Source organism: Equus quagga, chromosome 2, assembly GCF_021613505.1.
Source record: "Equus quagga isolate Etosha38 chromosome 2, UCLA_HA_Equagga_1.0, whole genome shotgun sequence".
Classification (NCBI taxonomy): domain Eukaryota; kingdom Metazoa; phylum Chordata; class Mammalia; order Perissodactyla; family Equidae; genus Equus; species Equus quagga.
The window spans coordinates 70,165,943-70,307,521 of record NC_060268.1 but is presented as its reverse complement, the minus strand read 5'-3'; the positions used below and the strand labels follow the sequence as shown (position 1 = coordinate 70,307,521).

The window sequence follows — 141,579 nt, the reverse complement described above, 5'->3', positions numbered from 1 at the left end:
TATTGAGAGAGAGAGAGAGAGAGAGGGAAAAAGAGAGAGACAGAAAGGGCATAGATCGAGAGTGCAGAGCTCAATGAATTTTTTTTTTTTTTTTTTGAGGAAGATTAGCCCTGAGCTAACATCTGCTGCCAATCCTCCTCTTTTTTGCTGAGGAAGACTGGCCCTGAGCTAACATCCATGCCCATCTTCCTCTACTTTATATGTGGGATGCCTACCACAGCATGGAGTGCCAAGCGGTGCCATGTCCTCACCCGGGATCCAAACCGGCGAACCCCGGGCAGCCGAAGTGGAACGTGTAAACTTAACCACTGCGCCACCGGGCTGGCCCCCTCAATGAATTTTCACCAAGTGAACACACCCACCTAAACCACCACCCAGATCAAGGAATAGGACATTATCAGCACCCAACAGCTCCTGCCCCCTCCTCAGTCATTATTTCCCCAAGGTAACCACTATGGTAACTTCAGTCACCATTGATCAGTTCTGTCTATGTTTGAATTTATATATGTGTTCCCTCATTCTTAACCATTATGCTATCTCATTTAGTCTTCATAATGACTCTAGAGTCTAGAAGGTAGCTTATTATTATTCATTCCCATTTTACAGATGAGGAAATTGAGCTATCTGCAACAATTTAGTAACTTCCCTGAGGCCCCATGGAAGTGGGATTCTAGCCCGGATCCTGGGGGCTAACTTTGCAACATCTGCTGCCTCACTCTTGACCAAGGCTGGATTTCTCCTGTGAAGCTCGGAAGCATATTAGAGATTCAGGGATGTTTGCATGAACAAATATCCTGTGCCCTAGCTGGTCCAAAGCCTGCTCTCAAAGGTCTTACTGCAGCCCTTCTAGGAGACCCACCTACTCCAGAGGCCCCCCTGCTCCAGCCACTCCAGCTTCTGGGTGGTTCCTTGGGATTTCTAGCAAAGTCCCACCTCATAGTCTCTGTACGTACTCTTCTCTCTGCTGATGAGCAGCATCTCTTCCCCTAGACACTTGCCTGACTTCCTCCTCCACTGGTCCAGTGTGCCCTCTTGGGCAAGGCTTCCCCCAACCCCAACACAGACCCCCTATCTAAATAATATGACCCACATGCTCTTCTGCCTCTCTCTTTTTCTTGGAGTGCTTCTTACACTTGGTGCCATATTCCATGTATGTATTTGTCTGTGGTCTGTCTCCCTCCTCTAGAATGCATGTGCTACGAGGGCAAAATGCTGTTTTATTCACTGCTTTATTCCCAGGGCCCAGATGTATGTGGCATAGAGTAGACACTCAATAAATCTTGAGTGGAAGGAGGAATTAATCAGCACAGAGGCAAGAGGCCTCCACGAGGAAGGATAAATAGAATTTAAATCCACTGCTTTGCTAACGGTGGCCTTGCTGTGGACTTTAGCCAAGGTCTGGTCCTTAGATGTGACAAAGACTGGAGGTTGGAGAAGAAGGGCCAAACCCAGTAGGGTAGCTCATCTGCTGGCAGGAAGTCAGGGATCTCCTCCCCTACCCCACGGTGGCTGCTAATGTGACCCTCCCCCTAATGTCTCCAGCTGGCCAAGGTGCTCCACCCCAAAACCTCAGAGAGATCAGCCAGGAGCCCAGAGGTGACAATAGGACTCCTGTGTGCTGCGGGGGTTGGGGAGGGCATGGACTCAGGCAAATGAGGCAGAGCACACACAGATATAGAGGCCTGTGGGTGGTCAGCACTCTGCTTCCACTTCAGTGCTCCCCAGAATGGAGGGCAGCCTAAAGCAGCTCAGCCTGGGGAGGGGGCCCGAGGGGGCAGGGGATAACCAGGCCCTGGCCGAGCTGCAGGAGCTGGCCCTGAGATGGTTCATGGAGACGCAGGCCCCCCTCATTCTGCAGAACGGAGCCCTGCCCCCCTGGTTTCACGGATTCGTCACCCGCAAGTAAGGCTGCCCCTGTCCACATGCCCAGCACAGCTCACAGCCCCTTGGGGATGAGAAAATGGTCTGGGAACTCTGGGAGAAGACTAGTTCCTGCCCTCTCCCTGGGCTGGGCAGGGCCCTGGGGAGGCAGTGGGAGGGGAACAGACAGGACCGCCACGTTCCCTGGCAGCTGCTTCTGCGGGCAGGGTGGGCGGCAGCGGCACTCCCACTCTGAATATAGGGCTAGGACAGAGAGGGCAGGGGGGAGCAGAATTAGGAATAACTTGATGAATAACTAGGGGTAACATATCATGTATCATTCAGACCAGAACTCTATTAGTACCTAACCCAGGAGAACTGTTCTAAGTGGGGACTATCCCAGGCAAACCTGGCTGTACAGTTGCCCCAGGAATAAAGGCCAAGATGTGGGGTGGGTTCTCTGATTGGGCTGGATCTCCAAACTGCCAAAGCACTAGATGAAGGAATGACAGATACAGCCAGCCATGAGGTCCTTCTGGCACAGCACCTGGCATTGAACCAGTGCCAGCTTTATGGGTATCAAATTGTATAGTTGCACAGGGCCCTCTGCTCAGAAGGACATTATTCTTGTTTTAATGCTCTACTGTCACCATCTTGAAGTTCTTACTTTTTAAGTAAGGGGCTCCACATTTTCATTTAGTGCTGGGCCCTGCAAAATTTACAGTTGGTCCTGCACAAAGCAGGTAGTCAGTAAGTATTTGGTGAGTAAGTAGGTGAGGGAATTCTGGTCTATGTAACTGCTAAACCAGAAGACAGCTGGAATTTTTCACCATGCCTCTAAAATACTTGGCACCATTTAGAAATATCCATAGCTGCCTGAGGCTGAAGGGAAACATGCAGGGGGCATGAAAACCTATGAGTTGCTACTGTGACCAGACTCCAGACATAACAGCACCTTCTCCCTGAAGAAACTGTTGTGTAGTGCACATCCTACACAGCTGTACACAGCGGTCCAGAGACAAGGACCTCACAACCCTAAAAATCTCCAGCTACATGGATTCATTCTTGTTACAGAGCCATTCAGGTGGAAAGTGGGTAGCCAGGGTCAGTGGCTTCTGGTGAGGCTGCAGTGAAGGGTGGTGACTGTGGCCTCAGGACTGCAACCAAGCCCCAGACTGAGTCTTGAGCTTGTTCAACTGAGCCCAGATAGACCACAGACCCAGCCAAAGTCCTGAGGGAATCCTCTATAAAGGGTTGAAGGTCTGTGCACTGGGTCTAGCACTCATGGGCGTGGTCAGCAGGGATGTTAAGGTTGCGCTGTAAGGGGACAGGCCTCAGCTAACGGCATGTCTTCTGCCCAGGCAGACGGAGCAGCTGCTCAGGGACAAAGCTCTTGGCTCCTTCCTCATTCGCCTCAGTGACCGGGCTACCAGCTACATCTTGTCCTACAGGTAAGAGAAGAAGACCTCCGCAAGGGAGCAGGCAGGCTCACACTCCCATAACCTAACCTTGCAGATAAGGACAGAGGCCCCACCAGCCCACACTACCTGGCTTTCCCTGTGGGCCCTGACTCCTTGACTCCCTCGTTCATCCATCCCATGCTCATCAGACATTTCCTGAGCTGCAATGGCCAAATACTAGGGTGAAACTCCAGGGTTCAAAGGGGTGGGTGGGGAGCAGGGAAGAACCTCCTCCTGAGGGGAGGATGGGAAAGGCTTCACAGTGGTGAGCTTTGAGCCCAGGATAGAAGGAAGACTAGCAACTTGCTAGGCAGAATAGGAGGTGTGTTTGGGGTCTAGGAAGGCATTTCTAGTAGATGGAACTGCATGTGCAAAAGCACAGAGGCATGGAAGACTAAGGTGTTGTGGGGAGGCACAAGATGCTGGGTGCAGCAGGATGCATGGTAGGGAGGAATGCCTGGAGAGATGGGCGGGGGCAGCGCAGGATGGCCTTGGATGCCTGGCTAGGTCTGTGGACTGTGAAGGGTCATCTGGTCAGACTTTGGTTTTGCAAGGATCCTTCAGGCAGCCTATGGAGGGAGGACTGGAAGATAGATGTGGAGGTATGTGGGCAGTGGGGACCCTTGGGGGGTGAGGTCTGGGCTAGATGACAAAGTCTAGCCTAGGGTAAGGCAGTGGGGATAGAGAAAAGGAGACAAGATGGCCAGGACAAAGTCAGAGATGGTGATGTCAGAGCCTGTCCCTGAGTAGGCTGGGTTTAGAAGGCAGAAGGAAGGAAGAAGACTCTCCCAATGGCCTCAGATTCAGAATTATCAACTGCTCAGACTGCCCCTGTTCAAATCCTGACCTTGAGCAAGTTAGTTTGCTTCTCTGTGCCTTCTTACTCATCTGTAAAATGGGAACATTGTAGTACCTACTTAATAGGATTGTTGAATGGGTTCGATGAGTGTATACATTTATTTAAAGTGATTGGGACAGTGCTTGGTACAGAGTAAGGACTAAGTAAATTTTGGTCATTATTAAAATAATTATTGTTATTCTGTGTGCCAGGTACTGTGCTGGACACTTTGAAATATATGAACTCAACAGTTTTCAAATGTCTTTTCAGCATTAGGGCTTTTTTTTTCAAACGTGATCTTAGGTGGAGTTCCAACTTATAAAAGAGATCAAAGTGAGGCTGCTCAAAGATACACAAATAGACCAATGGAACAGAATGGAGTCCAGAAACAGTCCCATGCATTTGGTTACCTGATTTACAACAGAGGTTCCACTGCAATTCAGTGGGGGAAAGGCCAGTCTTTTCAAGAAGCAGTGCGGGAGCAACTGGATATGGAAAGAGTGACCCCACCTCACACCACACACAAAAATTAATTAATTCTAGATAGATCATAGATCCAAGTGAGAAAAGCACTTTAGAAAACAATACACTTCTAAAAGAAAACATAGGGAAAAAATTTCATAGCTTTGAGATAAGCAAAGATTTCTTAAGACACAAAAGTATTAACCATAAAAGAGAAGATTGATTGGATTTCTTTAAAATTAAGAATTTTGAGGTCCGACCTGGTGGCGTAGTGGTTAAGTTTGCATGCTCCACTTCAGCAGCCCAGGGTTTGCCAGTTGGGATCCTGGGCGCAGACCTACACACAACTCACTAACCCAGGCTGAGGTGGTGTCTCACACAGAAGAACTAGAAGGACCTACAACTAGGATATACAGCTATGTACTGGGGCTTTTGAGGAGAGAAAAAAAGAGGAAGATTGGCAAGAGATGTCAGCTTAGGGCCAATCTTCCTCACACGCACACAAAAAGAATTGTTGTTAATCAAAAGATACACTTAAGTGAGTAAAAGGACAAGCCACAGAAATTATATATTGCAATACCTAGATCTAACAAAGAATCCATTTCCAGAATGTATAAAGAACTCCCGCAAATCAATAAAGCAAAGACAATGCGTGAATAAATGCAAAAGACTTGAGCCTTCATAGAAGAGGGGATGCAAAAGGGCAGCATACTGGTGTTCAGCAGCGTCAGTAATCGGGGGAATACACAGGAAAACCACAATGAATGGCTAAAATGAAAAGACAAGAGGGTATTGGACAGTTGGTTAGGACGTGGAACAACTGGAACTCTCATACATTGCAACAATTTTAGAAAATGGTTTGGCATAATCTACTAAAGTTAAACACAGGTGTATGCCTGACCCACCAATTCTACTCCTTGGTGTATGCTCAACAGCAGTAAGTACACATCTTCACCTGAAGACATGTACACAAATGATCACGGCAGCCTTATCTGTAACAGCATATCTGGAAATAACCTAAATATCCATCGACAGAATAGGTAAATTGTGTCATTAAATGGAAGACTACACATCAACGTGGAAAAAAGAAGCTAATTCCACATGGACATGAATCAATCTCAAAGATAAAATGTTGAGTAAAAGAAGCCAGACACAAAAAAGAGATACTGTAAGATTCCATTTATATGAAGTTCCATAAAAAGCAAAACTAATTTATGGTGATGGGGATCAGAATGGTGGCTGCCTTTGGGGCCTAGACTGGAAGACGACCCAAGGGAATCTTCTGGGGAGCTGGAAATGTTTTCTATTTTGTGGTGGTTACATGGGAGTGTTCATAGGTGGAAATTCATCGAACTGCACCCTGCTGACGTGTGCACTTCACTGTGTATCACTCTTCCATAAAAAAGGAAAATGAAGAGGGTGGGACTTTACAGCCTGGAGTGGGGGAGGGAGCTGGAACTCCATCTTTTCAGCAGATCCAGGACGAGGGTGGGGCAAGTGAGGCTGAGTAGTGCAAGTGCAGGGTCGGACTTTGTCTTTATTGTAGATTTTTTGGTATTAATTTTGATTTTCTAAAATATTGGATTTTTACTTTTCTTGATTACTGAGTTTTGTGGTGCCCCTTTAAATTTTGCACCCAACCTGAGTGCCTCACTTGCCCCACCCTAGCCTGGCCCTTCCCTCCCTGGTCCCACTAGAGCAGGCCTGGATGCTTCCCAGTAACCAAGGGCCTCATGGTTTGAAAACCACTCCCTAGCTCCCAGCCCACCCACAAGGCTAGACTTGCTGGATGTCAGTCCCACTTTATAGAGGAACACACCAAGGCCCAAGTGGGCAGCATGGCCCGAGTCTGTGCTGGAGCCCCTCCCCTGCACGTAGGCCCCGAGCTCTGACCCTGGCTGAGGCTGGGCTGCCCCTGGCCAGCAGCCCCAGGCCACAAGAGCTTGTGTTGCAGGGGCAGCGATCGCTGTAGGCATTTTGTCATCAACCAGCTTCGAAACCGGCGCTACCTCATCTCAGGGGACACCCACAGCCACAGGACCCTGGCCGAGCTCGTGCGCCATTACCAGGAGGTGCAGTTTGAGCCCTTCGGGGAGACCTTGGCTGCTGCCTGCCCCCGGGTAGGCACCCCCCTTCCCCTGGGTGAGGGTGGCGGGGCAGGGTGCCCAGGCATGGAGTGTTCACCACTCGGGTGCCTTTTCTTGCCTTTCCTGTTTACTGCTGTCCAGGGGCAGTCACTGCAGGCTCATGGTCCCCGTTTGAAAAGAGGAGACCGAGGCAGTGTCTTACTCGAGGTCAGGGACCCGCTGGGATGTTTCAGTCCCCTGCCAGCAGCCTCTGGCAGGTGGCTGGAGTATGGCTGGGGATATATGACCATGCGCCTGCTGTACCCCCACCACCCCCAGCCAGAGGACAATGATCTGTACGACGCCATCACCCTGGGCCTCCACCAGACCAATCCAGGCCTGGAAAATCCACCTGCAACGGCAACCCCCACGGTGGTCCCAGACAAGGCTGCCAGCCCCCGCCCCTCTCCAAAGCCCCAGGTCTCCTTCCTCCACACAAAGAAGAGCTTTGATGCGAGTCCCTGGAACCTCTCCGAGGAGGAAAGCGTGGAGGTGAGGATGATTCTGGGCCAGCTAGGGTCAGGACTGCTAGACCAGGAATGCAGGTGCCACGTCCAGTCAGATCCTGAGAGGTCACATTAGCCAGTCCCCCAGGCTGCAGAGGGTGAAAATCAGGCCCAGAGATGTGCAGGCCCAGCTTGGAACCACCCGGTGGTTCACCCATGCCAGGGCCTGTCTCTGGCCAGCTGGATTTGGTTCAAACCTTGGCTTGGGCTTTCTAGCTGTGTGACTTTGGGAAAGTCACGTAACCTCTCTGAGCTTCAGTTTACCATTCCTGAGGTTCCTGTGAGGCTTGAATGAGAGAAGGGATAGGAAATGCTGGAAAAATCCCTCTGTAAACTGTAGAGCAGGTGCCTGTGAGTCAACACCTTATTCTCCTCCATAGCACCTCATGGGAAGGGCTCAGAGAGATTTTTCTTGATATACATCACATCACAGCATGCCAAGGCTTCTTCTCATGTTTAGCATAAAATCTAGTATCTTCACAGGGTCCACAAGAGCCTCACCAGATGCCCTGCTACCTCTCCCCCTTCTCACTCTTCTCTAGTTTCATTGGCCTTCTGGATCTTCCTTGAACACACCCATCTTGTGCCCAGCTCAGGACCTTTGCACTTGCTGTACTCTCTGCCACCAGATATCTGCATAGCTCACACTCTCTGCATTTCGTTCTCTGCTTTTATGTCATCCTCTCAGAAAGGCCAACTAAACTGTAGAAAATACCCCCTTTCCCACCTGTCATTCTATCCTCATACCCTGCTTTGTTCTTCTTCATAGAAGATCATGACCTGACAGTATATTATCTTGTGATATATTATTCTGTCATGTATTACATCAATCATATTAAATAATACAGAACGGTATACTGTCCATCTCCCAGGTTAGAACAAAAACTTCCAAGAGTTGGTCTCATTCATCACTGAGCCCTCAGCACCTAGGATAGTGTCTGCAGACAGTCAGTGCTCACTTAATATTTGTTGAATAAACATGAATAATGGACTTGGGTGTTGGCCATTCTGAAGGGCAAGGGAGCATGGGTTCGGGGGCTCTGAGGGACCAGTGGACCATCCTGAAGGGGAGAGGAGCAGGGCAGGATGAGCTTGGGTGGGAGGCAGAGCTGGTAACCTGAGGCCTTGAATGCCAAAACAAAGACTATACTCACAGGCCTAGAGAGCTGGCAGGGGCCCTGAATGCCAACCAATCCCTGTACATGATACTTAGGTAAACTGAGCCCATGACAGGAAGCCTCAGCCTGTTGGGAGAACTTCAGTTTACCCGAGCGCCTCTTATCCATGGGTCACTTTTAAGAGATTCTGTCCCTCTTTCTCCAGGCCCCCAGCAGGGTGCCTTCCCTCCCTGAGAGGAGTACCTCCCTTCTGGACAAGTCTTCTGGAGGCCCCAACAACATCATCTATGCAGACTTGAGGAAGACGAACCAGGCACAGCTAGGCCTGGGCACAGACATGTCCAGCAGGCATGGGCCAGTTCCAGCTGGCAGCCAGGCCTGCTCCACAGGCAAGGAGACCCCAAAGAGAATCTCAGATAGAAGCCAGAACAGGCCTGATGGCCTAGGGTTTGCCTTCTCCGAGGTGAGCCCAGACCAGGGCCCTACAGTGTCTCCTACCTCCTGGGGCATCCTCCTGCCTCCCAGTTCTGAGGCCCTAGGATCCTCAGCTGCTATCTGGAGCCAGGAGTCTCCGAAGTTGAGCCACAGGGCTCAGCTCCACTCACAAGGCAGTTCTACAGACACCTCTGAGCTCATCCAGACAGCAGGCCTCCTGCAGGAGGCCAAGGATGTGCCAGACCAAGAAGGTGGCAGTACCTATGAGCAGATCCCAGTCAGCTGGGGTGGCCCAGCCAGGCCCTGGCATCCTGGGACCAGTCCCACATATAGCAAGCTGTCAGGATCCACAGTCTGTGGCTATGAGAGGATCTCGGGGGCCCCAGAGCTCCCTGAACCCAGAAACACCTATGAACAAATTCCAGCAGTCAAGAGCAAGGAGACTGGACGAACACACAAGGTGGGCTCCCTGGGCAGGGCAGGGTAGGGTGGGGTGACTGCCAGCCCTTAGAGAGTACTTGTGGTAGGAGGGACCTATGGCCCTCAGGCATGGGCAGGTCAGGTCACCACCGCTGCCCAGAGGTGCCCAGAGCTTTCCAGCCCTAACATCTGCTTGAAGGTGGTGGGAGAGGCAGCTGTTAGGTTTGGATGTAAGATGGGGGCTTCCAGGCCCTTCTGCGGTCTTTCTCTGCAGACCAGGGATCCCTGCCCCTCTCTCTTGGCTACTGAAGGGGTCTCAGAGCCTCTAAGGCGTGGAGAAGGAGCCCTACCTCCAGGTCTGACTTGCCTTGGCCCTCATCACAGCTCAGCCAGTCCCTAGCCATGTGACTTTGGGCAAGACAGACATCCAGTTAATTTGGATTTCAGATAAATGGGCATTTTTTTTTTAGCACAAGTATGTCCTAAATACTGCAATTATTCCTTGTTTATCTGAAATTCAAATTTAACTGGGCATCATGTATTCTTATTTAGCAACCCTACCCAGGACCTCCATTTCCTCATCTGTAAAATGGACTGGTCCTCTGGCTGTGTCCAGGGGTGGCTGCCCAGAGGATAATGCTGGACATCCTCACATGCTCAGGACACAGCCCAGAGATGGCTCTTGGTGAACAGAGCTGTTGTTCCTGAGGGTTTCTGATGAGAAAGGAGGAAAGGGGATGCAGGGATCAGGAGGGCGGAGGGAGGTATTCAGGGCTTCCCAGGGAGGCACAAGAAACCCTCTTGAGCCCTCAGCCCTGGCGTCCTCCAACTATATCTGGAGCTGATGAGCCAGGACAGTCCACTCCCTGTGGGGACAGCCTCAGATCTCCAGCATGAGCAGACCTCCTCTCCTGGCCTGAACAGTGAAACCCTCAGCTCCCAGCTGAAAGGCCTTCACAGGAAGCTCTGCCATCTCTTCCCTTGGGGCAGAGCTGTGCCCACACACCCTGGGACAGAGAGCTCACTCCACCCCGACTCTCCTGGGACCAGAGATTCCGCCTGGGGGACAGTCCTTCTAAGAAACACAGAAGCCACGTCCCATGTCTGCTCTTCCCCTGCCTGAAAAGTCCCATGTCCTCTCTGGTCCCTGGTGGCATCATGCACAACCCATCTGCATTCTACCCAGGATACTGGCTAGGGCAGAGAGTGCTGGGGGTTGGGGGCCCCAGGGAACTCCAATGAGGGCACGTGGGAAATGGCCTTTCTTCTCCACCCCCTTTCCAGACCCCTTCCTCCCTTAGTCTGCTTAAGCAGAAGAGGGCAAATCCTTCATCAAATACCAGAGGCTGGAGGTGGAATTTCCAGCACTGTGAGAGGCTTGTGGAGCAACCATCGGTGTTCCAACCTGGCCTTTTTCCGGGCTTGAACACCAGACCCCGGTCAATGCCGATGGACCCTCTGAGGCTGGGTCTCCCCTTTCCTGTCCAGGGACCCCAGGCTCCAGCCTCTTCTCCCTCCTTGCAGCCTGACAAGCTCCGGAGGCTCTTCTTCACGGACAAGAAGCACAAATCTTGAGGAGGGTCTGGTTTCCAGCAGCCCACCAGTGGGTTTCCCAGGACTCCGGCTACGCCAGGGGTGATTGGGAAGCCCTCAGCCCACCAGAAGGCAACCTTGGACCCTCAGATCCAACCAGCCTGCTGTGGAACCAGGCTCAGAGACAGAACCTAGGTGCCTGCTTGGAGATGCGGTGGGAAGAGACCTTCCAGCTGCCTATAGCTCTGGGCTATGTCCTGCTTGCCAAGAGCCTCCCACCCATCCAGAGGAGGAAATCAATGCCCGAGAGGAGAGAGGATTGGCCAAAGGCAGGGGTCAGCAACCCTGTTTCCGAGACGAACCTGCTGAGGCCTGGTTCAGCTGAGCCTGCCTCCCCCCACGGAACACTTACTGAGCATGTGGCAGGCCCTGTGCTAGGGCAGGTCTTTTCCTAACTGGCTGAGTGACATCATGCAGTTGCTCTTGAGGTCAAACCAGTTCCTTTTCTCATGGCCCTATCAGCACAAAGAGGAGAGGGCCAGGAGCTACATCCCTACTCCTGCCCCATGGGTTTAGGGCAAGAAGCCAGGCAAGTGGCAGCAAAGCCCGAGCCTCAGGGGTGATGGTTCTGATGCTGGAGTGGCCAGGCTCCCAGGGACTACCCCCTGAGCCACTCTCTGCCCACTGCTTACATCCCAGCCTCACCATGCAAGCCAGGCAGACCCTAGTCTGACCCCTTCGTGTGCAGATGGGGAAACTGAAGCCCAGAGAACAGCAGCAACCTGATTGAGTTTATATAGTCAGAGGCTGTGCAGATGCCCCTTAAGGTAGGTCCAAGCCTGGCTCGCTGCCTGGGGTCAGCCTGGGTGGTTTTGGAAGCACCCAGTGGCCCCCTGCCGGCCATCTTTATATGACCAGGTCACTCTCATCTGCCCTCTGCCTCTAGCCAGTGTTGGCCTTGAGGGGTGGCTTTCAGGCCCCTCCCATGAGACCCAGACCCAACCTGGTGGCCCTGCCCTTCAAGGAGCCCCTAGGGCCTCACCCAGGCACCAGCTCTGGACATGGGCACTCAGAGCCCACTCACTACAGCCATTCCCGCAGGTCAGGCTGGCTCTTCCTGCATCCCCTTCCCTCGGGATCTGCTTCCTCCCTTACCCATGTGTCTCCACCTCCATAAAGGTGAGCAACTGGCCTGCTGCTCCCTCCCCACTGCCCCCGGGCATAGGAGGTGGAAAACAGAACTGACCATCCCCAGATAGAACATCACAGGCCCCTGCTCCTCCCTGCCTGCATCCCTGGGCAGGTGGCTCAGTTCACATTGCTGGGGAAAACCTACCCTTGGCAGCCTCTTAGCTCGGCTGGTTCTCCCTCTGACAAATGGGGCTGTAAGAGTCCCTACCTCCCAGGGGGGTTGTGAGGATGCAGGGTAAAGTAACTAGCTCTGGGCCTGACCCACGGTGAGCACTCCACACATGTTCACCACGATTCCTATTGTTATGAGGGAAATGGAAACAGTTCTCTTCCAACATCCATCTGTCCTTCATGGGGCTCAGTCAAAGATTCGGGGCACAGATGTGTCTTCCTCCCAAAGACACAAGCATTGAAATAAAAGTTAGGAATGCAGTGGTCAACCCTGAGAGGATTTCAAGGACCAGGAGAAAAGGGACCATCGAACATTTCCTAACACTGGCAGACACAGAGACCACGGGGACATGAAAGTATTTTACTACCAGAAGTTCACAAACCCATGGACAGCACACACCAGTGATGACTCCACACCACTGGGGAGGGTGAATGGGGTGGTACTCAGGAACCAGACAGAGACAGGGACAGAGCCCTTGGACCCACCATTCACACAGCTTCACTTTGGGAAGGGGGAGGGCATAAGACAGGTGGGGGCAGAGGGCAGCTGTGTGTTTTGGAGAGATTGCATAGCTTGTTAAAACCTTGTCCTCTCTTTTTTTTTTTTTCCCCTCTTTGCCCTGGGGGACTGGCATGTCTGCCTGGCACTTAGACAAGTCAGTACCCCCTGCCCTGTTAGGTGTTTTGCCTTCCCCTCTCAGTGTGGCCATTTCTGATGGGGAGAGGACCAGGATGTAGGGGAGGTCGGGGGGACAGAGTGAGGGCCTGAGGAGGGGCCATGGGTCCTGGGGCCAGACCACAGGAGACATGGGAAGGGCCCTACTCCTCACATCCTCCCTTCCCTGGTTAAGGATTTTTTGCTGAAGGGCCCAGGAAATGTTCGTGGGTGTAAACCCCGGAGGCCACAGCTCCTTTCCTGGGGAGCTTGGAGGTCACACTCGTGGAGAGAGCAGAGCTGGATGGTGGGCTTCTGGGCCCTTGCGACCTGCACTGTCCTCAGATCCGGATGTGGAAAGTGCTGGAAAGAGAGGGAGAGCAAGAGAGAGTGAGAGGCTCTGGGCAGGTGGATAAGGCTCCTCAGCAAAGAGCCAAGCAGGCCCCGTGCCCGACCCTGGACAGTTTATTAGGGAGGATGCAGAGGACACAATTAATCAACACTGAGGAAAGGAAGGCATGGAGGCCGAGCTGTCCCCAGTGATTCCAGCCCCCAACATAATCAAAGGGGCCCCGAATCTGTATTCTTCACCAGAGAGTCCAGCTCTGCAGGGGTCAGGGGACTTCCGAGTCACACATTGAGGGAAGCTGGACCTAGAGAAGCTGGACCTCCTGCCTCCTGGCCCACACAAGGCCTGCCAGGTACCACTACTCTCCTGAGCAATGACAGGGCCTCAGCCCCCATGGGGGTCCCAGAAGGCCAGGATTCCTGGCTGTGGCCCCTGCATTCAACCTGCCCTGCCCAAGCCAGCCCCTCAGGGGGGGCACCTGAGGAAGTCAGGAGCCTTGGCGATCATATCCTCAAAGTCAGCAAAGCCCAGCTTGCCATCGCCATCCAGATCGGCCTCCTCGATGACCTTATCGCATACAAGCACCACCTCGTCCTCGTCCAGCTCTGACTTCGTGAGCCGGGCCAGTGTCCGTTCCAGGTCCTCCTTGCAGATAAAATTGTCGGTGTTGAAGTCTGTGGGGCGAGGGGTAGAGACACTCAGGCCAGACCTGGCTCCCACCCTGCATCACCTCTCCTCCGAGCTGGTCACACCAGACACCTCCATCAGCCTCTGCTTGCACACTCTGGGGACACTGGATTCTTGTCCCCAGCCAACAGGGACCAAAGGGACTCACCCACAAGGCACATCTTAAATACTGCATTCAACGAATCCACATACACAGCCTCCTCACACCCCCATAGTGACTACATGCACAACCTTGGCCTGAGACACTTCAAAAGTCCAAATCTGAGGCCTCCTGGGAACTTTGGGCCCAGGCCAAATGGCCCCCCAGCCGTGCTCCACAGTGGACGCTGTGTTCCCTCTAGAGCTAAGGAAACCAAGGCCCAGAAGGGCCAAGAGACTGAATCAAGGTCGGAGGGCTGCTCAGAGGTAGAGCCGGGACTCTGACTGGGCTTACAGCTGCATTTGCTACACAGCATCACAGAGCCTCCAGCAGGCCCCCAGCCAGACACGCGGGTCAGGAGACTCAGGCCTGTAGAGAGAGGCCTCATGGCTGGCCTTTGTACATGCAGAGCAGGGAACACAGTTTGATTCTAGTTGGCAGAAGTCACTACCACTGCCCCAAAGCTCAGCAAAATGCTCAGAGCACTGAGGCCCGCACAGCCCATCAGTGAACTCAACACCCTTCTGACCATTTTCCAACCTATCAGATCTTCACACATGACGTTTCTTCCGCCCAGAGGGCCTATTTACCCTTCAAGTTTGGGCTCAAACCTCACCTCCTGGTGGTGGGAGCTTTCTAGACATAAGGGCTCCCTGCACTGAGCTGTCCTGGCTCACTGCTCAAAGCCTGATACTAACAGTAGCAGTGATGAAGAGCATAACCGCTAATACGAGCAATGCATTCTCTGTCTTGTTTAATTTTCAAAACCAGCCTATTTGGTAGGTACAATTAGAATACCTACTATACAGATGAAGAAACAGTGGCTTAGAAAGGACAAGAGGTCACATCCCTGGTCAGTGTTGGATCCCAGAGCCCAAGTTCAGGTCCCCTGCACTGCCCATCTCAACACTGGCCTGTGAACCCCCTGGGCAGACACGAGGCGGGATGCATCTCTGCCTTGCAGTGGTGCCTAGTACTCTCTCTGGAAAGATCTGCTAGCTGAATAGCTGGCTGACTGGATTCTTGTAGGGTTGCCGAGATGGAGATTCCTGTGCCCATTTTATATGGGAAGACTGAGGCCCAGGAAGGGGATGATTCTTGCTAGAGATCAGACCCCAAGTCTCCCCAGGTGCCCAGCTGCCTGTTCCCCTGCACCCCACAGCCCAGGACAGCAAGGGAGCCTTGGTTCTCTCTTTACATGTTTACATGTCCCCATGCCGCATTCTGTACCTCCCCATCTCTGTGACAAGAGCCCTTCCCAGGAGGGAATGCCATGAGGTCCAAGACTAGATGGATGACGGGTAGAATTCAAGAAGCCTTTTTTTTTTTTTGAGAAAGATTAGCCCTGAGCTAACATCTGTCCTCATCTTCCTCTACTTTATATGTGGGACGCCTACCACAGCATGGCTTGCCAAGCAGTGTCATGTCCACACCAGGGATTTGAACCAGCAAACCCTGGGCCACTGAAGTGGAACATGTGAACTTAACAGCTGTGCCACCGGGCCGGCCCTCAAGAAGTTTTTTATGTGAGCCAAAGCAGGCATGCTTTGTGGAAGCTAGACAATGTGGGTTCTATGTTTCTGATATGCAAACACAATGTGGATACACAGACCAAAATCCTCTGAAATAAACATGAAAAAACAGCTCCTAGTAGGTCTGTTGCCTTGGTATCCACTGGTTGATCAAAGGTGAGGACAGGAGGTTTGTCTGTGTCTCCTCTGGTTCAGGACACGTCCCAGCCCCTCACTGGGCCTTGGTGTTTCCATCTGAGGAGTATGTAAGGATGTGACACCAGTCTGGAGGCCAACACAACGGGTAAGCTATGTGATGAGAAGTTTTCTCTTAGCGCTGTAGAACCATGGGCATGGGTTTCATGGGTACCTGGTGCCCTCTGGTGGACAGTGGGACAGCAGGACCGAGGGCTGGTCTAGGGTGAAATGAGGTAGCCCCACCACTGGCAGCATGGGGGGCCTCTGGGAACTTCACCACCCAGCAGAGGCCTCCTTTCTACTTCCTGGCCTCAGTCTAGCTCCTCCCATTCACACCACCAGGATGCCAAGTGATCTTTCTAGAACATAGAACTGCCCTGCCACACCTGAAACCCTGCAGTGGCCCTGGTGCCCTGGGCACCAAGTCCAAACTCCATGGTTGGCTCCCCACAGCCCAGTTGCAATGACCTCTCCTGACTCACACCGCCCCTCGTCCCACCACATTCCTCTCCCCATCTCCTCATCAAACCCTGCACTTTCCTGCTTCCCTGAGTCTTCACAGGCTGCTCGCTCTACCAGGTACGCTCACGCCAACTTCTCCTGTCAGTAAATCTCTTGTCCCCCAGGCCCTGCAGAAATGTCACCACCTGTGAGTTCTCCTCACATTTACCACCCACCCAAGGGGGGTGGGTTCCTCTCTCCTCTGCTCTGAGGATCTCACAGATGTCTCTCAAGCACTCTTTGTCACCACTGGCCCACCCATTGGACAGGCACCCTTCAGAGTGTTCTTGGTGTCCCCAGCATCCCAGGGGCAGGAGCAAGCAGTACTGGATGGCCCAAGGGACCTGAATGCCACCACTCGCAGCATCATGGCCCCTCCCCCAGCCCCTTGTTACCATAGATCTTGAAGGCGTAGTTTGCCTTGAGCTCGCGGGGAGCCGACTCACAGAGCACAGAAAACATGTCCACAAAGTCATTGAAGGTGAGGTTTCCCTCGCCGTCCTCGGAAAAAGCCTCCACGATCCTTTCCTTGAAGGGATTCTCCTGAGGAAAACAACCGCAGCAACCAACGTGGGTGGAGGTGAAGTGGACGGACTCCAGAGCCAGAGAACTTAGAGCCTATGTGACCTTGGATGAGCGACCTAATCCTTCTGAGCCTCAGTTTCACCATAAGTAAAATGGGAATAATAATAGCACCTACTTACTTGGGCTGTGAAAGGGTTGACTACGTTAAAGTATGTAAGGTGTTGGTATGAGTCCTGGCACTTGTAAGAGCTCGGCGTTACGTTACATCTTGTTGCATCGTTAAGATGAGCACAGAGAGCTTAGCAGAGGCAAAGTGTGCTCACTGGAGGCATTAGCTCATGTGGGGACAATAGCCCCAAGTATGGGCAGCCCTCAGCTCAGGCCATGTCAGGCCAGGATAGTGGGAGGCAGAAGTCGGGCCCCAAATGGCCAGATAACTGGACTGGGACAAGAGTTAGAGGGCCAGTCTGACCCCAGGCCAGCAATCACCCAGCTCCTACGAATTCTCCTAGACCGGCCCAGAGGCTGCCTCCTCTGGGGAGCCTCCATCGACTCCCTCTTCTGATCCCAGATCACTTGGGCTCGCCTCTCCAGGAGTCCTCCACCCGAGGTGGGCCAGCACTTGGCTACCCCGACTCTGTGCCCAGCCCAGGTGGCTCAGGGATGGACCATGTGGTTCCTACCCAAGTGCCTCACTCTCTCCAATGACCCTCAGCCTGCTCTCAAGTCCCTCTCTAGGCAGGCTGGGCACTTGTTCAGGGCTGAGCTTGCGGCTCATTGTCCCTCAGGACTGAGGTCACAACAAAGGCACAGGGCCCAAGTGGATGCCATGCGGTACCCTGACCCCAGAGTCACACATCCCAGGCCTGGCGAGGGGCTATTTGCAAAATACCACAGCCATGTAGAGTTATGCCCCAAATGCCTTCTTACTGCTGGGAGTGCACTGTATGTATATTATGGATAAGAAACTCATGAAATGAGACTTTTATGTCAAATATATCCTTGGGCTGAGGACCAGCAGCATCAGCCTCACCTGGAGCTTGTTAGAAAAACAGAATCCTGGGCCCCACCGCAGACCTACTGAAACTGAATGGGCGTTTTGGCAATATCCCTAGATGATTCCTGGGCACATTAAAGTCTGAGAATGATGCTATGGATGGCTGTGCTGTGAGATGCCATAGCCAGACAAGGTGGAGACAGAAAATTTATCTAAAAAAGCAGATACAAGGTCTGCAAAGACAGCAGACTGGACATTTACCAAAGGAGTGAGCAAGTGAGCTGTGCCAACAGCTCTGCAGAGTGTAGGGCAGCACCGATACTGCACTCTGAAGGGGCCCCCCACACAGCACATTTATTAACACGGTGTAGATGAGGAAATTGAGGCACAGAGAGGTTCAGCGATCCACTTAGGGACACATAGCTACAAAGGGTAGAGGTGGGGGTCAACCCAGCTCTGGATGCCTCTGCTGCCCTGCCCCATCCAGAGGGGCAGATTCCCCGTCTCCACCTGCCTGGCCTTCTCTAGATGCTTCTCCTGCTCTGCCCAGCAGTAGTGGCCTCTCACATACCCGGAGCTCCGGCATCTGGATGATGAGGCTCATGGGCACGTGGACAATGGGGCTCTTTCTGTAGTCCATCGGGACGAGGTTAGGGGCCAGCTCATAGAACCGTGCATGGAGCCTGCAAGGGAAGCAGAGGAAAGTGCTGGAGGGGGTGCAACCCCCAAGCTTCTGATAGCCCAATACCATCTGCCTGTACCCTGGCCTTCCGCACCGGAGACCCATGTTGGCCTGGGGCCAAGTGAGGGGTCAAGGGGAGGCCAACTGCTCTGCCCACAGGGTGTGGGGTTTGGGAAGGAAGCAGGTTCTTCCCAGACCCCTGTGCTGATAACCAGATTGTGTCCTGGCCCTGTTTCCACCACATACCCCACACCCACCACTATGCCCAACCCTCATCCCCCACCCCCAGGGGCCTGAAACAAGATATTTTTATTTTTCCCTCTTTGGGCTCTCTTAAGGTCTGCCATGTGCCAGGTACATCACCTTGTTTAATTCTCCCTCCCACGACTGTGCAGACAGATGCACTGTGACCCTAGTTTACAGCTGGGCAAACTGAGGCCCTGAAGAGGTTAAGAGTGACTATTGTCCAAGACCATATAACTAGGAAGTATCAGGGATCCGGCTGGAACCCAGGACTGGAAATCCAGAGCAGAAAGGCTTAACCCCTCCCCGACCCCATGCTGCTCCTGCCACCCCCGACTCCTGAAGCTGTCGAAGCTCTGGCCGAGGTGCTGCCCCTAGTCCCAAGCTAGGCCCCAAGGGGTGGGTCTCTGCAAGAGCTCCCAGCAGCCCTGACATCTTCAGGAAGCCTCTGTGAATGGGCCACTCACAACCTCTCCCCAGCTGGGAGCCATCGGGACCAAGCCCACTGTCCTCCTCTAGGAGGCCTGGCCCTCCTCGCTGACAGGTCAGGTCCCCAGTTCCCTCCCATCCTCCTGCCCTGCTTGTCAGGCCCATCTGCCTCCCCGCATGCTGTGCAGATCCTCAAGGGTGTGAGGCATCCTGACACCATCTCAATTGGAAACTCCTCCCCCATTAGTCAGTCCTCTTCTGCCCTGTGTCACTTTGTCCATGTCCCTAACATCCCAGAGAATAGCCCCCCACTCCCACTTCCAGACAGGTACAAATTAGGTTCAAAAGAAATTGTGTCCGTGAAGTGCTGCCAGATGGGGGGACAAGTGTAAGGGGCATTGACTGGGGGCTGTGGTAGGTAACCTGCCCAAGGTGAGGCCCAGGGCAGTTGGGGATTGGACCAAGGTGTGACCTCATATCTCCTGGGGCCCTGCCAGCCCTGCTACCCCAAAGCCAGATCAACCCTGGCTTTCTTCTAAGCGGCCTTACTCAATGACACACTTCTAGGCTCACCATTAGCAGGTCCTTCAGCACAGCCACCCAATCTCCCATCAGTTCCACCCAATTCTTGTCGCCCTGCTGCCCAGTCCTCTCCAAGAGAGCATTTAACTACTTGCCCATTCACGTAGATAACATCAGCCACCATTTAGTAAGTGCCAAGTCTGTGCCAGGCTTTGGGTTAATCTCGTGTGGATTACTTTACTCAATTTAATCCCCAAAACACCCTGAGAGGTAGATATCAGTCTCTCCCTTTTTCAGGTGAGGAAACTGAGGCTCATAGGGTTAAGTGCCTGCCTGGTTTACAAAGCCAACGAGTGGCGGACCAGGCCCTCTGGACTCCAACCACTTGGCTCCTCCCTACAAGCCAGGCCACCCTAGCTAGCACATCAGCCAGCACCTGGTTCAGAGCATGTGCAAGGCAAACACAAAGCAGAATGCCGTGAGCCCACTTTCCCAGCCACGCCTTCCCATAAAAGGGCCTGAAATCACAAGGAAGCTCCGCGGCTTGGAAACACAAAGCTGAAAGGAAAAAACCCCAAACCTGGTTCTTTGGGTGGGAGAGGGTCAGCAGATAGCTGAATGACAGGGACTGGGACTCTCCACAGGGGGCATTCGACAACTTTCTTTGCTCTTACTTTTTGCATTGAGGAAAAATTTGCCCTTTTTTACACTGTCCCCTAACATGGAACCAGGACTTACAAATCACAATTTATGCATCTAGTTTCATGTACTTTGGACAGACCTGTTGAATTTCTAACGGTTACATTTCCCACTTGAACTTGACATGTTAGGATATGATGTTGATGGGGCTGACCGAGTGGTGCAGCAGTTAAGTGTGCACGTTTGCTTCGGTGACCCAGGGTTCACTGGTTCGGATCCCAGGTGCAGACATGGCACTGCTTAGCAAGCCATGCTGTGGTAGGCATCCCATGTATAAAGTAGAGGAAGATGGGCGTGGATGTTAGCTCAGGGCCAGTCTTCCTCAGCAAAAAAAAAGAGGATTGGCAGCAGATGTTAGCTCAGGGCTAATCTCCCTCAAAAAAAAAAAAGGGATATGATGTTGGGGTGATTCTGGGGGTTGCCTTACACTGCCAAAGTTATGTGGGGTGGCTGCAGCAGGAGCTTGAAGTCAGACTGGGATTGGAGCCCTGCCTACATTTCTCACTAGCTAGTGGGCTAACCAATCCGTGAATAAATTTCCCTCTCAGTAAAATAGGGATTGTCCTACCACCCTCACACTTGTAAGGATTAAATAGCATGACATAAGTAAAACCACCTGACCCTTAACTGGTAGCTATCACTATGCTGCCTGCATGTCAGGGGCTCCCTGCAAGTGGGGGACTTGGGAGAGGGGCTGTGAGGCCGGCAGGGTTGAGGGACTGTCTTCTGGGTTGGGAAGGCCAACTTCTGCCCTGGGACACAGATCTGTTCTGACTCTATGACTAAGGTGATGTGGGAATTTTTTTTTAGGAAAACTCCAGGAGAATTTGGAAAGCTGAATCTGTGGGAGAAACTCCAAAAATAGCTAAAGAACTGCATCCCTGTTACCTTTCCTCCCAACAAAGGGCACAACTGAATTCAAGACAATTTACATATTAGTCCCATCATAAGATCCAGGAGCAGAAATTATACCTATGCTACTTGACCTGTTTCAGAGCATGGGGCAAAAAAGCAAAAACCTCCTACTTTATTTTGGAAAGTTAGCAAGAAGAACCCAGCTGCCAAAACCCAACAGGTAGCATCCAAAATGGACCAATGGCATTTACACATACAGATGCAAAAATCTTATAAAATAACATATTGATAAATCAAATCCAACAGCATCGAAAGAGTAATACACTAGGACCGAGTAGGATTTATTCCAGGAATGCAAGGATGGATCAATGTTTGGAAATCTGTGACAATAAATCATATTAACAGGCAAAAGAATATTTTGATCAACTTGATGGTTGCATTTATGACTAGATGGTTGTATGGACACAGAAAAACAGCTGAGAAGTATACACCACATGTTTACACTGATGGTCCCTGTGAGGTGGGAGTGGACAGGAGTGATAAGGAGGCCAACTCACTTTTTTACCTACTTCTGAATTGTTAGTTTTTAAAGTATTTATTAATAAACATAAAAATAAAAGCATTTTTAAAATATGTATTACTTTCGTCAATTAAAAAACAAAATCTTTAGTAAAACAGAAACAGAAAGATACTATCTCAAATCAACACCTAAAATCACACTTAAATCATGAAATACTAGAGGCATTCCCACAAAGGGGGATGCCTACCATCACAACCTGACATGACATCTCCCCCAGGAGTGCTAGCCAGTGTAATCTGTCAGGGAAGTCAAATAGTATATTGAAATATTAGAAAAGAGGAGGCAAACTATTATTTGCTGGAAAACCAAAAATAATCAGTTTAAAAACTATTTGGGGGCCGGCCCCGTGGCCAAGTGGTTAAGTTCGCGTGCTCGGCTTTGGCCGCCCTGAGTTTCGCCAGTTCCTGGGCAGAGACATGACACCGTTCATCAGGCCATGCTGAGGCGGTGTCCCACATGCCACAACTAGAAGGACCCACAAGTGAAATATACAACTATGTACCGAGGGGCTTTAGGGAGAAAAAGGAAAAATAAAAATCTTTAAAAAAAAATAAAAAAATAAAATCTAGGAGCCGGCCCTGCGGCCGAGTGGTTTAGTTCACGCGCTCCACTTGGGTGGCCCAGGGTTTCACTGGTTCGGATCCTGGGCATGGACATGGCACCGCTCATCAGACCATGCAGAGGTGGCGTCCCACATAGCACAACCAGAAGGACCTACAACTAGAATATACAACTATGTACTGGGGGCGCTTCAGGGAGAAGAAGAAAAGAATTAAAAAAAAGAAGATTGGCAACAGATGTTAGCCCAGGTGCCAATCTTTGGGGGAAAAACAAACAAACAATTTGAATGAGAAAAAACTCAGTAGCTTTTCTACACAATAGTTTTTCTATATATTAGCATTAGCCTATTCAAAAATATGATATCTAAAACAGATCTAATTCACAATACAAAAAAAGAAACCAAAACAACTAAGTATAAAATAAATATGAAACGTGTACAAAGAGAACCATGAAACTTTACCAAAGGATATAAAATATTTAGGGAGTCAGATAACTCCCTACGTGTTCTATAGATAACTAACTCTATATCCTGACTGGAAAAGCTTAACACTGTAATAATGACAATCTGCTCTTAATTTTCCTGTAAAATGAATACAATCCTAATTGAAATCTGCAAAGGATTTATTTGAGAACTTGCCAGCCTGATTCAAAAGTCTGTCTGGAAGAATAAATGAGGAGAGTAGGGAGAAAAATCCTGAAAAAAGAGCAGTTGGAGAAACACTGGCCCCATCAGATGGTGAAACATAGTTTAAAGTTATAATAAGTAAAATCGTATGGACTAGACATTGACATAGACAAGGCAGATTGGTAAAAGAGGCAGACCCAACTATAAATGAGGATTAGTCCATGATAAACAGCACTTGAAATCAATGGGGAGAAGATGGATTCTTCTGGAAGTCACAGGCTGGTTGGTGATCCATATTCCTGCCTAGCTTTCATGTAAAAATAATTAAGTTAAAATAATAATTTAAAATGTAGTTGCCAACACTTACAAATTAAAAGATTTTACATGAGGGGCTGGCCCCGTGGCCGAGTGGTTAAGTTCACATGCTCCGCTTCGGTGGCCCAGGGTTTCGCCAGTTCAGATCCTGGGCACAGACGTGGCACCGCTCATCAGGCCATGCTGAGGCAGTGTCCCACATGCCACATCTAGAAGCACCCACAACTAGAATACACAACTACGTACTGGGGGCTTTGGGGAGAAGAAGGAAAAATAAAAAATAAGGGGCCAGCCCCGTGGCCGAGTGGTTAAGTTCATGTGCTCCTCTTTGGTGGCCCAGGGTTTTGCTGGTTCAGATCCTCGGCGCGGACATGGCACCGCTCATCAAGCCATGCTGAGGCGGCATCCCACATGCCACAACTAGAAGGACCCACAACCAAAATACACAACTAGGTACCGAGGGGCTTTGGGGAGAAAAAGGAAAAATAAAATCTTTAAAAAAATAGATAAATAAGATACAATATTTAAAAAAAAGATTTTACATGAAAACCCTGGATTCCCTGATCACGCTGGGCCTGGACTCCCCCAGGCAACAACCAGGTGGGGCTCAGGAGCTATTTCCGCAGATCCCAGTCCTAATGCTTTCCCAAAGGACTGGATGGCTGCATTTATTTACAGTATATGTTGGCTTCTACACACAGCTGAGTTTTGAGACTCTTGAGATACTCAATAAATGATTTGGGGACAGAAGACAAAAAAGATATAGCAGCCAGTGTGATTGTGGAAGTAGAGAAACAGGAACTCATACCGGCTGCTGGGGGTCTAGACTGGCTCAACACCTCTGGAGAGCAATCTAGCCATAAAACCCAAAAGTCTTACACTGTCCATACCTTTTTTTTTTTGAGGAAGATTAGCCCTGAGCTAACATCTGCTGCCAATCCTCCTCTTTTTGCTGAGGAAGACTGGCCCTGAGCTAACATCTGTGCCCATCTTCCTCTACTTTATATGTGGGACGCCTACCACGGCATGGCCTGCCAAGCGGTGCCATGTCCACACCCGGGATCTGAACCGGTGAACCCCAGGCCACCGAAGCGGAACGTGCGCACTTAACCGCTGTACCACCGGGCCGGCCCTGTCCATACCTCTTGATCCAGAAATCTCTGTTAGAAATTTACCCTGAGGAAGTACTCTCAGATGTGTAGGTGCACATCATGCTATCACAAGCATAGTAACCACAGTGCTCATTATAATGGCGAAACGTTGTAACTAAAACGACCCACTAAATGAATTCAGGTGGTGGGATCATTTTTATTTTTAGCTATGTTTACAATTTGCCTAAAGAAAAACAACTTTAAGCTAATTACAAAACAACATGACCCAACTTTTTGATAAACACACAAAAGAAAAATACTGGCACAATACACACTAAAAGGTTAAAAACACCAAAAGGTTAACAGTTGTTATTTCTGAGTTGTAAGATCATAGGTAATTTTTTGTCCTCTTTTTTAAAATGTATTTTTATTTTTTTGCAGAAGGTTAGCCTTGAGCTAACCATCTGCCACTGATCCTCCTCTTTTTGATGAGGAAGACTGGCCCTGAGCTAGCATCCGTGCCCAGCTTCCTCTATTTTATATGTGGGACGCCTACCACAGCATGGCTTGCCAAGCTGTGCCATGTCCGCCCCCGGGATCCGAACCATTGAACCCCAGGCTGCCACAGCGAAACGTGCGCACTTAACTGCCGCGCCACCAGGCCAGCCCCTGGTCCTCTCTTGACTGGCTTTATTTTCTAATTTTTCTACAGTCATCATGTATTACATGTGGAATAGAAAATTAAAGTTGATTATACAAAGTTTTTAAAAGGTTGAGAAAATAAAATAGACAAACAGGCAAATACCCTGGGCTGCGAGCTGTGTGGGCCTCTGTACTGAGGGGACAAGGACTCGTGTCCCATTTATTGAGGAATAAGGAGGGGCAAGCAGGAGTCAGAGTACTAAGCTCTTACCTACAGGAAGAAAGGTGGCCAAATGGGGGTGCTGCCCACTCAGGCTCAGCGTGGGGATGGAAGAGCTGTGCTCAAGGGAGCAACTGGATCCACCTGTGGGGGAGGGCAGAGGAGGGGCGGAGGGAGAGAACTTCCCCAAGGGTTATCTGTGACTGGGTATCACTGACCCAAGGCAGCCAGACCGCTGGGCCCCATGCTGCAAAGAAGCACCTACTGCTCATATTTCCTCCTCACCATCTGGTCGTACTCAGGATGCAGCTCACCAAGAAACCAAACAGGGGGTGGGGGTGGGGGAAGCAGCACTGAAAGGCCCTTGGGAGGAAGGCCCTGGGTCTGGGGCCTGGCTCTGCCACTGACCTGCTATGTATTGCTGGGGAGTTCCTTGCTCCTTGCCCTCTCTGGGAGCTAGGCCTCTGTTGTCCCACCTGGACCTGAGACGTGGATAGTAGAGAGGGCTAGCCTGGCAGAGGTGGTCAGTCTTTGCTGGGGCCCAGAGAGGAGGTTGGAGAAAAGTGAAGGGGCTAAAACCAGAATTGAGCTATCGTAGCCATGCCTGGTCCCTCCAGGAACAAGTAATCCCAAGCGCTGCCTGGTCTCACCACCCTTCTTGAGGGCAGATGGGTCGGCAACAAAACTCCAAGCAGCCCTGCATTTTGTGGAATGACACTGTCACCCTGGCCCGCCCAGCCACAGGGGCCTGTGAGAAAACAGCTCCAGGGAGCACTGTTATCCCCATGCTAATGTGGCAACTGAGACACAGCAGGTGCCACACGGTGGGGACCAGATCCCAGGACTCCTGCTCCCAGGGGGGCTTTATCCCATCCCCCTACCCACATGACTACTTCCCAGAAAAAGTACTGGCTCTGGTCCCTTGGGTCCCCAATGAGTGCAGACACAGAGGTGGAGCCTGAATGAACCAGTGACAGAGCAGGCAGCAGGGGACTCAGGAGGGGCATCCAGTTGCCAGGAGGGATCCTTTCCCCCTTTCTGGAGCCCAGGCATGGTCTGGGCTCTGGTTGAGCTACAGAGGCTAAGGTGCTGAAGGGTACAGAGTTGGGCAGGCCAGGGCTGTGGGGAGCCAGGACCCCATCCCCAGTGCTCCCATCTGCCAGGGGTTCACCATTTGCAAGGGGCAAGGGACAACCCCCAAAGGCATATCATGGTGAGTCTAAATTCCTGGCCTGGCCTTTGAGCCACCCTCCTCCCCCACGGGCAACCCTGCTGTCTCAGTAAGACCACTGGAGGGTGGGGGTGGGGTGAAGCAGGCCTGTGTCCTTGACCCTGCTACTCCCAGCTGGAATGTTCTCCCCTTGGCCAACCCTACCATCCTTCACCCACACTCTTCAAGTGCTCACTGTGGCTTACAGGTACCATGCCCAATGCCAGGCACAGGGAGCCTGGGTCCTGCCTGACTGCAAGTCTGAGGGAGCTGGGCACCTGAGACATGAACCCACAGAACTCCCTAAAAGAGTAACTGTGAGAGCTGGGGTGGCAGGGAGTTGGGGAGATGACTCTGGAGTTGGGCCTTGAAGGATGTGTAGGAAGGCAGTGGGTAGAGGTGATGAAGAAGGGCACTCCAGGAAGCGGAGACAGCATGCAAAGACCTAGGGGTGAGCCGCTGTTGCCAGAATAGAAATGGTCAGGGGGCCGGGCTGGTGGTACAGCAGTTAAGTTCGTGGGCTCTGCTTTGGTGGCCTGGGGTTCACTGTTTTGGATCCCGGGCGTGGACCTATGCACCACTTGTCAAGCCATGCTGTGGCAGGTGTCCTACATATAAAATAGAGGAAGATGGGCATCGATGTTAGTTCAGGGCCAATCTTCCTCAATAAAAGAGCAATGGTCGTGGGCCTCAGAAGACAGCATTCTGGGCTTGGTATCTACAAAGGTGGGAGTTCAGGATGGTGGGAGTTCCCTGCAACAGAAGATGAACGTGGTGAGGCTTAAGTGGGGATTTGTGCCAAGAACTTGAAAGGTAAGAGGTACCAAAGAAATGCCAGGGATGATGGCTGTTATTACAGTTCTAAGGAGCATCCTGTCCAAACGGGACCCCATCCCACACATCACTCAAGCTACAGACCAAATCTCATTTATCAAACACCACACCCTGGTGTTCCTGCCTCTCAGCAATGCTATGAGGGGAGGTATCATTATCTCCAGTTTACAGAAGAAACTGAGGCTCAGAGAGGCTCCAAGCTTGCCCAAGGCTACAGAGCTGGGCAGTGGAAGGAGAGCCCAAATCTGCTGATGCCAAAGCCTGGGTGCTTTGCCCTTCACTCTGCCTCTCTGGTAAAAGTGGAAGCAGGTCGGAAGAGCAGCCTGGGCAGAGAGGAAAGGCCCAGCGAGGGACACTGCCTGTCTGAGCAGAGTGGTCAGGGCAATGACAAACCACAGCTCTCCGGGGAAGCTGTAACAGGCTCTAGCCCCAGCATGCCCATCGACCTCCAGGGAAAGTGATCCTGAGACCTTGCTGGCTTTTAGTGCCACTTGATAGCCCAGGCAGGGGGCCCAGCAAGGCCCGTGGGGCCAGGTTTCCTGGCATTCTGTGAGTCCGGCTCACCGTCTGGTCCTGGTGCTCTGAGGCTGCCAATCCCTTCATCTCTCCTATCTAGGCCCACCTCCCCCACCCTCAAAGAAAGGGGATGTCCTGGAAAGGGAAAAGACCCTGGTGGACAGCTCAAAGGTGGTGGGGGCATTGTAGGCCATGCTGCTGACTTTTGGGCTTCATAGGAGTGGGAGGACATCAAAGCCAGAGCTGGAGGGTCCTTAGAGACCCCTAGTCTAAGAGACAGGGACCCCTTAGTCTGACAGGCCCCAGGATACAGCAAAATAGCAAGGGGCCTGGAGTCAGAGGCCAGGCCTTCAGTCCCTGGCTATATGACTTTAGCCAAGTTGCTAAGCCCCATCTGTGTAGTGAGGATAAAAGGATTCTCCTGTTACAAGGTCCCAGTGAGAATTACATGAAAATGTGTCTGACATCACCCACCACAGGGCCTGGCACTCAGTAAGCAGATGCTCAATTCCTGGCAGAAGGATCTGGGTCCAGGGGCAAGTGGGAAGTTCTTGAGTTCACACAGCAGCCTGTACTTGGCTCCTACGGAGGTGGAAGCTCTTCCTCAGCTCACGCTGGTGCAGCCAGCCCATGAGGTGGGGGTCCCCAGCCCCCACCCCTGCCCCCGTCTCAGCTCCAAAGGAGTGAACAAGAAGCCACACTTACTTGAGGATGTCCTTCTTATTGAAGAAGGTGCAGTCCTGTAGAGGGAAAACACACACACAGTTGGTTGTATGGGTCCCACGCTTCTTCTTTCCTCAGCCTCACAGGAGCAGCACTGGACAGGGGGCAGAAGAATCCCTACTACCCCTTCCTGTCTCCGCCCACTGGGGATAGCAGTCTAGTGGATCCAGGACCTGTCTCCTGGAGCTTTCAGCCTGACCCAGGGAACTGAGTGCATGGCATGCGGGGGCTGGGAGGCATGCTTGGGGGAGTGCTTTTAGAGGGCAGATGGAGAGTTCAGAGGTGGATGTCATTAATTTGTGGGGTCAGTGGGATACCCTGTGCGATACCATGGGGAAGTGGCTGGGAGAACTCAGGAGACAAACTCAGGAGTGAGGACTGATAGGGTCACCACAGAGGGCAGCTGCAGGGGCGCCATCCACACTGCAGCCCCTGAGAATCGTGCCTGGTGGAGTTGTGTGGTGTGTGTCCTGAGAGGCCACGGGCCGCAGCCCTGTGCTCAGAGACTGTGAGTTCCAGGCACACAGACTGGGGAAGCATCAGCATCTACCTGGCATCTGAAGCCACAGGAATAGATGAGGTCACATGAGGAAGGCAGTGGAGAGGCCAGAGGCATGGGGAAGTAAGCGGGAGAGGAGGAGGTAGGCAGGGAGGAACTGGTAGCATCTGGACAGAGACAAGGGCAGAAGCTGCTGGGGACCCCCAGGTAGGCATTACTCAGGGTGGGGGCAGCACTTGGTCCTGAGGTCATCCAGATTATAAACTCATCTTGGGGTTCTGGCCTTTGTCTTGATGACCTGCCACTCATAGTCTGCCACCTCTGTCCACAGCTTGGCCTGCTTGGTGATGATGGCTACTATGCCAGGCCTTGGTGGGAAGTACGGAGGTGAAAAGGACCCAGCACTTGGTAAAATGCCCAACCTTGTAGGGCCTTTATGCTTATCCCCTGCTGTTTGGCTCCTCCGCATGAGGGAAGAAGGCGCCTCAGGATCTGCAGAGCCCAGAGCCCGTGGGGCCTCCTAGGGTGGTATGCTGACCAGAGCTGCCTCTGATGAGGGGCTAAAGGCTGCAGCCCAGGCTTGCAGACAGCCAGGCTTGCACTGGATGAGACCTGGAGCTGCTGGGCACTGGGGCAATTGGATTGTACAATGAGGAGGACCCAAGAAAGGAGGCCCACAGGATGCATACATCTAGGGTTTCCACTGGGCACCTGCAGGAGAGCTGAAGAGGGGAAAATTGGTGGGAATTTCCAGGCCCCATTTGGCCCCACAAGTCTGTCTTTCTGAGCCACATGCTGCTTCCTGGGAGTTAGACTAAGGACCCCCATGCTGCCTTTCCCTTCTTGGAAATATAGGAGCTTCTCTTGCGGGGCTACGCTTTGCTTTTAGCAATAGCTCCTCTGTAGGGGCAAGGAAAGGCTCAGGCTGGGGAAGCAGTGCCCCCGTCCCTACCCAGCATGGACAGAGAACTCCCCACCTAGCAGGCCTAAGACTCAGACAGACTAGAGATTGTGTGGGCTGATTTCTCAGCGGACCCCAGAAACGTGGAGTAGGCAGCAAAGGTAGCCTAGTTGAGCCTTCCGGGTACAGACTTCCCTTGGCCCCAGGGTTGGTTCTATGGCCTGAAGGTGCTCAGCGGAAAGGGCCAAGGCTCTCCCAACCAGCCTGGTGGCGGGGGGGGGGGGGGGTGGGGGGGGGGGGGGTGGGCGGGTGTCAGCATAGCTCGGAACGGGGAGAGGTCTTGGCTTCTGCTCTCTTTTCTCCTGACCTATCTTCTTCCTTCTTCCCCATCTCCTCTCCTCTCTCCCATCCCTGGGTCGGAAATGAAGTATCTGAGTCCTGACTTGAGGGTTCCACTGGCAGAGAGATGCAAAAGCTTCTCACAAGACCCTGGTCCCTTATCACAACTACTTACACCTGTCTACATCAATGGCCCTCAAGGTGTGGTTCCAGACCAGCAGCATCAGCATCATCTGGGGACTTAGTGGAAATTCAGATTCTCAGGCACCACTCCAGACCTACTGAATCAGAAACCCTGGGAGTGAGGCTCAGGAATCTGCATTTTTAAAAGCCCTCCCAGTGATGCTGTGCTTACTAAAGTGTGAGGGCCTCTGCTATAGAGCAGAGTCACCTGAGGAGCTGTTTAAACTCCCTGTGCCCCCTCCCACCACTACCAACAGACCCCAGACCAACTAAATCAGAATCTCTGAGGGTGGATCCAGCCATCAGCAGTTTTCAAAGCGATTGTAATGTGCAGCCCAGGCTGAGAACCACATCACAACCAGTCCACGATTACCATGGGCCTGCTCTGTGGGGCCTCTGAATAGCCAATTTTGTTTAATCTCATCACTAGCCTATGGGGGAGGAGCAGGCATTCTCTCCCCTTTTTATAGATTGGAAAACTGAGGCTCAGCACAGTTGAATGGCTTGCCTTACATTACACACGCAGCCCAGGAGGGCTGGGCTGGAACTCAGGCTTATGTGCTTCTTGACTACTGCCCACTGACCGTAAACAGAGCCGCAGTCCACCCATGACCATCGTACACCAACCACTCCTGGTCCTGCTTCTGCTGTGTATTCCTGTATCTGGCACACAGTGGGTGCTCAAGACAGGCTGGCGGGATGAGTGAACAGACTTTTCCACATAAACTTTCCATTGCAGTTCCATTATCATCTCACTGGCTGCAGAATATCTCACTGAAGGCACTGGCTGGCTCCGTTTAACCTAACCTTTCTCCTCTTTCTAAACATTTAGCAACAGCTATTTCTAGGTTTTCAACATTACCAATAGAGCTGCCATGAACCTGCTCATCGACTGATGTTTTGCTTTTTCTTCTGTTGACTTATTTCCCTGGAACTCATCCCAGGGAGGCAGCTCACAGGGGATGCACATGGCAAGTGCCTTAAAAGCTTCTTAGGGCTCTGAGTAGTGTAGCACCATAGCAGAGGAAAAGGTTTTGTAGTCAGATTCAAATTCTTGTCTTGCTTTGGACCCTTAGGCAAGTCATTCACCTTTCTGAGTCTCAGTTTCTACATCTGTAAAATGGGATACCGCCTCTCTGAAAGGGGCAGTGAGGGGAGCAAAGGAGATAATGGGAAGGAAGCCTATTGGCCACAGCTTGCCAAGGTTCTCTCCCTCTTTTGTGCAACAGCTCCATCCACTACCCCATGTCTCAAAGGCATCCCTTCAGAGCCTGCAGCTCCATGTCAGCCCCCACTCTGAAGTAGCCAAACAAAATCCCCACCCCCTCCATATACTCAGCTGCCCAGGGAGTTACAGCCATCCGTCTGCAAGAAGCCTTCCTTATAATCCACTGAGAGCAAATGTCCCTGTCACTGCTTGCCTCCTGACAGTTCATAGGGATAGGTCTTCAGGCAAGAGACCCAGCTCAAGTCAGAGTCATGAGGGGTAGGAGCGAGAGAAGGAGGCAGCGCAGCCCAGCAGAGGTGGGCCTTCAGGACTCTGGGGCAGCAGAAAACAGGGCAGGCTGGGCTTTTACAGTGGAGGCTCAGAGCTTATGCCCTTTAAGGCTGGAGTTCCTCCTCCAAGCCTATATTCACCCTGTTCCCCCACCTGGAGTGCATTCCCCTTCTCTGAATCCTTTCCACTCTCCAAAACTCAACTGAAGGGCTGCTTTGTTCAGGCCACTTCCCTGCTGTCCATCTCACACATCCCTGCTCTGCCTGTGCCAGTGGTCATGAGCCGAGCCACAGCCAGTCCCAGCTGAAGTGGTCTCTCCATCCAGCTCTGCCAGCTCAGGCCTCAGCACTGCCCAGCTGACCACCACACAGCTCAATTGATGCCCACAAGAGCCCTGTGACATGAGCACAGCAGGGTTAGTAGTTATTCCCATTTTATTTTATTTTTTATTATTTTTTTTTTTTTTGAGGAAGACTGGCCCTGAGCTAATATCTGCGCCAATCTTCCTCTTTTTGCTGAGGAAGACTGGCCCTGAGCTAACATCTGTGCCCATCTTCATCTACTTTAGATGTGGGATGCCTACCACACCATGGCTTGCCAAGCGGTGCCATGTCCGTACCTGGGATCCGAACCCCAGGCCACCGAAGTGGAACGTGCGAACTTAACCGCTGTGCCACTGGGCCGGCCCCTATTCCCATTTTAGAGGTGGGGACACTGAGGCCCAGAAGGGGACAGTGGCTTACTAATGCCTACAGCGTATACAGCCCAGCCATGACTTGAACCCAGGACTTCAGAATCCCTGGAGTTCTTTCCCTTCCTCAGAGGCATGCCTTAACAACCACTCATTCATTCATTCATTCACTCGACAACATCCTCCAGGGCCTCTTGTGTGTCTGGGCAGGGGACACACAGGAAGGAAGACAGAGTATAAACAGACAGTGGTGACTGGGTATAAACCATTCTGTGTCCACAAAAAGGATTTGGGGGAGGGGGCCAGGGAGACTTTCCTAAAGAGGTAAGGCCTCACCTGGACAAAAAGATGGGCCAGACTGGGTTGGTGCAGAGGGGAGGGGAGTGCGCCATGAGAACAAGGCCAGAGGTGAGGGCTAGAAGCCCTTCAGTATGCCTGGAAGTTGGGGTGCAAGAGGAGGGGAATAAGAATGAGGCTGAGGGCTGGCAGAGCCCAGACCAGGCCAGGGTAAGCTCTGCTCTGGACTCCACTCAGGCTATTATCCCAAGACACAGTGGAATTACAGGGAGAGGAGAGGGTCATGCCCATGTTCTAGAAAGATCTCTCATATCCTGCATTTCTGCTCCAGGCATTCATGTCCTACGGACAACTCCCTAGGGTCTCCTACAGCAAAGGAGACTGGTTAATACAATGCAAGTCTCTGTCCGTGGATTCTTTTTATAGAAAAAGTTGCTTTACAATGGGATACCAATTGTGTCTGTTGAAAGAAAGAGAAAGGAAGGAAGGAAGCTAGGAGGGAAGCGGGAAGGAAGAAAGGGGGTGGAGTGAGAAAACTAAGGGATTGTGGTAGAAGCATATGGGTGGCTGAAGAGGGCAGACAGGAGGGGCGGGCAAGGAAGTAGTTACACCTTCAGTTCGCATGAGATGAGGAGGCCAGGCCCAGGACTCTGGCTGTGGAGGCATCCCTGTGGAGGCTGTGGGGTATCCCCAGATGAGACCCGATGGAGGCTGAGTTACAGCACTTGTTCTTAATGGAAAATGTAGGCTGCTGAGAGCAGAGCTGGAACAGCTGAAGGAGCAGTGTGGGTTCCGGGGAAGGCAGTGAATCCCTTCTGGGAGTTTGAGAGGTCTGGGGAATGGATCTGGAAGGCAGAGAAGTGGTCTGGGAAGAAAGCTGAACTTTGGAAGTCATTGGCACCTGGGGGCTGGGGAGGGGATCACTTGGGGGAATGGCTGGCTATAACTTGGGGTCACCTCCAGCTGCCCCTGGTTGGCTGGTGGCTGGTTGGAGTCAGAGGGAGGGAGAAGTGGGGATCTCAGGCTTCACAGCTCTCCCTTCTCCTCCCCGGCCCTGATGGGGTCCAGCCAGGCTCTAGCAAAGCATCAGAATCCTGGGACTGGTTCCGAAGGATAACCCAATGCCAGGCTGGCCTGAGTAGGAACCCGGGCTGCCCAACCCCACAGGACTACTCTTTACTTCTGAGCATGGTCTACCGGCTTGTCTGTGCCCACCTTCAAGCCTTTACCCAAGCTGTCCCCTCCACCTGGAATGCCTCCTTTTGGGACCTCCTGGGCAAAATCCTATCTTTCAAGTGCTGCATTATTTCTGAAACTTCCAGTCAAAGCAAAAGCCCCCCTTCCCTGCTAGTCTCCCACTGCCCACTACTGCCCTCCCCTAGAGCACACTCTGCCACCTGCCTCTGACAAGGGCCACATGGTGGTAAGGGTCTGTCTCTCCAGCCAGTGAGTGCCTTGAGGACAAAGAGCACACACAGCCCACCTTCCACCCCCGCAAAAAGAGTGAGCCTTGGATTCATGATTCACATTCCTGTGTGAGCCCTGAATGGGCAGGGTGCTGAATGGCTCCGTAGCCTTTGTGTACTCTTTTGTAAAATGGGGTAATAATCCACCTCACTGTGATGATCAAATGAGTTGATGCATAGAGGGCATCAGTCACAATGCCTGCTAGACATCCATGAATGTGGTTCCCCCCCCCCCCCCATTCCATCTCACGGCCTCACATGGAGCTGAGAAATCTGTTACTGGATGAGAGGGGACCTTTATTTTACATCTGCCCACATCAGAGGACCCACACTTCAAGCCCGATCCCAAAATAAATACGCAGGAAAGCAGCAGGCGCCTACGGAGACCCTGCTGGTGTTCATCTTTCTCACAGCACACTCCACACAGGCAAAAACACAGTCCGGCCCCCCTTGCCTGGGAGAGTCAGGAAAGAGGCATCAGAGCTGGGCCTTAAAGGATGGGAGAGATCATCTGGAGATGGGAAGAAGCATTCCAGGGCACGGGCAAAGGGAAGGAGGACAGAGCCTGCTGGTGTTAGGGAACTGAGGGTAGTTCTGGGGTGGCTGCAGCGCACAGGGCAGGGGAGGAACCGGGCAGGCTGGCCAGTGCTCTGGGCAAGTCAGGGAGTTGGGCTTCATGCTGCAACCACAGAAAAGTTTGTACATGGGTGAGAGGGCATTGGGACCGCTGATCTGGACAGCTCCCTGGCTCTGGAGGCAGGGGGCCCTAGAACGGTTTAAGGGGGTGGCTGCTGCCAGCCTGAGGGAGCTTGGAGAGGTGACCATGTAAGACTGGTACCTGGCTTGCCTTCTTGCTCCAATTATTTCCATGCTGGGCCAGATGGAGAGACTCTAACGGATAAAAAAGACACCCCTAACTTAAAACGGCATTGGAGACTGATGCAGCTCACTCCCAACCCAGATAGGGCCCCAGCTCATTTCTGCTTTATAGAGACTCACTCTCCTGGGCTGCTTCCCGGGATTGGAGGAGGAGAAACGGGGTCCTCCGTCCGGCCCACATTTGCTGACTCTCCATCTCCCTGCCAAGGTGGGCGCTGGGATGGGAGGCTGGGGAGGGGTTGGGGTCCAGCCCGGGTACAAGAGTAAGAAGGCTGAATTGGGGAGGGAAGAAGGGGTAGCTGGAGCGAGGCACGCCTTGGAGAATCTTCTAACTTGAAAGCGCTCTCATTCCACGAGTGGGGAAACTGAGGCTCGGAGAAGTCACCAGCCCAAGGTCACGCTTCCACCTAAAGGCAGAGGCAGGGTTTGAACCTGGTGAACAGGCTTTCGGGCCTCGGCAAGCGACGGGAGAAAGAGGGGAGGGGCAGAGGGGCGCCGCTTCGAGCTCGGGGCACGCCAGGCTCACCTGGTAGTTGTCTAGCTGCTCTTCGGTGAAGATGGTCTGCTTGTTTCCCATGGTGGCCCCGGCGCAGTCGCTGCTTGCCCGCCTGGACGCCGCCTCCCATCAGCGGCCACCGGAGCCCCGCGCCCGCGGCCCTGCCCCGCGGCGGAGAGCGTCCGACGGCGGCCCGCCCCACCCCACCCCACCCCGCCGCCCACCCGGAGGAGGCGGGGCAGGGGCCTGGGAGGCGGGGAGCGGGACCGCGAGCGGCGGCGACTCCGCCCCACGGCGGGAAGAGGGTGGGCACCCCGCTCCCCGGCTGCACGGCGTCCCGGGCCCGCCAGGGGGCGACCTGGCCGCGTGAGGCGCTGCCCGGCTTGCCGGGTGCCCGCGCCAGCGTCGGCGGCGCTGACCTGGGACTTCCGGCCGGCGGGAACCCACGTCGCGCGGGCGTGAGGGTGCAGGGCCTGGGCACATCCATTCGAGGGGTGCCGTGGGAGCGAGTGCAGTGATCCTGGAGCCCCGTGGCCTGGGGCAGGGGCGTCAGCGAGGAGCAAGGGGAGACCCCTGGACTGTGAGTGTGGGGATCCAGCCGGGGCCCAGTTCTGCCACCTGTTGCTGCACGACCTTGGCCACGCCCTTCTGGACCCCAGCTTTCCGCGGAAAAGAAGGGGGTCAGTCCAGCTGACCTTTGAGGCCCCTCTCAGGCCAGGCCCAGGGAAGCCATTCTGGTCTTTGACTGCGGCCGGGGCAGGGCGTCTCAGGCCCTCCGGGTCCCTTAGGGAGGAGGACGGGATTTGCTTACCTTTCTTTGAGTCCCCGGATACAAACGTGATGATGCCCGCCCTGCTATCAGTTCCCCTACGTTAAAGGCAGCATATATGGGGTTAAAACCAAAGCACTCTTTCCCTACTTACTCTCTGGCTCCCTGGCTCCGGAATCCACTAAGATGCCTTGGAGACAGACAGGGTCAAGGACAGCCACCTGAATTCCTTATTATCTCCTCCTCCTCCCTGCAAGCGGTGTCCCAAGGTGGAATGCAGGCTGGCTGGAAAGCTCCCACCGGCAAGGCCACTGACTCCCCCCTGCCATCTACAAACAGCCACATTCCTTGCAAACCTTTAGAACCCCTGGCCTCCCCTCTTTTGAGGAGACCAGAGGAAAGGAGAGGAATTTGAGGGCTCACTCTCGTCTCCCAGCTGATATCATCGGAAATAAAAACCCTTTCCTTCCAGAAGCCTGGGGTTCCAGTTGTTGTTTGGCTCCTCTTGTGTGGCAGTTAGGGAACCTATGTTTGTAGGTACTAACAGTGAGACTTGAGCACATTGAAAGGATTTACTGTGTCCAGAGATATACTGGGACAAAGGCCAGGATGTTTTCTGGGGCTTTTAAACAAATGCCATCCAACCAGCAGCAAATGGAGCAACTGCTAAGTACTTTTTAGGGGTCCAGGTGGTACATGTGTTATTTCTAACCCCAGGATAACTGGTTCTATAGGTATTATCTCCATTTTACAGGTGAGGAAACAGTTTCAGTAACTTGCCCAGAGTCCCACAGCTGGGAACTGGCAGAACTTGGCCTGGACTCAGGGGCTGGCTCAGCCCACTCTTCCACACTTGGATTTTGATGAAGGAGACAAAATTTGTTTCTTTAATGCGTCAGAATCGCTTGGGAGGCTCCGCCCCCAGAGTTTCTGATTTAGTAGGTCTGGGGACCAAAAGTGTGGGCATCTACCAAGTTCTCAAATGATGATGATGATGTTGCTGGTCCCGGGACCACACTTAGAGAATCATTGCTTAGGCTGAAGGTTGGGGGTTCCAGTAGGAGCAGGGGTCCAAGTTTGGCAGATGATCCTTGATGTTTTCACATTTTCCTTTTATACCTGAGGTTCCTGGTTGGGGTTTTCCAACTTTATTCTGCCACCTGTCAGTGAGAATAGCAGCCATCAGCTAAGCAGACAAGCCCCCCTGTTGATATCGTGAGAGTCATCAGAGGCATAATGAGTTGTTACCAGACGGGCAAGAAGAAACTCAGAGCCCCAGGGGATTGTTGACCAGCCTTCAGAGGCCACATCATCAGCCTTTGTTTGTATTGGACACATGTGATAGGGGCCTCAACCTTGGGAAAGAAGGCAGGATATGTGGGATTTCAGAGAATGTGGAGTCTTAGAACAAAGACAGGCCTTGATAAGATTCTCTCCATCTATACTTCCCCTTTCTCCCATGTTAGAGTTGGGAACCTGAAACCCTCTCCGAACCATGCAATGACTACTACAAAAGTTCTTCTTCCCACCCTAGATTCCACCTTGCCCACAAACAGGCCAGAATTGTGTGTGTTCAGATCCTGCTCGGGTACATTCTGTTACCACAGCTAACATGCTGTTCATTTGCATACCAGGTGTTCCGGGTAAAAAAGCCAGAACCTCTACAAAGAAGACTGTGTTTTTGGTTCTGGGAGGTCCCTCCTTTTACAGGTGATAAATAGAAGCAACCAACCTGACTAGAAGATTCCCTTAATAAATCCTTGTTGATCGCTATTGCCATCGCCTTAAATAAGGCCCTCTCACTTGAACTATTACAATAATGTTGTGAGGAGGGTGAAGGGAAACAATTCTCATGTTACAGAGGAGAAACTCTGGGCTCAGAGAGCCAAAGGGACTTGCCCAATGCCACGCAGCTAGGAAGGAGAAAAGAAGGCTCTAACCTCATTCTCTGATTCTAAATCATGTGCTTCTGCTGCTCTCAGATGTTGGGTGTGGTTCCTGAGAAAGACAATGTGTGTGTTTTTTTGAAGGGATGGTGGACAGAGGGAGAAGAAAGACATTGATGACCTACTCTGTGCCCGGGGTTGTGCTGGATGCTTTATCATTTACTGAATATGATTATTCCATGAATGCCTCTTCAGTCTATAGAGCTTGGTATTATTATCCCGTTTCACAGATGAAGAAACAGCCTCAGAGAAGGTGACTTGCCCCAGGTCACACAGCTGGTAATGGGTGGATTTTAATCTGGGTCCTGACTTTCTTGATCACTCTGTCTAGGGCAAGGGAACATGTGGTTACCACTGTTTAAAGGGGGCCAACTCCTAGTCAGATAAAACAAGAGAAGGTAGTGACAAGGGATAGTTAGGGGTGTCATGGTGATGCCAGGCATTTTGCAAGTACTCATTAAATGTTAGTTTCATTTCTGACTGACACAATAAACTTGTAGGGAAAATAGGAGGAATAAATACTACAAAATGCCCAAAGAGTAAACACGACAGGAGGTGAAGGGTCTCAGTAGATACAATCAAACATTCGTTTCTTTCCTTCTTTCCGCAGTCCTTCCTCCTTGACTAGTTGCTGTTCTTTGTGATGAAATATCATTGATCTGCAAGTTGTTCTTCTAAGACTTAGAGTCTAAGTTGATCTTGATGGCAGAGATGGAGTGCCCTGGGCCCAAGGCCTGGGCAGGAACATCTCCTAAAGTAACCCTACCTTCTAGCAGACCGGTAGGCCCAGTGAGCCACTCGCCAGAGCTCCACTCAAATCCTTTGCTGTCCCATCTCTAATTTGTATCAGCTTCAAGGCCCCTTCTGAAATGTCCTGCAACTATCTAGCCTCATCTGAGTCTTATCTGTCTTAGGGGCAGTTCAAACCTCATTCCTCCCTGAAGTCTTATATTTTCTCACAGAGTACTTGACATCTCGGCCTCTCCTTCGACATAGCTGCCATGTATATTTATATACTAGGTCTGCCTCACTCAGTCTCTTTCTCTGTCTCTCTCACCGCCCCCCCGACCCCGCAACTGACCTATATCCTACCACTGAACAGCTTGTCTGGTAATTTTCCTGTATCTCCAGCATTTTGCACATAGATTCTTTTTGTTTTCTCTTTTTCTCCCCAAAGCCCCCCAGTACATAGTTGTATGTTCTAGTTGTAGTTCCCTCCAGTTGTGCTATATGGGACGCCACCTCAACGTGGCTTGATGAGCGGTGCCATGTCCGCACCCAGGATCTGAACTGGCAAAAGCCTGGGCCACTGAACCACTTGGCCAAGGGGCCTGCCCCTAAACATAGATTCTTAGTGAATATTTGATGGGTTAATGAATATACAGCCTGGGGCTGTCTTCTTTGAAGAGAGATTTATTTCCTCTCAAATACTAACATTTAGGAGGACTGGCACCACATCTCATTTGGCTCCATCCCCAGGGTCTAGGACAAGGTTTTAATAAATATTGAATCATCATTCTTTGAAAGAATACATTTTCCTGGACCTGTCCACACACTGAATCAAGTAACTCGCCAAATATTCTGACCTGGAAAAGATTTTCCTACTGGAGAACTGAGTGACCAGGCCCTTTAGTACAGAGCACAGTGAACCCACTCTCTCCCTTCCTGAACGACCCCTTTTGGCCAGTTCTAGACCCTCTCCCAGAAGCTATTCTGGATGTGAGAAGTTCCTAGATGGCCTAGAATGAGACCCCAACCTGATGGTGACTGTCCTGTTGTTGAGGGAGGAGGGGTCAGTCTCCTCCACAAAACTGCTTCTCCTGCAGCCTGCCATGTCTGTCCTTTCAGGTGCCGTTAACATCCTCAAAGCCTTCCTTGATTCCCCTCTTCTCCTCACACCTCACACTCAGCCCATCAGCACAGCCCCTTATATCTAGAATCCAACCACTGTGTAGCATTCGATCACTATCACTGTGGTCCAAGGCCCCCCTCACATCTCTCCTGGATTGTTGTTGTAGTATCTACCATGAAATGACTAAGCCGATTCATTCACAGCTTGGTTCAATTTTGCTGTAGATCTCAGTAATCTCCAGTAATGAGCAGTAGATGAGCAAACCTTGCTCATAAGGATATTGAGGCAAGTGGGCAAGTCTCAGACTGAATTCTACTCCATGGACCATCATTTATTAGCCAGTAGGTCCTCAACTGTTATATAATCTGCTCTGTAAGTTCAGTGAAGGCCCAAATTCCTGTCCTTTTGAGTGTTCCAACAAGTTTCCTTCTTTAAAGATTTAGTCCAAGGCAGAAGCAACAATATTTGAGGAACAAGATTTGGACAACCTTCAGTTTGGGATCAGGTGACTGCATCCTCACTCAGTGGCTTGAACTTGAGAGCAGGTGGACTCCTAAGATCTAGAGACCATCGGAACTCACTAGATTCTTATGCTCTGTCTGTGCAAGGGTAGAGGCCCTTGCACAGCACTTCACACACCTGGAACACTGCTTGTTTGACCAATGGACAATTATTTTGTGCATTCATTTTGCTAATGAACGGATCCTCTGCCGCTGGAATGGCATTAATACAATTGAAGCACTGGGCAAGTGTCTCTGGAGTGTGCGCTCCTGGGTTAAGTCCCTATTGCCTGCAGGGCAGCAGTTCTCAAAGTGGTCCCTGTGGTCCCTGGGACCTTTTCTGAGGGTCTGTGAGGTCAGCACCATTAGTATTTTCATGATAATACTGAGACATTATTTGCTTTCTCACTCTCATTTTCTCACAAATATAGAATGGAATTTTCCATAAGTTACATGTGTAGTATTGCAACAGGTTGAATGAAGAGGCAGATTTGGGAATCCAGCTGTCTTCTATTAAGCCAGGCTTTAAAGACATCGGTAAACATGTAAAACAATGCCACTCTTCTCACTAAATATTTTTTGTCTTCAAAGACATAATTTTTCATAAAAATATGTTAATTAAACTAACATATAGTGGGTTTATTGTTATTTTAAAATTATTTAATACATATTTTAAAAATACCTATGAGATAATGTGCGTTTAGTTTCTAATATGATAAATATTAATAGATATAATTTCTATTAACAAAATTTGAGTCCTCAATTTTTTTATACGTTCTTTTGTGTGTGTGTGTATGTGTGTGTGTGTGTGTGAGAGGAAGACTGGCCCTGAGCTAACATCTGTGCCCATCTTCCTTTGCTTTATGTGGTATGCTGCCACACTGGGGCTTGACAAGTGGTGCTAGGTCCATGCCCGGGATCTGAACCTGTGAACCCTGGCTGCCAAAGCAGAGCATGTGAACTTAACCACTATGTCACTTGGGCCAGCCCCAAGTCCACAGGTTTTAAGAGTGAAAAATACCCCTGAAACCAAAATGTTTGATAATCATTGCTCTATGGGTCAGCAAACTTCTTCTGTTAAGGGCCAGCTGGGAGATATTTTAGGCTTTGCAGGCCGTATAGTCACTGTCTCTGTTACATCTACTCCCCTCTGCTGTGAGAGCAGCTATATGAGACAAATGGGCATGGATGTGTTCCAATAAAACTTTACTTTTGACAGTGCAATTTGAATTTCATATAATTTTCAAGTGTCACAAAGTATTATTCTTTTGATTTTTATCAACCATTTAAAAATACAAAAACAACTCTTAGTTTGTGGGCTGTCCAAAAACAGGTAGTGGGCCACTGTAATTTCCAACCCCTGTTATAGGGGATTTGAACCAGTAACACACACATATACATCACATTATTTAAACAGAAATGTTTAAAGACAATATAGTAGTTTTCTAATTGTTTCTGCATGTGATGTCTACAGGCTATGCTTGTCACAGCAGCCAAACTGATGGTCACATCTTGTCACTCTCTGCTCAAAGCCTCTAGTGACTTATCTCATTCACCATCAGCTCTTATAACCCCCTACATAATATGCTGCCCATCCATCTAACACAACTCCTTCTACTCTTCTCTTCATTCTGCTCTAGCCTGTTCCTTGAAAAAGCCAAGCCCACTTCTTCCTCAGGACTTTTGCATTTGCTATTCCCTCTGTCTGGAACGCCCCTTCTCCCAAATATCCACTTAGCTCATTCAAATGTCTCCTCAAATATTTTTTCTCAGTGAAGCCTTTCTTTTTTATATAACAGTTTTATTGAGATATAATTCATATACCATACAATTCACCCATTTGAAGTATACAATCAGTGGTTTTTTTGTGTGTTTACAGAGTTGAGCAACCCTCATCATGATCAATTATAGAAAATTTTTCATCGCCCCAAAAAGAAACCTCATACACATTAGCAGTCTCTCCTCATTTCTCCCCAACCTCCTCAATCCTCCTCGCCAATCTACTTTCTGTTTCTATATATTCACTTATTCAGGACATTTCATATAAATGGAATAGACAATATGTGCTCTTTAGTGACTGCTTTCATTTAGCATAGTGTTTTTGTTACTGAACCTGAAGTGAGTTCGCTCACCCATTGCGCAGCAAGCCAATCTCTGACACCAGGTATAGTGGAAGAAAGTAGGAATTTTATTATTGCACAGCACTGAGCAAGGAGAAAGGCAGCTAACGCTGAAATCCCAAACTCCCCAAAAAGCTAAAAGGGAGAGTTTTAGGTAGGGGAGTGGGAGCATATGGCCTTGCTGGTCGGAGCTTTCCCACCAGCCTCTCGTTGGTCTTGAGACTACTTGCAGAGAGGAGGGAGCCCATGACTTTGCTGGTCAGCAGCTTTCCCACCAGCCCGTATCTCTTTGCAGCAAGGAGATAGTAAATCCAGTTGCTTGTCTTTGGCGATGTCTGTCTCCATGGAGGATAGTGGATTCTGGAGCCAGGAAGCCAGGAAGTAAGCAGGGAAAGAGTGTTTTGATTTTAACCCCATCTAAGCTGGGTTTCATGTAGGGAAACTGATATCAGGGTTGGTATCGTTCTCAAGATTCATCCATGTTGTAGCATGTTTCAGCACATCATTCTTTTTATGTTTGAATAATATTCTGTCATGTGGATATACCACAACTTACTTATCCATTCATCAATGAATGGATATTTGGAGTGTTTCACTTCTTGGCTATTAGGAGTAAGACTGCTATGTGCATTCATGTACGAGTTTTTGTGTGGACATGTGCTTTAATTTCTCTTGGGTATATATCTAAGGAAAGAACTCCTGGGTTCATGTAGTAACTCTATGTTTAACTTTTCGAGGAAATGCCTAACTTTTTTCCAAAGTGGCTGCACCATTTTACATTCCCATCAGCAATGTATGAGGGTTCCAATTTCTCCATCCTCTCCGATCCTGGTTATTAGCTGTCTTTTTGATTACAGCCATCCTAGAGTGGGTGAAGTCGTATCTAATAGTGGTTTTGATTTGCATTTTCCTGAAGGCTAATATGAGCAAAGCCTTTCTTGATCACTCTAAGTGGCAACCGCTCCTCCCTACTTCATTTTTCTAAAGCACTTATCATCCCCAACATACCATGTATATTTCACTTGTTTGTTTACTTAGTATCTGTCTCCTCTCAGGGGTAAATTCCAGGAGGGCACAGATTTTTGTCTGTCCTGTGCTCTGCTGTATTCTCAATGCCTATAGAAGATCTGTCCAATGGAAATACAATATAAGACATGTATGTAATGTTAAACTTTCTAGTAGCCACATTAATAATATTTTTATTTAACCAGATATATCTAAAACATTGTAATTTCAACAAGTAGTCAATATAAAAAAATTACTAAGGTGATAATTTATATTCTTTTCTTCACACTAAGTTTTTGGAATCCAGTGTGTATTTTCCACATGGCACATCTTAATTTGAACTTGCCACCTTCCAAGTGCTCAATAGCCGCATGTGGCTAGTGGCTTCAGCACTGAACAAGATAAGCCTAGAACATTCATTTGATGACTGTATGAATGACTCCTTCTTAGAGACAGTTTGAGTGATCACTGCCCTGGGGACTTTCATAAACATATTTACATGTGGTCTTGCAATTGAAGGTAATCCTGGATTTGTGTTTCCAATCCTGACTTGCTCACTATGACCTTGGGCAAGTCATTGTTCCTCTCTCAGCATCAATTTCTGCAGCTGTGAAATAATCTTATGGTCCCTCCCAAGCCATCAGAATCAGAGAGAGAGATGGGGGTAAAATGGGGTAAAAATGGCACCCCAAATGCCGTAGATCCCCACAATTTTTAGGAGCAGGCTACTTTCACTATCACTTAGAGGAACTCTTAACCATACAGAAACGTTGTTCAGTAAGACCTCTTGGAGAGTCTCAGTGAGCTGAGAGTTTCTGTGGCTTAGAGAGGCCCTGGGGTCATGACTTACACAAAAGAAACAAAGGAATCTGTCTAAGAACCCCTGGCGCCTCCCAAGTCCCATCATCGTAACATGAGCTGTCTCCCAGAATTATCTGTGTCGCTGACTGGCTGTGGGTTCCTCAACATCTGGAACCAAATGATCTCATATTCATTTCTGTGTTTGGAGGATTGTTAGGAAGTCTGTGTAGAGAGGACTCTGATTTAGTTCATTTCCCTGCATCTTTCTGATTAACTCAAGAGAATGGGGGATTCAACAGGTCTTTTGCCAATATATTAGCTTCTACTTGGTAAAGCATTTAACGTGTTATAAGGTGTCACATTAATCATAGAATATTCAGAACCCTCTGTGGGGTGGGAATGGGGACTCAGGTTTGCTGAGATCTTTCTCTATTGCCCTGGTACCTTCACTGAGAGTGGACATTGTCTCTTTGAAAGTGGTCATGAGTTCCTCTGTCTACCCCAAGGATTGTGGGAGTGAGCTTTCAAGAGTTCACTCTATTAACCTTGCAGACCACAGGCTGGCTTCTCTAGGAGGAGTGCTGGGCTGGGAGTCACATCTGCTTTCAGGGAAGCATTATTACTGTTTATGTAGCTTCTCTGAACTTGATCTGTCGACTTGGATAGACAAAGTAAAGCCAGGTCCTGCAGTGTATGGGAATGGAAGATAAGTCAATTTGATTTGAGCAATACCCCTGGGTTGCATTTCTAGGCCTTACTTCTGGCCTGGCTCCAGAGATATTATTCCCAAAACGGACCTCAGGGGAGCAAATCTTTTGCCCAGCGTTCATTAAGCAAAATAATGCACTTATGAGTAAAACACATAGTATGTCAGATGGCTCCCCATTACCTCCCCAGGACAGAGTCCAAACTGCTTCCTGTGACAGGAGTGTGAGCATCTGGACCTTCCCTGCCTCTTCCTCCAGCCTCTTCCTTCCTGGCCCTTTGTGCTCTAGCCCTTGTATTTCCCCACTAACCACATGGATTATCATCCATCTCCAGCCTTTGCTGATGCTGTCCCTCTGCCTAGCACCCCTTCTTCCCGTCTTTCTGTCTGAAAAATGGGCCTCCCTTAAGTCTTGTCTGCTTGTAGTAATCTCTGCCTGCTTCAAATCCCGGGATACTCTGTCTCCTCTCCCCTAGTTCCTGAGGCACCCCAGGCTTGGAGTATCCACAGACCCTGGAATCCATATCACAGCACGCATTACACCAGGTTGGGATCAACTGTTTGAATATTGGCCCTCTAGACCAATGTTCTGAATGGAATTCCTGTTCCCGAAGGAATACTTCGAAGTGAATGGGGTGTTCAGTGGATGCAGTGACAGGAGGGTGCTGCTTCCTTTTAGTGGATGGGGTTGGGAATGCTGGATGTCCTGCAATGCTGGGACAGTTCTGCCCCACAGAGAATGTCCCATGTCCCATGGGACTTTGAGAAGTACCACCAGATACTCCTGTAGGTAACATACCTGTTTGTAGTGATCTGACCTTGGAAACTAACTATTTCACACATAAACTTGGTATTTTGGAGGGCATGGTTTTAAAATATGATGAATTTTCCAGGAATGCAACTACTATGTAAATCAAAGGAAGACTGAACTTTGCTTTGTTCAGAGCTTCAGCAAGGATTGATGACCATTTTGGAAAATCACGTCAGTGGTGGCAACTTGACTCATGATTGAGAAAGGAGAAATCACCCCCGACGCCTGCTGGTATGCTAACTGTTTGACGATTTTGTTTGACCATGGCGAGTCCCCATATGGCACACCTGCATTCGTCTGCATTTATTGATGTCACCATCGCCGTCATCCATGGTATATAAAAACCTACTTTTTTAGCTCTTATTTTCAAATATCAAAAATAAATGAATAGTACCTTACCTCTCTTAAATCCAAACTTCTTTGTTATAAGTAGGTGCAAACATGTGACCACTTCATGATGTCTTCTAGCGTATTAGGCCAGAGCATTTACAGATTGAAACACATATTTTATTAGAATGCTCTTTTTCTCTTTTATATTAGTTATATTATATTGGTTTTGTTTTTTCATTACATGTATAAGTAGGTTATATTATCCATGAGTTTCATTTCAGGATGGCAAAGAAGATATTAAAAACATTTGATATAAAAAGGGGGCATTGGGGCCAGCCCGTGGAAGAGGGGGTAAGTTCATGTGCTCTGCTTTGGCAGCCCGGGGTTCACGGGTTTGGATCCCGGGTGCAGACCTACACACTACTCATCAAGCCATGCTGTGGCAACATGCCACATACAAAACAAATGGAGGAAGACTGGCAAAGATGTTAGCTCAGTGACAATCTTCTTCAAGCAAAAAGAGGAAGATTGGCAACAGATGTTAGCTCAGGGCCAATCTTTCTTACCAAAAACAAACAAACGAAAAGAATGGGGGCATCATATCTGGCAGTGTTGAGAACCACTCTAAGGTCCAAGAGGGCAGGGACTTCACCTCCGTTGTGTTACTGCTTCCTCCCCTGTGCCTAGCCACAGGCCTAGAATATGGCAGATGCACAGAGATTCTTCTTCTTTTTTTTTTTTGCAGGGGACAATTCACCCTAAGCTAACATCTGTTGCCAATCTTCCTCCTTTTGTCCTCCTTTTTCTCCCCCAAAGCCCCAGTACATAGTTGTATATAGTTGTAAGTTCTTCTGGTTCTTCTATGTGAGCCACTGCCATAGCATGGCTACTGACAGATGAGAGTGGTGTGGTTCTGCACCCAGGAACTGAACTTGGGCTGCTGAAGTGAGGCATGTCAAACTTAAACCACTAAACTGTCAGGGCTGGCTCCAGAGAATCTTTTTTGAGTGAGCGATGGAAGAGTTGAGGGTGATTCCCTGGTTTAGGTTTGCTGAGATGAGGAACACGGGAGAGAGGGCACTTTAGAGGGAAGAGTGATGAGTTCAGTGAAAGTGTGGAGAGCCCTGGAACTTCCAGGTGGAGGTGCCCAGGGGCACTGTCTCTGCAGCCTGCATTGCTCTCCAAATGCCACTGAAGAGTGGCAAGTGCAGTCAGAGTATCAGTTCATCTGTTTGATCAGTAAACATTGCTGAGTGTCTCCGTGCGTGTGGGATGAACAGACCAGCTGGGGCTGCCTGGGAGAGGCTCACAATACTAGTGTGTGTCTCTTCCTGTGGTGATTTGTGTATCTGCCCAGATCCTCAGAGGGCAGGGGCTCCTCTGAGGTTGGGGATGAAGTTTGATCTCTAGCCCCAACAGATTCAGACCTGGCCTGACAGAGCAATCAGCAGTGATTGCCAGAGGGACCCACACAGAAAAACCTGACTGTGGAAACAAGAGGATTCAGGGCAACTTTCTTTGACCTGAAGTCATTGCAGTGGAGGAAGTAGGAGTAAGTTTGCCCAAGGCCCACCTCTTTCCCACTAGGCTCTGTTGTGCCTTTGTGGCGAGCCCTGGGGCACGCTCTTGTTTTCTAACTGGGAGGTGTGACAAAGGGAGAAATCACTGGATTGAAGACTTATCCAGTCTTATTGCAGACAGGCATCTTTTCACTCCCCCAGGAAGGGAACAATTCCAGGCTTTCGTGCCATATAGTGCGTGTTGTTTGTGTGCTTTAGGCAACACACATGCTATTAGAAGGTCAATGTATGGGGATGTTTTGGAACACATAATTTTTATTGCACAAGTAACATTTCAGGAACAATAAAAGAAATCAAAGGAAAGTGGATGCTCTTAGCAGCATTATTCATAATAGCCAAAAAGTCGAAACAGTTGAAACGTCCATCAGCTGATGAATGAATAAGTGAAGTGTGGTGTATCCACACGATGGGATATAATTTGGCAATAATGAGGAATGAAGTACTGATACAAGCCATGACATGGTATGAGATAATAGGAAATATATATTGGTCTCTGCCCTCGGTTCCTGACACAAGGCTCCTGAAACCCTTGTAAATCCCTAAGTGATATGAGCACTAGGAGCATCTTTTGTTCTAATATTTGACCTTTGATCCCAGTTCCTGACACAGGGCTCCTGAAGCCCTTGTAATTTCCTGGGTGATAGGAGTGTCTTTTGTTCTAATGAGGTGACTCTGGGTGGGCTCCTGCATGGCTCTTGGATGGGAGAGGGTCACCAGAAAGAACAAGCCATGATTAGATCTTGGGATTTTCAGCCCTGCCCCCCCATTCTCTTGAGAAGGGAGAAGGGCTGGAAATGGACTTAATGATCAATCATGCCTACAGGATGAAGCCTCCACAAGCATCCCAAAAGTGTGGGGTTCAGAGAGCTTGCAGGTTGGTGAACACATCCATGTACTGGGAGGGTGACACACCCCAACTCCACAGGAACAGAAGCTCCTGTACTCGGGACCCTCCCAGACCTCACCCTATGTATTTCTTCATCTTGTTGTTCATCTGTATCCTTTATCACATCCTTTAATAAATTGGTAAATGTTGGGGCCGGCCCAGTGGCGCAGCGATTAAGTTCTCACATTCCGCTTCAGAGGCCCAGGGTCCGCTGGTTCGGATCCTGGGTGTGGACATGGCACCACTTGGCAAGCCATGCTGTGGTAGGCGTCCCATATATAAAGTGGAGGAAGATGGGCATGGATGTTAGCTCAGGTCCAGTCTTCCTCAGCAAAAAAAAAAAAAAGAAGAAGAAGAAGAAGAAGAAGAAGAAGAAGAGGATTGGCAGCAGATGTTAGCTCAGGGCTAATCTTCCTCAAATAAATAAATAGATAAATAAATTGGTAAATGTAAGTAGGTGTTTCCCTGAGTCCTATGAGCTGCTCTAGCATATTAATCGAACCTGAGGAGGAGGTTGTGGCAACCTCAGATTTATAGCCGATTGGTCAGAAGTGCAGGTGACAACTTGGACTTGTGATTGTTGTCTTAACTGTGGGAGGGAACAGTCTAGTGGGACCGAACGCTTAACCTGTGGGATCTGACACTATCTCCAGGTAGATAGTGTCAGAATTGAGTTAAATTGTAGGACACCCTGCTGGTGTCACAGAGAATTGCTTGGTGGGGACAAATCTCTACACATTTGGTGACCAGAAGTGTTGTGAGTGTGGCAGTAGGAAACAGGATGAAAAGAACTGAGGTTTTTCCAACACACATGGATAAGTCTTGAAAATATTACTTAATTTCTAAGAGAAAGAAGCCAGTCACAAAAGAGCGCAAATTGTATAACTCCATTTATATGACATGCCCAGTGTAGGCAAATACATAGAGACATGAAGTAGATTGGTGGCGGCCAGGGATAGGGGTGGGGAGCGGGGGATGAGGAGTGGCTGAGGGAGCAAGCCATTTGGAAGAGCATTCCAGGCTTTAGGAACAGCAAGGGCAAAGGCCCTGAGGTGGGAGGAAGTGTGACCTGACGAAAAACAGCAAGGAGGCAGGTGTACCTGGAAAAGAGTGGTGAAGGGGACAATGGTGGGAGATGAGGAAAGAGAGGCGGTAGCAAGACCAGACTATTTAGGGCCTTATGGGCCCCTGTCAGACCGTTGACTTTTGCTTGGAGAGAGCTAGGGTTTCACTGGCTGTTTGAGCAGAGGAGGGGTATTTGTCCTATGCTTTCAACAGGATCCTGAGGGCAGGAAATGGGTGGTGGGCAAGGGTGAAGCAGGGAGGTCAGTTTGGAGACTACTGCATCGGTTCAAGCGGGAAATGACTCTGGCTCGGACTAGGGTGGGAGTGGTGGAGGTGAGGAGAAGAGTCCAATTCTGGATTTATTTTGAAAAATAGAGCTGACCTTCAAGTCTTTTGGCCTGAGCAACTGGAAGACTGGAGTTGGATTTTATTGAGTAAAGGAAGACTGTGTGAGGGCACAGGTTCCTTGCTAGTTTTTGCTCACATACAGGAAGAAGTGAGAGCAGAGCATAGGAGATATTTTAAATGTTGATATTTTTTTCTTACACTTACAAAGAGTTTTCATTATGATCGCTTGTGAGGGCTGTGTGGCGTCCCATTCAATTCATTTTCCCTAAATTATATAACCATTTCTTCGGTTAATCATCTAAACTGGTTTTGTTTTAATTTAAAAAATTATAGATAATCTTATAACGAATATCTTTGTGCTAATGGCTTTGTCTTTGTGGATTTTTTTGAAAGGATTAATTCTCAGGAATGGACTTACTAGGTGAAAGAGCAAGAACACAGTAGCTCTTAAGACGCATTGCTAAATCGTTTTCCAAAAAGATTGTGGCAACGTATAAGGCCAGCCAAAACTTAGAGTGTAGCAATTTCACCATAAATTAGTATAGGACACTAGCATTTTATTAACACTTTCTAATAAAAAGGGGTAAAAAAGTTTCTAATTTTTAAAATTTTTGCATGCATTTGATTATAGTTAAAGTTGGACTTTATTATAAAAACACTTTTTTTAGTCTATTTAAGTGTGCTTTATTTATTTAATTTAATTTTACTTTTTTTAGGAAGATTAGCCCTGAGCTAACATCTGCTGCCAATCTTCCTCTTTTTGCTGAGGAAGACTGGCCCTGAGCTAACATCCTTGCCCATCTTCCTCTACCTTATATGTGGGACGCCTACCACAGCATGGCTTTTGCCAAGCGGTGCCATGTCCCCACCTGGGATCCAAACCAGCAAACCCCATGCCAGTGAAGAGAAACGTGAAATTAACTGCTGTGCTACTGGGCCGGCCCTATTTATTTTTTTTAAAGATTGGCACCTGAGCTAACACCTGTTGCCAATCTTACCTTTTTTTCTTCCCTCTTCTTCTTCTCTCCAAAGCTCCCCAGTAATAGTTGTATATTCTAGTTGTAGGTCCTTCTAGTTGTGGCATGTGGGATGCTGCCTCAGCATGGCTTGATGAGTGGTGCCACGTCCGCACCCAGGATCCGAACCAGCGACCCCCTGGGCTACCGAAGCAGAGTGAGTGAACTTAACTACTTGGTCACGGGGCCGGCCCCAAGGTTGGACATTTTTGAAGTTTCTTTATTGTGTTTCTTTGGCTGTGAACTAATTGTTCAGGTCCTTTGCCCATTTATTTACTAAAGTCCTAATATTTAGGAAAATACAGAAATTCTGTTGAAATAAATTTGTGTTCCTTTCATAAAAAATAAAAAGAAGCATTTAGTATGGCAATAAGTATACTTTATTTAGCTGATTTATTAATTTAAAAATTGCCATCTTGATTAAAAAATTTTCTTAGAGTGAAGCACACCTGGTTTTGGTACTGCTGTAGTAACAAATAAGGGCACACCTAGATCCTTGTCCTGAGTTGCAATGTTTTCCCATTATCTGGTCCAAACATACCTTGCTGATCCTATCTCTGGACACCACAAAGTTCAAGGGACAGGACAAAGGGGCTTGTCCTGAGGAGAGTGACCTGCATGTTGGAGGAACTCTGGAACATGTGTGAGGAGTAGTGACTGGGAGTTCTGGAGCCTAAGGGCTGACTCAGGGAGCAGGTCCCAGCTGAGAGCGAGGGAGCTTTCTGTCTCTCTGACACCCCTCCAGCTGCTCAGGAGGCACGGAGCCCCTTGTTGTGGGAGCTGGACTGTGAAACTTGTGAGGTTCCTTTCAGTCTCCAGAATCAGAGCTTCTGAGGGTTCCACACTTTCCTGCCTGGAAGTCTTTGCTGGCACTGTTCCCTTCTCATGGCCTCAACTCAGGCTGCTGACATTTTCCCTCTTCAAGGACTGATTCAAATGCCATCTCCATAGTGGAATCTTCCCTAATCAACCCCTCCCTCCAGCCCTTACAGCCCCTGTCACTATCTGGATTTCTTCTGTCTCTCCCTCACTGGACTCAGAGTGCAGGGCCGGAGCTTACTCACGTCGTTGTCCTCACAGTGCCCTGATAGGGACTGTGCTTGGGAAGCCTTTGTGGAACTGGTTGGCTCCTCAGAGGAAACTTAGCAATTAGAAGAACTGCCTTAGTAATTAGGAGGCTTCCTAGTATAATGCTGGCATCATTGCTTACTAGATGTTTCTCAGTTTCCTCATAGAGTTATTATGAAGATTAAATGGAAATTGGAGAAAGTCATTCAACTTTTGTTTTCTAATCACCGAGCAGCAAGTACTCTTGATGTGCTAGTCTCTCTTCCAGAAACAAAGACATAAAAGATAGTCTCTGGGCTTGAGGAAGATCTTCTCAGTAGTACACAGCAGAAAATAACATGATAAAGTTCCCAGGAGAGCTGGGAACCAGGTGCCAGCGAGCTCTGAGTAGGGAGAAGGGACACGTGAGCAGGTCTTGGGGGCTTCCCAAAGGAACCAATATCTAAGCTGAGTCTTCAAAAGTGCCTGGAATTTCAACAGGTTGAAAATGGGGCAAGAAGGCATTCAGGCAGAAGGAATGGCATAACCAAAGGGCAGAGAAAATATGGGAAGCATTTGGGGGCTAGCCAGAATCCTACTTGGCTGGCACTCCAGGACTTTAGGGCTGGAAGGAGTAACAGGAAATATGGCTGAGAAAAGAGAGTGGTGAGAGGTGAATGCAAGGGAGAGCCAGGAGGTTTTAAAGCCAGGGTGGAACCCTGGTTAGAGCTGTGCCTGAAGGAGAGGACTGTGGGGAGAAACTGGAAGGGGGAGGTTGGTGGGTGAGGGGGCTGTTGCAACAGTCTGGGCATGAAATGGTCAGGCCTGGATGAGGGCAGGGGTGGTGAGGGGGATGAAGGTGAAGAGGACTGTGGAGAACACTTCAGGATGGGACTCCAGGGCCTGATGAGAAGGCCACGGTGAAGAGGTTGATGGGATTCCTCTATCCCGACAAGGCCACAGACTTTGCTGCAGGTTTATTACTTATCTCATGAAAACCTTTGGCATCGTTTCTCCACCTAATTCATCAGCTCTCTGGGCGGCTGGGTAGCTCCTCTCTGGACAGAACGCTTTCCATGTTGGGGTGAGGGGAGACTTAGTCTAAATCACCCCACCTCCTGGGCACCCAGCTAGGGGCCGAGATCAGTGGAACTTCAGGATTGTGGTTGCTGAGCAGAGGACAAAGAGGAAGGGTGTTATTTCCTGAGGGAAGCCTGCTCTGGTCTCTCTGTTAGATTTGAATCAGGTTCCTGATTTTGCCTTCTCATAGCTCTGTGCACTTTTGCTTCTTGACACTCATCGAGGTTTTAAATTACGTCTTTGTGTGATACTTGAGGTCTGTCTTTCCTACTGGACTGTAAGTCCAAGCACTTAGAACAGTGTCTGGAATCTAGTTGTAGCTCAAAAATATTTGTAGGGCTCTAAAGAGAGAAAGCAGATCAGTAGCTGCCTGGGACCTGGCATGGGAGACAGGATTGAAGGCAAACGCACACAGGAACATTTCCGTATGTTCAAAAACTGGATTCTGGTGATCTGTGCAACTGTTTACATTTACTAAAAATCACTGAACTTACAGTGAGTGAATTTCATGGTATATAAATTATACCTCAATTAAGCTGTTAAAGTAAAAATCCGTGGAATGAGTAAATTATCTATCTGCCTCCACGAGACTGTAGACTCCGTGGGAGAAGCCATATCCCCCAAATCTAGAAGAGTGACGGGCATCTAGTAGGCGCGGAACAAACTTCTTATCTAAACAGTGAATCAACGAACGAAGGAAAAGCGAGAGGAGACTTCCGGGAGATCACGGTCAGGCAGCTCCCGGGTCGCTGCTCCGCGCTCGGCGGCGTCCGACACCGCGAGACTAGCCCGGCGATTGGCCGGCGGAGGTGGTGGGCCCCCAGGGCTGGGGCGGGGAGCGAGAGCGGAGAATCCCTCCGGCGTGCCCGCGGGGGCGTGCCCGCGGGGGCGGGGCCTTGGGGCGGGGCCCGGCGGGGGCGGGCTCCGGGCGCGCGCCGCGCATCTGCGCACTGCTGCCGCCGCTGGGGCCGTGCCGAGGAGGGGGCGCGATGGCCGGGCCCGCGTGGATGTCCAAGGTGAGCGCCGGGCAGGCCGGCGTGGGGCAGGCAGGCGGGCCGCGTGCTGGGGTGGGGCGGGCCCGGATGGGGAGGCGGCGGCGCGCGGCCGCCAGGGACCGTTTGGGCGTCTGTCCCGGTCGCCCGTGCGCCTCACACGGTGGCCCGCGTGCGATGTGTGGGCAGCCCTGCGCCGGATGGCCCCGCCTGAGGCGGGGACGGCGTCAAGGTCAAGGCGGGGGGCGCTGGGCCTGCTCCTGGCGAGCCCTGGTGCCACCGCCCGCATCCGCCCGGGCCGGAACGCGCGCCTCGCGCTGAGCCCGGGAAGGTCACAGGAGCCGTCGGCCCGGCCCCGCCGGCCCGGCCGCTCCCGAGGCTGCGGCCCTGCCCCCGTGCTGTTGCCGCGGAGCGTCCCCCTGGCATGGCCCGGGCCTCCCCCGGGGTCTGCTCGGCCCCTGGCTCCTGACCTCACGGGCTGAGGCTCTCCCAGATGAGGGAATCGCGGGGCCACGCCCCGGGCAGATGGTTGCGCCCCGTGGAGCTCCTTCCAGTCTGCCCTTGCGGCTGTTTCCCCGTCGGAGGACGCGAGGCCCCTTCCACCGGGGCAGTACCACCGGGACCCTCGGCGAGGGAGGCGCCGCGCCTGCCTTTCCCCCTTTGTTGGTGGGAATGCTGCGACCTGAAGAGCTCTCGCTCTCCTTAACAGCTCATGCCGGAGCTGAAAAGGGTTTCCGACCGGCTCTGCGGTTCCTTGGTTCCTCGGGGAGGTAACCTGTTTCTGAAGGCGTAATTGCTCAAGGTCACACGGGAAGTCGGTGTCAGAACTGGCAGAGGAAGCCAGGCGTCGTGGTTCCCAGCTCTCAGTCCCATTCTGCCTGCTCTGTGGCCGAGTTCACACAGCACAGTATAGGCACAGGGAAAAATGGGTCCTCGAGTCTCCTGTTGCTCTTAAAGAGTGGTGGCCTAGAAATCTTCCATAAGCAGTATAATTCTTTTTCTGTAAAATTTGATACTATTTTTCTTTTTTGTGTTGAGTTTAAAAAGAGGTCCAGATACACTGTTATCTAGTGAAAAGAGCTCTACACTGGAATTCAGGAATCTTAGGTTTAAATCCTGGCAGTGCCACTGATTGGATGTGTGACCCTAAGGAAATTACTTAACATCTCTGAGCCTTATATGTCCATCTGTGAAATATCTATACTTGCCTCATGAAGTTGTTTAAGGATTAAATCAAGTAATCTGAAAGCACCTAGTACTTGCAGAAGGAACACAAATATCTGAAGCTTTCCTAGCTATCAATATATTTATCTTTCAGTCACCAAGCAGACACTGGTTCTTGGGCATCAATAACTGGGTTTTATTCAGTAACAGGATTCTTTGTTACCCTCTTCACACCTGGGTTTGTGTGTGCTGGTAACTTACGTCGCATTTGTTCCTGAAGGTAAAGCAACTTATGTCTCACTGTCTAAAAAGGAATCAATCCTTTAATCACTGAGCTTACTCAACACCTAATTCATTTTGGTAGGTACAGTAAGCCTTCAGAATGAGGGACTGAAGCAGCCCTGTTGCTAAGGAATGTGCTAGTAAATTTGCTTTGTCTTTAGTGTGGTCTACAAGAAAAAATCCACATGCTAGGTGTTCGGAAAGTCATGGGTTGTGGAATCAGAAGACGAGGTTCTCCTCTGGCTTGGACTCCCTGTGTGACCTTTGGCAATCATTTGACCTCTGTAGGCCCGTTTCTCCCTTTAGGGATTGGAGCAGGTGCTTCAGAGACTTGATGCCCCAGGATGGTGGGGATGCTGAGCTGGATGTGGGTTTCAATCAGAGCAATTCCTCTATTGGGGTTCCATTTAAGTTTTTATTTGAAAAAAGGGATCTGTAGCTTAAAATTTTTTTTTCTAAAAAGCTTTATTTAGAGAAAATAGTGGGTTTCTAAAGACCTTTCTGGCTCTAAAGTAGTGTATTTACAGTACAGTATTTACTGTACAATGCGCCAATTCCCCATCAGCAGGCATTTATTGAATGAGTACCTGCCATACCTCCAACACTGTATTTGTTTTTAAGTTGGAGTATGAAGGTGAAAAGGGAAATGAGGAGCTGTGAATTAGGATGGCCCAGAACCTGAAGTCAGAAGTTCAGTCCAGGCTCTCTGAGCTTGGCCTTAGTCTTTTTTTTTTTTTTTCCCAAAGATTTTATTTTTTTCCTTTTTCTCCCCAAAGCCTCCTGGTACATAGTTGTATAATCTTAGTTTTGGGTCCTTCTAGTTGTGGCACGTGGGACACCGCCTCAGTGTGGCCTGATGAGCAGTCCCATGTGCGCACCCAGGATTCGAACCGACGAAACACTGGGCCGCCTGCAGCGGAACGCGCGAACTTAACCTCTTGGCCACAGGGCTGGCCCCGGCCTTAGTCTTCTTATCTGAAAAGGACCACTAATACCTATCTCTCCAGGTTTTATAGAAATAAAATAATGTAGTATATATGTACAAGTACATTATAAGGTAGATGACCATCTATGCTTTAAGAAATCTTACTTTACTGAAAGTTCTGGGTGATTTTAATGATTCAAATGTAGTACTACCTATTCTAAGGTCATGTAGGAGAGATGACAACCATGGAAGTGACTGGTGGTTAGAGAAAATCAATGCAAATATTAAAGCTGTTTACTGGTGTGGGAACTTGTCAGATAGATGCTTGAGGCTGGCCTCAGTTTTTCCAAAAAATGTTTTTATTGAGCACCCACTATGAGCCAGCCACTGTTCTAGGCCTGGAGATAAAACAGTGAGCAAAACATAAAAATCTTTGCACTCGTGGATTTACATTTTAAATCAGTCGTTGGCTGGGTCATTTGTCACAAAGACATGGGTATGTTTTGTGTGAATGTCTTTCCCTTCTTTTTGGGGGGTGGAGAGGAGGTCTCATGCAAATTTTATAACGTTGCTTGTCACAGAGTAGCTTTTATTTTTATTTTTTAAAATTATTTTACTGAGGTGACATTGGTTTATAACATTGTGTAAATTTCAGGTGTACATTATTATATTTCAGCTTCTGCATAGACTGCATTGTGTTCGCCACCAAAAGTCTAGTTTCTATCTGTCACGATACGTATGAGCCCCTTTACCCCTTTTGCCCTTCCCCAAGCCCCGTCCCTTCTGGTAACCACAAATCTGTTCTCCTTATCTATATGTTTGTTTATCTTCCGCATAGGAGTAAAATCATACAGTATTTGTCCTTCTCTGTCTGACTTATTTCACTTAGCATAATACCCTCAGAGTCTATCCATGTTGTTGCAAATGGGAGGATTTTGTCTTTTTTTTAATGACTGATTAATATTCTATTGTGTGTGTGTGTGTATATATATATATATATATATATATATACCACATCTTCTTTATCCATTCATCAGTTGGTGGGCTTCCACATCTTGGCTATTATGAATAATACTACAATGAACATAGGGGTGCATATATCTTTTTGAATTGTTTATTTCATGTTCTTTGGATAAATACCCAGAAGTGGAATAGCTGGATCATATGGTATTCTTTTTTAATTTTTTTCTTTTTTAAAGATTTTATTTTTTTCCTTTTTCTCCCTAAAGCTCCCCCGGTACACAGTTGTATATTGTTTCTTGTGGGTCCTTCTAGTTGTGGCATGTGGGACGCTGCCTCAGCGTGGTTTGATGAGCAGTGCCATGTCCATGCCCAGGATTCGAACCAACGAAACACTGGGCCACCTGCAGTGGAGCGCGCGAACTTAACCAGTCAGCCGCGGGGCCAGCCCCATTCTTTTTTAATTTTTTAAGGAATCTCCGTACTGTTTTCTATAGTAGCTGCACCAGTTTGTATTCCTACCAGCAGTGTATGAGGGTTCTCTTTTCTCCACAACCTCTCCAACACTTGTTATTTCTTGTCTTTAATAATAGCCATTCTGATGTGTGTGAGGTGATATCTCATTGTAGTTCACAGTAGCCTTTAACTGGCCTCTCTTCTAATAGCCCATCCGCTGGTGGATGAATCATGTTCTAGGATTAAAATTTTTTTTTTATTGAGGTTATGATAGTTTACAACATTGTGAAATTTCAGTTGTACATTATTGTCAGTCATCTTATAGGTGCGCCTCTTCAACGTTTGTGCCCACACCCCCACCACCACCCCCCTTCCCTCTGGTAACCACTAATCTCTTCTCTTTGTCCACATGTTTATCTTCCATATATAAGTGGAATCAGACAGAGTTTGTCTTTCTCTATCTGGCTTATTTCGCTTAACATAATACCCTCAAGGTCCATCCATGTTGTTGTGAATGCGATGATTTTGTCATTTTTTTATGGCTGAGTAGTATTCCATTGTGTGTGTGTATAGATACCATATCTTTATCCAGTCATCAGTCAATGGGCACTTGGGTTGCTTCCATGTCTTGGCTATTGTGAATAATGCTGCAGTGAACATAGGGGTGCATGAGTTTTTTTGAATTGCTGATTTCAGATTCTTTGGTTAAATACCCAGTAGTGGGATAGCTGGATTGTATGGTATTTCTATTATTAATTTTTTGAGAAATCTCCATACTGTCTTCCATGGTGGCTGTACCAGTTTGTATTCCCACCAGCAGTGTATGAGGTTTCCCTTTTCTCCACATCCTCTCCAACATTTGTTATTTTTTGTCTCGGTTATTATAGCCATTCTAATGGGTGTAAGGTGATGTCTTAGTGTAGTTTTGATTTGCATTTCCCTGATGATCAGTGATGATGAGCATCTTTTCATGTGCCGATTGGCCATCTGTATATCTTCTTTGGAGAGATGTCTGTTCATACTCCCTGCCCATTTTTTGATCGGGTTGTTTGATTTTTTATTGTTGAGTTGTGTGAGTTCTTTATATATTATGGAGATTAACCTTTTGTCAGATATATGATTTGCAAATATTTTTTCCCAGTTGGTGGGTTGTCTTTTTGTTTCAGTCTAGGATTAAAATTTTTGCCAGTGGTTTTGGCAGAGTATTCTTTCGGGTCTTGCCCTATCTTTTATTTTCAGTCTGGAGAAATGACTGTAGACACCAGGTTAGAGAATACAGCTCATTCGTATCTTCTTGACTGTTCGTTGGTGTCTTGTTAGTAGATGCCAATATTACAGCAAAGGTTCAGGTCTTGTAAGAACTGTCCCCAAAAAGGAAGACTAAGGCAGGATGTAACAAATGCATCTTTGCTCATGTATCTAGCATAAAAAAAAGTTACCTTTAAAACTTTTAATACATTTTAATACCTTTGGTCTATGTACCCAGTTTCTTTGATTACATTCTGTTTCTTATAATGTAATATGACTTTGTACCAGTTTTCAAGGGCCAAGTTTTTCAAGTTTGAAATAACATTTTAAAATTTATATTTCTGGCATGTAATAGTGTTAAGTGGAAAAAAAATGTACCAGTGGTAACATCTTGGGGTAGTGAGGTTACTAGGTGATTTTTTTTTTCCCTTTTTGTATCTTTCCCCATCCCAGCAATTAATAATAATGACCACATTACCTGTATTATCAGAAGAAATAAATTATTTAGTTAAAATCTTTATTGTATATGACACAGATGTCAAAATAGCATTAAGTAAACTTTTTTTAGATTTTATTATGAAGTGTGATTTCTTAATATTCATGGGAGAAAAAATCCAATATTCATCTGAGAAAAATCCATTGTTTGAGCTAAAAAAAGTATAGTTTCATTCTACCTTCAACGTCTTTTGACAACTTATATTCATAAAATTGATTTAAAGTATATAGTACTTAAATTCTCAAAGCAAAGGTAAACTGAATGTTTAGGTTTTCAAATCTGAGATAGCTTGCCACTTTGAGCTAATATATGAGAAAAATATGCCTTGAAAGTTCCCAAATATGTCTGTGCAAATTTGCAGCATTATCAGCCATCAGAAATGGCTTCATCTCTACCTTTTACTATATGTGGTTTAATTCTGTGCATGATATTTTTTTGTTGATATTAATGTAGGTCTCTCGGCTGCTGGGGGCATTCCACAACCAAAAACAGGTGACCAGAGGTTTTGCTGGTGGTGTGAGTATAATTACATTTTTATATTTTCCTTTTAGAAGTTTCTCAAGAAAGATGCTCTAACACATTTATTATATAGCATTTTATCTCCATTTATTTAAAATTAGGGAATATTGGCCATACTTAGACTATGTATTTAAATTATTGGCTAACATGCATAAATTTATTAGGTCACTTGCACATTTGAAAGAATTACATTACAGCTGGCTGTGTAAGCCTGTCACATTAATGTCTTCAAAGAGCCTTGTTAAAAATAGATAGAAATTACCCTTGAGCCTGTTACTTTATTTCACAATCTCATTTTGGTAAGATGGTTTTTTTCAAAACTAGTACAAGTTGAGAGAAAATTGTTGAGAAGCTTCAAAACCCGCTTTGCATTTTTATTTTGTGAGCTTCCCTAAAAACAGTTGATTGGTCGCCAGTTAGGAATGCCTCAGACATCTGTAAGATAAGCCCTGTAGGCATATACTTTCCTTAGGAAGTCTTTATAAACTAGCATGTTAGTGGATCACCTATTTCTCGTTAAATCTGCTGGTTTTAGAATTCTCAACATTAGAGTTCTGTGCTTTAAAAGCTGATGCCACATTTTTAGAGTGTTCTAAGACTGTGGGTCAGTGACTTCCTATACGTTTTTATTTTACCCCCTTCTTAGGAAATCTGATTTGGATTTCATAATGCCTATATGCCCATAAACATCTTATTCTGAGGGATGTATAAGACCGTGGCACGTTTTTTCCCATTTGCCTTTGGTACTGTGGAAGAAAAGTAGATTTTTCTGGTGGCCTGATGACATTTATTATTACATGTTGGGAGAATCAAAAGAAGAAGCCAAAGAGTTCTTTTGTCTCTGCTTATGCAAAAGAGGCAGAATGAGGCTTGCACTTAAAGCTCAAGAATAGTGAACCTAGCTTTTTTTTTTTAAAAGATTGGCACCTGAGCAAACGACTGCTGCCAGTCATATTTTTTCTTCTTCTTCTTCTTCTCCCCAAATCCTCCCAGTATATAGTTGTATATATTTTTTTAGTTGTGGGTCCTTCTAGTTGTGGCATGTGGGATACCGCCTCAACATGGCCTGATGAGTGGTGCCATGTCCACGCCCAGGATCCGAACCGGTGAAACCCTGGGCCCCTGAAGCAGAGCGCTTGCAACTTAACCACTCCGCCATGGGGCCGGCCCCCACATATGCTATTCTTATTGGTTGCAGATAAACTTTGCTGAGCTTATTTAGATTGCATTTGTCCTTAAGGAACCAGTTTTATAGAGGAACTCGGAAAAATAGAGACCCTCTCTTGATGTGAAGTCTGATTTTCTCTGAGTACCAAAACAGACCTCAGTGGTATTCTGGAAATGTGTCTGAAAGTGTTTTGTAAGACTGAAGAAGTGGTGTGAGAAACTAAGCTTTCCAGGATTCCACTGGAGAAGAAAGCGCTTACTCTCATTAGAAACCCTGTAAATTTTAGTGAGAGAACATTGTTGAAATTCTTTGTTCTTTTTGGTTTTACAGACTTGAATTAATTGGTCTCTTTCTAGCTTGTCCGAAAAGAAATATCAATTGGGATGTCTACATGGTAGTTTAATTTATTTTTGTTTTATCTATAGGGCATCACTTAAATTCTTTTTAAAACCCCTGAACTCAGGTAAAGAGTAGAATTGTGGAGTCTCTTGACTCTTACCTCCATTTTGACTAGCCCTTGGGCAGTTGGTAGGTCTCTTTTCTTAAAGGCATTTGGGTTTTTTTGAGATCCCCCCCCCGCCATAAACTGGATTTCTTTGTCAATGATACTCTTTTTTAAACCTTCAAAAATCAATCCTTACTATCTTCTTTGATGATTTCTTGTATTCAGGTTCAGACAGTAACTTTAATTCCAGGAGATGGTATTGGCCCAGAAATTTCAGCTGCAGTTATGAAGATATTTGATGCTGCCAAAGTAAGTGGGCTTAAAAATTACCTTTAATAATAATTTGTAGAAAAGTTTTCTTGGCCAGTTGGAGTCTGTGAACCCTGTGAAACGGAATGAATTGTTCCCGTTTGTCTGCAGTTCGTAAGGTCTGTTGTTCGTCTTCACAGATTTTAACTTTAACAGTGTTGTTTGCAGCTGTCTTTGTCGATAGTTTAAGCTCCTGCATTAGCTTCGGTTGTATATGAAGTAATCAAAGTAGTGCTGGCATATTTGTGGATCTTTGAATCCTGCCTGGGTTTAAGGTCTTTAAGCCCTGCCAAGTCACCGGTCTACCTCAGTCTGCCTTCCTGCCAAAAAGGAAAATTGAATTGATATTTCAAAAAATGATATAAGAGATTTTGAAAGACTTCTTAAAAAAAAAATTTCTGATGTGGTATTATCATCAAGCCTGAAGTATTATTATTCTAACAGGTAGATATTTTAATAGCTTCAATGCAGGTAGATATTCTTTTTAATTTAATTTTTCTTCAGTTAATAATAGGTTACAATCTTGTGAAGTTTCACTTGTACATTATTGTTTGTCAGTCGTGTTGTAGGTGCACCCCTTCCCCCCTTGTGCCCACCCCCCACCCCACCTTTCCCCTGGTAGCCACTAATCTCTTCTCTTTGTCTGCATTTTTAAATATTTCATGTGAGTGAAGTCATACAGAGATTGTCCTTCTCTATCTGGCTTATTTCACTTAACATAATTCCCTCAAGGTCCATCGTGTTGTTGCAAATGGGACGATTTTGTTCTTTTTTATGGCTGAGTAGTATTCCATCGTGTATATATACCACATCTTCTTTATCCATCATCTGTTGATGGGCACTTAGGTTGCTTCCACGTCTTGGCTATTGTAAATAATGCTGCAGTGAACATTGGGGTGCATGGGACTTTTGGAATTGCTGACTTCAAGCTCTTTGGATAGATACCCAATAGTGGAATGGCTGGATCGTATGTTAGTTCTATTTTTAATTTTTTGAGGAATCTCCATACTGTTTTCCATAGTGACTGCACCAGTTTGCATTCCCACCAGCAGTTTATCAGGGTTCCTTTCTCTCCACAATCTCTCCAACATGTGTTACTGTTTGTTTTAGTTATTTTTGTCATTCTAATGGGTATAAGGTGATATCTTAGTGTAGTTTTGATTTGCATTTACCTGATGATCAGCGATGATGAATGTCTTTTCATGTGCCTATTGGCCATCTGTATATCTTCTTTGGAGAAATGTCTGTTCATGTCTCCTGCCCGTTTTTTGATTGGGTTGTATGATTTTTTTATTGTTGAGTTGTGTGAGTTTTTTATATATTATGGATATTAAGCCTTTGTTGGATGTATGACTTGCAAATATTTTTTCCCAGTTAGTGGGTTGTTTTTTTGTTTCAATCCTGTTTTCCTTTGCCTTGAAGAAGCTCTTTAGTCTGATGAAGTCCCATTTGTTTATTCTTTCTGTTGTTTCCCTTGTCTGAGAAGACATGGTGTCTGAAAAGATCCTTTTAATACTGATGTCAAAGAGTGTACTGCCTACATTTGCTTCTAGAAGCCTTATGGTTTCAGGTCTCACCTTTAGGTCTGTGATCCATTTTGAGTTTATTTTGGTGAATGGTGAAAAAGAATGGTTAATTTTCGTTCTTTTACATGTGGCTTTCCAGTTTTCCCAGCACCATTTGTTGAAGAGACTTTCTTTTCTCCATTGTAGGCCCTCAGCTCCTTTGTCAAAGATTAGCTGTCCATAGATGTGTGGTTTTATTTCTGGGCTTTCAATTCTGTTCCATTGATCTGTGCACCTGTTTTTGTACCAGTACCATGCTGTTTTGATTACTGTAGCTTTGCAGTATGTTTTGAAGTCAGGGATTGTGATGCCTCCAGCTTTGTCCTTTTTTCTCAGGATTGCTTTGGCAATTTGGGGACTTTTGTTGCCCCATATGAATTTTAGGATTCTTTGTTCTATTTCTGTAAAGAATGTTATTGGGATTCTGATTGGGATGGCGTTGAATCTGTAGATTGCTTTAGGTAGAATGGACATTTTAACTATGTTTATTCTTCCAATCCATGTGCGTGGAATGTCTTTCCATCTCTTTATGTTGTCATCCATTTCTTTCAGAAAAACCTTGTAATTCTCCTTGTATAGGTCTTTCACTTCCTTAGTTAAATTCACCCCGAGGTATTTTTTTCTTTTTGTTGCGATTGTGAATGGTATTGTGTTCTTGAGTTCTTTTTCTGGTAGTTCGTTATTAGAGTATAGAAATGCTACTGATTTATGTAAATTGATTTTATACCCTGCAACTTTGCTGTAGTTGTTGATTACTTCTAAGAGTTTTCCAGTGGATTCTTTGGGGTTTTCTATATATAAGATCATGTCGTCTGCAAACAGCGAGAGTTTCACTTCTTCCCTCTCTATTTGGATTCCTTTTATTCTTTTCTCTTGCGTAATTGCTCTGGCCAAAACCTCCAGTACTATGTTGAATAAGAGTGGTGAGAGAGGGCATCCTTGTCTTGTTCTTGTTTTCAGGGGGATGGTGCTCAGTTTTTGCCAATTGAGTATGATGTTGGCTGTGGGTTTGTCATATATGGCCTTTATTATTTGAGGTAGTTCCCTTCTATCCCCATTTTGTTCAGAGTTTTTATCACAAATGGCTGTTGGATCTTGTCAAATGCTTTCTCTGCATCTATTGAGATGATCATGTGGTTTTTATTCCTCAGTTTGTTGATGTGGTGTATCACGTTGATTGATTTGCGGATGTTGAACCATCCCTGTGTCCCTGGTATGACTCTCACTTAATCATGATGTATGATCCTTTTGATGAATTGCTGAATTCAGGTTGCCATAATTTTGTTGAGAATTTTTGCATCTATGTTCATCAGCAATATTGGCCTGTAGTTCTCCTTTTTCGTGCTGTCCTTGTCAGGCTTTGGTATCAGTGTGATGTTGGCCTCATAGAATGTGTTAGGAAGTGTTTCATCTGCCCTAATTTTTTGGACTAGCTTGAAAAGGATAGGTATTAAATCCTCTCTGAAAGTTTGGTAGCATTCCCCAGGAAAGCCATCTGGTCCAGTGCAGGTAGATATTTTAAAATTCTTTGGGGAATTTAGGAAACTTGGATTTTGTTTGACATGATGCTTTATTATTGCTATTTATAGCTGCTAGGTGAAAAAATGTGTAAGATTAAAACAGTGATGGTTATATCAACAGCTGTAAATCAAGAAATGCAATTTATTTAAATTATACATACATTGTTTTTCTATATGAGCTTCTAATTAAAACTCCTACAGAGGAAATGATACTCAGGCAGTAGCAAATTCCCCGAGTGAACTGAAATATGATCGCTCACTCAATTGTAAGCTCCTTGTGAACAGGCTCATGTCTTACTCTGTTCCTATTCCTAGTACATGCTCAGTCAGTGTGCTGGCTGTTAGATGTGCGTGTACACATTGAAGGATGTGGGTGGAAAGAAAGGAAGACACTGGTTTATACCTTAAAACTGGTGCCTTCGCAGGTTATGTAGTATATCTTGTTTTTTGTGTTTTTCTTTAACTGCTTTATTGAGATGTAATTCACATACCATACAATTCACACATTTGAAGTATGTAATTCAATTCAGTGGTTTTTAGTACAGTCATAGAGTTGTGCAGCCGTCACCACAATCTAATTTTACAACACTTTTATCACCCAGAAAGAAACCCCATACTCTTTAGCAGTCACTCCCCATTCCTTCTCTCTCTCACCTAGCCCCTCTCATCACAAGTCGTAGGTAACCACTGGATTTACTTTCCACCTGTAGATTTGCCTATTCTGGACATTTCATATAAATAGAATCTTATAATATATGGTCTTATATGATTTATTTCTTTCACTTAGCATAATGTTTTCAAGGTTCATCCATGTATCAGTACTATGTAATGTTTCTGCAAACCATATTTCTCCACTCCTTGTGGTATTGTAATTATAGCCACATTAAAAGTTGTGAAAAAAAGTGGGTAGGTGGCAGCTAGGAGTGATGGCTGGGCAAGGGTAACGTGGAGAATCCCTCTGGGCATGCTGGAGAATGACATCTCATCTTGCATGCCAGGAACTTCCTAGACCTTTATTGTGTGTGTTTTCACCAATTGCATCCAAAGTTGAAGAAGTTTGTTTGTAATTGTAGTGTGAATGGCAGGCATGTTTAAGGCTTTCCAGTTCACTGTGCTCTGTGGTGTGACATCTAGGCGCCTATTCAGTGGGAGGAGCGGAATGTCACTGCCATTCAAGGACCGGGAGGAAAGTGGATGATCCCTCCAGAAGCCAAAGAGTCCATGGATAAGAACAAGATGGGCTTGAAAGGTAGCACAGAAATGGATATGATGGTTATTATTGATTTCTGCTACAGGTGCTATATTTTTAAAGTTTATGCATTTAAACTAACTAAGGCCTGACTATTAAAGTAAAACTGTCCTTTTATGAAGCAACTTATTCATAGTAAGATGCTTTATTTTTAATTTTGGGACATATTTTTCCCCAGTAAAAACATTAAAGTACTATTGGCAAAGGTCAAATGAAAGTATATATGTATCTTCACATAGATTGGTCTTTTGCATAATTTTTTACATTTTTATTATTATTTTACTTAGTTCATGCTTATGGTCATGATTCAAAATACTAACATGTGACTGATTCAAATTCAGCATAGGCTTTAAATCCAGACAGATCCAAGTTTGAATCTCATCTCTGACGCTCACTGACTGGGGGAGGCTTGGGCTAATTTCTTACTCTTCATTTTGTTTTTTTTCCTTCTTTTTTTTTTAGCTGAGGAAGGTTTGTGCTGAGCTAACATTGGCTGCCAATCTTCCTCTCTTTTTTTTTTTTGTATGTTAGCCACTGCCATAGCATAGCCACTGGGAGATAAATTGTGTAGATCCGCACCCAGGAACCAAACCTGGGCTGCTGAGGAAGAGCATGCCGAACTTAACCACTAGGCCACCGGGGCTGATGCTTTCCTTCACTTTTTTTTTTTTTGAGGAAGATTAGCCCTGAGCTAACATCTCCTGCAAATCCTCCTCTTTTTGCTGAGGAAGACTGGCCCTGAGCTAACATCCATGCCCATCTTCCTCTATTTTACATGTGGGATGCCTACCACAGCATGGCTTGCCAAGCGGTGCCATGTCCGCCCCCGGGATCCGAACTGGCCAACCCTGGGCTGCCAAAGCAGAATGTGTGAACTTAACTGTTGCGCCACCGGGCGGGTCCCTTTCCTTTCCTTTTCTTTTTTTTTTTTTTTTTTTTTTGAGGAAGATTAGCCCTGAGCTAACTGCTGCCAATCCTCTTCTTTTTGCTGAGGAAGACTGGCCCTGAGCTAACATCCATGCCCATCTTCCTCTACTTTTATACATGGGACGCCTACCACAGCATGGCTTTTGACAAGCGGTGCCATGTCCGCATCCAGGATCTGAACCGGCGAACCCCGGGCCACCGAGAAGTGGAACATGCAAACTTAACCGCTGCGCCACTGGGCCAGCCCCCCTTTCCTTTCCTCTCCTTTTAAATGACAGAGTTGATACATCATGGATTGGTGGCGAGGATTAGATCATGTCAAGCACCTGGTACAGTGCTTGGTCCTCAGTCAGAAGGTGCTCAGTATTATTAAGGAATGCAGTAGTGTTCCAGAAAGCCTCCATGAAGAAGTTTTCTTCCTCCATTTGAATCTGAGGGAGAGGGTCAAGTTAGAGGCAGAACACATTTTACCAGATAGCCCAGGGGGTTAGTAGGTGATATAGAGAGTGAGCACCGAATGATTGCCTGAGAGTGACCAGCCATGGGTGGACTCATTCACGATGAAGAGAACATCACACTTCGAAACAGAGTGTCTGCCTGTCCTTTCAAAGGACTCTTGCTTGGTTCATAAACACGTGTGTTCAACATGTGGCACAACTACATCACGTCCAAAGAAAGGATCCTAAGTACAGCTCTAATGGAAAAGTGAAAAAAAATTGAAATTTCAAATAAACATTATGTACTTGTGTTTATAAAGAAGAAGAAAAAAGATTAGAATGTATCCTATTGTCATCTGGGTATTCTTCTTTATTACAGGCCCATTAAAGACCCCAATAGCTGCTGGTCACCCATCTATGAATTTATTGCTGCGTAAAACATTTGACCTTTATGCAAATGTGCGGCCATGTGTCTCAATCGAAGGCTATAAAACCCCTTATACTGACGTAAATATTGTCACCATTCGAGAGAACACAGAAGGAGAATACAGTGGGATTGAGCATGTGGTATGTTTATTTCAGATACTTTTTTGTTGTTAGTTGGGTTGCTTTCTGTGCCTTTGGCACAGTTGGTCAAATGCCTAGCTGAAAATATCTCCCAGAGACAGTTCACTTTCACCTCTGTGAGGTGTTGGTGTTTGTCTTGGTCCTGGGTCTCTGGCCAGCAGTGCTCAGATGGATGCTAGGAGGAGCAGGACATAGTGGTTAGGAATATCCCTCTGTTTGTATTTTGAATCCTTAACTTCACAGATGTGCTCTCAGGCAGGTGACCATCTCTGCAACTCAGTTTTCCTCGTCTGTACAGCAGGGCTTATAATCTCTACCCCGTAGGGCTGGGGTTAACGTTAACCACACTGACATACTGTACGCATGGTGCCAGGGTAGCTGGCACTGTGGGAGCATGTCACAAATGCTGTTGGCTACACACCACCAGCTGTGTAGCACTGAGTTGTTGCCACACTCTTTCCAGTGAGGCAAGACTTCCTCTCTTTCAGATCGTGGATGGAGTTGTGCAGAGCATTAAGCTTATCACTGAGGAGGCGAGCAAGCGCATTGCTGAGTTTGCATTTGAGTACGCCCGGAACAATCACCGGAGCAATGTCACAGCCGTGCACAAAGCCAACATCATGTGAGTCCCTGTGGGGGCCAGCACCCTGTCTTGCTTTGTGGGAGAGGAATGACAGGGCTTTCCTTTGTTCGCTCCAGCTTGCTCATTGATTCCTGATAGTTCTGAAAAATAACCTTGTAACCAATCAGAGGGTCAGGCATTTCTCTTGTGTCATAAACTCCTATTAAGTGTGCCTCACTGGGTGAATGGAGCAAATTTGGAAGGGACAGGAATTCAGGTCCTGGAAGGTTAAGGAGGGACTGAGAATTTTCAGAGAAGGAAGCTGGAGACTGGATCCCCAGATACTGTGTCCAGTTAACTAAGTCCACATAGATAAAAGGGCAGGGTCATTTAAGTTGTAGAAGTGGAATAGTGGGAGTGTTTCTAAAATGGCCACATGCTCAGGGGCTTACAAGTCAGTGCTAATAGTGCTAACGCCATCTGATGTATTATTCTAGCTGTTTCAATTCTCCTCGTCCCCAGTCTATTAAAGGCCAACTCTGAATGTATAAGGAAACATGTTTCCTAACCTAAGGAAAGTGTTGAGCATATAAAATAGTAAAGCCATTTAAATAATTGAATAAGTTAACCTTTTAAAGTAATTTTAACATTTTCTTATTAATAGATATTTCTTAATTTTTGCTGGACAGCACTGTAAAAGTATAGTCTTCTTTATTATGCTCACACTGTTTTACATTTTTGTGCTTTCAGAAGTATCCCAAAATATTTTTTGTCTTTTAAAGATTTTATTTTTCCTTTTTCTCCCCAAAGCCCCCCAGTACATAGTTGTATATTTTCAGTTGTGGATCCTTCTAGTTGTGGCATGTGGGATGCCGTCTCAGCATGGCCTGGTGAGTGGTGCCATGTCTGCGCCCAGGATCCGAACTGGCGAAACCCTGGGCTGCCGAAGCTGAGCACATGAACTTAACCACTCGGCCATGGGGCTGGCCTCCCAAAATATTTTCAATTTGCATTTTATTAACTGCCTAAAAAAAGAATTTTACTGTAATTGAAATCAGACATCTTGTCTTCTGGAACTTAAATGTCTTTAACTTACTTCTCTGATTTGATCCTTTTCTTTCTGCAAGTCTTTGCTTTCAGCAATTTTTATTTGATTAAATACAGGCGAATGTCAGATGGACTTTTTCTGCAAAAATGCAGGGAAGTTGCAGAAAACTGTAAAGATATTAAATTTAATGAGATGTACCTGGATACAGTATGTTTGAATGTAAGTATATATTCATACTTACCTGCTATTTTTTGTGGTGTATAGTATGTATGTATGGTGTGCTGTTTTTGATTGCTAAATGCACAAATCCATTCCTTGTAGATGGTCCAAGATCCGTCCCAGTTTGATGTTCTTGTTATGCCAAATTTGTATGGAGACATCCTAAGGTGAGTCTAGCTGCACCCTTTTAGCATATATTTATTTATAAACATCCTAGGACAAATTATGGCTTAAAAATTTCAATCAAATATTATAAAATACAGCATTTGTTATAAGATATTAGTTGAATTCTAATAATTCAAGTGGTGATACAGGTGATTACAAGTTGGCTGGGTTATTCTTTCATTTATTTGCCAAATCACCTCGCGGCTGTTGTTCCCTAATCGTTAGTTCCCTTTTCCCGGTTTTCAGATGTTTTATGAGTTAGTTGATTTCAGTGTTTTGTATAGCTAGGTAGGTGGGTAGTCATTTTTACAAATTTTTTTGTAGCTTTTGACATAATTTCAGACTTAGAGAAAAGCTGCAAGAATGATACAAAGAATTCCTGTGTACTCATCACTCACATTCCCCAAATGTGACATTTTACCACACTTTGTTACTCTCTCTCTTTCTCTCCCATTCCCTCCCTTCCCCCTCCTCCTCCTCCTTTTTCTTCTTCCTCTCTCTCTACACACACACGATGCTGGCCATATGGTGATTTTCTAAGTCCATTATTCCTTCTACGTTTATTAGTTGACATTCTACTGTAAGGATAAGCTTTTTCTTCTCTCTTATTTGTCTGCCTAATTATCTATATCAGTTTGGCCCATGGTTTCTATTTTATTCAATGGCTATATCTATCACTCTCCTCATTTGTATTGGTGCTGTCCCGACTTGGCCAGTGGGAGTCCCTTTGAGCCGTCTCCTGTGTCCTCTTGGTGCAGCCCATCATTAGGTTTCTGACACAGTAAGATGCTTCAGCCTCATCCTCTCTTTTCCTAACTGTAGTCCTGGAATCAGCCATTTCTCTACAGAGCCCTGCTTCCTTTTATTGGAGAATGGTATTTAAAACCTGGAGTCTGAATGCTAGGTGAGATGCTTGATTTTTCAAAACATCCTTTGAAGTGCTTTTCTGCCCCTAGTGACCTGTGTGCGGGATTGATTGGAGGTCTTGGTGTGACACCAAGTGGCAATATTGGAGCCAACGGGGTTGCCATCTTTGAGTCGGTAAGGACCCTGGTGACGCCTGAAGCAGAATTCGAGTCAGAATGGCATGAGACCCTAGGAGGCGTTATCTGCATAAATGTTTTAACTCTTGAGTTTTTCCAATTGTCGAAAGAAAATGATGCTTTGTTTAGATTTTTGATATAAGCTTGGTTTATTCGTTCATTCCTCTCTAATTTATTTGTGTATCCTTATTATTTATTATGTATCCTTCCTCAGTTAAAATATTTTATAGGGGCTGGCCTGGTGGCGCAGCAGTTAAGTTTGCACGTTGTGCTTCAGCAGCCCAGGGTTTGCCAGTTTGATCCCGGGTGCAGACATGGCACCGCTTGGCAAGCCATGCTGTGGCAGGCGTCCCATGTAAAAGTAGAGGAAGATGGGCACGGATGTTAGCTCAGGGCCAGTCTTCCTCAGCAAAAAGAGGAGGATTGGCAGTAGTTAGCTCAGGGCTAATCTTCCTCAAAGAAAAGCAAAAAACAAACAAACTAAAATAAAAAAATATTTTACGAAAGGTTGATTGGAAAAGATTGTTAGTCTATATTTTTGCACTTTAAAAAAAGGTTACTTTAGCTCTTTATTTTTCTGAGGCTTTATTTCTAAGATCTCTGTCTGATAAATTGGAACAGTAGCTATTCAGTAACTGTTTCCATTGGTGAGGAAAGATGATTAAGATGCCAGCTTCCCTGGAAGAGGGCTGTTTGTTCTTGTCTCTCTCCTGATTGTGCTGTTTTTCTCCATGGGTAGGTTCATGGGACCGCCCCGGACATTGCAGGCAAGGACATGGCCAATCCCACCGCCCTCCTGCTCAGTGCTGTGATGATGCTGCGCCACATGGGACTTTTTGACCACGCAGCAAGAATTGAGGCTGCATGTTTTGCTACAATTAAGGACGGAAAGGTATCAGTCATCTTGCCACACTTGTTCTGGGTAGAATACATTTCTTCCCTGTGTTTTATCTGAGTGAAGGGAACAGGTGATGGGTCTCAAGAGGGCCAAGGGATCTGATGTTGAACAAGTATTCTTAATGTGGGCTCCCTGAGTGAACTCAGGGTATGCGTGCACACGTGTGCATTTTCTGAAGGGAGGAGCCACATGTTTCATCAGAAGAGGGTTGAGAAGCACTGATAGACATCAGTGGGCACTGGGAAGAGCAGTGGTTTGGGAGTCAGAGCCGGTTCCAGCTTAGTTACCCTGTTGTTAGCTGTGTGATCTTGGCCAAGTCCATTAACTTTCTAGGGAACTTTTTCCTCCTCCTAACAAACATCTATTGTGTACGTTATAAGGTATGAAGAATATAATAAAACGAGGAATAAGGTAAGGTCTCAGGCCTCAAGGAGCTCAGTTCAGAAGCTAGTGGTAGATAGAGATGCAGATGTGTCTCTAATACAGTGGTGTTATATGTTATAGTCTGTGCTCTGTAGTACAAAAGTAATACAGAAGTTGTGTAAAAGTAATGATAATGGCTAACATTAATTGAATACTTAGATGATTTTATGTTCTTTATATATATCATCTCAGCAAATCTTCTCTTCCTCTCTGTGAAGTAGATACTATAATTAATCCCATTTTATAGATGAGGAAAATGAGGCACACAGAGATTAAGTAATTTGTCCAAAGTCTGACAGCTTTTAAATGGCAAAGTTGGGGTTCACACCCAGTCTGGCTTTTACCCAACAAGCTTCAGTGTTTCCATAAGCAGTTGTGGCCCACAGAAGGGGTGTGATGGATTATTTTGAAAGTAAGAGGAGCACGGAGGAGGTCATGGCTTCACAAGGCTGAACCTTAATGGCTGATCCCTAATCTGAGGTCTCTCTCTTTTCTTTATTTATGGTAAAATGTACATTATATAAAATTGACCATTTTAATAATTTTGAAGTGTACAGTCCAGTGGTATTAAGTACTTTCACATTGTTGTGCAACCTTCACCACCATCCATCTTCAGACTTTTTCATTTTCTTAAACTGAAGCTCTCTTTCCATTAGACTGTAACTCCCTATTTCCTGCCCTCCCCACCAGTGCCTGGAAACCCCCCTTCTACTTTCTGTATCTATGAATTTGACTGCTCTAGGTGCCTCATATAAGTGGAATCATATAATGTTCGTCTTCTTGTGACTGGCTTATTTCATTTAGCATAATGTCTTCAAGGTTGGCTCCTTCTTTTTAAAAAATTCTATAATTTGAAATTACTTCTTATGGCCAAAATATAAGAAATCCAAGCTTATTTGTAACAACCTGATAGTCGTATTGAAGGGCATGTGACTTTGTTTTTTATTCTGATGCTTTCTTTGAGAAGCCACACTATAGAGTGCAGCAGAGAGATGCCTAAATTACACAGTGGGCCCTTTTAATTGTGTAGGATGCAGTGAGACAAGAGAATTAAATATATTGAGATCTGTTGAGGAGTAAAGAGAAGATAAGCTGATAGAAAACAGAGTGACCGTATGGAAGAATTTCTTTCCTGAAGGGGGAAGTTTAAGCATTAGTGTACCTTAGTATTTGTTCCCCATCTTCCAAAAATAGGTGAAAATATGTCTTAGGTTTTTTAAACTTTAAAAATTCAAGGGATTTATGAAATCTCTTGTTTGTATTTTCTTTCATTTAAATGTCCATAATCAGATGTTCTTAGGGTCTATTGTATAGATGAAGGGACAATTTGGGAAAGCCTCCCTGCTTCCCTTTGTAGCGAGAGCATTTCTTTCTTTTCAGAGGGTTTTTGTGTCACTATCTAATTGGATTTTCCCAATCCTCTTGGGGTAGGTGGCTGGTGGGGGGCTGGGGCCTCACTTGGAAATGAGGAACTAAATGAAAGAGCAGCCAGGTAACTTGCTCAGCTGCTATCTCACAGAGGGCTTTAAATAAATGTCTTTTTTTTTTTTGGTTTTTCCTTTTCTCAGAGCTTAACAAAAGATTTGGGAGGCAGTGCAAAATGCTCAGACTTCACCGAAGAAATCTGTCGCAGAGTAAAAGATTTAGATTAAGGCTTCAAATGGTGTTTGCATCAGTCACTCCTAATGGACACCACATAAAGTTATATTAGAATACCTCCCATTATGTATGCATTTGCTTTGCTTGTTTCTTGACAGTACATTTTTAGATCTGGCCTTTTCTTAAAATATGTACAAAGGATGCAGGTAATGTCCCTAGGTCTGCTTTCAAAGGACTTTTTCAAGTGCTTGTTTTATTTATTAAATGTCTGTGTTTACAGTTTATCATTTGCTGTTGTTAACCATTTTACACTAAAGTTAAAACAGTTTTTCCTCAGCTGTAAATATCATGAGACAGAATTAATAAGAGAAAACATCTAACTTTTTAAAGAAAAACTGTTTTCCTTGTTTATGAAAAATATAATAGAAATAAAACAGAATATTGACATAACAGCACAAGACAACATTCTTATAAAACTAAATGGGCACAAGAGAAATTTCCTAGGAAAGTTCACATCAAAAAAAGGGAATACAGTATATTTCTTAGTGATGTAGAATTAGGACAGATTTTTTCCTTTACATGAATTACTGAATATGAATAAAGTCTTCTGATCTAAGAAATATGTAATGAGAGATGTAATTTTTGTTAATAAGATGTAGGTAATATATTTGGTACAAAGACAGAAATGCATTATGTATTCAATTATTTTGTTATCCTGAGATTTACTATACTTTCTGAGAGCTTTTAATGAAGTGAAGGGGTGGTACTTCTTTTCATTGGACACACTAAGCATCACAGCCTTTGAGCCCCTGGACTGCCACTCTTGAGTCAGACATGGGAGCTACCATTGTGTGCAGTTACTCTTCTGCAGCACGCATGTCACTGTCTGGAAATTGACCACACTCCAGCTGATACTGCTAAAAGGCCTGACCACGTATATTTTGGCTGCAGTTGAGGAACTGGGGATGCTGGCTATTAATTTTATATTTTAACGGCTGCCTTTTCCCTTCCCCAAAGCACCAAATCACTACCCTCCACCTCAACACCACCAGTACAAGATGAGATTGCAGAGACTGGAGCAGACTCAGCCTGAGTGGATACATAAAATTGTGCCATACTGGGGCTTGGGCTCAGTTTTTGACCTTCAGGCATCTCCCCTGCCCCTTCCACTCCCTGCCCCAGCATGAGTTTTCTTAATCTTTGGGCAGTAAGTTACTGTTTTCATGAACAGTTACCCATTGGCCTCCCATCAAAGGTAGCTCATGCCCTCCCTTGCCCCTTGTGTAACACTGTAACCTGTGGCTTTGCAAAATGTACCCAGGTCACAAGGGGATTTCTTAACAACAACAGATATCTCTGCCTGGGTTCTTTTTTAGGCTTGTAACCGGACTTAGAATCTTAGATGTATTTTAATTTCTTTAAGCTACTGCTTCCTGTGTTTTATTGGATTGTGCTAATTATCAGTGATTCTTGGGTTCACACAAATAAAAGAATTCCAAAACTGGTTGAGATATATGCTTTCTCTACTGTTTCTTGTTTAGATGCTTTAGTCATTTTGGCTCAGTTTGCTGCTAAGTGGCTGCTTGAGGTATTCAGAGTGGAAGGGGTGGCGTGGTGGGGACAGACTAGCACGAGTCGGCTGCTTTTACTAGAATGCTCCGCTTGACCCCCTCCTGCACCTTTGCTTTTTCCAGGGCACTAGTGGTCACTCATATGCCTATTGCACACAGTCTTGTGGGTTAAATACCCACTACTCTCTGGACTGATCCCACCTGCTCAATTGACAAAAAAATCAGGTACTTGTTGGCAGTTCTGTTAAAAAGTTTAATATTCAAATTACACATTAAATACAATCAAGTAGGCAGCAGCAGTTTTATTAAGCATCAGATCAGTTGGCATGTGTGTAGTGAGGAAGTCCCTGGTAATGGGACGGTAGGGTTGGCAGTGTCCACTGAGATGCAAAGGCCGTTAGGTAAGTTATAATTATTGGCTTTCCCCGTAGCACACACTAGTAAGATGAGCCATCTCCCCCATCCTCCCTCCTCCAACACAGCCTGCCACTGGCTAGCCTGTTACGTGAGCTGGCAGTCTGGTAAATCTACCTGAAGCTAAGGCCAAAAACTGTCAGCCCTTAGTTCTGGAAGGAAAGCTGATCTCACTTGTCACTTCAACAAAAAGCAATACTTAAACAGAATTAAACTACCCACACTTGAAGCTTCTCAGAATTGTCAGCTATTGTTGGCAGAAGACCTGGAAAATGTAGATATCACTGCTGTATCCTGACCTGGAGACCTAACAGACTTGCCAGAAGTCCGTGTACCCAGACTGAAGAGGACCTGGAGCTCAGGAAAACACTTGGGAAGGCCTGCCATCTTCAGTAGAAACTGCGGAAGCACGGCCCCTGTTACTTTTGCTCTTGGTAAAAGGAATCAATGATATCTTTGTACTTCTCCAGAACTATGAGCCGTTTCAGTTTCATTGTGGGACCTACAAGAGAAATTGGAAGAAATGAGTGAGGTCTAGGCTCTGAGAAGGTGAGTGGTAAAGATCCAGGCCCAGAGGATCCTCTAACTCTGGAGACAGATGAGTAGCCAGCCTCCAAGATGGCCCTCAGTGATGCCTGCTCCTGGCAGTCACCTCTTGCTATAGTCTCCTCCCACCTTGTACCAGGGCTGGTCTAAGTGGTCAGCAGAATACAGAGGACGTGATGGTATGTCACTTATGAGAGTGGTTATGAAAGATTGCACTTTTTCTCAGATACATAGTAAAGTGGTGTAAAAGCCACATCCACCTTACCCTTGACCTGCACCCATTTCTGATCCTCAGTGCATCTTCTGTTCTGTCCCTTGAATGAATAAATGATTCAGGCAAGCAAAAGACTATAATTTCTGTCTTGGTCTCTCGAATTATTCTTTCTGGGGCAAGCCAGCTAATATGTTGCGAGGACACAAAGGCAGCCTGTGGAGAGATCCACTGGTAAAGAACTAAGGTCTCTGGCCAACAGCCAACAGGGAACTGAGGCCTGCCAACAACCATCTGAGTGAGCAAGGCAGTGGGCCCTCTGAGCTCCAGGGGACTGCCACCCAGCCAACGTTTAGACTGTCACCATGTGAGACACCTGATCCAGAACCACCCAGCCAAGCTGTCCTGGATTCCTGACCCACAGAAACTTTAAGGTAATAAATGTTTATTTTTTTAAGACATTAAACTTTGGAATAATTTGTTACAGAGCAATAGGTAACTAATATACAGATCATCCCCGCGTTTCAGTGGAAGTTCATCCAACGTTGGATATTATGCTTTGATGGCTTGTGATGGGGCAGGGGAAAGCCCTGGCTTAGTGAGGGCCTCTGCTACGTCTTTTCTAGAGGTTTTCCCCACTTCTGAAGGTTCCCCCCTCTAAAGATTGAAAGAGCTCTGAGTTGAGGTCCTGGGTAGTTTAAAGTCCTTTTTGTGTTAACTCACAGTTGGCTGGTAACTGGAGACTTCAAAATCAATCATTTATATAAACTGCTTGGAGGAGACATCTTCTATCTGGTTGACCTTGCATTCAACTTGTTAGCACCAGACAACCAGGTAAACTCAAGGTCTCTGATTGCAGCTCAGCATTACTATAGATAGTTGCATCTGGGTTCAGCCTTGATGGGTTGCAGGGAATCTCACTGAAGAAGCCATTTCCGCCTCCTCCTGTGCTGTGCACACCCTAAGATGCTACAGCCAGGAGCAACTTCATCCATCTAGCTGAGGCCATACCAGAGGCCTTTTCTGGTTCTGTGGACCATAGTCTAGAAGGGCTTCATCCCTTTACCTGTCGCATGAGCTGACTTTACAGAAGATTATGGTGGTCTCACCTCTAGAGCCAGGTGACTCCAGCCCAAACACTAATAGGGCCATGATGTCTGCCTGGTGGTCCCATTAGGTGATTTCAAGGGAAAATGATCCCATAGTGAAAGCAAAATTAAATGTTGTGTCTTCAAATTAATAAGTTCCGGCACGTATCTTATACGTTTAATAGGCTCTACACAACCACAAGCCCATGCACTGAGTATTCAATGTCTTCCCGTGGGAAGGAGGTGGGTGTCATCTAAAGTGCTGACAGTGACCTTCTGCTTGTTATGGCTGCTTCCTAATAGCCACCTCCCTGGTTCTGTCATGGCCTCTGCCCTCCCACACCCCCTGGAATAGTGAAAAGAAAAAAACCTACCCAACTCTCCACCCGAAATGGAGAAGTCCCTCTCGAGAATGGCCCACTTCTGGATGTGGTAGGGTTGGGCAGCTGCATTCATGTTGACCCTCTGTATCCCCTCTTCAATGGCCTGATAGACAGCCTCATCCTTCTTCTGCACGATCTCAGATACTGTGGTAGCTTTGCTGCCTACTCTCTGGCAGAACTCCACAGCCCATTCGGTGAGATTATCAGTTGGGTCAGAGGTGTCTGGGTCCAGAGTGCACTGAAAAGCCAGAGACCAGATCAGGACCAAGCCTCACTCCATGAGACATAAGTCCTGGTCTTGGAGGAGGTCTTACTGCTAACATCTAGGATATGGATCACTGTGAGCTCTGTTTCAAAGAGTTGGCTCTAGAATGAGTAGGATGCTACCCTGACTGTGTTGAGCCCTATGGGGTGGTGGAAGGAGCAGTGGTCAGAAATCTAGAAGATGTCAGCCAATGAAGTCATAACTTAAAACAGGGACCATAACTCCTGCCCTGTCTACCATCCTGGGAGACTGAGTATCTGCTGAGGAGAATGAGGGCAGCAGCACTTTGTAAACATGTTGTAGTACACATTAAGGATCATCACAGCAGCATATTATTAATTGTACCTCTGGGGACAGAAGGAACTTCCACATGCTACGGCTACCCCTTAGTGCAGGCAGTACTGGCTAGTTATACCAGAATGAAGTCATGAGATCCAGATGTGTCCTGGGCTCAACATAGCTTCTGTCTGGATCAGACCCCCAGACCACCCGTTGGCTGCTTCTCCAGAGCCAGAACCCCCAGACACACCTTCAAGGTGAGCAGCATGGACAGGAACTTCCTCTGGTCCCCAATCAGCATGGCGTTGCTGATGATGGGCAGCTCTGTCTTCACGGCTTCCTCAATGGGCACGGGGGGAACATTCTCCCCGCCGGCTGTGATGATTAACTCTGGGGAGGCAAGGCCAGGCCCCCAGCACAGGCTTTAGTCCAGGTGCCCCGGCTGAACCAAGACTCAAGTCTTGGCCACAGCTGGGGAGGCCAGAGCAGTAGGCAGTACTATTGGAGACTTGGGGAGGTTCAGAGATGCCCCCTGACAAGCAGGCTCTCAGAAGGACCTCACACCTGCGGGGGGTGATGGCAGTTCCCAGAGGACAAATTCTCTCCCATGGCTCCCACTCTTCTGCTCGTCACTGAACTCTCCTCTCCTCATTACTGGAGACTTTGCCTGCTCAGACATCTCATGTACCACCCCCTTCTGCTAGACCCAGTTCCTCAATGGACCTCCCCCTCACCCCTGAATAACCATGTCATTCCCCTCCCTGCCTTTGCTTAATAACTGTCACCCATCACTTATAAGGCACTCTGCATGTGCCAGGCACTGTGCTAAATGCTCTCTGTACAGTAATTCATTTAATCCTCACAATAGGCCTATAAAGAAGCAGGCAGTATTCTCATTTTACAAATGAGGAAACTGAGACACAGAGAGGTTAAGTAACTTGTGCAAGTTCACATGGCAGAGCTAAGATTTAAGTGCAGTGCATTTCCAGAGCCCCTGCTCTGACCCACCCTACTCTGGTACCTCTCACCCGGCTTATACCTTTCCCAATGAATACTCTCCCCTTTTCTCCATCTGCCCAACAGACTGCCTGTTCTTCAAGGACCCACTCAGTGGCCTCCTTCAAGAAGCCTCCTCCAACTCTTCCAGTACACACTAACTCTCCTTTCTCTGACCTTTTCTCATAGCATCCATCCACTCATCCACTGGTTCATTCTTCTATTCAAATATTTTTTTGTCTCAGTGTGCAAGGCCAGGTACTGGGCACTCAATGCACTGGTCTTCTGTTCTCTGAATGATGTCTTACTTTCAGGCTAGATGGTAATAAATAGGTATTTAATAAATACACCTTGACTGATTTTAGCTAGATTGTACTCCTATCTCCCCAGTTACGTCTAATTCAACAAAGATAAGTTGGTCACATTCTGTGCATAGGTCCTGTGTTGACATCAGGCACAGAATAGAATAAAACAGTCCCTAACTGCAAGGAGCTCACAGTGCAGTGGGGCAGTGGATGTTAAGCATGAATTGGGTTTGACAGGCAGAGGGTGCACATATGCAGAAGTACACAGGCCTTTAGGGAGCTTCAGGTTATACAGGGAGGGAAAGGCTGGAAAGGGAGCAGGGCCAAGGACAGAGGCCTCCAATGCCAGCTGAGGAGCTGGCCTGGACAGGTGGGAATCACTGAATGGCTGGGAATCAAAGTTTTAGGACACTCTGGTGACCAGGGTAAAGAGTGGTTATTCAAGGGGCGAGCTGGCCAGAGAGGAAAGCATGACAAAAATTCAGATGATCAGAGTTCATTTAGGGCAGCAGGAGTGGGGCAGAGAGGAAAAGATAGACCCCGGAAACGTGGCAAGGCAGGATGCAGCCTCTCACGCATACACTCATCATTGCTACCTCATTCTTGCTCTTTTATCACCCCCCCCGTTCTTACCAGCATCTATTACTATAAATGAATGATAAAAACCCTTAGCAAAATAGGTATAGGAAGGAACTTCCTTAATCTCATAAAGAATATCTACAAAAAATCCATACAAAACATACTTAAAATATCGAGAGCTTTCCCCTGAGATCAGAAGCAAAATAAGAATGACCACAATCACCACTTCTATTCACCATTATTCTGGAGGTCCTAACCAGTGCAATAAAGCAAGAAAAAAAAATCATATGAAATGGAAAGGAAGAAATAAAACATTATTTGAAGATGATCTGATTGTGTCCATTGAAAATTGGAAAGAATATACAAAGTACTAGAATTCATATGTGAACTCATCAAGGTCATTTGACACAAGGCCAATATGCAAAATCAATCCCATTTCTATATGCTAGCAACAAACAAATAGAAAAAAAATTTAAATGACACTATTTACAATAGCATCAAAAAAATACTGAGGAGTGATGTCAGCAACATGGCGGAGTGAGAAGTTTTCTTTGTCTCTCCCCTTTTGAACTACAACTAATTGAACATTCATCGGTCAACTAAGGATATCCACACGGCATCTCAGGACGCTTGAGAGACCCGCGCTGCTATACATCAGAAGGTGGACGGACTTCCCCCTGGGAGGAGGTGGAGATAAGTGAAAATTCTCCAACCCCTGGACAGCCTAGTACCTGCAAGTGACTTTCTACTGGCTGACACACTCATAGAATCGCCATGGCACCAAGGGCGGGCGTCCATGTGCATCAGTGGCACGATGGTTGAAACAAGTGACTACAGCCCTACCTAAGCCCCCTGCGATTGCTCCATACCCCAGTGGGAAAATCCACGGTCCCACAGCAGCTGCAGGGAAAGCCTCTACCTGGCATTAGCGGAGAGACCCTTCCCAGCAATCACATGCCTGGAAGGCCCTGGGGCAGGAGTAGCACAGCTGGGTGAGCTAACCACAGACTGCAGTAGATACCCATAGCTCTGCTGCAGACCATAGTGGACAAGTGAGATCTTGCGGGCCCTGACAGTGGCAGAGCTGCGAGTCTAGGTGAACCTGCTCCTGGCCGCTGTGAAAGCCCATAACACTGCTGCAGACCCTAAGGAGGGAGCATGTCTAGGCAGTCTGTGACAGCAGGTACCAGCAACCCAAAGGCCCCCTTGCGATTGTCCCCCCAGCCGACGAGAGACTCCACAGGGCCACTGTGATCACGAGGAGGGGCCCAGGTCTGGTCAGCAACAGCTGACAGGGATCCTGGTTGGTGCAGATTACACAGCTGCTGCTCTGCCTCACCCCCCCCCCCCACACACCAGTAGAAGCAAGTGGAAGCAGTAACTAAACTCTGTCTATATGCAGAGGCACAAATCCATGCCATCAAGCAGTATGAAAAAATATATTAAATCTCCAGAACAGAAGGAAAATGACAAGTACCCAGAAAACAATCCCAAAGACACTGAAATCTATAACCTAAATGACAATGAATTCAAAATAGCCATCATTAAAAAATTCAATGAGATAAAAGAGAATGCAGATAGACAATGAGTTCAGCAGCTATGTCACAAAACAGCTTGATACTATAAAGAAGAACCAATCAGAAATGTTGGAGATGAAGAACACAATGGAGGAAATTAAGAAAAATCTGTACTCTCTGAACAGTAGGGTTGATAATATGGAAGACAGAATTAGCAATTTGGAAGATAGGAATGTAGAAATGCTGCAGATAGAGGAGGAGAGAGAACTAAGACTAAAAAGAAATGAAAAAACTCTCTGAGAAATATCTGACTCAATTAGGAGATGCAACGTAAGGATTATAAGTATCTTGGAGGGGGAAGAGAAGGAGAAGGGGGCAGGAAGGCTGTTCAAAGAAATAATGGCTGAGAACTTCCCAAACCTGGGGAGAGAGATGAAACTCCAGGTGACAGAAGCTAATGGATCTCCAAACTTTATCAATGTGAGAAGACCAACCCCAAGGTATATAGTAGTGAAGCTTGCAAAAGTCAATGACAAAGAGAAAATACTAAGGGCAGCAAGGCAGAAAAAATAACCTACAAAGGAATCCCCATAATGCTGTCAGCAGATTTCTCAGCAGATACCTTACAGGCTAGAAGAGAGTGGAATGATATATTCAAAACTCTGAAGGACAAAAACTTGCAGCCAAGAATACTCTATCCAGCGAAAATATCCTTCAAATATGATGGAGAAATAAAAACTTTCCCAGATAAACAAATTTAAGGGAGTTCATTGCCACAAGACCTCCCCTACAAGAAATGCCCAGGAAGACCCTCATACCTGAAAAAACAAAAAAAGGAAAGGGGTTACAAAACCCAGAGCAAAGGAAATAAGAAGAAAGACAAAATCAGATAGTTGCAGCTCTGCATCAGAACAGGTTAGCAAAGGCTAAGTATAACATTAAAGATAAAAGGAAGGGAAACACCAAGAATAAATATAATCTTGTCATTTTAACCTCAAACTCACAACACAAGAAGGAAAAAAAATCTGACAATAACAACCTAGAAGGGGAAGAGGAAAGGGATGGAATGGCTTAATCTAAGGAAATAAGAGGCTATCAGAAAATGGACTATCTCATCTATGAGATGTTTTATACAAACCACATGGTAACCACTAAACAAATATCAAGAATGAAGACGCAAATTACAAATAAGAAGAAAGCCAATATAGAAAACTACCTACCTGAATTGGTAGTCCAAAAATCATGGGGTGAGAAACAAAGGAAATGCAAGAGAACCGGAAAACAAGCGATAGAATGGCAGCATTAGGCCCCTAAATTTCAATAATCACTCTAAATGTAAATGGATTGAACTCTCCAATTAAAAGACACAGAGTGGCAGGATGGGTTAAAGAATAAGACCCAATAACATGCTGCCTCCAGGAAACACATGTCAGCCCCAAAGACAAACACAGACTCAGGGTGAAGGGATGGAACACAATACTCCAAGCAAATAATGAACATAAGAAAGCAGGTGTCACCATACTTATAACAGACAAAGTAGACTTCAAAGCAAAACAGATAAAGAGAGACGAAGAGGGACAGTATATAATGATAAAAGGGATACTCCACCAAGATGACATAACACTTATAAATATATATGCACCCAACACAGGAGCCCCAAAGTATGTAAAGCAGTTATTAACAAAACTAAACGGGGATATCAACAACAATACAGTAATAGTAGGGGACCTCAACACCCCACTAACACCAATGGACAGATCATCCAGACAGAAACTCAACAAGGAAATTATAGAATTAAATGAAGAACTAGACCAGATGGACTTAATAGATATATTTAGAACACTCCATCCCAAAACAGCAGGTTACACATTCTTCTCAGGTGGGTGTAGAATATTCTCAAGGATAGACCATATCTTGGGAAACAAAGCAAGCCTCAACAAATTCAAGAGGGTTGAAATAATAGCAAGCATCTTTTCCAACCATAATGCTATGAAACTAGAAATCAACTACAAGAATAAAGCTGGGAAAGGGGCCAAAATGTGGAGATTAAACAACATGCTACTGAACAAACAATGGATTATTGAAGAAACTAAAGAAGAAATCAAATATTATCTGGAGACAAATGAAAATGAAAACACGCCATACCAACTCGTTTGGGATGCAGCAAAAGCGGTCCTAAGAGGGAAATTCACTGCAATACAGGCTCACCTAAATAAACAAGAAAAATCTCAGATAAGCAATCTCAAACGACACCTAACAGAATTAGAAAAAGAACAAACAAAGCCCAAAGTCAGTAGAAGGAGGGAAATAATAAAAATTAGAGCAGAAATAAATGAACTGGAAACACAAATGACAGTAGAGAGGATCAATGAAACAAAGAGTTGGTCTTTTGAAAAAATAAACAAAATTGACAAACCCTTAGCCAGGCTCACTAAGAAAAAAAGAGAGAAGACTCAAATAAATAAAATTAGAAATGAGAGAGGAGAAATCACAACAGATACCACAGAAATACAAAAGATCATAAGAGAATACTATGAAAAACTATATGCCAACAAATTGGACAACCTAGAAGAAATGGATAAATTCTTTTTTTTTTTGAGGAAGATTAGCCCTGGGCTAACTACTGCCAATCCTCCTCTTTTTTTTTTTTTTTTTTTTTTTTGCTGAGGAAGACTGGCCCTGAGCTAACATCCATGCCCATCTTCCTCTACTTTATATGTGGGATGCCTACCACGGCATGGCTTTTGCCAAGCGGTGCCATGTCTGCACCTGGGATCTGAACTGGCAAACCCCAGGCCGCCAAGAAGTGGAATGCGCGAACTTAACCACTGTGCCACCGGGCTGGCCCCCAGAAATGGATAAATTCTTAACAAAACTGAAGCAGGAAGAAATAGAGAATCTGACTAGACCAATCACAAGAAATTGAAACAGTAATCAAAAACCTCCCGAAAAATAAAAGTCCAGGACAAGACAGCTTCTTTGGAGAATTCTACCAAACATTCAAAGAAGATTTAATACCTATCCTTCTCAAACTATTCCAGAAAATTGAGGAAGATGGAGCATCCCCTAACACATTCTATGAAGCCAACATCACCCTGATCCCAAAACCAGACAAGGACAATACAAAGAAGGAAAACTAGAGGCCAATATCACTGATGAACAGATGCAAAAATCCTCAACCAAATTTTAGCAAAGTGAATACAGCAATACATTAAAAAGATTATATACCACAATCAAGTGGGATTTATACCAGGGACACAGGGATGGTTCAACATCTGCAAGTCAATCAACGTGATACACTACATTAACAAAATGAGAAACAAAAACCACATGAGCATCTCAATAGATTCAGAGAAAGCATTTAACAAGATCCGACATCCACTTATGATAAAAACTCTCAGTAAAATGGGTATAGAGGGAAAGTACCTCAACATAATAAAGGCCACATATGGCAAATCCACAGCCAACATCATACTCAATGGGCAAAAACTGAAAGCCATCCCTCTGAGAACAGGAACAAGACAAGGGTGTCCACTCTCACCACTCTTATTCAACATAGTACTGGAGGTTTTGGCCAGAGAAATTCGGCAGGAAAAAGAAATAAAAGGAATCCAAATAGGCAGTAAAGAAGTGAAACTCTCGCTGTTTGCAGATGACATGATATTATATATAGAAAACCCCAAAGAATTGATTGGAAAACTATTAGAAATAATCAAAAACTACAGCAAAGTTGCAGGGTATAAAATCAACATACATAAATCAGTAGCATTTCTATACTCTAACAATGAAATAACAGAAAAAGATCTCAAGAACACTCTCCCATTCACAATTGCAACAAAAAGAATAAAATACCTTGGGGTAAATTTAACCAAGGAAGACCTATACAATGAAAACTACAAGACTTTCTTGAAAGCAATTGATGATGACATAAAAAGATGGAAAGACATTCCATGCACATGGATTGGAAGAATAAACATAGTTAAAATGTCCATACTTCCTAAAGCAATCTACACATTCAACACCATCCCAATCAGAATCCCAATAATGTTCTTTACAGAAATAGAACAAAGAATCCTAAAATTCATATGGGACAACAAAAGACCCCGAATTGCCAAAGCAATCCTGAGAAAAAAGAAAGCTGGAGGCATCACAATCCCTGACTTCAAAACATACTACAAAGCTACAGTAATCAAAACAGCATGGTACTGGTACACAAACAGGTGCACAGAATAATGGAACAGAATTGAAAGCCCAGAAATAAAACCACACATCTATGGACAGCTTATCTTTGACAAAGGAACTGAGGGCCTACAATGGAGAAAAGAAAGTCTCTTCAACAAATGGTGCTGGGAAAACAGGAAAGTCACGTGTAAAAGAATGAAATTTGACCATTCTTTTTCACCATTCACCAAAATAAACTCAAAATGGATCACAGACCTAAAGGTGAGACCTGAAACCATAAGGCTTCTAGAAGCAAATGTAGGCAGTACACTCTTTGACATCAGTATCAAAAGGATCTTTTTGGACACCATGTCTTCTCAGACAAGGGAAACAATAGAAAGAATAAACGAATGGGACTTCATCAGACTAAAGAGCTTCTTCAAGGCAAAAGAAAACAAGATTGAAACAAAAAAACAACCCACTAATTGGGAAAAAATATTTACAAGTTATATATCCGACAAAGGGTTAATCTTCATAATATATAAAGAACACACAAAACTCAACAACGAAAAATCAAACAGCCCAATCAAAAAATGGGCAGAGGACATGAATAGACATTTCTCCAAACAAGATATACAGATGGCCAATAGACACATGAAAAGATGCTCATCATCACTAATCATCAGGGAAATGCAAATCAAAACTACACTAAGATATCACCTTATACCTATTAGAATGGCAAAAATAAACAAAACAAAAAGTGACAAATGTTGGAGAGTTGTGGAGAAAAAGAAACTCTCATACACCGTTGGTGGGAATGCATAGTGGTGCAGCCACTATGGAAAACAGTATGGAGATTTCTCAAAAAATTAAAAATAGAAATACCATATGACCCAGCCATCCCACTACTGGGTATCTATCCAAAGAACCTGAAATCAGAAATTCCAAAAGTCCCATGCACCCCTATGTTCATTGCAGCATTGTTCACAATAGCCAAGACGTGGAAGCAACCTAAGTGCCCATCAACTGATGATTGGATAAAGAAGATGTAGTATATGTATAATGGAATAATACTCAGCCATAAAAAAGGATAAAATAGTCCCATTCACAACAACATGGATGGACCTTGAGGGTACTATGTTAAGTGAAATAAGCCAGATAGAGAAAGATGAACTCTATGCGACTCCACTCATAGGTGGAAGTCAAACATAGAGACAAAGAGAACTGATTGGTGGTTACCAGGGGAAAGGGGGGATAATGGGGTGGGAACAAAGGGTGAAGTGGTGCACCTACAACATGACTGATGATAATGTACAACTGAAATTTCACAAGGTTGTAAACTATCATAATCTTAATAAAAAGTAAAAGACAAAAACAAAACAAAACAAAAAAATACTTAGGAGTAAATCTAAGGAAAGATGTGCAAAAATCTCTACATTGAAAACTATAAAAATTGTTGAGAGAAATTAAAGACCTAAGCAAATGGAGAGCTATAGCATGTTTTGGGTTTTGTTTTTGTAAACCATCTGTTTCTTCCTGGGACCCTGATCAATACAATATGAGTTGCAAATATCTTTTCCTAGCATTGTCATTTGTCTTTGCTCAGGGTGAGTTGACTACATAGAAGTTTTGTTGTTGTGGGTTTTTTTGGTGAGGAAGATTGGCCCTGAGCTAACATCTGTGCTAGTCTTCCTCTGTTTTGTATGTGGGATGCCACCACAGCATGTCTTGATGACAGTTTGTAGGTCCATGGCTGGGATGCAAACCTGCAAACCCCAGGTCACTGAAGCCCAGCACATGAACTTAACCACTACTCCACTGGGCTGGCCCTTTGTTTTATTTTTAATGTAGTAAAATTTCACTGGTCATTTTTTGTGGCTCCTGTATTTTGTGTCATACTTAGAAAGAACTTCCCCATTCCAATGTTATAAAGGATTTCTCTAATGTTTTCTTCGAATTGTTATACGGTTTCAATTCTTTATGTATAAATATTTTATCCTTTTTATTGCTATTGTAGATGTACTAATTTATTCTATCTTCTAAACTTTTTATTTGTACAAATGGAAGCTACTGATTCCATACAAAATTCTCTTGGTTTTTCTATACACGTGATTTTATTATACAGAAATAATGATAGCTTTAACTCCTCCTTTCGACCTTTTTTTTTTTTGAGGATGATTAGCCCTGAGCTAACATCTGCTGCCAATCCTCCTCTTTTTGCTGAGGAAGACTGGTCCTGAGCTAACATCCGTGCCCATCTTCCTCTACTTTATATGTGGGACGCCTACCACAGCATGGCTTGCCAAGCGGTACCATGTCCACATCCAGGATCCGAACTGGCAAACCCCGGGCCACTGAAGCCGAATGTGCGCACTTAACCGCTGTGCCGCTGGGCCGGCCCCTTGAACTTTTTACAACTCTAATTTCTTTCTTTGTCTAATTACATTGGCTGGTACCTCAAATACTGTTAAATAATACTGGTGATAGTGGGCATCCTTGTCTTGTTCCCTACTTTAGTGGGATTGAGTCTGTGTTACTTATGACTGATGCTGACTTTTGGTTTGGGAGAGATACATTTTATTATGTAAGGAAGTATTCATCTATTTCTATTTTTATTGAGTGCTTTTTTCCATGAATCGGTACTGATTTTTGTCAAATGCCTTTTCAGTATTTGTACAGATGATCATAAAACTTTTTTCCTTAGATCTATGAATATGATTAATTATATTATATATCCTTGCATTCCCAGAATAATCCCACTTAGTCATGATGGGTTATTTTTTAATGTGCCACTAGATACTGTTTGCTAATATTTTATTCAGGATTTTAGCATGTATATTCATAAAAGTTATTGGTCTATGGTTTTCTTTTTAAATATAATCTTTTTTCAGATTTTGGTATCAATGTTATACTCACTTCATTAAAAAATTGGAAATTTTCCTTCTTTTTTATGCTCTGAAACAGTTTAAATATCATTGGAATTCCTCAGTGAAACTGCTGGGCCCAGTGCTTTGTGTGTTTTGTATATGTGGTGGGGGGAGCTTTCTCTATTAGTTCCATGGAAATAAGTGTGTTTAAATTTACTATCTTTTCTGAAAATAGTTACATTTTCCTAGAAAATTATCTAGTTCATCTTTTTAAATATATCTCTACAGAGTTGAGCAATATGTACCATGTTTATGGATTGGAAGACTTAAGATTGTAGATGTATGTTCACACCAAATTAATCCGTAGATTCAATGAAATAAAAATCAAAATCCTGGCCAGTTTTTTCAGGAAATTGACAGTACGAATCTAGCCAAGGTTGTCTTAAAGACAAAGACCAAGCTATAGGACTAATGCAACCAGATATCAAGCCCTATCATAAAGATACAGAAATTAAGACACTGGAGTTTCATGCACGCATAGGTAAATAGACCAATGGAAGAGAATAGAAAGTGCAAAATCAGACCTCTCCTAACAGTCACTTCATTTATGACAAAGGTGGCACTGTAGGGCAATGGGAAGGATGGTCTTTCCTGGAAGTGGTGCTGGTTCAGTTGGATATTTATAAGAAGAAAAAGTATCTGGGCCCCTACCTCTCATCATACTGCTTGTAAAAGGAAGTCCAATTCTGGTTGAATTTTTTTCTGGTTACTCTCCCTCCGTATGCAGGGACACAGGTTCCCTTCACCTGCCGTCACCATGGAGAATCCTAGGCAGTGCTCTCGGCACACCCAAGCAGCACTACAGTTTGGGCAGGCATCTCCTGGGCCATCTGGGCCTCAGGCGGGAGCACCAGCCAGGCTTCACTGGCCTGCACATCCGAAGACCCAAACACCAGGATGTCCAGTCCATCCCAAGGCTCAGGCCGAGGGCACCCAAACTCTGCCTGGAGAGCCAACCCTCTGTAACCAGCAGAACCCCAGGCTCAATTGCACGCACACCTGCCTGTGTAATTTCCAGAAAGTTGTTTACCCACTCACTGAGCTTCAGTTTCCCCTGGGAAACTGGGGCCAGGCTGTGGGATGGGGATGGGAGTGGGAGGATTCCCACATGGATGCTTCGGCATTACATCTGCTCGCTCCTTCAAAGTACACAAAGCACCCTTTCCACGGGGAAGTCTCCAGCTTACTTTCCCGGGAAAGCCAAGTTCTTCATGGAAAATTTCTTTGACATCTCATGTTTTACTTTAAATTTTATATCCAATTTGCATTGTACTCTACATCATATCTGTGTTTGCATATAAAAATACATATTTATGCCCTAGAATCTTCTGGAAAGACTTGCCTTGTTTCTCTAGAGAGTTTGAATCTCAGCTCCATCATTTACCAGCTGGATGACCTTGGGCAAGTTACTTAACCTCTCTGGGTGTCCTCATTAATGAGTTGGCTTCATAATAGTATCTGCCCCACAGGAGACACTAGTAAGTAAAATGATGTCAGTCAACGTGCATGGCACTTTGTAAGGGTTCAGTATTAGTAGTGGGTGTAAATAGTGGTGGCAGTATCATTTCTCCCATGCCCCAAAACAGCCTCAAACCAGCTGGCGCTCACCTTTGAGACGCCCAGTGATGTAGAGGAAGCCGTCGGCGTCCAGGCGTCCAGCATCGCCTGTATGCAGCCAGCCATCGGCATCGAGGGCCTCACATGTCTTGTCTTCCATGTTCAGGTAGCCCATGAAGATAGTGCGGCCCCACAGGCAGATCTCGCCAATGCCCTCTGCATCCTGGTTCACCAGCTTCACTTGGCAGCCTGGCACCACCTTGCCAGAGCTGGGGGTGGAGGGACCAGGGGCGTGGTCAGAGGGAACCCATTCCTCCAAGCCCTGGATCAGCTCCCATCGTGAGCCCAACCTCTCAGTCTTCACTGATGGCTAGAAGGTGTCTCCTCCCAGGATATTTGTATTTTAATAAGGGACTTAGAGTTGAGAGGTAGGGCCAATTTAAGGTTTGTAGGAGAATGAATGAATGAATGAGTAAAATCCTAATGGGACAACTTCAAGCACTGTGACAGGCAGGCAGTGAGGGGACATATTTAAGCATAACAGATGATCCTTCAACTCATTGCCCAGAACTGACTGCCCTCCCTGCCCACTAGAGGGTTGGCCTTGTCCCCCAGATTCCCCCCTCAAATGGCGCCTGGGCCATCAGCGATACTGGGACACTCTAACACACCCCACTCTACTGGAGCGAGGGGACAAAGAGAAATTCCTCCATCAGAACCCTGATCAGCGGCCCCTGGGCTGTAGGGCTGTTTTCAATTACAGACCCATGTGACACTGGCAGAGACCACCTCCTTGAGACTGAAGCCTGGCCAAGATGTTTGGCCCAAGATGGAACTGTTGGATCTTGGAGACCCCACAGTCCAGTGGCCCAGGCTCTGGGACCCAATCAGCAGGTGAACACCAAGGGGTGTGCAAGGGTGTGTGGACATGTGTATGTGCTGCAACCTGGGCCACACCTGTAGAGCCGGTAGTTGTAGGGGCTGGACATGAAGTGGGGGCCTGAGGTCTCACTAAGGCCATAGCCTGCATACAAGCGGATGTTGAGGCCCAGGAAGAAGTTCTGTGTCTCCACGGTCATGGGGGCTGCTCCATAGAAGTTCTTCTGACACCTGGCAAAGCCCAGCGCCTGGCGGACCTTGGCTAGCACCAGGTAATCTGCCAGTCTGGTTGTGAAGGGCTTCAGATCACTGGTAGGAGAAGGAGTATGGTCCACAGAAGAAAACATACAAACACTCGCATTAAAAGGGTGGGTATGCAGGGGGTACACACTGGTCTGGCCATTCCAGTTACCTGTTCTGATTGGTTAGTGCCAATGCCAAACCCATTGGTAAATATTTTTAATATTGGCCTTGCCTCTGAACATGAGTGTGCATATTGTGCATGTAGTTGTGTGCAAATATGTCGAGCCAGGAAATCAGACAGATTCAATTGTATACAGGAACACAGGCAACAACCCAGATGTGTGAAAGTCTGCGCATACAATAATACACATGTGCAGAGACTTGAAGTATATATGCATGGGCACACATGTACAAACATGTATGATCCCCTTTGAAGCCCATGAATGGGTCACTCGTGCATCTTCACTTTTATATCTGTGTAAATGAAGCTGTAGGTCTACAGACACGTGTAGACATGTCTCATGAGACATGATACAGTTTCACAGACACAGTAGTAACAGAAGATATTTCCAAATTGGAACAGGCCAGATTTTTGCCATTGACCCTCCCACAGCACTGTGTGGGAATTTAAAAAGCAGTCAAAAGGCTGTGGGGGAGAGACCCGAATGGTTACTTGGGATGATGGAAAGCCCTCATCACGGTGGCTCCTTCTCTAGCCACCTGTTGAGGTCAGGAGACCCTCAGGAGTCTGTGTCAGGAGCTGCTCCCAGGGAGGTGAATCCACCTCAGAAAGAGTAAGTCAGTCCTCCCAGTCAGAACCCAAAGGTGAGGTGACTGTCTCCTGTGGGAATCTGGGAAGAGGACAGGACCTCTGTACGGGGATCTCCAGAGCCGACAGGTTAGTGGGGCTAAGACAAGCCTGGCCTATCAGATCCTTGGTTGTGTACTGAGGTTATGACCCAACCCTGCTGACTCCCCAGGCCTCCTGCCATCCAGCCCTCTGTACCTCCCTGGGCAGGTGAGGTTCTGCTCCAAGTTCACTGACATGGCCCACAGCAGCATCTTGCGCCAGATGAAGCCAGACTGAGCCGCCACCTCCTGGATCCGCTCCATGATCTTCTCCCACACCCGAGGCACTCCCATATGGGATGTGGGCTCCACCTCCCGCAGTGTGTTCACCAGGCTCCCCTGTTCACCCCCAGAGAGAGATAGGCCTGCTAGCTCAGGGCCAGCTGGGACCAGGAAGCTCCTTGCACCAGAGTCAGTATGCACACACCTCACAGGCATCCTGCACACAGATGCTCATACAGGTGCACACACATCTCCATGCAACTTGTGTCATATACTATTGGCTGTGACTCAACAGCCATCCCCTCATTGCCCTTTTTAGCTAACAGAACTCTGATGTAGTTCAGGTATCAGAGTGGCCAGATGCTTCCGAAGTACCTCAGTGCCCTCCTAGTCTGGGGCAGTGAATCTTTATTAGTCTCACTCTAACATGATACTCCCATTCCCCTAAGCAGTGACTGATTTAGGAACGGACATGTGACACCATTTGGGCCAATGAGATGTTGGGTGGGGGGAAATCTGCTAGGGGGCTTCTGGGAAAATTCTCCTCATGGTTAAAATAAGGTTCCAAAGAATAAGTGTAGTTTATGAGATTGGGATGCAGTGCAGCACTGTGGCCAGCTGTGGCCATCTTGTGACCTTATTCTGAGGATGGCCTATCCTTGATAGCATGGTGGACCCACCGAACTACTCTAACTCTACTTCCTTTATGTAATTTTATCAGTTTCCCTTCTTATTTGGTCATTTGAGTCAGGCTGTGCTAATTGTAGCTGAAAGAATTCTGACTGATAAATGTACAGGAAACGCACACACTCACGAATGCACACACAGGGCCCATAGACACAAATATACACTTGGGGATGCCCTTGCACACATACTCAGGTACCCATGCAGGCAGAGAGGCAGACTGACCTTCAGGGCATCAGGCTCGGCAAAGCAGACCTGAGCCCCCCACTGGATGCCTGTCCACAAGTCATAGATCTGGGCAGCAATGTGGCTAAGGGGAAGGTAGCTAACCACCACCTCCTGTTGGACTTCTGCTGGCTGGATGTCACCGGCCTGGCTGCCGTACCGTGCTGTCCACGTGATCTGGAGGACAGGCAGATGGGCCCTGGCAGTGTCTACAAGCAAGCCCTGGAAGTACTCACATCTGTGGCCATCCTGGGGGCTTGGGCTACTTCTGGAGGGATCCCCAGGGTGTTTGCCCTCCTGCACATCGCTGCAGGAAACCCCCAGGGACAGGCCTACCCTCCCTTTCCCTCCCCTCTCTGTCTTACTCTCTTTTGCTGGGCTCAGTCTGAACCACAGATTGATGGGCTGTCCTACTTATCCCAGCTCCCTGAGCTGAGAAGCCAGAGGAACCTCCCCAGGGCTGTTGTGACAGATCCACCCACAGCCCACCCCCACCCATCTGGGCATCTATCCTACATTGTCTTGACTCAGCATCACGCCCTTGGGGTTCCCGGTGGTGCCCGATGTGTAGACTAGCACACAGCACTGGTTGGGCTGCTGGGCATCAATGATGGTGTCCAGGGCCTCCTCAGGCACCTCATTCCCCACCTCCATGAATTCCTCCATCTGTGGCAGGTAGGAGAAATCAGACAGCCCAGGTCAGCTAGGTGGGCCCAGAGAGGCCCCACCTGATACCCAGGGCCCCTCTACCCATACCGTGTACACATTGGCCATCTTCTTTGGAGGAGGTTCTCGATATGTCACCACTGCCTTCAGATGTGGCAGATTTTTCCAGATCTGCATTGACAGGAACAATAAATGGGGTTTCATAAAAAAAAAAGCCACCTCCTGAGAAGAGCCCCATCTCTGCCCGGCAGTCACTTTGTGGCAAAGGCTGCTGGGTTCTCCAGCTGTGACCTTTGACCCAGCAGGACACTTGCTACTCTTCATGCAGTTTTCCCATCATGAGAACTTTGAGTGGTAAAGGTGGGATAAGCAGGGGGCTGGAATGTCTCTCCGTGAAAGGAAAACCAAGCCATCTGGGCCTGGTTGAACAAACTATGATCTAGTTCTATGGCAGAGAACTATTTAACTGTAGAACAGAGAGGCAGAGAGGGCGAGGAAGAGGGAGACAGAGAGGGAGACAACTCAGTCGTCTCACTGAGTTGAGGTGACAGAGACCCAAGTTAAGGAAGGCCCAAGTGGCTGGAATTTGTAGGACCAAATACCAGAGAGGAGAGAACTATGTAGAGAGAGTTCTAGAAATCTCTTTAGGAGTCCTTTTAAGTCTTTGGCTGAATACCAGTCTGCACATGCACAGGGTGAAACCCCATGAAGCTGGAGAAAGGACAGCGACTGGGGCTAGAGACAAAGAAGAGCCCATTCCATCAGCCAGAATGGAGGGATCTCATGAGGCATGAAGTAGGGATCCCAGAAGGGTCGGGTCTTAGTAATGGGGCTAAATTAGCCTTAGAGTAAAGGCTATCTAAACCTGCTCTGAAAAGGCTTAAACACAAGTCTCAAAATGAAGTTCAGAGAGAAGAAAAAAAACTGCTGATCTAAGAAAAATTTGAAATACTACGATGTATAAAGAAACTCTTCTGGTTTAAACTTGATTTGGCCTAAATTTGCTTTTAACCAGAGGAGCCTGACTTGCGGCCTGTCAAACATACATTGCACATCTGCTTTAGCTCACCATCCTACAGTAAAGAATGTACTCTTTGAAGATAAAGATGATGCCTCACTCCCTGTGGTGCCAAAACCAGTGTTTCCCTTCCCATGACACCCATGTCATGTTGCCCCACAATGTACCTGCCAATCTGTAACAAAATGTCTCCTTGAAATCTTTTTTTTTAAAGATTGCCACCTGAGCTAACATCTGTTGCCAATCTTCTCTTTTTTTCCTTCTTCTCCCCAAAGCCCTCCAGTACATAGTTGTATATTCTAGCTGTGAGTGCCTCTGGTTGTGCCACGTGGGATGCCACCTCAACGTGGCCTGACAAGCAGTGCCACGTCCGCGCCCTGGGCCGCTGAAGCGGAGCACGTAAACTTAACCACTCGTCCAGGGGGCTGGCCCCTCTCCTTGAATCTTGAAAGAAGGTACACCTGTCATGCTGGATGTACGTTTCTCTGGTCCAAGATGGTAGATAACTGTGCTGAAGGCCAGCCCTTCTCTAGAGCGCTCTCTTCCTTTGTGAATGCTGCTCTCCTGGGCCACAGTCCTCAGATTGGCTCGATTGAAACTCTCTTCTGTTCTTTACTGTAGATTAATTATTGATTATTTGCATCAATACTGGGAACAAAATGACCTATGAGAGAATACCAAGACATCTAACATACATGTAAGTGGAAGCCCAAGAAATAGTTTTTAAAAATTGAAAACTAGTGTGAGAAATTTCCAAATTTGATTAAAACTATAAACCCACCAATTCAAGACTCTCAATGAACCCCAAGCAGGATACACACAAAGGAAAACCACACAAAGACACAACATAATCGAATTGCTGAAAACTAGTGATAAAGAAAAAAAATCTTAAAAGCAGCCAGAGAAACAAGATACACCGTGTAGAGAGGAACAAAGATGAGAAATCATAGACTTCTTGTCAGAAACTATGCAAAGTAGAAAATATTGGAATGGACTCTTTAAAAGGCTGAAAGGAAAAAAGAAACCCTGTTAACCCATAATTCTAAATATATCATATCATAGAAATATATTCTAAAATAAATACATTCTAAATATATCATATCATAATTCTAAAAATATCTTTCAAAAAAATTAAGGCAAAAATAAACACGTTTTGAGACAAAAAGAAGCTGAGAGAATGTTTTGTAATCAGTCTTGTATCACAGACAACGTTGAACAAAATTCTTAAGAAAGAAGGAAGATGAAATCAGATGAAACTTGGGTCTACATAAAGAAATGACGAGTGCCAGAAGTGGCAAATATGTGGGTAAGTATAAAAGACATTTTTCCCTTCTTTTAAAATTTCTTTGAATGGTGACGGTTTAAAACAATGTATTGTAGGGTTTATAAACTGTGTAGAAGTAAAATGGATGACAACAGCACAAAGGATGGGAGGAGAGCTGGAAGTATACCATTGTAAAATTCCTACATTATTTGTAAAGTGGTATAATATTATATTATGATGTTATAATGTTATTTGAGAGTAGACTGTGATAAGTTAAAAATATATATTGTAAACCATAGAGCAAACATTAACAAAATAACAAAGAGGGGTAGCTCATAAGCCAGTGGAGATAAAATGGAATACCAAAAAACAAAACAAAATGAAAACAAAAATTCAATCCAAAAGAAGTCAGGAAAGAGGGGGAAAGGAATCAAAAACAGATGAGACAAATAGGAAACAGCCAACTGGTAGATTTCTAGACAATTTTGTCAGATTGGATAAAAAGACAAGATCCAACTATACGCTGTCTATAAGAAACTTGCTTTAAATATAAGGACACAGATAGGTTAAAAGTAAAACAATACAAAAATATACACCATGCGAACATTAACCATAAGAAATCTTGAGTGGCTATATTAATTTGAGACAAAGGAGCTTTGGAACAAGAACTGTTACCAGGAAATAAAGAGGGACATTTCTTAATGATAGAGGGATTAATTCATCAAGAAGACATAAGAATCTAAATATGTATGCACATAACAGAGCTTCAAAATACATGAAGCAAAAATAGATAGAACTGAAAGGAGAAATAGATAAATCCACAATAATAACTGGAGATTTCAACACTACCTTTCTCAGTATTTGATAGAAAAAGTAGACAGAAAATCAACATTGATATAGATAATGTAAACAACGTTATAACATCATCAACCAAGGTGACATTTTTAACATTTATAGAGCATTCTACCCAACAACTGCAGAATGCACATTCTTTCAAATATGCATGGAACATTCACCAATAGACCATTATTCTGTCTACCACACCTGTTCTGTACAAACAGGGTGCTTCAGGTAGCAAAGAGCCCCAGGTGAGAAGAGAAAGTTCTTCTTTTAGAAAAGAATCCTAACTGATGATTAGAAAACCAACATTTTGCCATCTGTCATAAAATAATTAATTCAGGCAGAGATCATCAATGGAGAAATGTTGATGGGGAACTTCACAGTGGAGGAGCAGGTGGCCACTGCCTGAACCCACTGATGAACCTTATCATCACTACAAGTGGTACCAGCTGACATCATTTGCCTCTGGAGGTGGTGCAATATGAAGTACACAGCGTCACCTCTGGGGTGTTCTTGCCAATAAATGTTTAATCTGGACTGTAAGAAGCCTTTGGGTCTAACAGGAAGTACAGAGGTTAGAGGAAGAAGTTGAAGGACAGTGAGAGGAACCAGTTAGACAAATCCAGGATGCGGGACACTTCAGAATGGCTGACCTAGTTTCTGCAGTATATTGACAGCAGAGGTTCTCACACTTGAATCCATGTTAGAATCACCTGGAGGCATGTTCAGCACAGTGTGCCAGCCCCACACCCAGAGTTTCTGATTCAGTGGGTCTGGGGTGGGGCCTGAGAATTTGCATTTCTAATAAGTTTCCAGGAGATGCTGATGTTGTTGGTCTGGGGCCCTAGTGGTTTATGCAAAGAAAACAAAAGGTTGGGCTTTGTTCTGAGTTAAAAGACACTTGAGAAGCACCACCACATGCAGCATATGTGGGCCAGGTTTAGATCCTGATTCAAAGAAACTGACTGTAAAAAGACATTGTGGGTATTAGATAATATGAAATAATTGTTTTACTTGTGTTAGATGTGATAAAGTGACTGTGATTATTTAAGGAAAATTTCATATTTTTTAGAGATGCATATTGAAATAGTCAAGGGGTGAAATGACTGGTGTCAGAGATTTGCCTTCAAATTCTTCAACAAAAAAGGTGAATCAACAAAATGAGTATGATAAAAAACCACTGATGAGGATTAAATCTGGATGACCAATATTAAAGGGTCCAGTAAACTCTTCTATTTTTGTTTGTTTGTTTGGAAATTTTCCATAACACAAATGTTATTATTTTTTTTGAGGAAGATTAGCCCTGAGCTAACATCTGCTGCCAATCCTCCTCTTTTTGCTGAGGAAGATTGGCCCTGAGCTAACATTTGTGCCCATCTTCCTCTACTTTGTATGTGGGACACCTGCCACAGCACGGCCTGATAAGCAGGGCGCAGGTCTGTGCCCAGGATCTGGGCTGTGCACCCCGGGCCGCCAAAGCAGAATGTGTGGACTCAATCGCTGTGCCACCAGGCTGGCCCCACAAATGTTATTTTGAGTAATTTCCTAGGGTAGATATTTCCTAACTCTAGGCCTCAGTTTCTTCAGTTACAAAATGGGGCCGGAGGAGGGCATTTGGATCAGATCAACGATCAATGCAGAGGGGGTTGGCTCCCTGAGGGACGTGGCAAAATCTATTGGGGGCCCTTCAAAAGCTCTACCGCCCTCCCCACCCCAGGATTCTGATATGAGCGCCATGTTGAAGAGTGGGTGACTTTGGTGGGTGAAGCTGAGGAGATGGGCTAACCGTTGTGTACTTGGCAGCCGAGGCCCCTGTCAGCTTAGCTCTCAAGGAAATCTTAGAACATCGAGGCCTCAGGTGAAGCTGGCCTGGGAGAACCTGGGTCAGCTCTTGGCGAGGGCCTCTGGGGTCTACGAAGCCTCCACACCTGAGGAAAGCAAGCCCACAGAGTCCTAGGGTGCCTGGACAGGCCAATGATGGGACATCCCTGCTGGCCACTGTTCCCTTTCTGTTTAGTGAGGGGCCTGCATGCTTGGGGTAGGGAAGGGTGAGAAGGAGGCGCTGCAGACAGCTCAGGCTCACCTTGGTCTCTCAGAGCAATTCGTTTTGGGCTGCATAATCCACACACATATCTCCTCTCTCAGTTTCAATCATTTATCCAAGTCAGACAGAATGCAGACATTCAGAATAAGAGATCCTGAAAACACAGGGTTCAAAAGGAGACAGAAAAGGACCCCCGCGGAGGAAGACAATCCCTGCATTGGTAAAGTGAGTCCATCTCATAAACCCTAATGGTAAAACAAAAGCAGATCCAAAGCCCCTGTGAAAAAGAGGGTTTTCGAGATAATCCCCAAATGGCATCAAAGAGAGAGCACTTACGTGGATTAGAGCCAACCGTCAGAGGGGGTCTGGAGCCTGTGGCCGGGACTGACTACATGCTTTGCAGGGCTGAGTGCAGAGTGCAAATGTGGGGCACTTGTTCAAAACTTATTAAGAATGGCAGCAGCAGAGCATTAAGCCAAGCACAGGGCCCTGCGTGATGCACAGGAGACATGCCCATGAAGCCGGCCCTGCTTGAGGGGTGTTGACCCTATAGTTGCTCACCCATTTCCCTGCCCAGACTCTGGTGGGGGTAAGGGGCCCATAGGCCCCCCCTCCCACCGTGGTCCTGGGCTCCCAGGGCTGTGAGGAGCCACCACAGCTAGGTAATGTATTTCCTTTTAGTCCTGATAGGGCACCTTGCCCCCTTAAGCTGGAGGGTCGGCTATGCCTCAGTGGTAATATTAGGGCAGGCCCTGGGACTTCATAAACGTTGTATAAATGATGCCCCCTGGAAAGATGTGGCCCCCTCAATTTCTCTCACAAACGGTTCTTATGATTCCCTCATAAGAACCTGGAGTAAAGAGGGCCTGAGCTTCCGTCCCTATGTTGCCACTTGTAAGGGATGGGGCTTTGTGTAAGCCGTACTTCACCTCTCTGACCCTGCTTCCTTGCCTGTAAGGTGGGTTGTAGGACCCGTCTCTCAGGGCTGCTGTGATGTACAGGAGGTGCCCAGTGGAGCCAGCACTCCGTGAACAGCATCCATGTCATTCTTACTACTACTGAGCTGTGGGGCCACCTCCTTTTCTCCTCTGGGTCTGTTTCTTCATGTGTGAAATGGAGAGAGGGTGGGCACTGGATGAGTTGCCTTCCCCGGGCCCTCTGAGCTCTAAAAGCTCCCTAAGTTTTAAAAAGAACTCCTTTCTTTCTTCTCATGTGAGTCAAGACTTTAACAATATAACAATTTAAAAGCACTTATATGGTACTGCAATGGGTTGAATTCTGTCCCCCAAAAAGATATATCAAAGTCCTAACCCTCAGTATCTTAGACTGTAACCTTATTTGGAAATAGGGTCTTTACAGAGGAAACCAAATTTCAGTGAGGTCCTTAGGGTGGCCCTCATCTGATATGACTGATGTCCTTATAAGCAGGACCTTTGGACACAGGGAAATGCACAGAGGGAAGATGGATGTGAAGACACACAGGGAGAATGCCATGTGAAGAGGAAGGCAGAGTGGGGGCAATGCCTCTACAAGCCAAGGAACAGCAAGGATTGCCGGCAACCCACCAGAAGCCACTAGTTTGTGGGACTTTGTCATGGCAGCTTTAGCAAACTAACACAGGAGGCCACCGAGAGCCAGGTACCTGCCTAAGAGTTACTGCCTAACAGCCTCTGGGCTGGCTGCTATTGCCGTCAGCATTCTCTCCAAGGCCACGCAGGATTTGAGCTTGGTCAGTCCAGCCCCATCGCCTGTGTGTTTGACCACTTCCCTAGGCCACCTCCCAGCTTAAACTCTGTCAAGAAGCCTTTGTACTCTCGCCTGGGCAGCTCTCAGGTTTTCCCAGGTCTTTTCTTTATATTGCTGTGAACCAGCCTTTGTCAGCCTGGGCTGCTCATGGCCTCACTGAGCTAAAATATACTCTGATTTGGTGATGCCCTCCAATCAGTCCTGCCTTGGGGGTCTGGGCTATGGCCTGGGCCTGCCCCAGAGACTCTGGTGCTGCCCTGTTGGGAACCATGGGCCCAAGCTTGCTTCTTTCTTTCAGGCTTGAGGAGACCTCTCTGGTTGAGCTGAGGAAAGGCACCTGCTCTGGCCCCTCTGAGGATCCACGTCCCACAGCCCCGGCAGGTTGAAGACCACTTCTCCCACCTTCAGGTACAATGTGGGGAGCTTAGGCCCATGCGACATCTCCAAGCCAACAGGTCAATCCTGGAGGCCTCCTCTGGGACACAGGGAGGATCTCACAGGCTGCTGAGTGCAGCTTTGGCACAGAGGTCTCCCCACGCCACCACATGCCAACATGGTGCATGTGAGGACAGACCCAATCAAGGACAGGTCTAAAATGAGTCAAGAGGCATCATCAATGCTCTAGAAAAGAGCCAGCAGGCTCAAGAGCTCCTGCTATGCCCCTCTTGTCTTTAGAAACCCCTGCAGCACTTGCTCTGGTTTGGCCCAACCCCAACCCTGTGGCAGCCCTCACCCTCACTCCCCACTGAGAGTCAGACTTGAGTGCGCAAGGTGTCCGAGCCCTGAGCCGCCCTTGGTGCACACAACCCTTCAACCCAGGAGAGGACCAAGCCCCCTCTCAGGAGACGCTGCCCTGAAGGGAAGGCCATGGGAAGTAGTTGCCTGGCTGGGAGTCCTAGGCCAATGCCCTATTCTCCACTTCTTGGGTGACCTAGGGCATGTCCCTTGGGCTTTCAGAGCTCAATTTTCTGACCTGGAAAATGGGTAGATAGCCATTGCCCTGTCTTGCTCTCTATGTGTGTGTGTGTGTGTTGGGGGGAAGGGGTGAGGCTGTTGAAGATGAGGGAGGACTCTGGAAATGAGAGTGGAAAAGTCCTTTGTAAGTTGGAGGTCCACGAGGACACCCAGCCTCTGACCCCCATGCCTGCTGCCCCTTTCCCCTTAACCTTCAGGATCTTTTCCAGCTGCTTCTGTGTGTCGACTATGATGACGTTGGCGTGGCAGTCCTGGGCGATGTACTGGCAGGCCTCAGGGGAGCTGGTTGTGTAGATGCCGGTGACAATGCCACTGCAGGAGATCCGGGAGGATTCATGTCTGGGCAGGTGCAGAGGGCCTCCCCCTCAGCCCAGCCCCCTGCCTGATACACCTACAAGCCCTGGCCCCAGAGAGCTCCCATGGGCGGAACAGGCAGGGCTCCCAGACCAGCTCAGCATAGCCCCCCCCCAGGCAGGGAACAGGCCAAAGGTGGGTCTGCAGAGGGCCCAAGGGAAGAGATGGGATGTTGTAGGGGGGCCTGTAAAAGAGATAATAACCCTCTCTCTACTCTCTACCCACCTCCAACCCACTGGAGACTCTGCCCCTACCCCAGCCACTTACCCTGCAAATACTGTGCCCACTGCTGAGAAGAACCACTCCGGGGAGTTGAAGCCGAGGATGGCCACGCTGTGGGCCCGCTCCAGGCCAAGCTCCAGGCCAAAGGCAAACAGGCCAGGTCAGCCAGGCAGGGAAGGTGGCCTCTTATTCCCATCAAGCCCCCTTCCAGACTGCAGGGGACCCTGTAGGCCCATCTCAGGGACCACCCTCCCAGGGCCCAGCCAGTCAGAGAATGCCCTAGGTAATCAGCCACTCAACAGCCCTTGCTGCCCCTCCCAGGGCCTTCCCAGGGAGTCCCTTAGCCCAGCACACCAGGCTTCCCAGCCCACCTTAAATGTGGTCACAGGTGAAAAGCTCATATCAAGTGCCTGCACGTGTAAGGGCTCAGTCAATGTAAAACCCTCAGTCCACGGCCCAGCACACACCATTAGCTCAGTAAATGGTAGTGATTTTTACAATTATCATTTCTAATGGCTGGCCTGGTAGGGTTTGGGGAGGAGGCCTGTGAGGGCCCAGAGCTGGAAGGCAGGCCTGGGGAGGGGAAAGGCTGCGCCCTGAGGGCCCCCTCACCTTCAGGAAGCCCTTGGCAGCTTTGCGGGCAAGCAGGTAGTACTGGGAATAAGAGATGTACTCCCACGTGCCCTGGCGCTTGAAGCCCAGAGCGCTGAGGTCCCCATACTTGTCCAGGGCTTCGTAGAACATCCGGTGCACGGTGTAGGGAGGCTGTGGGCAGCTGGGGTCCATGCGCAGGTGTACCCGCCCGTCGGCCCGAGTCGTCCACAGTGCCTCCTCTGCAGGGTGGGGGAGACCACAGTTTGGATCATGCCAGCCCGAGTTGTCCCCAGGGAGCCCCTGTCCTGCCCTGGGCAGAGCTCCCAGCCCTCTGGCCCTGACAATGCCTTAGGCACTGGGCCATGGGGGCTGGTAGACAAGCCAGGGTCTAGGGTAGGCTGGAGGCTGTGTAAAGCAGGACATCTGACAGCCTTGAAGGATGGGCAAGGGTTTAGGGTGCAGCAAGGAAGAGGAGAGGGAATAGCTGGAGGGGAGACGGAGGCCTTGGAGAGCTGAGGCCCCTAGACCTTTTCCTGTCTTCATACCAGCTGGAATTTGCCCCCTGAGGCTGGGCAGCGGGTAATGGAGTTTGGGCTGCCTCAGAAGAGTAGGACTGTCAGATCTCAATGTGCCTTCAGGGTTTTCACCCTTCCTCTGTCTCCTGAGAATGGGTTGGAGACAGACCCAATTGGATAGAAGGTCAAAGTACCAAAAGTAGCAACCCTCCCAAGGTGTTAGAGGAGACTGAAAACCAGTAGGCTCTGATCACCAGCCTGAAAAGTTTCCACATCCCAGAAGACAATAAAACAGTCTTTGCTCATTCTTGCCGATTGCCAGGAACCATGCCAAATCCCTCAAATAGGGATCGCATCCAGTCTTCACAACATGGATCTGATAGCTCCATTTTACAGATGGGACAGCTGCAGCTCAGAGAGACTCAGTCATTTTCCCGAGGTCACAGCAGGAAAGGTGTGCCTGCTGACACTGCTCACATTTGAGGCAATGTCCGGGGCATCACTCAGCCTTTAAGCTTACTTTGTGCGTGTGCTAGGTGGGAACAGAGATTTACATTTAGTATGTGAGATTTGGGGCAAGCCATTTAACCTCTGAGTCTGTTTTCTCGGGGGAAAGGTGAGGATTCAGTTCTCAGAGATGATATGACAATCAAAAGAAATGCTGTATATGCAAGAGCCTTGGCATATAGTTGGTACTCAATAAATGCACACTTTCATTCTTCCTCCTGGAGGAACTAGAGAATCCAAGTTCTCTAGGTTGTTTGCAAAGGAGGCTTGGATGAGTGGTCTAGACCCTTTTGTCCGTGGGGCCTCCTTGCTCTGAGCCAGGGTGGTCATTCTAAGAAGATAATTATGGGGAGGGAGAGTGAGGGCTGACTAGGATGACTGGGGCTGCTCTGCCACTTGCTGGCTGGACCCACACTGAAATGGAGAGGCCCAGCCTCAGCGGATGTTCATCTTGAGGTGGCACCAACCGGGTGGCCTGTGACTGGCCTTTCCTGGAGGCAGGCAGATGGACTGGAGGGACTTGTCCCTTCAACACTCTTAGGGTGCACGTAGACCCTAAGGTTGGCAGAAAGAGATAAAGATCCTGGGACTGGGACAGGAGAGCCCATTCTTCCTCCCCTGGAGGCTAGGAACAGGGAACGAGAGGCCATATTCAGGCCCAAACAGGAGAAAGAAATAGATGAGGCAGGGGTGTGGCAGCCCGTGGGAATGCAGGGTGGGGCAGAGAGCAGCTCACCCAGGACAGGCCCTGTGTATTGGCAGAGGTCAAGACCATGCTGGCCACATCCACCACCACCTCCCCAGATGGAGGCCTCACCACTAGCCACTGTGGGGGCCCAGCACCCTTGGGTGGAGGTATGAACCAAGGGCTCCTGAGGGCCCCCCTCTGATCACTCCTCAGACTTCTCCAAGCCCATTCCCATATCCTGGGACCCCAGCCTGGCAGACCCCAGTCATCAGCCTTTTCAGTCTCCAACCTCTGCACTTTGCAAAAGTCCATGCCCACAAACAGACCAGGGTGAGACGGCAACCTGTGCAGTCAGGTCAACCTGGGTTCAAATTCAGTTCTGCCACGCCCCGCTGAGTGACCTGGCAAGTCATCCTCCTCCCAGCTCCGTTTTAACCATCTTAAAGTGTGAGGGGTTGGCAAGGATGTGGAGAAATTGCAGCCCTCATATGGTGGTGGTGGGAATGTAAAATGGTACAACCACTTTGCAGTTTCTTAAAAAGTTAAACATAAATCTACTGTACGACCCAGCAATTCCACTCTGAGGTATCTATCCAAGAGAAATGAAAATGTACATCCCCATACAGAGTTGCTCACAAATCCTCATAGCAGCATTATTTATCATAGTCAAAAAGTGGAAACAGGGGCTGGCCCGGTGGCGCAGCAGTTGAGTGCACACGCTCTGCTTTGGTGACCCTGGGTTCCCTGGTCCAGATCCTGGATGCAGACATGGTACTGTGTGGCAGGCCATGCTGTGGTAGGCATCCCACATATAAAGTAGAGGAAGATGGGCATGGATGTTAGCTCAGGGCCAGTCTTCCTCAGCAAAAAAGAGGAGGATTGGCAGCAGATGTTAGCTCAGGGCTAATCTTCCTCGGAAAAAAAAAAAAAAGTGGAAACAACCAAATGTCCATCAAATGGGAAATGAAAAACAAAACATGGTATATCCATATGCTGGAATACTCTTCAGCTCTAAAAAGGAACCAAGTACTGATACACACTACAATATGGATGAAACAAAAACATGTTCGGTGAAGGCAGAAGAAAGGACCCCCTATTGTCTGATTCCATTTATATGAAATGCCCAGAAAAGGCAGGAATGATAGAAAGCAGATTAGTGGTTGCCTGGCACTGGGGTGGGAATGGGGAGTGCCGACAAATGGATGCTAAGAATCTTTATGGGGTGATGAAAATATTCTAAAATTGCATTGTGGTGACATTTGTGCAACCGTAAATTTGCTAAAAATCATTGAGTCATACAGTAAAATGGGTAAATTTGATGGCATATAAATTATACCTCAATAAAACTGCTTAAAAAAATGGGAGGACAACAGTGACCTCCTAAACAGGCACAAAGAGTCTGTGAGATAGCCCAGCAGAGAGACTGCTCAAGCCGGTAGCTCATTTTCCTTCCCTGGCACAGATTCCTCCTGGTGCTCAGACAGAAAAGGTGGGTTTTCCTGTGGGCACTTCCAGAGGCTCATGCTCCACTGTATTTACCTGTTGCCCTGGGTTGCCAAGAAAATCAGAGTTATGTCTTATGATCTGTTGCTAAAGCTTCCCTCAGCCAAAAGGTTTAACTTTAACACTTACGATCTTCTTTTAAAATCACAAAACAGTACATACTTGTTCTGAGAACTACTAAATAATTTACAAGCATATGATATAAAAAGTAATAGGCCCTCTTTAATTCTACCTCTTTAGATACCACTGTTGACATCCGGTGTGTGTACGTCATCCTTATACAAATATACATACAAGGAGTTAGGTTTTATTTTGTTGGTGTTGCTGCTGTTGCTTTTTAGCCACAGGAGAAAACAAAGGATCATGTTACTATTGTGTTAATCAAGGGTAGGAAACCCAAAATGCCCTTAGGGGCCAGGTGGGTAATGTATCAGCATCATAATAAATAATGTATAATAATAAATAATAAATGAATAAAGTGCCTCAGGATTTGCATGTGAACCACAGAGGCACAGTCTTCGTTTCCACAAAGAAATAGGCTCCCTCTCGTTTTCCTTGAGACACATGGCTCTTCTAGTCTGCCTTTTGTCCCTCTGCTTTTGATAAAGACAAGGAACAGTGCAATCCTTCCCTAAGGAACACTGCACTACAAGGACAATAACTGTACTGACCCCAGCCTCAGTGTCAGGGAGGCCCCAGGGGCTTGTGGGCACTTTAGGGGTGGGAGGGCACACACCTCATCTAAAGTGGGTGGCTGCTCTTTAGCTCTAGGCTTTGGTGCCTAGAAGGAATGGAGACAAAGAGTTACTTGAAATCTAGGTGCTTATGTACAATCACCTGATTTTTAAATGTTTCTAAGCAAATTTATAATCACTTGATTTTTAAATGTTGGCTCACACTTAAAAAAATTATGTGGGGGCTGGCCCGGTGGCACAGCAGTTAAGTTCTCACGTTCTGCTTCCGCGGCCTAGGGTTCGCCGGTTCGGATCCTGGGTGCGGACATGGCACTGCGTGGCAAGCCATGCTGTGGTAGGCATCCCACATATAAAGTAGAGGAAGATGGGCACAGATGTTATATCAGGGCCAGTCTTCCTCAGCAAGAAGAGGAGGATTGGCAGCAGTTAGCTCAGGGCTAATCTTCCTCAAAAAAAACAAAATTATGTGGATTGAATTGAACATAGCCATTAGCCAAATCATTCACCTTTAACTTTTGTGACATTAATAGGTCTCTGCTATTGTGTGTGTGGCTATACAATACTCCGTTCTTTGGCCATATCATAATTTACCCAACCACTTCCCATTGAAAGACATTCAGACGATTTCCAGCTTTCACCTTTTGTCCTAGCCTTTCCAAAGGATAGAGTTCTAGAAGTCAGTTTACTGGATCAGAAGAAAAAAGCATTTATAATGTTGACGGACATTTTGGACACAGTTCCCTCCTCTGAGTCCTTCTCCCCCGTGGACTGCGCGGCTCTGACTTCGTGCTGCACCCATTGGACGCCTCGTGGTGCCTGTGCTCCTGTGTTAAGTCATCTCATAGCCTTCTCGGAAGGAGGAAAGAAGGGGTGGAAAAGACAAGGAAAGGCACTTGGTCTGTGAGTTCAGTCTCTTCTTAGCCCAGCCGTTTTGTGACAGGGATGAGAGCCCTGGCCTCTGGAGGACCCCATATCCTTTGGGAAGGGTGACGGGGCCCACTGGCCCGCAGCATGGCCCTGGTCTAGCCCTTTTTCTCTCCATTTTCTCCATGGGCTCAACTGAGCCAGCTGGACCTCTATGAGCCTCTAGACCAGCCAGAAGAGAAGACTCTGGTGGGAAACGGGCCTACTGGCTGCCTTCCTAGAGGCCCAATCATTCTCCCCATGAAGGAATTAAAATGGTCACGGCTGCTGTTTACTGAGCACCCACCTTGTGCCAGGTGGGCCATATGCCATCTCGTTTTATGACCACAACCTTCTGTATTACATCATAGCTAAACCCATAAGACTGAGAAAGGCTAAGTAATGGCTGGCAGAGCTGGGATTCCGACCCACAGTCTGACTCCCAAATCCACACTGTTCCAATTGGCCGTGCTGCCTCTCACAGTGGGGATCTAGGCAGACTCTAGCACCCACATCTCCTCCGGGAAAGGACCGTCATGCCTCCTGTCCCAGTCCTATGCTGGGGCTCAGACTGAGTGTGCTGGGCAGCCACGACCTCCAGCCACTGCCTTCTCCCACATTCCAGAGGCTCTTGGAGCAACATTTCTGAACCCAGATATGACCTGTTCAAAAGCCTCCCATGACTCCCATTGACCACAGGGTGACATTCACACTGTGGCCTCTAAGGAAGGCCCTCCCCAACCTCTCCCTACCTCAATCCACTCCCTTCCTGACAGCCAAGCTGAGCTGTTCCTGGTTCCCTCTTTCCCTACCTCTGTGTCTTCGTCCATGCTGTGACTCTATCTAGAATGCCCTTCCCTCCATCACAAACCCAACTCTCCCACACTCCACATCTCAGGTGCCACCCCCTCACTGAAGGCTTTGGTGCCCAAGCCTCACTGAGGGTTGAGTCGTGGTTGGGTCTGCCTCTCCCACAAGGCAAGAAGCTCTTGAAGACAGGCCTGCCTCCTCCCTAGGTCCTGAATGCAAAAGCCTAGCCTGGAGCAGAGGGCCTTCGGAAAGAACGAGATAGCCTCTGACACGTTCCAATCCCAGGAGGGCTGGACTGAATGACTGTGTGTCTAGGGGCCCCAGGATTTTGCATCCCTCCCCACGACCTCCCCCAAGATGGCTTGATGATGATACAAGACACATTGCTGCCCAAGTACAGAGAAAGACTGGCCCACAGAGCAGGTGCCTACCCAAGAAACCCATGCCAGGCTAAACTCCCATCCCGCATGCCTGAGAGCCCCAGGTAGGGACTGGCGAGGCCCTACCCTGCTCAGTGTCCTTCTGGCCCGAGGCTGCCACAGCTCCGTGGCCTCAAGCTCTGGTGCCAGCTGCTGAGCCCACCCTTGTGCTTGGGAGCTGAGAGAAGGGAGAAGAGAGAAATCTAGTCCAGGCGCCTCATCCTCTCTCTCTTCGCATGTCCAGGTATCCCCACCTCTGGTCCTTTGCTCACGCTGTTCCCTCTTCCAATTTCGTCTCTGTTAGAGCAGGAGAAATCTCTGGACTATGAGTTAGCTATCAGCAAGATGGGCAGAGCGGTCAGAAGGGCTCCCATGCTCACAAAGCACTGAGCCTTGGACATTGGCTTTGCTCCCCTGGCACAGGAGTGAGACCAGAGCTCCAGGCCCTGGACAAAGGCCATGAGGTCATGATGTAGGACACTGTCCGGCAGGAGTGCTCCTATGGGTGGCGACTGATACACTCAGAGCCTCTCTCTTGCAGAGTGTGAATGCAACTTGCAGCGCTCAGGACAGACATATGGACATAACGGGGTGGTGGAAGGCAAGCCTAGTGTGGGGAGTGGAGAGAAGCAGGTGGCAGCGGCAGGGCTGAGAGGGGCTGAGCTTGAGCAATGACGGCTGTCACTTGGGTGTGGACCACGGAGGTGTATTTCTTCCCCTTCCCCACTGGCCACCTTCTCAGCTGCTTTACTTCCTGCCCGTCCTCACAGTAACTTCCCCCAACTGAAGCCCTTTGAACTCACTTACCAGCCTACCTACCCATCTGGGTTTCTCCTAAAATGAGAGCATGTGAAGTAGCAAAGATGTAACCAGACAAGCAGACATCTTCTTGGCCAGGGTGCTGTGTGATGTGGGAGTGTAAGTTGGTACTACCTTCCTGGGGGCAATTTAGCAATATTATAGTGAAGGACTTAAAAAAGGAGTGACTTGTGACTCAGCAATCACACTTTGAGAGAGGACGCATGGGAAGAAATCAAACACGTAGAGAGAGATATCGTTACAGCTCTGCTTCTATTCGCAACGTCATTGGAAACAATCGAATGTCCAATAGGGGACGGGTTATATTCATTAGGGTATAGCCATATCAGGGATTCCTGGGCAGTCATTAAAGTACTTAGAGAATGTTTAATGGCACAAACAAATGTTCACAGTATGACATCAAGTGAAAAAAGGAGCAAATGAAAGTGCATATGAAACGTATAGACAAAACTGAAAAGATGTGCATGAATGTATTATTGTGAAAAAGCTTAGCACATTGAGTGCACAGGAAAGGTCTCTCCATCCTTTTTGACTAGACTCTGAGCTTCAGGTGCAAGCATTGGACTTGCAATAAATGTTTGCCAAAAGAATAAACAAAACTAAGCACGTGATGCCCATCAGGGGTGCAGACCAAGACCCCAGCCAGAGGGGCATCTTTGAGAAGTGGGAGCAGGGAATTCCTATACATAGTGCATCAGAGGGAGAGGACCCCTTTACAGATGAGGAAACCAAGTCCCAGGGGGGCAGGGATGGCCAAGGTCACAGCAAGGTAGGGGCAGAGTTGGGACAAGACCTCAGTCAGTCCTGGCAGCTGCCTTGCACCCAGTGGCTCTGAGGCTGGTCAGTGAATAAGGTGCAGGCTCAGGGGTCCACTGTCTATTCCCCTGGGGATGGTGTTAAGGTTGGAGGAGAGTGGTGCCTGAGGGACCTAACCCCCTGCCACATGGTGGGCTGCTTGGAACCAAGTAGGAGGGAGGGATCATGAATGGGCCCCAGTCTGCTGTGGGAACCTCTCAGCCTGCCGCCCTGGGGATGGTTCCCTGAGGGATAACAGAGACGTGAGAAATCAGGACGAATTGTGAACCCCTTCAAGGTGTCCCAAATCCCCACTGAGAGGCTCAATGGGAGCACAGACCCGTCTCATGCCTGACCAAGGTCACTGCTGTAGCAACAGCGAGGAACATGGCCAGGACCCAGTCAAGGTCCTTGTCACCAAGCAAGGCACCCAAGATCCCAACTGGACATGAGTCCAAAAGGCAACCAGTGATTAGATCTACAGTTAGATCTATGGAGAGTCCTACCAGCAGGCAGCCTGCAGCCAGCAGCCAAGAACCATGCCCCACCCCGCCCCCGCGCCACCATGGCCAAGAGAGCATCAGCTGAGCTCCGGGGGTGGGCTTTCCCAAGGCCCTGTGCACTTTCTGCTGCCTGTCTTGGCCTGACCGTGGCCTGTGTCTTATCAATTGCCCATTATGCTGGGGGTGACTGGGTAGGCAGGGAGCTGTGTTCTCTGGGGCTCTGAAATAAAGGCATCTAAACAGCAGAGGAAGTCACTCTCAACTAGCTGGGAAGGAGAAAAATATGAAAGCAAAAAGGGGAGGCCCCGAAGTGTTTTCTGCAGTTTGTGGGAACGGCCTAGGAATGAAGCTGATTACGCAGACAGAGGGACAAGCTGTCCTGGGGCAGAGGCGGTTCTCAGGCCTGGGACAGGTCTCTCTCCAAGAACGCTCCTTTAAGCCACCCGGTCCCGCAGCCCTGCCACAAAGACCAGTCTGCGACTAGCCCCACCAGGGTCCCCTCTCCATATAGGGACCCTTTGCTGAGGGCCTTGGCACTTGCTCAGCCCATGCCAGGCACTCTTGGGGATATGTAAGAGGAAGAGGCCTCAGGACATGATGAAATATAGGGACAAGGCCGGCAAGGGAACAAGACCTTGGCAAAGCGGAATAGAATGTACCCACTAGAAAGCGGGTGACTGCAGCTCTGCTGTGCCCGAGGCCTACTGCAAGTCCAGGGAGGCGCCCCTGCCACTTTTGGCCACTCACCAGCCTTCTCCTCTGAGGGTCAGGAGCCCTGAGTTCTAGCAGAGTAACCCTGGGCAGACCCCTGCCCTCCCCAGGCCTCAGTTTCTGTGTCTGAATTACAAATGAGCCCTGGGAGGGGACAGCCAGGTAGGGGACACCCAAGCAGTATCTGAAGAATGTTCCAGACAGGGGCTGCATGGATGCCTTTGCCCCTGGGGTCCCTGCCTGAGACCCAGCAATGCCTGCAGTCACCACCAGCCTTGGGGGTGCCCTTCCTCCAGGAAGCCACTGAGACTCTTCAGCCCCGCTGACCTCTGCTTCCCTCTGCCTGCACCTCCTTCCCAGCTTCCGTGTCGTTTTGGGCATATGCCCAGCCTCTGATCCCTCCCTTGCACGTATACCTGGTTAGCACCCTGGGGACAGACATGGGCAACTCTGGGCCTGGACATAGCACCTCATACACACTTGTGACATGACAGAACTGGACATTTTGATTAGGAAAAGGTTTCTACAAGGGTCCCCAGAAGCTCCAGTCTTTTCGGCTGGGGGGCTGGGATTACCACCTGTTTCCATCTCTCAGCTGAGGAGACACCAATGCTAACTTCCTCTGACCTCTGGGAAGACTTTCTGACCTTCCCTTCCCCTACTCCCACCGCAGGCTGAAGTGACAGTGGGTCCTCTGCCTCCCACTGTCCCTGAGGCCTCTCCCTGCTCCCCAGCCTCAGGCTGTGAGCTCCCTGAAGACAAGGGGAGTATCTGGCTCCTTTCTGGCTCTCCAGCTCATGGCTCCAGCCGAAACACCACCCATGCCCTTGAAACATTTGGGAAGGGTGGGAGGGAGGGACAGGAGGAGGCCCAGTCCTTCCCTTGACCCACCAAGGGCCTTACTGGGCTGGATACCAAGCTGAGCTGAGTGCTTAGCCTCCCGACCTCTAGCTCAAAGCTCCCCAGTGGGTGAGGGGGTTTTCTAGGAAAAGTGGGGGTAGGAACAGCGCTGGCCAGCACCTGCACCAGCCCTGTCTCCAGCAGCTGTTCCTGCTGGATCCCCTCCCCTTCCCTATGGTCTTGATATTGCCCTGCTCCAGCTGGGGTTCATGCTCAACCTAAAAAGGGCTAGAAAGAAATGTGTCTCCAGGGCCGGGCACAAGGCTGCCTTTGTGTGAAGGTCAGATTCTGACAGCTCTGTGACCCAACTCAGTGGGGCTGCTCCCTGGGAGCAAGCCATCTGGGAAGCTTGGAGCTCAGCCTGGGGACTAGAGCTTGAGGACCCTCCAGCTTCTTGGGAACTCAAGGAGACCCAGCTGATCGCTGTTTCCTGAATGTAAGACTCCAAGAGCTTCCTGGAGGGGCTGCGAGCTTAACAGTTAGCTGGAGGGGAGGCAGGGACTGGCCAGGCCTAGAGGGTACCACACTGCTATCTAGGCCCCAGAGAGGCAGTATGGCCCGTTAAGATCTTATTAGCTGTGTGACTCTGAGAAAATCACTGAACCTCTCTGAGCTTGGTTTCCTCTATCAAATGGGAATGATAAAATTACCTACCCCACTGCTGCTATAAGATAAAATGGAAGAATATAAGTCAATCCCTTAGCACAGAGCCTAGCACATGGTAAATGTTCAATAAGAGTTCGCTCTTGTTATTAGGGGGGCAGCTGTGTGGGGAAGAGGGATTTAACCCCTCTCATAATCCCCAAATTTCCTTCTTCCCAACAGTCTTCCATGTAGATAGTTGCGTTTTCTAAAGCTTATGGGAAATGCTTTGTGTAAGGGCAGCTTCAAGACCCCTTCCGACCTGCGGCTGCTCGAATATCCTCCCCCACAGAGTCTGGGAGCCGCAGAGGTAAAGACGTCCACGCACGGCAGCTGCATCCCAGAGCCTGGCACTCCACTCGTAGGGACTCTGGGGCCACGTGAGAGGGTGCTGGGCAGAGCATGACCCCCACTCCAGGCCTCTGGGGCCAATGAGGCCTGCTGGCTCTGCCCTGGGCAGTGCCTGGGTCCCTCAAGGTTTCCGTTCTAGGTGCCTGCTGACAGCAACAGTGCCAAGAAGCACCTTTAGCCCCTCCCAGACTGTCCCTTCTTTCTTATAAGCAGCCCCAGAGGCCAAACTCCCAAGGGCAGACCTCTCAGCTCAGGCCCAGACCCAGAGCAGGCTTGAGGGTCTGAGGCCAGCTAGAGGTCCTCCTCATCCAGGAAGCCCACCTTGATCACCCAGTTCCCAAGTAGCAGGCCTTCCTTCCTCAGCCTAGCTGTGCCCTTCACCCAGGGCCTGTCTGCCCTCAGACTAGGAGGTCTTTGAGGGCAGGAGAGATAACTTGTCCATGTCAGTATCCCTGGCAGCCCAGCTCTCGCCTGAAATGGAGGGTCCTGGTGCACGCCCAGCTTGGCTGTCCACACCAGCTTCCCAAAGTCCTCATAAACCAGAACAGCCTTGCTGCCTCCCCTGCACTTGCCTACCCATCCCCCTCCATAAGTCCAATGCTCCCCTCCACCCACCTGGCCCTGACTGCTCTCCAGCCCCCTCTGATGGGACACTTTCTGGCATTCCCTACTCACTTGCTGAAAACTTGTCTATTCTACTGTGGGGCAGCCAATCAGATTAAGTGATTGAGGCCCACACAGCTGGGGATTACTCATTCCTCTGAGCTTTCCCCTCACTGGCTCCGTTCCTGTCCCTCGAATTGTAGGAACACCAACGCTATCACCCACGGTCAGGATTTCCTCAGCTCCAGTGCCTGGCGGTGCACAAGCCCCTGGCTGACAGCAGCTCTTGGAATACTGCAGAGAAGGAACTATCCAGTATTAGGAAAGCAAGCCTGAGCAAGCTGATGGGACCTGCCTGGCGTGGCACAGCAGCAGAGCGAACAATGAGGTTCCCTGGCTCCTGGGAGGAGAGCATGGAGGCTGCCTGGCCCAGCGGGCCCTCTTCCTGGGCTCTCTCTGGTGCCTTTCAAACCTTCCCCTCAGAAACCAGTTGGTCCTCTCCCGGGCCCAGTCTCTATCTCTGAAGAGGAGCATGAGAGGCAGCGTTCACTCCTGGGAAGTGTACCCCGACCCCTCAGGCAGATCCTTGCAAAGGCTACCCCGAGACACTGAACCTAGAAGGGGGCAGCTTGTCTGATGGCAGTGGCAAGCCCTGCTGGGGTGGGAAGATCGGCGTTTGGTCTCCAAGGAGCCAGGTGGCCTGGGGAACAGGGTGCCCAGAGCCCAGGCCAGGAATCTCCCCTAGTTATGTCTCTCTGCGCCTCTCTCCTCACTAACTATGGGTATGGTGCCCTTTGCCCTGCCTCCCACCCTCTAGCCCATGACAAGGCTTGTGACAGAGCAGAGAGGTCCTGACTCTGTCCCCGTCCTCATACCAGGCATACTCTCTGACCAGAGTAGCCAGGTGAGAAGAAAGTCTGAGGGAAGAGGCCTCAGAACAAAGGCCCTGGGCCTCCTCCTTCCTCCTGTCCTTGGTCCCAGCCTCATCACTGCCCCGTTCCCAGAACCTGGGAACTGGCTTCCTCTAGGCCCTTCCTGCCTAGCTAGTCCCGCTCCAAACACTACCACTCACTCCCCTAAACCCATAACCCCTGCCTGACCATGAGGAAGGCACCAGGCATACCCAACTGAAGAACATTCTGCAAAACCACGACCAGCCAGGGCACCAGCACCCCAGGCAGCTCCCACGCAAACGCCCGTGCAAGCGGGGCTAGTCTTGGGATCACGTGAGATCCCACCAGCCTGCTGCTCTGAGGAGCCTGCAGCTGGGAAGTTCACAGCCGAGAAGCTTTCCATCCCCAAGAGGGGACACAGGCCAGCACAAGACGGCAACAGTGTACCCTCCCAAGGACAATGCAGAACGCGGGAAGCAGTGACCCTCTGTGCCGGGCCCCTATTGTTCTCCTTTTTTTTTAACTTCTGTTGTTGCTACAATATTGTTGTACAGCCAATAAAAATGAATAAAAGCTGTGTTATTATTATCATTTTGATGACTCTGAGATAAATGGTGAGCTTGCCTCCCTTAAGGTGCAATTATCTGAGGGTAACAGTCATTAAAAGAGCATGTAGCTTTCCAAGCCTCCAAAACAAACTCCGCCAGCCTCCGCCCACAGGCATGCTTCTTGCCCAGTTACCCAGGCTGGAAACTCCAGGGCCATGGTTCCCTGGGCCTCCTCTCGTTCTCCAGCAATCCTCACCTGTGCTCCCAGGTCCCCACAGCCTAGCCTGGGATGAGGCCTCACTGTCTCCCTGTCTCTGGCCTCTCTCCTTCCCACCCTTCTTGAAGAAGACATCTTGCCTCTACTACCTCCCATCACACTTGGCCCTGATGGTGGTGATGGTGGCCCTGAGGGAAGGGGCATGGTGGGGTCTCTAGGGGCATGGAGATTAGCAGGATTTTCCTCTGCTCTATCTCCCACAATTCCGTCCTGTGGCTGCCCTGGCTCTCTTCTGCCTGAACTACCCCCCTCAGCACAGCCAGGACAGCTCAGTTCTCTACTCCTGCCCCACTCTGCCCTGCCCAGCAGCCCCCAGCTGGCTCACCTGGAGAATCCAACCGAGCATCGGTCGCCTTCTCCGGGGACGAGAACTCAGGGGCATGGCGTGGGGACGCTTTGGAGAGCGTCTGCCCATCAGTCAGGAAGCTGGCGGGGTCGGGAGAAAACAACTGTTAGAATGTGGAGGACTCTCATGGGCTCCCAGACACTGGCCCAGCATAGGGGTGACATTGGCATCTCTGCCTCCCCAGCGGGGTCAGGGGACAAGATCTCAGTAGTTGCAGGGGTCAACCCCACCCCCATCCCCACCCAGCCTCTCCCTGCAGGTTCTCAGGGCTCAGTAGAAAGAAAAATCAAGTCCTGCTCTGCTCTAGTTTGCTGTGTGACTCTGGGCAAGTGCATGCTTCTCTCTGGGCTCCGTGTCCCCATCTGGACAAGGAAAAGTTTGGGGTCTAACAATGGAGGATTCTGAGCACTACTCCACGGAATGCAGGCTTTCACGGTTGGGAGGAGTCTCCATGGCTCGCTCTGCACACCCCGAGTCCTCAGGCATTGAGAACAGTCATGCTTAGAAACTTAGAGTGTGGTTGAGGACATCCCTAGGCTCTCACGGATCCTAAGCAGGCCCCCAAATGAGGACCTCTCCTCCTCAGTGGTGCCTGTGGGTGTGTCCTCTGTCTGCTCACCCACAGAAGAACAGCATGGGGCCAGGGAGAACTCATGCCATCTGCCTTCACCCCTGGCCAGGATTGCCCTTGCCTCCCAGGCTTGGTGGCCCTGGACAATAGATCTCTTCTTCCGACCAGCACAGCCCAAGGGGTTACTGGGCTTCTATTTTCAACCCAGTCTCACTGCTCCTCGGCATCATTCCTCCTTGAGGTTCACCTGGCCAGACCTCAACCTCCTGGATGGATGAGTAGATAGAGTGCAGTGCACACCTCAGGATCAAGCCAGCCTGCAACATTATACAACTCCAGGGACACATTTCACAGTCATCAGCTACGTAAACAGAGCCTCCTGGAGTTGTGTAGTGTGCAAACTGTGCAGCTGGTCATGGCAGCCCTGATGGCCCCAGGAAGTCTTGTCTATCTGTCAGGGTGGGGCCAGTCCCCTCCCTGCCCAGTTCCCAGGCAGCTGGGCCAGTTACCTTCCCACATTCCGCCTTAGTCCTTGCTGGTCCCGCAGGTTCAAACTAAGTTTGTGAACACACCCAGGCCCACCAGGTGGCAGTCTGCTTAAGAACCTGAGATAAGTTTTAAAGCAAAAGACATCAAGACGTTATGAAGGGAGGGGATGGGGAGAAGGGGGATAAATGGGGTGCCAAGCTGGTCCCGTTCTTGGGAATTTTGTGAGCAATGTGTGGGCCACAGGGCTGGAGTGGCCCTTCTGTTGCTATGATGACCTGCTCCAGGGATGCTGCCCGAAGGACTGGAAAGATGACAAAGCATGCTTCTGGGGTGAGGCCTGGTGTGCCGGCAGAGGGAAGGAGAGGGTTCTGAATGCCATGGAACTTGTCCTGATGACTTTGGATCATCAGTGACTGACATTACTCTCTTGGGTTGTGGAGTAGAAACTACTTCCACTTTGTGACAAAGAAAACTGTAATATTACCAAATGGCCCCTGAGCTCTGGCCTCAGACGGTTACAGGGTGAAAGAGGGGGACACACAACTAGCCTGAGGGCCCCACACTGTGAGTGTCCTGGGGAGGACTGTGAACTTGGTGTAATGTCCACGCTTTATCTCCGCCCAAGTCCTCAAAAGACAGGGCCGGCTGCAGGGCAAACCCAGTGCTTGAAGCTGATCGGCCTTTGAAACCACCAGCTGGGCAGACACCTCCAAATTAGCCAAGGCCATCATTGGCTATAATCTCCCACCGTCTTAACTGCTTCCTCACAAACAAGTCTGTTTTTAAATCCTCACCATCAAAAGATACAGGCAAAATTTCTCCTACCTCATAAAATTTGTGTAAACTGGTTCTGGTTTTAAAATAGCTAAACAGAAACTAAATGAAAAGACAGCCACCGAAGGAAGCTGAGGGCCAAGTACACTTATCATAACTAGAACCTTCTGTTTATGGGAGGAGAGGCTATCGAAAGCGCCTCCTCGCTGGGGGCACAGGAGAGGGGGGCCTTTTCCCGAGTGTCTGGCAGGCCGTCGCAGGAGCAAGTCTCTGTGGCTCCGACACTGTTGTTGTCCCCTCCCCTGTGCTATCCTTTCTCTCCCTCAATGCTAGTGTGGACTCTGGCCCTTGCCTGTACTTGGTGTGACAGGAACACCTCACTTACCCTTGAGGATGGCCCCTGGAGGGTCTTATTCAACCCTCCATGCCCTGTGCCTGAAGACCATTGGATGTCTGATTAAGAGAATATCAAAACCTAATTGTCCAAATGAGTAAAGTATACCCTTTCTCTTGCTAGAACCATCAAGATTTAGTCTCTTTAGGCATTATATTAAGCGAAATAAGCCAGACAGAGAAGGACAAACACTGTATGATGTCGCTCATATGTGGAAGATAAACAAACTTATGGACAAAGAGAACAAATTAGTGGTTACTGGGGGAAGGCAGGGAGGGTGGGCACAAGGGCTGAAGGGGTGCATTTATATGGTGTCTGACAAATGCACAACTGAAATCTCACTACGTTATAAGCCATTATGACCACAATAAAAAAATAATAAAAAACTAAAAGAAACTTTAAAAAAAAGAAAGAAAGAAAGGAAAAAAAGAGATGTAGTCCCTTTAAGGGGGTGTCACCCTTGCCCATCATCTGAAACAGAATTTCCTCCCAAAGCCCCCTGTAACTTTTTCCTGCTCGCTCAGGGTCATAACTAGCAACAGACTTTGCTGGCCTGCCTCCTAACAGAGAAGTGAGCCAAACCACATCACATCTAGGGCTGTCCACCCCTTCTCAACCTGGCTGCTGCCTCACAAGTCGTGGTGGTGGTGGTGGTGGTGATAGTTTTCAGTTTTCAATCCTCGCCTGTGTTACTAGCAGTCACTTCTTGCCACTGGCAGGGTGCAGGCCTCCAGCAACTCATCTCCCTTCGACTTTGCAGGTTCTTTTTGTAGCAGACTAGGAAATAAGATAGCCAAGCTAGACAGCCAAGCCTGTTAGAATTGTAGATTGTCAGAGAAGATGGCTTCCAAAACAGAATTTATGTTTTCCTCAAACAAAAGCACTTGAGATCTGGGGAGTAATACCTACTGTTTTGACTTCTCAAAAGCATTGTGAGCCCTTCTGATTCTTGCTATTATTCCAGAAAGCACAGGTGGCCAGTAAATGACCCCAACAGGTGAGGCACGACTCCTGTCACAGGGATCACAATGAGCCTGTCAAAGGTGATGAACACAGTATTCCTGTCATTCTGGACAATTAGACTCTTCCTGGTATGTAGCACTCCAGAAATTGGCTGCAGTCTCAGGGGCAGAAGTTCTAAGAGGGAGAATGGTCCCAGGAGGCTGACTTGCCTCTGTCCGCTTTGCTTACTCCTCGGAGGGAGGAGATCTGAAAAGCACCACCTCGATGAGGTCAGGAGTCCATTCTCACCCCCAGCTCACCCACACACTGTAAGTACTTTGCCTTACTCTCCTTTCACACAAACAAAAACTCCTTTAGCACCCGCCCAGTAGCACAGGGAGCAAGAAAACACTTGAAGGGCATATACGAGTGAAGGGCATGTGAGGTGTGGGAGGCAGGCAGAGGAGTCTGGGAGAGCCCACACTCTCCCTTCCTGTTAACCATCTCTGGGCAACTCATCTCTCTTTTCTTCTCCTACTTCGCCAGAGGAGCTGATAGGGAACCATTTGAAGACAGAGTCTGCCAAGCCTCCTTCAGCTCCTGCTTCAGGAAGCCCTCTTAGGTTATCCCCAACACTGTCTCACTCTTGTGGCCCTTGGACACTCAGGTTTGTGCTTTGAAGGTCACATAGGGCTTGGGAAGTTCCTTGGGAGCAGGGGTGATGCCTGATTCAACTCTGTCCTCTGGCTCTGAGTGTTCACTGAGGCACACAGTTGGAGCTCAGTAAATGTTGGTTGGATCTTATCCTTCTCAAGTTGTCACTATGTGTGTGACATGTAAGTTGAGGGGAGCCTTCATTTTCCATGGAATCTCTCATGGATGGGGATCCATCTTCTATGTATTTCTTTTTCCCTTTCTTCCTATTCAGCCCTCAGCAACAAGGCCACTGCTCTGTATGCAGTAAGTGCTCAACAAATGCTTTCTTGAAACAACATAGAATTGAGGTTCTCCAGAGCTGGCCTGCCTGGGTTTAACTCACTTTACTGTGTGACGTGGGCAAGTCAGAGTACCTCTCTGAGCCTTAGTTTTCTGCCTAAATCCTGTGGCTTTTGTGAAGATCAGATGATGCAAAGTAAAGTACTTAGGACATAGTAGCTCTCGTCATTATTACTGGTGGACTATCATGGGTCTTTCCGGCAGTAAGCAGAAGGAAACTCTTTGGTGAGGTTAGGAGGGTGACTGAGTCTAGGGGTCCCGGTGCTGCCCCAGGCCAGGGTACTCTCCCTAGGAGGCAGCATGGGGGCCTGGAGGCGGGAAGAGGGTGGGAACTTCGTTTCTTACACAGTCCTCAGGATGGAGCTGGCAGACCTGAGCAGGAGCACCTCTGGCATGGTCCCTGTGGGGTGGCCACACCCTGCAAGCTCACCCTGGAGAGAGCGAGAACCTCAGAGAACGTGTTCCAGCGTCCTCTGGGAGAGCCACATCAGCCCCAGGGAGGCCCAGCTCCACCAAACCGCCCTGCAACAGAGATACGGTGTGAGTCACCACCCAAGGCCAGCCTGGGCGAAGGGGCAGTTGCCCTTCTTCCTGGGAATGACTCACTGGCTCCCAGGGCTGGCACCTGACTGCCTCGTAATCCATTTCATTGAGAACAACACAGTCTTGCAGCATGTTACTGCCTTCTGGATGTGGTCTTTCCATTTCCCAGGGCAAATCACGTACCAGGATGGGCAAGTAAATCAGACTCTCAGGACACTTTCTTTGCAAAGGCTCCTGACCATCACTGGCTATGCTCCCTGTTATTTGTTCTGGTTCTCTCCTCTCTCTGCTCAGGGGCAGTGGAAGGGGGAACCCGTCTCCCAGAATGCTGGAGAAGGTCTTCAATGGAGGGCCTTGCCCAGATACTTTCCCAAGACCTAAACCCCCAAGCAGTCAGGAGAGCAGTGCCTCCTCCATACCCCACGGTCCCGGCCACACAGGCCAGTCCCTCCGCAAGGACTGGAGCTCTCCTTGCACAGCCTCATCTCCAGCTCGGCTTCCACATTGGCTTCTCCATTCCCCCGCACAGCGGGCCCCAGGCCCCTCCCTTCTCTTTAGTCTGCATGGCCTGTCTCACCTCAAAGATCAAGCCCCGTGGCAGCTCCTCGTGATTCTCGATTCCCGATTCCTGGCCTGAAGACCCCCGCAGAGGACTCACAGCAGAGGGAGTGCCCAGGATGGTCTGGTTGCCGATGGGTGCCCACCTTCCTCTTTCTTGTGGCTGTTAGTCACGGGCTCAGCGTCTCCGGTGCTCCTTCAGCCAAGGCATCGTGAGTGTGGGGCCAGCCTGGCCAGTGCCCGGAGTTCCAAGTGACAAGGCAGTGGGGCTGGGTGTGAGTGAGGATACACCTCAGCCTGCTCTGGGGCTGCAGGTGGGGTGTGGCTCCTGATACCTCTGACCCACCTGGCACAGGCCCCAGCTGCCCATCTGTGAGTCTTAGGTAAGAAAGGCAGGAGGTGGGAGAGGCCCCTGCCAGTAAAGGTAGTAGAGGCAGTTTGTTGGCTGTCGTCCTTGGCAGAGCTGCAGGACGATACCGCTTCTGCTGCTGGGATCTCCACCTGGAGCCAGTCCTGGGCCCCTGGGCTGGGTGGGAAGCTTGACCTTATTTTTTTTTGCCTTTTTTACTTTTCTTTACTAAATGTAGGTAACATGCCAAGTGCTTTATGTGTTTTGACTCTTCGCATTCTCTCATCAGCCCCGTAATTTATTAACAGTCCCGTTTTCCAGATGAGGCAACAGAGGCCCAGAGAGCTTTAGACTTTTTCCTTATCACTTGCCCAGCAAGAGGCAAAGCTGGCATCTGAGACCCAGGGCTCCACGACTGGCTCTGAAACCAGGTGCACTAGATTTGCCCTTTATTTGCGTCACAAAACTCAGCCAACCACTCCCTCTCACCCTTGCCTCTGGATAGCCCCTATTCCATGGTAACAAACGTCCCTGCACCTTGCCCTTTGCCCTCTAATGCCTCCTCCACTTCTTCCCTCACTTCAGAGACTTGCAGGTTTGTGGCATTGGATAAGATGAAAAAATGGAGGCAGCCCCACTGGGTATTAGGGGGAAATTTTAAGCCAAAATTTGAAGGCCAAGGGGCGGGGCACAGCAACGATGATGGGGACAAGGATTATCCTAAGGCCTTCTACCCAGTCAGGTGGCAGACAACCCCTAGGTTGCTACACTAAGCTGGTAGGTCAATGCCAGAGCACCAACTTTAAGAAAATTCTGCCCTTCACAAATTCTAGTTCCTTAAAGGCCTCTCTTCCCAGTGATCCTTGCCCCCTGCAGCCTTGGGACACCCTGACAATTTGGGTCTGGGTTGCTGGCCCTGAGCCTCCCATGGGTTATAAGCCCCTTTGAGAACTTGCTGGAAACCCTCCCCTCACCCCCATCAATGCACCCAGATGCTGTCTCACTGTTTTGGGGTTCCCAGGGGGCTTTGGAAGCCCATGCTATGTTAACAACCCAGCCAGTGAATCTCAGGCAGGAAAACAGAGCCCTCCTCTGTCCTGAAGAGGACGTGGATTGTTCCTCTCCTCCTCCTCCTGTTCTCCTGATGAGGACAAAGTAGTGATGTTAATGATTGGAGTTGGCCCTTGGGGTTGATGTGGGTGGGGGTCGGAGTAGAAATGACCTCACTTTAAGGCCTAGGAGGAACCCCACGCCTAGATCTCTTAGCCTCTACTGGGCAGCTCGATGATGTAGAATTTCCAAATTGATGAAGAGGCAGGGCAAATGGCCTTATTCCAGGATCAGGAGAGCTTGCAAAATGTGTAATCTTCGCTTCCCATCTCCTCCCCAAACCATAACCTGGCCTGCCCTGGCAGAAGCCTCCTATTCTTCTTCAGACCCCTCCTCCTCCAGGAAGTCTTCTGGGAGGGAATCCTGGCTCTCATGCTTCTTTCTGGAGCTTCCCTGGTTGAGCCCCTCCCAGAGTACTTAGCATTTAGAGGCTGAGTGTTGCTTTTTTAAACATAACTGTCTACCATGAAATAAAAATCTTAATTGAGTCCATATTCCTGGAGTTGGAAATGATCTCTCCCTGGCCCGTGACTGACAGCTCCATGAGGATCCTCCTTCCTACCATGATTATTGACTTAGCACCGCCTCTGTGCAGACATTGCAGGGGGCATGGAAATGGGGGTAAGCAAAGTGAGCCTGGTCTCTGCCTCAAAGACTTAGAGATGATGAGATTGACAGTCAATAAACAAAGATGCATTCAAGGGCACTGTGGGGTCACTAGATCCACACTGGGGTAGGGGGTATAACAAAACTAAAGGAAGAAAGTTGGCAAGGGGTGAAAGTTTGACTATTTCATGTGAGGCAGAGGGCAAGCGTCCCAGCAATGGGGTAGTGGGGGCGGGTGGCGCAGAGAGGAAAAGAGCCAAGGCCCCTGTGATGGACCTAGGCTGTGGACCTTTTCCAGCCTTGGTCTCTCAGCTCACGGCGGGGGCCTTGGCCACAACAGAGATCTTCTGGAGACCCATGGTCTCTCAGAAAGGGTAAGGACAGGGCAGGGGTGGTCTAAGACATATCCTTCTATATCCACCAGAAGGAACATATTTGGAGCAGGCACCTGGGACCCTTGATTGTGACTGAGCCCCCAGTCCAAGGACCCAATAGGAGTGGGCTTATTGAGAGGCCTCAGCCCCCAAGGTTCTTCCCAGCTTCACCTTGGCTCCTGCCGTGGTGTGCATGGGCAGTCCAGCCAGCCAGCTCACTTCTAACCCAGTTGGCAGCACCCAGAGTATCCAATCCTGTTAAGCCAAATCACACATCCTGCATAGAAATAAAGGGATTAATCATCAAGTTACCCTACAAGGCCCAGAAAGAGTCAGCAGGCAGGCTGGTCATGTCCAAGACAAAGTTATCTGGGCACCAGGACAACTAGACTCTAGCCCAGGCTCTGCCTCAGGTGGCAGGTCCCTGGTCCTCTATGAGACTCTGTTTCCTCAGATACACCATAGACGAAGGGCCTTCCAATTTTCTATCTGTGACAGGTGATTTGAGTTTCTGGGCTGGAATTCTGCTGCACCAGGCAGGGACAAGGCTACAAGGCTAGGTGTTGCCAGGCCCCCAGGCCTGAGGGGGCAGAGGAAAACAGACAGGAATAACAGCTAGTAGCTGACATGTCTGAGCACTTACTGTGTGCCAGGCAGTGCTCCCTGCACCTTCCATACATCAACACACTGAATTCTCACAACAGCCCAGTGCAGTGGTTCATATCACTATCCCCACTTTACAGATGAGGAAACTGAGGTACAGGGAGATTACATAACTCTTCCAAGATATTTTGGTTAGCATAGTCAGGATATAAATTCAGGCAGGTGGGAGTTTCAAAGTTTATGCCCTTAACCAGCAGGCTACACCCAATGGTCTCAGGCCTACTGGGTGATTGAGGTGGATAGGCAGGGGCAGAAAGGGGGAGATGTAGAAATGTGGGCATCCCATGGTCCCCTAAACTCCTGCTTCCAATCTTTCATCATCAGACCCTTTTAGTACACCCCTCCTCCAACTAACGTTTTGAAAATGTTGTGTTTAAGCAAGGTGCATGTATTAAATCATAACTAAACCACTTTTTATGTTGTATCGAAGACAGACACAGGTAACTGCCAAGTGGTACTTTTGATCATCACTGGGAGGGCAAAGTTGCAACGACTCCTAGAAAATTGCCATCTCCTGTCACTTGCTATTTTTATTTGAGGTACCACAAGTCTGGGGTTGGGCACACTCCTTCTCCTGTTAGGGCTTCTGTTATCCCATCTGCAAAATGAAGGAGTAGATGGGATGGTCTCTAAGTCCCACCTCTGATGATAGGTGGTTTTCCAAGTTTCTTCTAGGGAGATGAGAAAAAGGAAGAATACTGCCTATTCCTCAGGCTCTGGACCAGTTCTCTCAGCCAGAGGAGTTCATGGTGCAGGGGAGGGGGTGAAGCTGGGGGTTAGACTTCCACCAATAGGGACATTATGCTCCTGCAGTGTGTGGATGCTGGCTCTCAGACTTGGTCCCTGCCCTGGAGGAGCCCACAATCTAAAGAGGAGGGTAAAGGAGAGAGGCACCTACATGGTCTGTACACATGAGAGGCATCTGTGAACATGGCAGGCAAGGGGGTCACACAGTGGGAGCACAGAGCAGCAGGAGATTCGTCTTTCAGGGCAACATCATCTCACTTTTGTAAAAGTGAGAACTAGCATTTACTAAGCCCTTAGTATGTGCCAGGCACTGTTCCAATTGCTTTACATGTATTGGCTCATTTAATTATCTCAACAATCCTATAAAGTAGGCACTGAATAATAATTCCCATTTTATGAGGAAATGGAAGCACAGTGAAATCAAGTAACTTGCTGAAGATTATACAGCTAGTAATTGGAATATCTGGGATTCAAATCCGGGCAATCTGACTCCAGATTTTATGTTCTTAACCACTATATGCACTACCTCAAATTGGGTCAGGATCTTGACCTCTCCACACACCTCAGTAACACGGGATTTCTTAGGAGCGATTGACTCAGAAAGGCAGAGCCCTGTGGCTGAGATACCAGTTTAATGCACATTTAAAAAAAATTGTTCAATTCAACATACTCCTGACATATCATCACAATATACAACATACAAGGAAAAATGACTAGACATCTGAATAAGAGAGAAATGTGAGCAAAAATCAAGAAAAAGGCAGCCAATAAAAACAAACTCCGATATGACACAGGTGTTGGAATAAGCATACAAGGACTTTAAAACAGCTACTAGAATACATTTGAAAATTTAAAGGAAAAAATAGACATAATTGGAGGATCTCAACATGAAAATAGAAAATACAAGAAAAGCAGAATCTCTGAAATGAAAAATTCGCCAGAGGAGCTTAACAGCATATTGGAAACTACCAAAAAAAGTTCATGAAACTGAAGACAGAATAATAGAAATTATTCAGTCCAAAGAGTAGAGAGAAAAAATATTTTTAAATCTAACAGAACAAAATATTGTTGGAAGAAAATGATCTAAACAAATGGAAAGGCATCTCAAGATCAAGACACTTAATATTGTTAAGATGACAACACTCCCCAAACTCATCTACAGGTCAACACAATTTCTATCAAAATCTCAGCTGGCTTTTTTGAAGAAATTAGCAAGCTGGTCTAAAATTCATATGAGGGGCCAGCTTGGCGGCGTGGCAGTTAAGTGCATGTGTTCTTCTTTGGCAGCCCGGGGTTCGCCGGTTCAGATCCCGGGTGCAGACATGTCACCACTTGGCAAAAGCCATGCTGGGGTAGGCGTCTCACATATAAAGCAGAGGCAGATGGGCATGGATGTTAGCTCAGGGCCAGTTTTCCTCAGCAAAAAGAGGAGGACTGGCAGTAGTTAGCTCAGGGCTAATCTTCCTCAAAAAAAAAAATAATTAAAATAAAATAAAATTCATATGAAAATTCAAAAGACCCAAATAGCCAAAACAATCTATAAAAAGATTAAAGTTGGAGGATTCACATTTCTTGATTTCAAAGCATACTACAAACCTACAGTAATCAAGACAATGTGCTACTGGCATAAGGATAGATATAGAGATGAATGGAATAGAATATAGAATCCAGAAATCAACCTTCACATTTACAGTCAATTGATTTTCAACAAAGTTTCCAAGAAATTCAATGGGGGAAAGAATAGTCTTTTCAACCAATGATGCTGGGACAACTGAATGTCCACATGCAAAAGAATAAAGTTGGACCCCTTCCTCACACCATACACAAAAAATTAACACAAAATGTATCAAAGCCCTAAATGTTAGAGCTGAAACTGTAAAAATATTAAAAGAAAATATAAGAGTTAATCTATGTGGCCCTGAGTTAAGCAAAGCCTTCTTAGATATGACACCAAAAGCACAATCAACAGAAGACAAACAGATAAATAAATTTGACTACATCAAAATTAAACCTTTTTGTGCTTCAAAGGACACCATCAAGAAAGTGAAAAGATAACCCACAGAACAGGAGAAAATATTTGCAAATCATATAACTGGTAAGAGAATTGTATGTAGAATATATAAAGAACACTTACATCCAATAATAAAAAGACAACCTGATTAAAACTGGGCAAAGGATTCAAAGAGACATTTCTCCAAAGAAGATATATAAATGGACAATAATCTTGTCCATATATCACATTAACAGATGCTCAACATCATCAGCTATCAGGGAATGCAAATCAAAACCACAAGAAGATAATACTTCATACCAGCTAGGATGGCTGTACAAATGTTCATAGCAGCATTATTCATAATAACCAAAAAGTGGAAAAAAACAACAACAAATGTCCATCAACTGACGAATGGGTAAACAAAATGTGGCATATCCATACACTGGAATATCATCTGGCCATAAAAGGAATGAAATACCGACACGTGATACAACATGGATGAATCTTGAAAACATTATGCTGAGTGAAAGAAGTTAACCACAATAGATGACGTATCAGTCCATTTAAGTAAAATGTGCAGAATAAGCAAATCTATAGAGACAAAAGGTAGATTAGTGGTTGCCTAGGCCTGGGGGCTTGAGGGGAAATGGCAAGTGACTGCTAATGGGTTAAAGGTTTCTTTTTGGGATGATGAAAATGCTCTAAAATTGGCTGTGATGATCACTGCACAACTCCGTGAATATACTAAAAACCATTGAACTTTACACTTTAAATGGGTGAGTCATATGGTACGTAAATTATATCTCAAAGCTGTTATATTAAAAAAAAAATGAACAGAGCCTCAGTGACCTGTGAGACACTATCAAGTGGTCTAACATACATTTAATTGGAGTCCCTGAGAAGGGGAAAGAGAGAATGGGGCAGAAAAAATATTTGAAAAAAATAATGTCTGTTTTTTTTTTCATATTGGGTGAAAAACAACCACCTAAAAATTATAGATGAAAGTCTAGAAATTATGGATGAAGATCACTGAACCTAAGCTGGACTGAAAAAAAGAAACCCACACTTAAATTCATCATAGTGAAACTGCTGAAAATCAAAGATATAGATAATACTTTAAAAGCAACCAAGGCAGAAGTGGAGGAGAAAACATATTGCATAAAAGGAAACAATGATAGAAATGATGGCTAACTTTTCATAAGAAACAAAGGAGACCAAAAGACAATGGAACAATATGTGTTAAAGCACTAAAATAAATAAATGATCACCCTAGAATTCTCTTTCCAGTGAAAATATCTTTCAAAACAAAGGTGAATTAATGACATTTTTCATTTCAATGAAAGATGAGAGGATTTTTCACCAGTACACTTCTGTGATGCCTTGAAATCATGCCCACAAATTCTTGAACACTCTTGCCCTCAATAAGTTGAGCCTAATTCTCCTCTCCTTGAATATAAGATGGCCTTAATGACTGGTTTCTAATAAATATAGTGTAGTAGAAGTGAAATTATGTGATTTCCAAGGCTAGATCACAAAAGGTGATAGAGTTTTCACCTAACTCTCTCAGGACACATGCTTTTTGGATCCCTGACCCACCACGTCAGAAGCTTCGCTACCTTGAAGCCCCCGTGAAGGAGAGCGCATGAAGAAGCCACGTAGAAATGGAGGGAGACACTGAGGAGCCTCAGCTGCTCCAAATCCAAGTTTATTGAGTCTTCCCACCTTAGACGTCAGATATATGAGTAAGGAAGACTTTGAGATGGCCCCAGACCCAGCCACCAGCTGCCATGTCAAGCGGACATTCAAGCAGCTTATAGAGAGGTCCACTGGCAAAACTAAGGTCTCTGGTCAACAGCCAGTGTGGTAAGTTGAAAAATGTCCCCCGAAAATATCCATCTCCTAATCTCTGGAACCTGTGAATATTACCTTATATGTCCCCGCCCCCCCCCCCCCCCCCACCAAAAGGATTTTGCAGATGTGATTAAATTAAGGATCTTGAAACAGGGAGATTATCCTGGATTATCCAGGTGGGCCCTAAATGCAAACACATGTATCCTTACAAGAGGGATCCCAAGGGAGACATACACACGGAAGAGGAGAAGGCAGTGTGACCGCAGAGGCAGAGATTGGAGGGATACAGCCACAAGCCAAGGCTGGATGCTGGTAGCCACCAGAAGATGGAAGAGGCAAGGAATGGCTTCTCCCCTAGAGCCTCTGGAGGCTCTGCTGACGCTTTGATTTTAGCCTAGTGAAATTGATTTCAGACTTTTGGCCTCCAGAACTATGAAAGAACACATTTCTGCTATCTTAAGGTGCCAAGCTTGTAGTAATTTGTTACAGTGGCGATAGGAAACTAATACAGCCAGTCAGGCACAGAGGCCTGCCAACAACCCTTTAAGTGAATTTGAAAGCAGGTCCTCCAATTCCAGATGACTGCCACCCTGGCTGACATCCTGAGTATAACCTTGTGAGACCCTGAGCTAGAACCACTCAACTAAGTTGCTCCTGAATTACTAACCCATAGAAACCATGAGAGATAATAAATGATTGTTGTTGATTTGAGACACCACATTTTTGAGTGATTTGTTAAGCAGCAAGAGATAGCTAGAACACTTTCACTACCAGAAATGCTATAGGAATTTATTGGGGCTGATGGAAACTGTACCAGATGGAAACATGAATCCACAGGAAGGGATGAACATCACTAGAAATGCTAAATATATTTAGCATTAGTAACAGAGCAAGGATGTCCACTCATACTACCTCTATTCAACATTATATTGGAGGTCCTAGCCAGTGCAATAAGGCAAGAAGAATTAAAAGGCAAAATGATTGGAAGGGAAGAAGTAAAACTACCTTTATTAATAGATAATGAAATTGCGTATACAAAAAATCCTAGAGGATCTAAAAAGAGTACTAGAACTGATAAATTAATTTAGTAAGATTACAGGATACAAGGTTGATATTTTAAAAAATCAGTTTTATTTCTATATACCAACAACAAATGATTAGAAAATTAAATTTAAATAACAATTTACAAAGCAACAAAATCCATACAATCCTTAGGGAAAAAATTAAGAAAAAGTGTGCAAGACATCTACACTGAAAACTGTAAACCGTAATTGAGAGAAATCAAAGACTTCAGTAAATGGAAGTACATACTATATACATGGATCAGAAGATTCTCCTCAATTTGAAATACAGAGTCAGTTCGTTTGCAATCAAAATTTCAACAGTCTTTTCTATAGAAACTGACAAGGTGATTCCAAATTTTGCATGGAAATACAAAGGTGCTAGTGTATTGGTAAACTACTGTTACATAACAGGTATCCTCTGGCTCTAAGTCTCTCATGAGGATGCAATCAAACTGTCACCCAGGGCTGCCAGCTCATCTGAAGATTCTAGTCGGGGAGCATCTGCTCCTGAGCTCACTCATGTGGTTGTTGGTAAGATTCAGTTCCTTGCAGGTTGTTGGACTGAAGGCCTTGCTTCCTCACTGGCTATTGGCCAGAGGTCTTCCTCAGGTCCTTGCCACACAGCCCTCTCCCTCAGAGCGAGCAAGTAGGAAGATGAAGGAGAGCAATCAAAATAAAAGCGTGGTCTTTTGTAACCAAATCTCTGGGGTGAGAGCCCATCACTTTTGCCATGTTCTGCTTGTTAGAAGGCAGTTGTTAAGTCAGACTGCACTCAACGGCAGGGGATCACACAGGAACCTAGCAGGTAAGAATCATTGAGGAGCACCGTAGAGGCTGTCTGACACACCTAGGACAGCTAACACAGTCTTTGAAAAAAAAAGAATCAAGTTGGAGACCAACACCACCTGTTTTCAAGACTTAGTATAAAGCTGTAGACTTAGTATAAAAATAGTACAGTATTGACATAAAGATAGAAAAACGGTTCAACCGGGGCTGGCCTGGTGGCGCAGCGGTTAAGCGCGAACCTTCCGCGTCTCGGTGGCCCGGGGTTCGCCGGTTCGGATCCCGGGTGCGGAAATGGCACTGCTTGGCAAAAGCCATGCTGTGGTAGGCGTCCCACGTATAAGGCAGAGGAAGATGGGCACGGATGTTAGCTCAGGGACAGTCTTCCTCAGCAAAAAGAGGAGGATTGGCAGTAGTTAGCTCAGGGCTAATCTTCCTGAAAAAAAAAAAGCTAGAATTCTAAAGATTCAAGCCTTCTCACAAAGGCAACCAAATCTAAAAAAAAAAAAAGAAAAGAAAAGAGAAAGGAAAATAGCTCAACAGAAGAAAATCCAGAAATAGGCCCATACATATATGGTCAACTGACTTTTTTACAAAGAAGCCACAGCAATTTAATACTGAAAAAAAAATTATTTTCAACAAATAGCACTTAAATAACTGGATAAACGTGGAAAAAAAGAAAATATTAATTTGAGATGGATCATAGACCTAAATGTAAATGCTAAAACTATAAAGCTTCTAGTAGAACACATAGAAAAACATCTTTATGACCTTGGTATAGGCAAAGATTTCTTAAAGAGAACGCAATAGCACCAACCATGAAAAAAATCAGATAAATTGGATTTTATCAAATAAAAAATGCTTGCTCATCAAAAGAAACCATTAGGAAAATGAAGAATCTCTACAAATTGATAATAAAAGGATTAAGAACCCAATTATAAAATAGGCTAAAGATTTAAATAGACACTTCATAAAAGAAGATATAGAGATGGCCAATAAGCACATGAAAATATGCTCAACATCATTATCAGGGAAATTAGAATTAAAGCCACAATGAGATATCACCATTTGCCCACCAGAATGGCTAAAATTAGAAAGAGTAACAATACCATGTTGAGAAAGATGCGGAGCAACAGAAACTGCTAGTGGGGACAGTACAACCATGGTGGAAAACTTCTGGTGGCTTCTTTAAATATATGCCTATCTTTTTTTGGTAAAGAAGATTGGCCCTGAGCTAACATCTGTGCCAATCTTCCTCTATTTTGTATGTGGGATGCTGCCACAGCATGGCTTGATGAGCAGTGCATAGGTCTGTGCCCAGGATCCAAACCTGTGAACCCCGGTCCACCAAAGCAGAGTGTACGAACTTAACCACTATGCCACGGGGCTGGCCCCAGCATATGCCTGGACTTCTTCAGGCTTAAAGAAGCTAGTGTCTCTACTGGACAGATAGTTTAACAGGGGCTCTGGACACACTCGATAGACACGGGTGCCACTGATGGATGGCATAGTCTAATGCCGCGGCCTCAAAGGGCACAGAGCACAAGCTGCCAGATCAGTGCCAGACCGGTCCCAGCTCCAGCCCAGGAGTTTCCATCTCTCCTGGCCCTGGCCTGGCTTCTTCCCTCTAGACACGGCCCATACTACTCGGCTCCAGCCCTGCAACTGGTGCAGCACAAAAGGGAATTCACGTGGGTCAGGCTGGTGTGCAAACCCTCCTCTGGCTCTGTCTCCCCTCCCTGCCCCCGCAGTCCCCCTCTCTGCAACAGTGGGAAGGGAAGGGGGGAAGGGCAGGCCCCTCTCAGGCTATTGGAGAATTGCAGGCTCACCCTCCCCCAGGACTAGTGGCTTGCCTGTGGCTACAAGGGCAGGCCAGATGGGCAAGCCTGAGATGGAACCCTTTGCTGCTAGGATCCACCTGGAGGGGCAGAGAAGCAGAGAGGGGCTGCAGCAGCAGTGTCCATCTCAACTTTAGAACAACGTTCAACAAGGGTTCAAAGTCTTTTCCTCACAGCTACTCTGCAAGGCTGAGAGAGGAGGCATTATCCTCCCCATTTGATAGATGGGGAAATTGAGGCTTAGAGAGGGTGTCTTGCCAGGGTCAGAGTAGGTCTAGAGCAGGGCTGGATAGGAACCCAAGGCCCAAGCCCCCCAGCCTGATGCTAAGAGAGTCCCCCAGGGTTATTGTGCCTGTAGGAGTGGCAGCCCCTGTGCTTTTGAAAGCATTTCATACACACCAGCTGATAGAATCTGCCCAGCTTCTCTGCAAAGTCAGTAGGGGGTCAAGCATTTTGTCTTCATTTGCACAGAGAGTGATGTTGAGGCTCAGAGAAGCTGAACAACTTACTCAAAGTCATCAAGTAAGAAAGCAGAGGGGCCGGCCCTCCAGCTCTGGGTTTTCAGCCATCTCTTCCCCCACGGGCACCTCACCTTACCCTTCCCTGCACTAGGCTGAGTCTCAGCCCCAGTCTAGCTGCCTCCCTTTCATGGTATCTGCAAAGCAGGCCCAGGCCTCTGTGAGCCCAGGTACTCAGCCTCCTCCAGAACGGCCAGGCCCTTGCTGGGCACAGAGGACCCTCTGCCTCCCCTTATCACCATGGGCCTAAGAGATACGGACTTCAAAACACACCAGGCTCCTGACCTCCGCCTTGGCCCCTCATTCCCGGGGTCAGGGAAACTTGAGAACCAGCTGACTTTCTTTCTTATTTTCAAGGGCTGAGCTTTTGAGGCATGCCTATGAGTGCCTTGTGAGGTGGAAGTGCCTTGACTCCCCTCTTCCTGAGCCCTTGGGCCCCAGGGACGAGGAGACGTGGTAAGATCACCGGTACCCAGAGAAGATCCAGCATCTACCCCTGGGAGCCCCATCTAGCTTACCTCAAGGGGCCTATTGACCCTCTCATCTGGCCCCACTTCTCGGACAGACGGGGCCCAGGCCCAGTGGGCACTGGTGAATGTCTGACAAATGGAAACTGCTTCTTCTGAATCATAGGGATTATATACACAGAGGTTAGAGGGGTATACACAGAGGTTAGAGAGGTATACACAGTGGAAGGGCTTTGGGGAAACTTCAACCACTGCATTCATGTACAGACAAGGAGGCTGCAGCCCAGAGAGGGGGAGGGACCTGCCAAGGTCACCCAGTAAACTGGAGCTGGACCCTCCGGATCTCCCCTGTCCTTGTCTGTTATTGACTCCAAATGCCAAAGGCCCCCTTGAGGAGACAGAGAAACATTCTTATTGACTAAAAACTGCGGCTCCTACTCCTGTCCCTGGGATGTGACTCATTCTGCAGTTGAACCCTCTTGGCCACAGAGGGGAGGAGACACCAAGTAGCAGCTCCAAATGACACAGGTGCCCGTCCAGTGCCTATTCCATTTAGAGGCCATTCAGACCCTTCCCTTCATTTTCCAGATGAAGAAAGAAACTGAGGCTCAGAGAGGGAAGCAGCTTGCCCAGGTTCATACAGCAGAGTCAAATCCAGAACTTGGCCCACAGGCTCAGTGGACAGAGACCCCACCGCCAACTTACCTGCTTCCCAAGTTTTCTTGGGTGGTCCGTAGGTTTGCATCCTGCCGACTCTCCTGAGGGGCCTCTCTGCTGTCTGGCATGCTGGGGTCCTTGGGCGGGGGCAGCTGCTTCCAGCTCCAGAATAGCGTGGCATCTGCCTGTGGGCATCTGCTGAAGAGAGCTCAGTCTTCCACTGCGCAAGAGGTTGGCCTTGAGTGGGCCGTGGGGGCGGGCATGGGCCAGGGGAGGCGGCAACTGGAGTAGCCCAAAGAGGCCCATTTCCTCTCTATTTTTAGAAGCTCAAAACACTGCTTAGCGGTGAAGTTGTTCAGGATTAAAACTTTCTTTTTCTTCTGGTTTCGTTTCACTAAAGATGAGGAGAATTTCAATGAAGCCAGTGTTCTTTTTGATGCAAATCTGCTCCGGTTCTCCCAGGGAGTTTGGCCAATGGGCTCAGGGCTTCTGGGCCCCCCAGAAAACCTCTTCACTGGCTTCAAAAGGCCACACTGGAGCACAAGGGGTTCTCAGCACCAATCTGGACCCAGATCCTCTGGTAGCTAATGACCCCGACTGCCCGCGCTTTGCAACCTCACCTCGCCGTCAGCGGGCTCCAGCCTCGGGATTTCACCCATCAGCCCACCTCCCCCAGGCCCAGGGCTGGCAACTGGAGACCTGAGAAGGACCGTGGCTCCTGCCTTCAATGAGCCCCAGTCTAGGGGAAGGAAAGAGACAACTCCCACACTGAGGACTATTATATAGTTGACAGAAGCATTTGCACTGAAGCAAGCATGATAGAGGGGACCTAGGAACCTGACTGCCCAGGGGCATGAATATACCCGTGGATCCTTCTCTTCAGCTTAAGGAAAGAAAAGTGTTAATGGTGGGTTTTCAGGCATCTATAAACAGATCTAGGAAACGCATGTAGGGCAGGGAGAATAGAGGGCTTTTTCTGAATACCAGCGATCTCCCCGTGGGCTGCCGAACAAAGTATCCTAAACTAGGGAGCTTAAAACAACAGAAATTTATTCTCGTAAGGTTCTGGAGGCCAGAAGTCTGAAACCAAGGCATCACCAGGGCCTTTCTTTGCCTCTTCTAGCTTCTAGTGGTTGCCAGCAATCCTTGATGTTCCTTGGCTTGTAGATGCGTCACTCCAATCTCTGCCTCTGTCTTCACATGGCTGTCTTCCCTCTTTGGGTCCATGTCTCTTCTTATTAGGACACGAGTCATTGGACTAGGGCACACCCTGACCCAGTAAGATGTCGTCTTAATCAATTACATCTGTAAAGAACCAATTTCCAAATTAGGTCAATTTGGGTAGACACGATTTCAGAGGGGGAGATCCTGGGGAGAGACTTGGAGAAGAGCTCCCTCAGGCACATTTCCTGAGCAGTCTGGAGGGAAGAGGGTAGTCGGGGCCCTAGGCTACCCAGGAAAGTGACAAGGCCCTAGAGTGCCCAGTGCAGGCCACAGAGAAGGAGATGGTTCTAGGGCACCAGGGGCAAGAAGGCCTGGGCAGTCCCCCTCCTCAGAGCAGGCAGTGAGCCCGCCCCACCCCAGGCTCTGCCCCAGGCTCCCATCAGCACTCCTGCAGATAAGTTCCCTTTCCTGGACATGAGGGGCCTGTTCACCCGCTAATTTGCAACTGAATACCTCTTTGACACTGATGAGTATGTCTCATGGGCATGTTTAATTTAATGTATGTTCTTTGTTCTAGAAAGGTCTAAGACTGTGCTGAAAACTGTGCTTCTCCAGAGCACTTTCTTCCTTTGCGGAAAAGGCCTTCCTGGATTATTGTCCTCACTCTGACTCCAGTAAAACTCACCTTATCTCTCTTATCTATGGAATGGTTATGGGTTATTTGCATGGACAGAGATGAACTGGGAGACTGGGCAGGTGCCCAGGACAGAGCTGGCTGCTAGTAGCAGCTTCCTGGTAGCACTGCTGTGTCTTGTGGTAATAACCTGGTTTTCTGCGTACTTCTCTGCCTCCTTCTGTCCCTTGGTGCCCTGTGGGAACCAAGTTTCCTCTGCTGGTCCACGCTAAAACAGAAACAAAGATTCCAAGAAGCTGCTGACCTAGAACCAGATAATGCAAATGTGCACGCAAAGCCAGTTTCTCCCCTGCCAGGGATTGGATAAAACGGGGTTGGGGAAAGGACAGCAAAGGTAGAATGAGGAGTCCTGGAAATGGTAGGAGACCGGAAGGGATGCAGAGAACGGCATATGCTGAGGTTGGAGCCCCTGGCCTCCATCAGCCGTGGATGAATGGCCTTCCAGTCCTGGATTTGAGTGAGCTGCCCTGAGCAGGGTGGGGTCTTGGACTCCCTGCATAGGGATGAGGCCATGAAGGCCATTACAACTAAGTCCAAGAGCACATTGCTCCTCTGCCAGAATCGTCCAAAGGCTGCCCTTCTCAGAATAAAAGCCGAAGTCCCTTACATTGGGCCACAAGGCTCCCTATGTTCCAGTTCCCATCACCTCTCTGACCTCACCTCCTACATCTCCTGGGCCCCTACCCACCACACTGGCCTGCTTGCTGTTCCTCCAGCCTCTGGGCCTTTGCGTAGGCTGTTCCTTCTTCCTGGAACACGCTGTCCCCATGTATCAGCTAACTCTCTCCTTCACTTTCCTCAGTGCTTACTCAGCTATTACTTGTCAGCGAGGCATTCCCTGACCATATCATCCAGAACCACCCCCACGGTACTCCTCACCCACTTTCTGTTTATGTTCCCTGCCCTGACATCGTTGGGCTCTTGTATGCTGTGTGTTTGATCATCTGTCTGTCCACCAGAACTCCTGCTCCCGGAAGGCAGGGACTTCCGTCTCTTCAGCTCCTTCTCTACCCACAATACTCCAGAACAGTGCTGGGCAGAGAACAGGTGCTCAAGAAACACTTGTCATTCATTCAAATGAATGACCTGTGACCCATGGGTGCAGTCATGGTATAGCCGTGGACCTCCGCCACTGGGGCATAATAAACAGCTCCTTTTGGAAACAGTTCCTGGGTGTCTCTGGGCAAAAATGGGGACTCCATGTAACAGGCAGTGTGATAGAGATGATGACTCAACCTGAAGATATACAGTCTGGTTAACAAGGAAAAAAAGGTGATCAGGAATACTAAGAAAAACAACTTCAAAAATAAACCATGGTGCAAGTACGAATGTGGCATGACTGTTACAACCAGTTGGAAGAAAATAGTCTCCACATGCACGATGCTTGGCATATCATTTGTTGCATAGCCCAGGGTCTGTGGCACAGCCCATAGAGAAGGCAGCATGACTGCCACGGGCTACTTGCCTCAGCAGCGGCTGATACATACTGTCATAGCAACGCGGTTGCTGTGTTCACTGGCTTTCCACTCTGAGAATCAAGTTTTCCAATCAATTTCCTAACCATTTTCACGATTTTGCTGTATCTACGTACCTCTGGAATTGTATGTCATTTCATATTTTTCTTCACCTCAACTCACTTCTGAAATTTAAAAATTGATTCCATCTTCATTCTGAGCAATTAGATTTTTGAAATCACAAATTGAAGGACTCGTTATATTTATATTTCCTAATAATTTTAAAATTAGTATAAAATTATTTTTAAATGTTTGTTCATGTACCACCTATAGTATTTGTCATAGGACATTTTTGGAATCTGCTATAGAAAAAGCCAGCCCAGTGGTGCAGCGATTATGTGTGCACATTCAGCTTTGGCGGCCTGGAGTTTGCCACTTCGGATCCGTGGTGTGGAAATGGTACCACTTCACCAGCCATGCTGTGGCAGCATCCCGTATATAAAATCGAGGAAGATGGGCATGGATGTTAGCTCGGGGCCAGTCTTCCTCAGCAAAAGGAGGAGGATTGGTGGCAGATGATAGCTCAGGGCTAATCTTCCTCAAAAATAAGAAAGAAAAAGAAAAAACTGGGAAATTTTCATTTTGTTTTCATTCAAGAATATAAGTGTTATTCATCTTAACAATGCCAAAATCAAGGAACGGCTGACAGAAGACAGGAGGTAAATGGGAGTAGGGGTCGCTCAGATCCTCATCTTACACTGAGGGCTCTCAGATCCTGTGAAAAGTGGATGGAACAAGAAGTAGAGGCATGTAAATACACTGTTCAAAGGTACAGAAGCAAATCATAGAACCAAAGGTACGACAATCAAGCACTGGAAAGAGGCAGGGAGAGGAGCTCAGTGCAACGAGCTCGATCGTGGTCCATACGTGTTTATGTTGCTTGTGTTTGATAAGTCAAGACCTAGAGAGATAATCGTGTGCTTTAAACCTGTGGAACCCTCTCAAGAAAGAGGTGTTAAGAATAGAAATGGTTAAAAAAACAAGTTACCTCTGGGGCTTGGGCAGTGGGAGCGTTGCTGTATATTTTCAGTATCTGCTCTTTTAGGCTAATTTTTGTTACCATATGTATGTACTAGAGGATATCATTTTTTTTGTTTGTTTAACTTTTGAAATGCTGCATCCTGGGGCTCTGGTTTGAGGCCTCAGCATCCAGGTCCAGGACTCGGGAGAACAGAAGAACCACAGGCCTCTGCTTGCCCCTGCTGGCCGCTGTGCCTCCCACCCGCCAAATTTTCCAAGAACCACGGATCTCGCCATCACCACTTCACCCCCAGAAACTGCCTTCCTTCATCCGCCCCCAGGACACCTCTGTCAGCTACCACAGTGTACCCTGGACACAGGGTCCCAAGGCCTAGCTACAAGACTCCTGTGCACCTGAGGCTGCTGTGGCCCTGGGCTGCATCCACGTCCTCTTTGGTCCCTTTCTATACTGAATGAGTGAAGTTTAAGTCCCAGGATCAGAGCTGAGTTTCCTCCAGCTCTATAGATAGAACCCAGGGATTTCTGAGGCTCAATCCCCTCTCCCAGGGGCTCGAATTCTCAGAGACTTAGGCCACCAGGGCAGAGCTTTCCTGTGAGCAGGGGCAGAAGAACGTGGACGTGTAGAGGATTCTAACAAGTGGGAACGGGGCTGGGAGTGGGTAACGGGGCCACCTGGGACCAAACCCTTTAAGGGAGGCAATTAGGGCAGAAGAGAAGGAATGGAGCAAACCTGAGGCCTGCCTAGGCTCCGTGGAGAGACCACCTTCTTCCCTCACCTGGAGAGACCTGGATGGAGGGCGGCATGACCTGCCTGCCTTCTCAGGATCCAGAAGGTACAGGGGAGAGGCTGAGCAAACTAGTTTTTGGATTAGCTATACACTCCAGACCAAGTCACCTCACGTCTCTGAGTGTTTCCTCATCTGTAAATTGGGGACTATGGGTGGGAAGGGGCAGAAGCCCTAACTGAAACCGGCTTAGGCAAAAAGGACAAGAAAATGACTCACGCACTCCAAGACGGGTTAACAACTAAATATGGGAGGGCGAGGGGTGCAGACTGGGACCTGGATCTGGTCTGCCACCTGGATGGCCTCACAGCTTCCACTGGCACTCTGCCCTCCTTCCCTGTGACACATTCCTCACTGTACACTGGCTCCCTCCTGT

General features: G+C 47.5%; 4 protein-coding genes and 1 long non-coding RNA gene across 9 annotated transcripts; 3 read left to right on the top strand and 2 right to left on the bottom strand.

Moving 5' to 3' along the window:
* Window positions 1-1,726: 1,726 nt before the first annotated feature.
* On the top strand, window positions 1,727-11,306 carry SH2D7 (SH2 domain containing 7). Its single transcript, XM_046654313.1, has 6 exons — window positions 1,727-1,902; window positions 3,222-3,311; window positions 6,575-6,740; window positions 7,026-7,238; window positions 8,576-9,265; window positions 10,750-11,306. The coding sequence occupies exons 1-6, from the start codon at window positions 1,727-1,729 to the stop codon at window positions 10,798-10,800; spliced, it is 1,386 nt and encodes a 461-aa protein (XP_046510269.1). The 3' UTR covers window positions 10,801-11,306.
* Window positions 11,307-12,700: 1,394 nt separating this feature from the next.
* Window positions 12,701-35,883, bottom strand: CIB2 (calcium and integrin binding family member 2). 4 transcript variants are annotated; one of them, XM_046653878.1, is made up of 8 exons: window positions 35,709-35,855; window positions 35,303-35,589; window positions 35,142-35,194; window positions 28,412-28,446; window positions 18,254-18,365; window positions 16,607-16,703; window positions 13,603-13,798; window positions 12,701-13,138 (listed from the first exon to the last, which is right to left on the bottom strand). In XM_046653878.1, the coding sequence occupies exons 2-8, from the start codon at window positions 35,376-35,378 to the stop codon at window positions 13,117-13,119; spliced, it is 591 nt and encodes a 196-aa protein (XP_046509834.1). In that variant the 5' UTR covers window positions 35,379-35,589; window positions 35,709-35,855; the 3' UTR covers window positions 12,701-13,116. The 4 variants fall into 4 exon arrangements, with proteins under 4 accessions (XP_046509834.1, XP_046509833.1, XP_046509835.1 ...); XM_046653877.1 differs by having other exon boundaries at window positions 16,556-16,703; window positions 35,709-35,852; XM_046653879.1 differs by lacking the exons at window positions 35,142-35,194; window positions 35,303-35,589 and having other exon boundaries at window positions 16,556-16,703; window positions 35,709-35,883.
* Window positions 35,884-35,959: 76 nt separating this feature from the next.
* On the top strand, window positions 35,960-51,495 carry LOC124235627 (uncharacterized). The gene is made up of 4 exons (XR_006887532.1): window positions 35,960-36,258; window positions 38,478-38,646; window positions 46,271-46,521; window positions 51,457-51,495. It is a non-coding gene; the product is annotated as an uncharacterized LOC124235627 (long non-coding RNA).
* A 2,924-nt stretch (window positions 51,496-54,419) lies between these two features.
* On the top strand, window positions 54,420-76,239 carry IDH3A (isocitrate dehydrogenase (NAD(+)) 3 catalytic subunit alpha). Its single transcript, XM_046653875.1, has 11 exons — window positions 54,420-54,556; window positions 60,517-60,579; window positions 62,421-62,504; window positions 66,724-66,838; window positions 68,582-68,769; window positions 69,258-69,391; window positions 70,496-70,598; window positions 70,701-70,765; window positions 71,720-71,804; window positions 72,546-72,698; window positions 74,696-76,239. Exons 1-11 carry the CDS (start codon window positions 54,530-54,532, stop codon window positions 74,777-74,779), a joined length of 1,101 nt encoding a protein of 366 aa, XP_046509831.1. The 5' UTR covers window positions 54,420-54,529; the 3' UTR covers window positions 74,780-76,239.
* Window positions 76,240-76,536: 297 nt separating this feature from the next.
* On the bottom strand, window positions 76,537-123,336 carry ACSBG1 (acyl-CoA synthetase bubblegum family member 1). Of its 2 annotated transcripts, XM_046653873.1 has the most exons (16): window positions 123,065-123,336; window positions 122,290-122,466; window positions 118,859-118,954; window positions 117,758-117,858; window positions 104,369-104,589; window positions 103,802-103,890; window positions 103,372-103,492; window positions 95,384-95,464; window positions 95,144-95,293; window positions 94,628-94,804; window positions 93,654-93,835; window positions 92,483-92,713; window positions 91,577-91,794; window positions 79,734-79,873; window positions 78,931-79,177; window positions 76,537-77,213 (listed from the first exon to the last, which is right to left on the bottom strand). In XM_046653873.1, the coding sequence occupies exons 2-16, from the start codon at window positions 122,337-122,339 to the stop codon at window positions 77,131-77,133; spliced, it is 2,187 nt and encodes a 728-aa protein (XP_046509829.1). In that variant the 5' UTR covers window positions 122,340-122,466; window positions 123,065-123,336; the 3' UTR covers window positions 76,537-77,130. The 2 variants fall into 2 exon arrangements, with proteins under 2 accessions (XP_046509829.1, XP_046509830.1); XM_046653874.1 differs by lacking the exon at window positions 118,859-118,954.
* Between the last annotated feature and the right edge of the window lie 18,243 nt (window positions 123,337-141,579).

What these genes read in the sequence shown, in the direction of transcription:
- SH2D7 (XM_046654313.1), top strand. Translation starts at nt 1,727, where the DNA reads ATGGAGGGCAGCCTAAAGCAGCTCAGCCTGGGGAGGGGGCCCGAGGGG. An exon ending in AGCTACATCTTGTCCTACAG is followed by an intron (nt 3,312 to 6,574) that starts GTAAGAGAAGAA and finishes CTTGTGTTGCAG; the next exon opens with GGGCAGCGATCGCTGTAGGC. An exon ending in CCGAGGAGGAAAGCGTGGAG is followed by an intron (nt 7,239 to 8,575) that starts GTGAGGATGATT and finishes CTCTTTCTCCAG; the next exon opens with GCCCCCAGCAGGGTGCCTTC.
- CIB2 (XM_046653877.1), bottom strand. Translation starts at nt 35,378, where the DNA reads ATGGAGAGTCAGCAAATGTGGGCCGGACGGAGGACCCCGTTTCTCCTC. An exon ending in CCGGGAAGCAGCCCAGGAGA is followed by an intron (nt 35,195 to 35,302) that starts GTGAGTCTCTAT and finishes TTTATCCGTTAG; the next exon opens with AGTCTCTCCATCTGGCCCAG. An exon ending in GGAGCAAGAAGGCAAGCCAG is followed by an intron (nt 28,447 to 35,141) that starts GTACCAGTCTTA and finishes TTCCCTCTACAG; the next exon opens with GACTGCACCTTCTTCAATAA.
- IDH3A (XM_046653875.1), top strand. Translation starts at nt 54,530, where the DNA reads ATGGCCGGGCCCGCGTGGATGTCCAAG. An exon ending in GTGCACAAAGCCAACATCAT is followed by an intron (nt 69,392 to 70,495) that starts GTGAGTCCCTGT and finishes GATTAAATACAG; the next exon opens with GCGAATGTCAGATGGACTTT. An exon ending in GGGTTGCCATCTTTGAGTCG is followed by an intron (nt 71,805 to 72,545) that starts GTAAGGACCCTG and finishes CTCCATGGGTAG; the next exon opens with GTTCATGGGACCGCCCCGGA.
- ACSBG1 (XM_046653873.1), bottom strand. Translation starts at nt 122,339, where the DNA reads ATGCCAGAGGTGCTCCTGCTCAGGTCTGCCAGCTCCATCCTGAGGACT. An exon ending in AGCTCCATCCTGAGGACTGT is followed by an intron (nt 118,955 to 122,289) that starts GTAAGAAACGAA and finishes AACTTATCTCAG; the next exon opens with GTTCTTAAGCAGACTGCCAC. An exon ending in CATCACTGGGCGTCTCAAAG is followed by an intron (nt 79,874 to 91,576) that starts GTGAGCGCCAGC and finishes TTGCCTCCCCAG; the next exon opens with AGTTAATCATCACAGCCGGC.